The sequence below is a fragment of the Hydra vulgaris genome, chromosome 07, assembly GCF_038396675.1.
Source record: "Hydra vulgaris chromosome 07, alternate assembly HydraT2T_AEP".
Lineage (NCBI taxonomy): Eukaryota > Metazoa > Cnidaria > Hydrozoa > Anthoathecata > Hydridae > Hydra > Hydra vulgaris.
In genome coordinates, this window is record NC_088926.1 from 11,802,908 (window position 1) to 11,930,659 (window position 127,752).

At 27.0% G+C, this 127,752-nt stretch overlaps 3 protein-coding genes, 1 long non-coding RNA gene and 1 other non-coding gene across 6 annotated transcripts in view; all 5 read right to left on the reverse strand.

Moving 5' to 3' along the window:
- The window catches only part of LOC136082108 (uncharacterized), a 4,678-nt gene extending 2,477 nt beyond the window's left edge, over positions 1-2,201 (reverse strand). Inside the window, exon 1 of the long non-coding RNA XR_010639396.1 lies at positions 2,064-2,201. This is a non-coding gene — a long non-coding RNA (uncharacterized LOC136082108). The remainder of the gene's footprint in view (positions 1-2,063) is intronic.
- A 13,692-nt stretch (positions 2,202-15,893) lies between these two features.
- On the reverse strand, positions 15,894-15,966 carry trnaf-gaa (transfer RNA phenylalanine (anticodon GAA)). Its single transcript has one exon. It is a non-coding gene; the product is annotated as a tRNA-Phe (tRNA).
- Positions 15,967-28,447: 12,481 nt separating this feature from the next.
- Positions 28,448-47,521, reverse strand: LOC101240736 (spermatogenesis-associated protein 6). The gene is made up of 10 exons (XM_065801056.1): positions 47,312-47,521; positions 43,076-43,216; positions 41,927-41,975; positions 40,818-40,865; positions 40,548-40,681; positions 35,288-35,380; positions 34,789-35,155; positions 33,952-34,517; positions 29,495-29,583; positions 28,448-28,940 (listed from the first exon to the last, which is right to left on the reverse strand). Exons 1-10 carry the CDS (start codon positions 47,342-47,344, stop codon positions 28,814-28,816), a joined length of 1,647 nt encoding a protein of 548 aa, XP_065657128.1. The 5' UTR covers positions 47,345-47,521; the 3' UTR covers positions 28,448-28,813.
- A 1,123-nt stretch (positions 47,522-48,644) lies between these two features.
- On the reverse strand, positions 48,645-77,091 carry LOC100205928 (kelch-like protein diablo). The gene is made up of 10 exons (XM_065801057.1): positions 76,819-77,091; positions 76,442-76,660; positions 75,780-76,006; positions 66,038-66,147; positions 65,489-65,676; positions 65,038-65,244; positions 64,555-64,688; positions 56,811-56,914; positions 53,838-54,065; positions 48,645-49,533 (listed from the first exon to the last, which is right to left on the reverse strand). Exons 1-10 carry the CDS (start codon positions 77,042-77,044, stop codon positions 49,362-49,364), a joined length of 1,815 nt encoding a protein of 604 aa, XP_065657129.1. The 5' UTR covers positions 77,045-77,091; the 3' UTR covers positions 48,645-49,361.
- A 5,111-nt stretch (positions 77,092-82,202) lies between these two features.
- LOC101239048 (NADH dehydrogenase [ubiquinone] 1 alpha subcomplex assembly factor 2) lies at positions 82,203-107,943 on the reverse strand. 2 transcript variants are annotated; one of them, XM_065801058.1, is made up of 8 exons: positions 107,814-107,943; positions 105,174-105,257; positions 102,830-102,870; positions 99,195-99,269; positions 87,815-87,836; positions 83,442-83,483; positions 82,610-82,697; positions 82,203-82,369 (listed from the first exon to the last, which is right to left on the reverse strand). In XM_065801058.1, the coding sequence occupies exons 1-7, from the start codon at positions 107,905-107,907 to the stop codon at positions 82,615-82,617; spliced, it is 441 nt and encodes a 146-aa protein (XP_065657130.1). In that variant the 5' UTR covers positions 107,908-107,943; the 3' UTR covers positions 82,203-82,369; positions 82,610-82,614. The 2 variants fall into 2 exon arrangements, with proteins under 2 accessions (XP_065657130.1, XP_065657131.1); XM_065801059.1 differs by lacking the exon at positions 105,174-105,257.
- Between the last annotated feature and the right edge of the window lie 19,809 nt (positions 107,944-127,752).

Sequence of the window (127,752 nt, forward strand, 5' to 3'; positions counted from 1 at the left end):
TCAATCAATGAAACATCTAAAGATATTATTTGTGGGTTTGATGGATCATGGCAGAAACGTGGATACACCTCAAACAATGGATTAGTAACAGCTGTTGCTGTAGAAAATGGTAAGTGTGTTGATTACGAAATAGAAACAAAAACTTGTAAGTTGTGTTCTATATGGGAGTTAAAAAAGTACACACATCATGAAGAATATAATGATTTTCACTCCTTACATTATAAAAAGTGCAAAATCAGTCATACCGGTTCAGCCTCCTCTATGGAATCAAGTGGTACAATAAAAATATTTTTGCGTTCTGAAAAAAAAAATAATTTGAGATATACAACGTTTCTAGGAGATGGAGATAGCAGTTCATATGTTAATGTCGTTTCTGCAAAACCTTATGGAGATTTTGAAATGAAAAAGCAGAGTGCATTGGGCATATTCAAAAACGTGTTGGTACTAGATTAAGAAACTTAAAAAAACAAAATAAAGAAACTTTATGTGATGGCAAAAAGTTAGGAGGAGCAGGTCGCTTAACAGAACATGTTATAAATACATTGCAAAATTATTATGGTAAGGCAATAAGGCAAAACGTTGGAAATTTATATGGAATGAAAAAGAGTGTTGCAGCTGTACTTTTTCACTGTTCTGAAAGTTGTGATGGCGAAACGCGTCATCAGTTTTGTTTGCGTACCAAAGATTCTTGGTGCAAATTCCAGTCTGACAAACTGACTGGCAAAATTTCATATAAAGAAAATATTTGTATTCCCGCTGCTGTCTGCAACACTATCAAACCAATATTTATAGACCTTGGTTCCGATAAACTTCTTGAAAAATGTTTGCATGGAAAAACGCAGAATCCCAATGAGTCTTTAAACCAGTTGATATGGAAGCGATGCCCAAAAGATATATTTATTGGAAGAACTGCTCTAAGTATAGGAGTAGCCTCAGCTGTACTAAATTTTAATGAAGGGCAGCAGTTCTTAAATAAATTGTTTAATGAGCTTGGAATGGAATTCGGTGTAAATGCGCAAAATTACTGTTTATGTAAAGACAATAAACGAATCATTAAAGCAGAAAAACAATGTAGTACTAAAGTAAAATCAAGAAGAAAAAAGTTAAGAGCAATAAAAAAAGGTTTTTGTGACCAAAATGAAGAACTGGAAGGTGTAACATATAAAAGTGGTGAATTTTGAACTATTTTATTCTTCTTTTTTTTTTTAATTGCGTTTTTCTCAAAATCATGTATTTGGGGTTTGCGACGTGGATTTTTTAAAAAACCAATTATCAGATTTACTTGAAATTTGGCACACATACTCACTACATTAGTATCTACAACATACACTAGGATAATTTTTATTGCTTCTCTCGTTCAGTAATTTTTAATCATTTTTTTTCATAAATTACCCCCAAAATTGCAAAATTTTACACAAATGCAAATATTTTTTGATTTTTTTGACCATATCAAAATCTTCTAGTCTATGTTGCAATGCCACATGTAATATATCACCAGCCAAATTTTCAATAAAAAATATATAAGGGTTCTTGAAAAATCTCTGTCACAGTTTACCCCATTTATGGGCCTTCAGCGATAATTATGCTGAAGAAGATTTGTCATAATTTTTTTTTTTTTTTTTTTTTTTTGCTTACTGATGTTATATTACACATTGTAGAATTTTTTTTTATTTGAAAAAGGTGATTTTTTTTTTTTTTGCTAATTACTATACTACCACCTTAAGAACGTAAAAATTAAGTTTATAATTTTAAATTCAAGGTTTAAATAAGTAAACATTTTTAAAAAATTATAATAAGTAACATAATAACATGTAAGTTAATTATTTATTAATTATTATTTTTACTTATATATTTTATATGTTATTATATTATTAATTTTAATTAATATATTATTTTATTTTATTTATTAATTATTATTTATTAATTAGTCTTGTAATTTAGAAAAAAAATTTCAAGATATAGGGTAGAATGCATGAAGCGAACTTGAGTCAAGTTCGACTTGAACTTTTGGAAATAAAGTATTTTGTCCTAAATTAAAAAACTTTAGAGCATAAGAATTTTACCTGAACATTTGACATTTTATTAAAAATAATTCTCCATTTAAACTTTTATTAAAAATAAATTATACAATACAATCTCTCTAATTAGAATCTCCTTAATTCGAAAACCTTCATAATTTGATTATATGCAAAGTCACCGTAAAATGCGTTTAAGAAAAATCAACTTTTTATAGTTCGAAAATTTCTATAATTCGAACTTATAATTTTCACCATAAAATTCGAATTAGAGAGATTCTACTCTATTAAGTAAATTTCATAAAATAATTAATTTTCAATTATTTTTATGGTTTAATTTTTTTGCAGAGGTTATTTCTTTTAAAAATAAAATTTACAGGTCTATCTAAAAAAATTAATTGTGAGAATAACATTGTTTTGTTGTTTTAAAAAAAGTGACATCTTAAGAGTTGATAATGCCAAGAGTTGATAATGTATTTCTCACAAGTGTTGGAGACTTGAATTTGAACTATATTTATTTTTATTAATAAAATATTAAAAAAGAAAAAACCAATGTAATTTTGATCAAGCCTTGATACATATTTTGTCTGTGGGGAAATAAAAACAAATTTAAAAATGTTAATTTTTTTTTTAAAATTTCAAAAGGGTGGAGTGTTGTAAAAAATACGAACAATCATTTAAGATAGTATATTTTGTCTTGTAGGCGGGCTAATCAAAAGAGGTGTTTGGTTCTATTAATAGTGACGATAATTTAAGTTTACACTATCAAATACTTTCAAAATATACCATTCAATAGCAAACTTTTGTAAGTGTTGATATTTAAAAAACTTACTTTCAATTTTAATATCATAACTTCGGTAATGACTGGTTATTAATTCCAACCAGAATACAATACCAACTTTTCTCACTACTGCAATCCCTTAGTTTGCACCTTACAGCTCTTAAAAACAAATTTGTTTCTATCAGAAATGATATAGATAGTTTTCAAAATAGCTTCTTCAAAGCATCATGTTTGCTTTCAAGTAAAGCTAATATTTTGGTTTTGAAACCAAGAACCTGTTCTATTCAAAAATATTGCTCTAATGTTCCATCAGAGCCTGTTTCACAATACTTCAAAAGAGCTGTTATCCCTCTAATAGATCATGCATCTATATCTACAAGATTTAAACCAGAAACTGTAGCTGCATATAAAGGGTTAGCAATTATTCCATTTATTATGATTTCTTTTCTTAAAAGCCAATTGTGTTGGAGGCAGCAGTTTAAAATGTTCTGTAATTTTTATATAGGTGATTTCCCTGATATCGGTGTGTTGAATAGGGAACTAGTTCTTAGGGAAACATATTGGGAAAGATTCTCTGGAACAATTCCTGACAATAAATCCTTAACTCTTAAATCAATATCATTTCCTGGATTTGAAAATATTAAGATAGCTTTAAAGATACTAGGGATACTTCTTGTTACTTTATGTGAGTGTGAGAGGAGTTTTTCAGTTTTGCGTCAGTTAAAAAAAACTAAACTATACAATAACAACGATATACTGAACAACTACTTAAACTATACAAGGACAACAACGTCAGATAATCGACTTAATAGTTTGGTATTAGAGTCAATTTCTCATAAGACGGTTTTGTCGCAACTAATGTTGCATGAAAATAAAGTTTGGACTATCTATAAAATTTTAACAAGTATGTTAAATTTCATTATTAGGGATGTAAAAAATAGATTTGGTTTTGCACAAATCTGCTTTTTAAATGTTTTTGGATATCATCAAGAAATGAGGCCCAATAATTTTTTCCACTCCGTTACAGTAACATAAATGTAACTACATCTGTGAATTATTATTATTTTTGCAACAAATTCTATTTTTGTAGTGAAATATACTGGGTACTATAATTACAGCCTACATGTTTAGTATATTAGCCAACTTTAATGACATAAAAAATTTAATTTATGCGACAATGTCTGCTCCGTTACTGACATTTGCTAATTATTTATTATTTAAAAGCAAAACAGTATAAGTTACATTTTAAATTAAAGGGAAAATCTTAGTATACAAATAAATTCAGTACATTGTCTCTTTAAAAAAGGTAAAGCGTCTTTAAAAAAAGAAACTAACTCGACAAAAATCTTTTTCGGATTTAAGTTGTACAAATACTGTCCGCTCCGTTACTGGATCATTACCATACATCATTAATGTAAAGATAGTCGTGGTCGCTCACAACATCATTTGCTTCAATCAACAAGATATTCAAATTTTCATCGAAATTAACCAGATCAATGATATTGTTGCTTAAATGTTGAAACTGGTAATCATTGACATCCATTGCATTTGCCGAAGTAATACTTTCATCACTGTTAAAATTCTGCAATATTAAAAAGAAATTCACGGAAGTACTTAAAATAAATTTAATTATTATAGAAACAAATAAATTAGCAAAATAATAAAATACACAAATATTTTTTTACCGTAATGAAATCCTAATACTAAAATACTTACAAATTACTCTTACAATAACTTGAAAGTAAAAGAACCAGCGTACATATGGTAATCATATTTAACGCTGTAAGGTAATCATATTTTATCGCTGCAGTAAGTCCCTAATGGTTGATTTGTTTATTTAATGCAGAAAATAGCTTAGTTTAAAGCTTTTGATTTTTTTTATCTTCGTGATGTCAGCTCCGTTATGTTTTTGTCAACTCCATTATTAGGAGGAAATCACGGAGTTGACAGTAACGGAGTAGACATAATTATACATAATCAATAATATCTCATTATTACTCATTGGAAAACATCTTTAAAATCTTTTATTTGCTATATTGTCCAAAAGATTTAAAGAGTACTAAAACACGCCATATTAAAATTTGTAACTTTACGGAATAAAAAAGCGTAACGGAGTAGACTTCGAATAAGAATATCATTTTTAAAATAAGGTAATTAGGCTCTCATTTTAATATAAATAATGCTTGCAACCCAATATAACTTTAAATGTTAACAAATTTCATAGAACTGGACTTTTTTTCATTATTTTAATTAGTAAATAAGTAAAAACTACAAACCTGTGACTATTTTAGAATGTAATGACGGAGTGGACAAAAAATGTGGGGACAGCAAGTTTTTGATAAGAGCTACAACAGGATAAGGTGTAAATTAATACATGTATTAAAATACCATATATTAGCATGTCTAAAGCACCAAATTATGTCCCCAATTAGCCTTAATATAAAAGAAAAAAAATTGTCCCCAATTAGCCTTAATATAAAAGAAAAAAAATTATTGAGTATAATCCGTAGATGTCCTGCATCTAGGACAATATAGTCCTAGATGCAGGACATCTACGGAGTGGACATTTTTGATTAACAATTGTGCACACAAAAGTTTAAATTTTAGTTGGAAATATCCAATAAAATGCTACTTTATATTAACGATAAGTATTACTACCCACGGTGCTGTTTTTTATGTTACTTGTACAAGAATTTTTTATAGTTGTAGGACAAAATTTCAGTAACGGAGTTGACGGAATGAGAAAATGACTCATTAATGTATATAGTGTCCGGATAAAATTCCGGTTTACGAGAAATTTCGAGAAATTTTTGATAAAAACTGAAAAATTCGGAAACGATAAATTATTATTTCTCGTTTCCGAGTTCACAACAGAAAAAAAGAAGAGTGTACATTAGACCAGAGGATTTGTTCCAAACCCAGTCAAAAGCCAGAGAAGGTCAAAGCTCAAATGCAGAGTTCCTCTATGTGATATAAAAGATTAAACAAATGATAAAAAAGTTGAATTTTAGGTTCACTGATTAATTATTACAATAAGTTTGTTTTATCATAAAATATTTTTTTTATTTCTGTAAAAAGCAGTGGAATTAAAAACTAACAATTTATGTTAATTTATGCCTTAGACTTTTTATATCCTATAAGCTAATTACTTCAAAAATGTTGTGGATTAAAGTAAAAAAAATTCGACAAAAAATGATAAACTTACAATTTTTTGACAAAGTATGATTGCCGAAACATTACGAACATTCTCGAAAAATTCGATACATTTCCGACTTTCGAGAAAGATTTTTTTTCTCGAAAGAGATTTTTACCGTAAGTCGGAATAAAATTTTCATTCCGTTCCGTTCCGAACTAGTTTTTATCGAATCGAGAGTCCGGACACTAAATGTTTATCTATCAAGAAATTGTTCCTTGTATTGATTATGTTAATAACAGATTTTCTATAAAAAATCAATAACTTGATTTCAATGAATAGTGTTTATGAAGCTTGTTCTAACGCACTCCAACTACTTTATATTAAGATATTCTTGTCGATTATCACCGCTCTACATATAACAGCTAACAAATAGGCATGGAAACCCCTAGAAAGGCCAAGACATCAATGGTATCCTTAACAAGACAGGTTATTCGTAACCCCATACTTTTGTTTGGGATCAGCTATATGATTAGTGGTCATAGTTCAGGCAAATACTGACCTTCTCTTTCTGACATTGACAATCTCTTTCTATCATTTTCTAATTTTGCAACAAAATAAAAAAACAAAAACAATAAGAATAATTTTAAATAAATTTTCTCTCAATCAACCTAATACCCAGTGAAAAATAAAACCGCGTCCCACATGGGTTCCACGTGGGTTCCGTGTGGGATTGATGGGATTTACGTGGGACGGATTTTCCCATGTGGTATCCGTATGGAAATTTGTCACTTTAAACCCATGTGGGTAATCCCACATGGGTTACATGTGGGAACCATATGGTATTAACTCATATGGGAAATCCCACGTGGGTTTCTTGTGGGATTTGCATGGGAATTAATTTGAAGGCTGGAAACTAAAAAAAAAAAATTTTTTTTTAATTAAAAATAAATAAATTTAAATCGACATTTTTAAATTGCATTGCGTTACATTTATTTTGCGTGAAAATATTTTATATTAATATAGAGTATGGCAGGCAAGTATGTAAGTACCACGAATAATGTTTATCTTTCTTTATAGAAATAAGATAAAGATTTGTGCAAATAGACGTGTTATTAGGATAATATAATAGTTATTTGAATATAGATCCTGAGTATATTATTTGCAAACAATTAACTGATGCAAGTTGAAATGTTGTCAAAAACCAATCTTGCATGCATGGGACACTGCAGTGTCCCACAAAGAAATGCAGGTTTGAAAGTCAAAGAATTCCCAATTTTTTTTATTAAATAAAGAAAAAAATAGGATGGAGTGGGTTTCTGTAACTTTTTTTATGCTCCAAAACTTTTAACTTTAGATATAATAAGGTCCTTAAGACTTAAGGGACTTACGAACTACATTGAGGAACAAAAACAGGATATTTACAGAAACTTTTCAATTTTTAATCTAGAGTACCGCAGTGTTATTGGGAATAAAGCCTCTGGGTCCAGTTTTCAAAGGAATATGATCTAAAGTAATGTTTAAATAAAATAATATGCTGTAAAATGCATATAGTTATACATATAAGTTATACGTATAACTCCGAGTTATATTCCTGATAGTTAACTAGATGTATAACTAGTTATACATATAATTTGTTATAAAAACTTATTTTTTAAGGTTATGCTTGAACAAATTAGTACCAATTAATTCAAATTCAAGATTTAGTTAAAGTTCAAGTTAAAGTTCTTATTTATTCATTGTTTTTGTTAATTTTGGATTTATTTGTTCAAATTTATCAATTAGTACTATTTCTTACTACAGTAAGAGTGTTTATCATTGTTGAACATGATTTTATTAGTAACTTAATTTTATTTAATTCAACATATTTTGACAACACCCTTTACATTTTATATGATGACAGCTTTACTTTTCTATTGATGTTAAATTTATTACGTTTCAATAATCCAGATTGAATCTTAACTGAATTATTGTAAGCTTTGTAGGGGTTTGTTGTATATCAAATGGTGTTTTATATAAATTAAAAAATATATATATATATATATATATATATATATATATATATATATATATATATATATACATTAAAACAATAAAATTGATACAAAATTTCACTTTAAAACGAATACCATTAACATGATGATAATAGCATTAGGAAAATATTATTTAAAATAAAAATTTATGTATTATTATTATTATACTATAAATAAATAGTTTTTTAATTCATTTTATAAAATAGAGACTGACAACTGATAATTAATGGAAATAAATACAAATTATAAAAATCATGTAAACTTCATTTATTATTTCTAAATACTATACTAGTTAGTCTACAAAGTTAAAATCAATTTAGAGTATTATTATTAGTTCTTTTGCAATTCGCACGTCATCTTCTGTCTCTCAAATTTATAAAATAGGTGGTCAAAGCTTGCTCAATATGTAGGTTCTCAGCATAATAATGCTTTTTCCTTACACTTTCTAAAGAGAAATATGGCAAATTGATTACTTATTTTACCTAAATCATAGGGTCATCTATGCATAATGATGTCAGATGATGACCCGGTTTATTGAACACCTTCACCCTTTATCAAACTCAGTCAATTTTTTGTCATCTCTAATTGAAAATGATGTCAGTTTTTGTTATCATATTATGATGGTATATCTGAATTGCTAATATAATATAAAAAATGCATATACCATCAATTTTTTTCTGGTTCAATTATACATTTATTCTCAACAGTACTAAAAGTAAAAAAACAAACACAAATTGTTCTTTCAAATAAGCAAGCTTATTTCTGAATTTAAATTGTTTTTCCTATGATCCTCTACAGTTTTAAGCAACAAAAGCAAGAAGTTTTTAGACCACATTGTTGGTGTAAATACCTCTAAAACCTGCTCATAGCTAGCATAAATTGTTTTACTTTTTTTTTAAATAAAATAATTTAATTTTTTTTTTAATTCAATTTTTTAATTGACATTATTTTGGTCTCAACATCCCCTCCCCATTGTCAATTATTGTTAAACTCACACTGCCCCTCTATCTACTTGCATCATTTATGGATGACCCCATAGCCTAAATACTATATATATATATATATATATATATATATATATATATATATATATATATATATATATATATATATATATATATATATATATATATATATATATATATATATATATATGTATATATGTATATATATGTATATATATGTATATATATATATATATATATATATATATATATATATGTATATATATATATATATATATATATATATATATGTATATATATATATATATATATATATTATTTTTGCTTTATTTACAACACCATTTGATATACAACAAACCCCTACAAAGCTTACAATAATTCAGTTAAAATTCAATCTGAGTTATTGAAACGTAATAAATTTAACATCAATAGAAAAGTAAAACTGTCATCATTTAAAATATAAAGGGTGTTGTCAAAATATGTTGAAAGTAAAATTAAGTTACTAATAAAATCATGTTCAACAATGATAAATATTCTTACTGTAGTAAGATTAGTACTAGTTAACAAATTTGAACAAATAAATATAAAATAGTGAAAAAACAATGAACAAATAAGAACTTGAACTTGAACTAAATCTTGAATTTGAATTAATTGGCACTAATTTGTTCAAGCATAACCTTAAAAAATAAGTTTATATAATAAATTTTAAGTATAACTAGTTTTACATATAGTTAACTATCAGGAGTTATATGTATAACTGCATGCATTTTAAAGCATTTTATTTAATTTATATATTACTTTCGATCATATTACTTTGAATACTGGACCCAGACACTTTATTTGCAATAACACTGTGGTACTCCAGATTAAAAATTGAAAAGTTTCTGTAAATATCCTGTTTTTGTTCCTCAATGTACTTCGTAAGTCCCTTGAGTTTTATGAACCTTATTATATCTAAAGTTAAAAGTTTTGTAGCCTAAAAAAAGTTACAGAAACCTCCCTATCTCCCCCCTATTTTAATTTTTTTTTTTCTAATAAAGAAAATTGGGAATTCTTTGACTTTTAAACCAGCATTTCTTTGTGGAACACTGCAGTGTCCCATGCATGCATGCTTGGTTTTTGACAACATTTGAACTTGCATCAGTTAATTGTTTGCAGATAATGTACTCAAGAACTATATTCAAATATCATATGAACATGTTAGAGAATGTTCATATGGTATTTGAACATCACAAATTTAATAATATTGTTGTGATATGTTATATAAATAATACCATAATAGATTATGATATGAAAATAAGATAGGATATGAAGCCAATGATCAAAGATTTAATTACAGAAATTTAGATGTTTGTTTATTAGTTTCAGAATTTTATATTATGTGTGACCACGGCCTTCTATAATAACAGGCCTTGACATCGCGCAACAAAGTTGTTAAACTGAAGGCCAATTCCTAATACTGTGTTTACATTTTCATCTTTTAACATTAGACGAAAGTTTGTGTTTGCGCTTTTTTAATAAATCTTTAAAATTTGATTGGTTTATAAATTAGATAGCGCAACTTCAAGACGATAACGTTGTAAGGTTCAAGGCGTTACATTGTAATATTATCAAACTAACGATAAGTTTTTTTAATAATTAAAATGCCTTTAAAATGCTGTGTATCTCTTTGCAAGTCGAACTATCTCAACTACAACAAAAATATCAATTTATAAATTCCTGAAGAATCTAGAGGAGAGAAAAAGATGTAGTGAAGCTATCCCAAGAACTGGTTTTATTGTTACAGACTATACAGCAGTATGTTGACTGCATTGGCCAAATGAAGCACCTTTTGAAAGCAAATATGGGAAGCAACGACCTTTAAACCCACCATCTGTTTTTAAAAATATTCTGCCTAGTTGTTTAGCCACACCAGCAAGTAAAGTTAGAAAAACTGTAACTTCAAGCGGTTTTCGAAGCATTTTACCAGATGAGTTAAATGATTTTCTAAAAGTGGATGAACTAATATTTGACGATGTTCAATCTTTGTTAAGTGATAATAACGATGTTATTGTTTTCCAGCTTAATAAAAAAGGTTTACACATACAATCAAAAATGTACAAACTTGGTGTTTCATTATTTATTTTAGTAATTTTCAATGATTATTCATTTGTAGCTAACCATAATGGCACAACTTCAGAACAAAAAAAAACAAAATCAGCTTTATTTGAAGCAGTTAGATTTTTAAAAAATAAAGAAAGTTTGCTTCAAATATTTTATTCAAACACCTTAATGCTATGAGAAAAGTTAATGTTGGTGAAGTTTTATATAATACAGATATTATATGTAGACCATATGAGTAATTGGCTATGCGACGAAGTTTATATGATTGTTTGTGTATTGACTACAAGTTGCCAAGTATAAGGACTTTAACACGATTGACTTCAAAAATAAGCTCAATGGAGGACCTAAGTTTTATAAATAGTATTTTATTGAATTTAGATCAATTGAAAAGAACTTATTAACCATACTACTAATTGATGAGATTTATGTCAAAGCTTCATTACTTTACTAAAGAGGTGCTTTGTTTGGTCAAGCAGTAAACTACCCTGAAAAGTTAGCTAAAACAATTTTATTATTTATGATTAAATGTCTTTTTGGAGGTTCAGAATTTATATGTAGAGCTCAACCTGTTGCAAATCTTTCCTCTGAATTTCAGTTTGCTCAATGTCAAAAAGTTGTTGATACAATAAATAATATTGAAAATAGTAAGACACTGGTAATAACTGCTGATGGTAACCGAGTAAATCAAAGATTTTTTGGAATGTTTAAAACAGTTGATAGTAAACCATGGTTAACAATATCAGGTATATATTTATTGTATGATTATGTGCATCTCTTAAAATCTATACAAAACAATTGGTTGACAGAAAAGAATGGCGAACTTCAGTTTTTGAACAATAAAGAACTGGCTTTGGCTAAGTGGAGTGATTTAGAAACTTTATATAAAACTGAGTGCAATAGTCTTTTTAAACTCTCTAAACTTACAGCTAAATCAGTTTATCCAAAACCAACAGAGAGACAATCTGTAAAGTTTTGTTTGTCTGTTTTTTCTGAAGAAACAGTAGCTGCATTAAGAACGCATCCAGAGATTGAAAATAAAGCATTTGAAGGTACTGCTGTATTTATTGAAAAAATAATTTTTTTTCGAATGTTGTTAATGTCAAAGCACCTGGTGCTGGCATTCGGTTTAGAAATGAATTATGCAGAGAAATCCACTCAGTTGGTGATCAACAGTTACAACTGCTACGAGATATTGCTGAACTGTCAAATTTTATAAAACCTACAGGTAAGCGTGTAAAACAGCTTACACTAGATACTAGCAATGCAATATTGCATTCATGTTATGGCTTTATTGATCTCGTAGAAACTTTGTTAAGTAATGGAGCAAAGTATGTCTTATTAGATTGGTTTTCAACAGATCCACTTGAAAAAGCTTTTTCTAAGCTTCAACAGGGATCTGGAGGTACTTACTTTATAATTGTTAAATCTGTAATTGAAAAAAAATATTCAACATACTAAATTGATATTACAACTTGACATTCCTGTATCGATGGTATCGATGGTCATACTTGTGACATATGTTTTAGAGATATTTCTACTGATGAAAAAGAACTTCTGGATAATATACATGATCTTGAAAGCTCAGTTAACAAATCTACATTAGTGGCTATAGCTTACATAGCTGGCTATGTGCAAAAAAGCGAAATAAAAATTTATGATGATTCTACCAATTATTATTATAAATATGGAAGTTATCTGAATAGCCTAAACAGAGGCGGACTTGAAATTCTTTCTGATACTCTTGTCTAATGGTCAATATTTTGCTTTTTTTTTTCAAGGTGGTACTGACCCTTTATGCAGAACATTTTGTGTTACTCAGTTTCAGTTCATTGCTGCTAAATATAAATTTAAAATCACAAAAAAACAATGCAGAGTATATTCTAATATTCTGCTAAAGAATTACTCACTAATTACCACTCCCAGCAGTAGGAAAGAATCTAAAACGAAAATACTAAAGCTATCATAATTTATGTGAAAATTAGTTTTGGTAATTTATTATGCTATTTACTTATCATGTTTTTTATTTTCTCATTAGCCTTTATGTCTCTCAATATGTTTGGATTTGTAAATATTTACCTTGTTGAGATATATTGATAAAACTTTTTTGTGTTGAGATATATTGATCTCTTTTTTTCTCACTCTCTCTCTCTCTCTCTCTCTCTCTCTCTATATATATATATATATATATATATATATATATATATATATATATATATATATATATATATATATATATATATATATATATATATATATATATATATATATATATATATATTTATATATATTTGTATTTATATATTTTTTTTAGAAAATGTTTGAAGAAAGTTAGAAGATACAAAGCAATTTAATTAAACCCATGACAAAAAACGGCGTGTAAATCGCAAAAGAAAAAATAATATTTTTAATATTCACTTTGGATGTATTGATTAATAGCATTTATTTTAAAATAAATTCATTTTGCAACACGTTTTTTAATTTTAGAAAATTTCGTCATAATAGTTTAAGGTAAATCCCACATAGGTTATAGGTGGAAAACATCACATGTAAAAGATCAAAAATGCTACACATTTTGAATACCAAATGGGATAAAGTAGCAAATACCAGATTAAGTTAAGCCTCTCTGAAAACTTCGATGATTAATTTTAAATTACTATTTAAGTGATTTTTAAATTGAAAGAATTTGAAAAATTAATCATAGAAGCATTCGGACTTTCATTTGTCTAGTATTGACTACTTTTATACCATTTGGATTAAAATATGTGGCAGTTAAGATCTATAACATGTAGTGTTTTCCACCTCTATCCCATGTAGGATTTACCACATAAAACCCATGTGGGATTTACCATATGAAACCCACATGGGACAAAATAATAATCCCCATATGGGTTAGACATGGTAAAAACCTACGCGTATCCCATATGGGATTTACCATATGGAATCCATGTGGGATTTACCATATGAAACCCACATGGGACAAAATAATAATCCCCACATAGGTTTCATATGGAAAAAATCCACGCGTATCCCATGTGCGCTTTTTCACTGGGTAATACTTTTAAGTTTTTCTGCCATTTAATCCAGTTTTTTATTGTAGGGGAAAGGCGCCTATGATGGCGTACGCCTATGATGGCATACCAGTCATATTTCCATTAAAATTGGTTTTGGTAAAAAAATGATTAGACCTACATGACTATACTGACTTTACATTAGTTTTAGTGAAAAAACGTCCCTTGTGCACAAGTATTGTTTTTATAATCAACAAAAATCGAATTTGGGATGTGCTGTTGTAGTTTTATTTCCTTCATATAATTAAGATTGTGATTTTACTATTGACTGTGCAGAAATGAAATTTTCATGCATTTTATATTCAAGTTTTGTGCATTTAGTGGAGTAGTTACTTTAATTTTATCTTTGAACAAAGCAGATACAGCTTGTTTTAATGAAAATGATGAATTTTACCCATGATGGCATACTGACGAGTTGGGAAAACCTTTTTTTTTTTTATAAGAAAAACTTATTTTTAAGTAAAATTAAAAGAAAGCGATTTTTTGGACCAAAATTTTTTTTTGGTCCAAAAAATACGTAAAACGCAATATATCCTATGCGCACGCGCAAAATTTTACAATGCTGGTGTGTAGCATGAAATGGTAAATTAGGATGGTTTCGAGTAATTTCTGGCTTTTCTGAGGGAAGACTCTAAGGTTAAATGAAATCATTAAGTTACCCTCGATCCTAACTAGCCCCATACTCTCCTATGCCATCATAGGAGCAGTGGTTGCCTATGATGGCATACTTGTGCTTTTTTTTACAATAAGAATAACTTATAAAAAAATAAAACTGATGAAAACTCCCAGGGTAATTATTGTTCTAGATGTAACAAGGAATGTATCCATATCAAAACTTTTATTATTGGTCTTCAGGATACTGAATAATGAAGCTTCAAAGTTAAGTATGCCATCATAGGCGCCTTTCCCCTAACTTCAAAAACCGCTACCTTTTTTTTCATTTGATCAAAAATGATCTCCTTTCTTGTCTTTAAGGTTTAATTTGGTTTGACTTTATTTTTGAATCTTGTAATATAAAAAAATATATATAACCTTTTAGTTGACAATGCGTATAAATCTGTTTGTATTTGTGTCTTTCTCTTTTCTGTTCTTATTTTTTCTTTTTTCGATTGTCCATGTCTGGAACAAAATATGTTCCTAGACATGCTGATGAGCCCTGATATTGGGCAAATTAATCATTTGTTGTTTTATATACTTTTTATTGTAATGTATTAACCCAAAATGGTAAAGAGCCTACAGCTCTATACTTTTTTAATAAGAAACACTTTTTGTTAAAAAAAGTAATTTTGGGAGGCTGTTTCAAAGAGGCATGAAATTTGGATAAAATTGTGAACTGCAAATTCTATTTTTTGGGCTTGCTTGCTTAAAAAATCATTAAACTTGTAAATCACCCCACCTTAACAGATGGTCTGGATCAACCAAATCGAAAAACTGTCTCCTTCCTCCTTACTACATAGTCCGAATCCGCCCTTGCTCCAGCCCCCCCTCCCCTTTTTTTATATATATTTTTTTATATTTGTCTTGTGGCCGTAGTTAAGTTAGAAATTGGCGTAAGGCGCATTTTTTTTTGACGAGGTAAATTAAAAACCTGCGTCCGCCTCTGATGTTGATATAGAGGAGTCTATAAAAACATTATTTCTACTTGGATAAGAGATTTTTTAATCTCATCAAAAATGAACTTAAGGCCGATCTTTTATTGTTTAAAATTAATCAATCAAAAATCAACAAGTAAACACAATGTTGTATTGCTAAAGAATAAAAAATAAATTTATCCAAAAAATAATTTATAAAAGAGTGCCGAAACCCGGGATTGAACCAGGGACCTTCAGATCTTCAGTCTGACGCTCTCCCAACTGAGCTATTTCGGCTGTGTATCAAAGGGAAAAGTTAAAAAAGCAAAACTAACTTTTTTGATTTTAAGGAACCAGCATAGCCGAGCAACAAAATTTTTGAAAAATGTATTTTATCATGTCATCAGTGACGGATTCAGAAAGGAGGGTTAGGGGGCGGGAAGGATATCACCTCCCCCCATCAGGATCTAAAAGTCTTAAAATTTCTTAGAAATGCAGGACCTTTTTTTTTTTTAAGGAGACGCAAATGTGATACAAAATAAAAAAATATTTTAACATACGCCCCCCCCTCCCCTCCTTTACCAAGAATTCCTGGATCTGTCACTGCTTGTCAATGTGCCTTTGATACAAAAAAAAACATATAAAAAAGAGAAAGGATCAGTGATATATATTATTGTGAGGTTCTTACAGACAACGGCTCTTAAATTTACTTTTAGAATTTCGTTTAAGTTCTTCTAATATTCTTTCTTTTAAGATCCCGTTCCAAAATACAGTTTCGAATTCACGTTTTTTTTTTGTTCCAAAATACTATTCTGATTTGATATTATTACTGATTTTGACCAGAAGAAATAAAGTCTTTCTATTTTGTCTTTAATAAAATGACTTTTTTTAAAAAAAATATGTGTATGGGGTATTAGATTAGGTAGGTACGCAGAAATCGCCGTTAAGGAACCGATTTTTGTGCTAAAATTCTGTGCCACATTTTTTAAAGTCTGTTCATTTTAAGTTTACACTTTTTCTATGCACATCCCAAATTTCATTGATTTAATTTTTGCAACACTATCCTTATTTTTAAGTTTCTTGAATTTGGGAGACAGGGGAGAGGGATGGAAAGAAAGTAAATGTGTTTGGATAAATATAACATTTTATGACAAATTCATCATATTTAGTCAAACAAATTTTGTTATAAAATGAATAAAAAGTTTGCACATTAGAAGAAAGGTAATATCAGTTAGCTTAGTTTGTCTATAACCTTTAGTTTAATTTTTATTAAGTGATCTAAAATAAAAAATTTTAAAGTCTTTATATTAATTTGTTTAATTAGATGCAAAAATGCTTCAAAAGATAAGTCAGGGGCCAATGCTATAAACAATTCGAAGTTTTTTTCGAGAACAAAAATCTTTCGTAAAAACGCAATTTTTAAAGTAAATTATTTACACGTAAAAAAATGCGTAAACTCGAAGAATTTATCGCTATTTGTATTTTTTTCGGCCATTGCTATAAAGCATAAAACGTATACGTCACTTAAATTCACGCACTTTTTATATCCGTAATACGTCATTGATAACAACAATTTTTTTAAAAAATTTTATTAAGTAGGCCTACTAAATAAATTTTATTAGTTATTAAGTAGGCTGTGCTGTCTATTCTATTTTTATAAATATTTTTACATTCTAGTATTTGGTGTTTAAAAAAACTGTGTAAAATTAAAATAGGAACATGGATTTAATTTTTAAATTTAAAAAAGAAAATTTTTAAATTTAAAAAAGAAAAAGAACAAAATCAGTTGTCATGCTATGAGTTTTTTTGCTATATTATAAAATGTGTTTTGTATGTATAAACTCTTGAAATATTTAACTTGAATTTGCATGTGTGCAATTTTGCAAGATTTCTAAATGTGTTTCTTGACAAATGTAATATCCATGTTCTATAAAGCATGCTAGATACAAATTTTTTAGACAGTTACACCAGACTACTTGTAAAGTACTTAAAGTATGCAAAGTGTAAATTTTAAACTGAGGCAGAGCTTGTTCTAAGCTCGTTACTGCATCTTTATACAAACTTGTTAGTTACAAAGAGCTACACATTTAAGTTTTTGGAATAAGAAAATTTTTACAGATGTTTTACCAAACTAACTTACATGTTCCATGTAAATTTACAAGCTCTGAAAAAGTTGCTGTTTAACCTAAATTTTGAGAAGACTGATGTACTCCTTGTACCTCAATATTTTTCTTTACTTAACTTTAATAAAACATAATCCTCACGCGTTGATATTAAAAGCTATCAAAGAGTATTGAAGTCAAAAAATTTAACCAAGTGAAGGTGAGTTATGGCAATTATTGTAATGAAAAAAACTTCATCAAAACAAGCTGTAACATTTAAAAAAGCAAATTTTCAAAAAATTATTAATATTACTTCAAAATAAAACATGACATGTCACGATTTTTATATTATTATACAAGAGATATTCACAGAAATTTAAAAAAGCACACTTGATTTTATTGGTTATATCAAAAGTTACATAATGAAACTATTCATAAAACTTGAAAATACAGAATACATTTTATTCAAGTTTTTTTATTTATTTTCCAGAGCAGAAATTTTTTTCTTCATCAGGAATATATTATGTAACTTAAATTATTAGCATAATAAGTATAAAATTATTAGCATAATAGTATAAATTAGCATAATAGTATAAATTAGCATAATAAGTATAAAATTTATCAAAGTTTGCTGCTTTATTTATTATTATTTACCAGCAGTTGCTATGGTAAACATTTTATACCAATTATAGAATACAATAACCAACATTTTTTTCAGGTTAAAAGCTATATATCAACAAACATGTGCTTTACATGTATTGACTTTTAAAATTGAAATAAACAACAACATGAACTTGTATGTTTGCAATTTTTCTTGGTTCTACCATTTTAGACAAAGTTTTTCATAAAGGTGTGGTAAGTTGAAAGTTATTCCTTTTGGTAATCAGTTTATTATATCAAAACACACTTGTGGACATCAGGTTATAGATTTTTTCTTATAGCTTGTTATGCTACAATGCTTTGTATCAGAACGGCTTTGGTAATGTATAGTAACCTTTTATTACTATACATTACCAAAAGCAATCTAAATTATCTCTTGCTTACAATTGCTTTTAATTTGCGAGTGTTGCAAATTATCTGGGCTAGCTATAACAACTTAAATGTTTTAGTAATATATATAATTTATATATAAGAGTAATAAGTGTAAAGTTCTGAAAAGATATTTGGTAACTTTTTTAAAATACTTTTCTTGCTAAATGATAGAATCAATGGGAACTTAATTTGAAAAAAATTATACCAAGTTAATAATAGTCTATTGATATTAGTAGGTAAATTTTAAAACTGCTTTAAATAATCTATCGTATGAGAATCACAGCATAGTCAAGTTTTACCATCTGGTTTATAGTTTGTTACATTGGTTGTCTTTTATATATCTTAGAGTTTTAAAACCATTAGGAAAACAAACTAACTTTTTTTAATCTTTATTTTTTAGAAAATATTATGAAAATCACGGATGTTTTGAGTTGCGAAGTTTTGTAAAAATATTAATACTATGTTGTACAAAATTAGATAGAAAACCCATACTTTTTTTGTTATTATTGTTTGGTTTTTATGCAGTTACTCAATTTCAATTTTATTATTCAATACATCTTTTGATATTTGTTTTAATTTAAACATATGCGCAACAGCCTCTCTTTCAGATTGCGCATAGCTCTATTCTGAGCCTGTATAGGGTTTCAAAGTATGCGTACCGCTCTGCATCCAGTTTAGTTTTTTAAACTTATTAACAAACCGGTTTTTAATAAAACCCACTTCAATGAATTGATTTTATACCATGTTACTACAGAGGTAGCCAGAATATTATTTCACTTCTAAAAAGTCTATTTATCGCGAAAAATTTATAATAAATAAAAAACTGGCTACCTCTGTAGAAACATGGTCTAATCCATCAATCTTTACGGACTCACAAAAACAATGATCCAAACATTTTTTCTTTTCTTTTCTTGGTTTTTAACTTATAAGATCAATCATTTCTTCGACAATAAAATTTGAGAAAATTTGGAAACTATTGTATGCAACATAAATATTTAGTGAAAACCCAGGTTTTTTTACACCTGAAAATCCCGCACTTAAAAAGGCAAAATTTAAAAAAATTTGAAGCAAATATTTTTTTATTAAATAATGCAAACTTGTTTCGGTTAAAAAACGTTTAAAATTGAAAAAATTTTCAGAAAAGTAAGTAAAATCCTTTTTCCGCTTGGCGACACGTAATGGCGTCGGCCGTGGTTTAACATAAAAATAAAAATCTAAATGGTTTTCATATACCAAATATGCACTATCGACAATCCCAATAATAGAAAACATGGGTGATGTAGAGTTCTCAAAAAGGCTCAACAATATACTTATCATATGCTTAAATATTAACATAATTTAATTCTATAGGATCAATTTTTTTATAAGCATACCATGTAAAATCATGCTTATTAAAAAATTAATAAGTTTGCATAAGATTTTCTATTTATTTAAATCAATACAATAAATGCTTGAAATATGATAGAACGTAATACAATTTTAAATTCAACAGAACGTAAAATTTAAAAAAAAAATAAGTTGAAGTTTTATTGGTTACAAATTTCAACTTATTCTTTGAAGTCATTGTTATCAAATTAACAATGACTTTAAAGCGTAGTGCGATTAGTTTTGGTTGGTTTTCACCAACCAAAACAAACCGCACTAAGTGTTAGCCAAACGTGAGTACAAATGTTTCCGTCAAACAAACTCTTACCCTCATAGTAGTGGTCAAACATCCATTAGATAAATCAAAAATAACACTTATTGCTCGACCTTAACTTTTACTATACTATATTCGCCCATACATAGTGTTTTTACGTATTATTTACTTACAGAAAGTAGTCAAAAGATATTGATGCCCCACTGACCGAGGCCTTCTCCAGTCACAGTCAGATAAATGCAGAAATCTTTACCAATCAAGCAAGTGAAAAAAGTCAGCCATATATACCAGGCAGGAAAAACTCAACTAGACTTCCAGGCATGTAAACGTGTAAATACAGCTAGAGAACCGTTGACTATGACTGGTGCACAAGTCACAGTCATATTCAGTAACCTCTACGTTATACTGTAATATAAACAAACATGACTTGAGCAAAAAAAAAAAAGAGCCTGCCTTTGTGACAACAGGGTTTAACAATTGGAACAAAACAGTTACTAAATTTAATGACCACGAACCAAGTGATGCATACAGGGAGGCCTTAGAAAAGTACCAGCTTATAAATCAAAAGGTAAAACTTGTAACAAATCAGCTTTCAAAGCAGATTGAACACAACCAGAGTAAAAGACAACAAATGTTTTTAAAAGAATTATTGCCTTTAAAGCTTCTTTTACGTCGAGGTTATTCAATACGCAGTCATACAGAATTAGAGGGCAATCTTAAGAAATTGATGTTACTGAGATCACACGATGTACCAGGGCTAAAAAAATTATCTCCAGAGCAAAAAAAAAAACTTGTCCCCGATAATAGTAAATGAGTGTATAGAACTTTTGGTCGATGAGTGATTTTAAGGTTGCTATCACATATCCAAAGTTTGAAAGACTTTGCCATTATCAGGCCAATTTTCAGATCATCCTGGCCGCGCAGCGAAATAACGGTTGTGGACTCTCCAACCTCCCACCCCTGTTGTCTGAAGAAGAAAAACATTCTTAAGTTAACACGTTTTTTTAATATAGCTTACTTAAATATTATCTCATTAGACCAAAAACGGATTAAATGTGATTATAATAATTAATTTCATGCAATTAATATCATGCATTTAAGCCTCTCTTATTTAAAATGAAAATTTCTATAGTTTTACATTAATATTCAGTTGATAAATATTAATGTAAAACTTAAGCATCTCCTATTTCTTTTCATAATTTTTATACCTTAAAATATAAAAGTAAATATAACTTAAGAAATGATAATTTTATTCAACAACTTTTTTTTCAAACTAAGTTTGGAAAGTCAAGTATTTCATTTCGAGCAGCATTTCTTTTGAACGGTTATGAAAAACTTTGATTTATCCTTCGAATGGAATTACCCTTAATACAAAAAAAAAAAAAAAAAAAAGGTTAAAAGAAATCGCTTTACCTATCTTATCTATATTTTTAACTCTCTTATTTCAAATGAATACCCAATACATATGCTATATCACATATAATAATATATCGGATTCTCATCTTTACTTTAATATAAAAATAGTATTTTAGAAAGTATTTTTAGGTAAACTTAACAGGCTTTTTTATATATTCTTACGAGATTTTTTTCTTGATGTTTTTCTGATATTTTGTTTTTTCCTAGATATTTTGTTATTTTTTGATATTTTTCTTGATATTTGTTCTTGATATTTTTTTGATATATTCTATATTTTTTCTTTGCAAATTTTCTTAATTTTTAAAACATATCAAGCTAAACAGTTCTTGTTATACGATTATTTATAAATTTATATGAAAGTTGTAAAACGAAAATTTATATAGAAAAAAATAAATAAATGACAAAAGTATAAGAAAAAAAACAAATGACAACATGAACGACTGACAAAAAGAACATTTATGATATACGAAAAAGTATTTATGAATTGATGAATTAAAATATATAATAACAATAATGAATTAAAAATGGCCTAAAGAAATATTATGTAGACTTCGAACTGACTAGGGTTGAGCTTTTACTATTTTTTTTACCATTTTTACCAGTAAATTTTCTTACCAATTTACCGGTAAATTTTGATGGTAAATGGTAAAAATTAAGAAAAAAGCGTTTTAAGCTTTTTCTGCCATTTTAATTAAATATTCATATCAAAACAAACAAATTTTGAACTTTTTAATTAATTTTTCCATTACAAATGGCGTCTGATGCCGCTTGATGCATCTTATGAATTAAAAGAAAGTGTTAGTGTTTATTTTTTATTCAATTTTATTCAATCATTTTTATTCAATACTATTATTTATTTAGTCAAGTAGTACTTTAGTCAGTCAACTGACACTTATAAAATAATTACAGTTTTAATAAAAAAATGTCTGGAGTCTGGAAACATTATGAAAAAGATTGTTCTGAAAGTGTTTGCAAGATATGTGGGAATAAAACTCAGTTCACAGGATCTAAAACAGGAATGTGGCACCGTCTTGGTCAAAAACATGGGATAAAAAAGCCCCAGGACAAGAAAGAAACAAGAAAACCTGCAGCCAAAACAGCCCCCAAAATCTCAACATTTTTTCAGAAGGAGTTAAATGGACGGATTTAATTTTAATGCTTTAACCAAAAGCACATTCATTCGGTCGGCAATGACAGAAAAAGGCTACGATTTCCCAAAAAACCACAAACAAATCATTTAGCTGGTAAAAAACTATTCTGCCAGTGTTAAAGCTGAGTTAAAAAATCAACTAAACTAATTGTTGTTGACCGGAGAACGTTTTTCCATCATTCTGGATGAATACACATCCCTGAAAAACCGAAGATTTCTCAACATCAACATTCATCAGAAGAGCAAACACTGAAACCTTGAACTCACACGTGTTTCCGGATCTTTCCCTGCAGAAAAAGCAGCAGAAATTGTCTTAGAGAGAGTGGAAGAATTTGGACTGAACTTGGCTGATTGTATTGTTTGTTCTGTCACTGACTGGGCTTCAATGATGGTCAAGTTTGGGAAAATTGTTCCTACCGAACATCAAACTTGCTACACTCACGGGGCTCATCTGGCCGTTCAGGAAATTTTGTACGAAAAAAATCAGCGCAACAATTTGGACGAGGAAAAAGTGGAGAGCAACAATGACAAGGAGGAAGATTCAGATTCGGATAACGAAGAAAATTCCAGATTCATTGATGACGAAGTCAATGAAAGCTCCCAAAGGTCAAAGTTCATTTCCAGTCTGTCATTATCAAAGTTCGGAAGATTGTCAAGTTGTTCAGGAAATCTCCTGTCAAAAATGATGTGCTCCAAGAAGAAATTAAAAAACACCACGACCGAGAAGTTGCTCTCAACAGTTTCTAAAAATCAATCAACAAATTGGAGTTATTCTTGCAGACATTTCTTCAAGTCTCATTTGCACAGAGCAAGAGTTGGACATCTTGACCAACATTGTAGATGCCCTTGAACCAGTCAAATTGGCAGCTGAAGCTCTTTGCAGGAAAAATGCCACCCTGTTGACAGCAGAGGGAATATTCAAGTTTCTGATCAATAAATTGAATCAGAAAAAATCCAGCTTTTGCATCAGAATGAAAAATGCTGTCTTAAAGCGATTTACAGAGAAGAGACAAAGCAACTTAGTCAGTCTGTACAAATATTTTTCCAACCCAGACTGCCTTCACGAAATTGAAGAACATGAAATTTTCTACATACTTTCTAAGACCGTTCTTCAGAAAACTGCTTTCAAGGTTTTTCCCCACAAAAGACATTGAAATCGGATCAAGTAGAGAGAGGCAAAGGACGAAAAGAAGCTGAAGAACAACTTTCTCTCCAGGAAGAGTTGGAAGAGGCCATCGAACATTCATCCAAAAAGCAGAGACATAACTCAAATGATGAGTTTAAGGCCATTTTAAAAGAAATGATGGTCTTTGAAGCCACCAGCAAAAGAACTGCAAATCTTGAGCTGTTATTCAATGCTCTGGAAACTATCCCTCCCACAAGTGTTGAATCGGAGAGAGCATTTTCTGCTGCTGGACTATTTGTCACAAAAATTCGATCCAGAATGAGTGATGACCTACTTGACACTTTGTGCTTCCTTAAAGCCCATTTTTTGTTGAAAAATAAATCCTAAAAATGGCAGTTTTTGTGTTTTGTTCATAGGATATTCAAAAAAGCATGTTATTTCATAAGAATTTCTATTTTCAAAAATTTACCATTTTTTTTACCATTTACCGGTAAATTCCTTTATTTTTTCCAATTAACCAGTAAATTAAAACCCGGTAAAAGCTCAACCCTAGAACTGACTATTTAGTTCAGTTCTGAAAGACACTTTTAAAGAACTGGAAAAAAAAATAAAAATATCATAAATTACAATAACACTATTCAAGGAGTCTATTTATTTACACGAGATTTTAAAAAACGATGAAATTTATATCCAAAAAGTATAAAAATCTGATGAAGATTTCATACCTCTATTAATGATGAAGATTTCATACCTCTATTAATGATGAAGATTTCGTACCTCTATTAATGATGAAGATTTCATACCTCTATTAATGATGAAGATTTCATACCTCTATTAATGATGAAGATTTCATACCTCTATTAATGATGAAGATTTCATACCTCTATAAATTAAAAAGTATAAAAAGTAAAAGAAAAAGAAGAAAAAATATTTACTTAAAAACGATGGACATTAACATATATTTACTGAACTCAACTTCTTATAACCTTCTAAGAAAAACTCAGTCATAAGATAATTACAAGCACCTCAAACACCATAAACACCCAAAATAATAGTAATACTAAAAAAGTTTAGTTTCAAATCTTTGGGAACAAAGAAGTTGAAATGCAGACATTCATGTGGAAAATAAATGCTTGCATAGTCTTGTTGGTGTTTGCGCGGTCTTTTTCATTTCTGATAACGAAGTACTTGTTGGCGCCACTAATATTGCAGCTTCATTTTTTTATTTTACAAAGCTTGATTAAACCTTCTTTTTGAAAATAAATACAGTTCATTCTTCATTTTTAAATCGATTTGAACGGCTTGAAGCATTTTTTTCACTTTGTTAAACCTTATTTTTTGTTTGTTTTAAACTTAAGGTTAAGCCCATGAGCCGAACACGACTGTAGAAGCTAGTTGACTTCTCGAAAAATTGGTTACCTAGAAACCTCCGTCATGATAGTTATTTGGAGCACAATTATAAAAGATTTCATAAGTGTACTTCAGATAACTAACATGACGGATGTTTCCAATTAATCCATTTTTGAGAAGTCTACTAGTATATACTTTTGTGGTTGGCTCATGGGTTTTATCATTACCATTATCTCTGTCATTATCTCACTGTCATTATCTATTTTAAGGCTACCTTGAAGTTTAGGCACCTAGTTTATAAATACAAATATATAAACACTGTTAACTACTAGGAACTTAAAAAAGCAAGTTACAAATAATACAGCAGACGAACTTTGTTTCTTCGACATGCATACACAAAAATGTATTTTTATGTTTTTATACTTCGTTTTTTTATTAAAAAAAAAATAGGTTGAAGATATAAAAATAGAATAAAAAGAGCCTATTCTGCATTTTTTTATTTTTTTATTAAATAAGTGGTAAAAATTTTTTTTTTCAATTAACGTAAAAAAAATTTAATTTCTTGCAGAATAGCCGCTCCAAATACCATGGCAGCGGCCATTCAGCAAGAAATTAAATGTTGGACAGGGGTAAAGACGGGCCTAGCCATTCTATGGAATAAATCCAAAGGTATTTTAAACAAAGAGCAGTTATTAATTTGTATATGTTGGGTTGACGATAACTATGATGTGCACGAGGACTTTCTTAGCCTATATAAACGGGAACAATTAGATACCAAGTCTTTAACAAAAACTATCAAAACTATCAGATAGTCTACTCCGATTTGCTTTAAAGCTCGAAAACTGTCGAGGCAAAGCTTATGATGGGCCAGAAAACATGATAGGAATTTAAGCGAATGAGCCGCTCATTTGAAAGAAAAAAGTAACGCAGAAATCTCTGTCCATTGGTTTGCACATTGCTTGAAATTGTGCTTGCAAGACTACTATGAAATGCAATTTAGTCCGAGACAGTCTGTCTTGTATCTAAAAATGCTAACATTATAATAAATTTACCTAAGAAATTCAATGTCTTTGATAGAATCAGGCAGCAGATGTCATTTAAAAAGATAACAGAAGTCCCTTGTCAGTAAGCCATCAATTTCAAGGACTCCGCCAAGATGGTTAGATTCTGGCTAAGGACCTCATATTCTGAAAGATTTTTTCGGATTATTTCAGACAGAAAGTTTTTAAATGCCGTTGACCTTTTGGTTGGTGAACTTGACTTGAGATTTCAGCAGCCATCTGTAAAAACCGCCATTAATATGAAAACGCTTATTGAACTCGGCAAACTTGGAGTCAGAAACCATTAAAATAGATCCGTCGATGTCAAAAATGTACTCTGACATTGACTCGACAAACTGCACATGCTATCTGAATTAAAAAGAAACACAGTAAAGTCAATTGCTAAGATAATCACCATCTTAACATCAGTTGAAATTTTTACCGAAAACAATGCATCTAAAATATTTGATGAAGTGTCTAAAATTATAATAAGAGTATTTCTTTATATTATAATGAGTCTTTCTTACTATAACGGTCATTAGAACAACAGCAGAAAGATACTTTTCCAGTCTAAGAAGGTTAAAAGCATATCTCCGTTTTACAATGATTTAAAAAAGACTAAACAGCACTATTGTGAGTCATATTTATAAACACATTTTAAAAGATGCGGACATCAACTCTATTTATAAAGAATTTGTGCCGGCAAATGATGAGCGTCAACGATATTTTGGGAAACCATCGAGTTTGTTTCACGTATTTCGAACTTATTAAATTATGTTATACTAAATGTATTACTTTATAATCATGTTCTTGTAGTTTTAAATTATGTTGCGTTTAGTTAACTAGATGAATATTGTAAAACTGCCTGAACTGAATTATCAATAGCTATTAAATTTTTGTTGCAAGTAAAATATATAAACCACTAAAGGCGCCACTAAAGAGTCATCACGTCTCGTGGGAATACAATTTATTGACATCCTTACAATTTTTAGTTGTTGCTGTACCAAATGAAATTGAGAACCTTTTTCCTTTTGACATATGTTTTCAGCCCCTCCAACGACCTTTCAACGCCACTGTGCCCAATCATATAAAAACATAGGTCTAAAAAATTAAGGAAAGTTACAATAGTTTAAAAAATTATTAAGAAAATTTTAAGATCTATACTAAGCTACTTCAACATTTATTTTGAAAACCTTTGGTATAGTTTTTTGATTTTATTCTAATTTTTAACAAACTCGGATATACATCTCATTCAATGTCAGCGAATCGGATTGTGCAAATCTGTGCTTATTCTGAACCGGTATAGGATTTTCAAATGTGCAGTCGGCCATTAACCACTTTTTAGACTAGTGACAATTCATTGTACCCTTTAAACATCCCATCTGTTAAAAAGTTTGCTTTATATAAAAGAGAATGCAGTTTAGGTCAGCAACAAAAAAGACATTTTTTTGATATAGTTAATTTAAGACCTATAAAAAGTTAATTTAAATAAAAAATGAGAAGATATCATTAATTTACTAAATCATTGTTTAAATAATATACTTGTTTGTCGAGTTGTATAATCCTCATATCACCGTTACTAATGTCGGAATTTTAAACTTTTTAGTTATCTAGCAAAGCTCTTTATTTCTGAAAAAAACTTTACAGTTCGTTTAATTCGTGTATTAAATTGTAATAAAAATTACGAAAAAAAAAATTATATTGAAAATAAGCTAGCAATAGGTCAATTTTAATGAAAAAAAAAACGCGTCTCGTCATTTTAATGGAAAAAATGCGTTTCCAAAAAAAAAAAAAAAACAATTATAAGTATTTATATATATATATATATTATATAGAACAGATTTGTTTATAAATATATTTTTTGGGATATCATTCATAAATTAAACTTAAATAATTAAATATAACTAAAATAAAAACGAGAACTTTATAGACGGGACCGAGAAACGGTATATAGAGCTATAGTGTACAATAAAACTTTGTTTAAACCCCCAACCCTTCCTCCTCCTTTGAGGAGGATGAGGAAGGGGGTGGTGGTGGTGGTGGGGGTTCGGAGTGAGAGAGAGTTTTGAAAAAAGGGGACGTAGTTAAAAGATCAAACAAAATGCATAAATTGTTTCTTAAAACAAACGTCAATAATTTTGTTTAAAAAAAATTTCAATAAAAACTTCAACTTAAAAAAACAAAGTAAAAAAATTAAACGGATAGTAGTAAACTAATTAAACAGATAGATCCAACCACCCACCCGCCACCAATATGGGTTTGTACGTCAAACTATTATAAACTGTATAATCAGCTTTCTAGTGTTTTTTTATAAAGATCTTGATAAATACTATTCAAGCTTGCATCAAATTTTTCTCGAAGTGTGCCGATCATTTCGTCTTGATGGCAGCCACACCAACTAGAAGGTTTCACAACGCTAAAAATTAAAAACAGATCAACTTAATAAGTTAATAAAAAGATACTCGAAAACTTAACAAATAAAAACGTCTGTCTGTTATAGTAATTACGATTTGAGATTTTCTCAATATTGTAAACTACGATATTTTAAGAGAATCAAAATATAAGAGGTAACTTTTTTTTTAAAATACTTTTTATGTTAACAAAACTCAATATTCAACTCATTATTCAATATTCGAAACTCAATATTCAACATTAGACAAAAAGATTTTTTTCCACATGTTCATTAGTCAAAAATTAGAAGCTCATTTGTTTGTACTTTAAATTAGTTCAGAATTCAGACAGGTAAATGTAGATAAAAGAGCATAAATCTTTTATTTTTTTTCGCTTTTCATTATCTAGAATATTAAACAACACTCTTAATAAGCAGAAACTGCAAAAATTATCAAAACTATTTTCTTTTGTGATTTTCATTTTATTGGAAAATCAAAAGACAAATGGCGTTTAGGAAAATATCAATTGGCATTTGTTACAAGTTTGGTCACATTAAAAGAAAGTGAATAAAAAACTTACACTCCATCAGCTGAATCATTTTCTGAACTTGAGAGTGACGATGACGAATCAGACGAGTAAGATAATGCAGGTGACAATATCTCACGTTCCTAATTGCAAATGGGTTTAAAATTTTAATTCTTAAACAGAAAAAAAATGTTCTCCTTTTATTTTCTTTTATTATATACAAAATGTATACATACATACATACATACATACATACATACATACATATATATATATATATATAAATATATATATATATATATATATATATATATATATATATATATATATATATATATATATATATATATATATATATATATATATATATATATATATATATATACATATACATACATACACAAAATGCAGACATAACACCACATGTTTTTAAATTATGCAACACTAAATTTAGTTAATAAACAAAACAAAAAAGTTTTAACACGCAGTCTTTAATTAAGTCCAAAAATTAAAACGCCTTATAAGTTAACTGAAAATCACAGTACAAAAGAGAAAACAATCACCTATCTTGATTATTCAAATAAATAGTTTAAAACTTTTTATCTTTTCAATAAAAACATTCACAATTTTTTTTTTCAGAATTAATAATTAATATTATTATTATTTTTGTCGAAGCACGGTAAACATTATGAGGTTGTTAACATAAAAATATTTCTTATAAAAATATTGACAAAAAAAAAATATTATCGCAACACGTTTTCTTTTTACATAAAGTTTTCTTGTTTTAAAATTAATGAAAATTTATTTTTCTCAGAAATATGTTTCTAAATGCTTCACCCAAAAGTTTGCTAAAAACTCTATAATTTATTTATGAAGATATCAAATTTTTTTTATTTTGCAGATTTTTCTTTTCTTTATAATCAGGCAAAACTAAGACTTGTTTTTTAAAAACCTTTTGCAATGTTTACCTCATATATATACAAGTTCTAAGAAAAAAAACTCATTATACTATCAACAATGAAAATGCTGCCTGTTAATGATCAATTTTTTCATAAAAGGATACAAAGATCAAAAGCAAAAATTTGCCAACCTAATGTTGGCTGAGTATTCTTGTGTCAACCTGAAATCCTCCTGATTTCACGGGCTATATATATATATATATATATATATATATATATATATATATATATATATATATATATATATATATATAAATATACACATATATATGCATATGTATATATTACTCCAATGCTTAGGATTTTATTTTGAGGAATCAATACACAAACATGCATCATTGACATTCAACATATCATTCAATAAACTAACATTTAACACATATGCATTTTTCTTAGCCTTCTACCCCCCAGCATTCATGTTAAACTTGTCTTTGTACTATCATTAATAGAGGTAATATAAACATCTCTCTCTCTCTCTCTCTCTCTCTCTCTCTCTCTCTCTCTCTCTCTCTCTCTCTCTCTCTCTCTCTCTCTCTCTCTCTCTCTCTCTCTATATATATATATATATATATATATATATATATATATATATATATATATATATATATATATATATATAGGGAAGATTAGGATAATATGAGCACCTTAAGCGAAAACTGGAATATTTTTAAAAATAATTATGCTAAATCCAAAATTTTTGCGAATAAGTAATTTTTAGGGATCCCTACTCACGATTCACTTAGATTTTCGGCACCCGAAATTTTTTCTTAAAAACACAGAGGTTTTAAAAAAGTAGCAAAAGTGCTCATATTACCCAGACCACTTGGTAATATGAGCACTTTAAATTAGCTTAAAAATTAACATTAAGTAAAAAAAAACCTACTTTTAGAACTACCTACAACTAGAACTAATTTTTGGATTATAATGATTCGTTATTAACAAAACTTATCACTAAAAGATCAAATTTTAAGCCACTTTTTGTTAAAGCAATACTAGTATGTTTTCTGCAAAAAAAAATTAATAAATTAGTTCATTATTTTTTCAATTTTATTAAACCAAACCTTTGAACGATAAAAATTCAAATTTTTTGAATTTAAATTACAGAAAAATATTTAGTATTGTTAAAATATTAAAATTTTTTACTATGTTTTGTTTTTATTTAAAAAGCAATTAAAGCCACTGCTATTTTAGGACTTTAAACTAGGTAATTTAATGAAAAACACTGGGTAATTTGAGCATGCTCATATTACACAAAAATGGCATCTTTAAAAAAAGTCTAAACTAAATGTTTCTATGCATTGTTTTTCAAACAAAAATGGATTGGATTTTTAGTTAATATGTTTTTCTTTATGAAAAAATTGATTTCATTATTTTAGCATCAAAATTTTGCGCCACAGATTTATTCATGCGATATTATGATAATATTATTTTAACAACGCAAAAAATTTAACAGCGTTTTAATTAGAGGATAACCACTAAGTGCTGCATATAGATTTACACTAATTGTGTTGATTCCTGTTATCACCACGTAAAGTCGATTCAAAAAATACAAAGCAACTTTAACTTTACTGCTTAAATCTAAGAAATCTTAAAGTATGCTCATATTACCAAGGTGCTCATATTAACCTAATCTACCCTATATATATATATATATATATATATATATATATATATATATATATATATATATATATATATATATATATATATATATATATATATATATATATATATATATTATAGCCCATGAAGTCAGAAGGATTTCAGGTTGACAAGAGTATTTAGCCAACATCAGATTGGCAAAATTTTGCTTTTGATTTTTTGCATTTTATGAAAAGGTTAATAATTAATAGACAGCAATTTCTTTGTTGATAGTCTCAAGAATTTTTTTTTTATAGTTTCACTTAATCTTTAAACAACCTACCCGATTTTACTTTCTCATACACAGCTGCCACGTGATTATGAGAATGCAAAATATGGTCTGAAATTTTCTCTTTTTTTATGAATAATGTTTTAAAATGTCCACTTGATTTTTACAACACCAAAAGTTGATTCATGATGGGAAAAGAGTAATTCTAGTGTATTAAACCATAAAAAATTTGTCAGAAAAAATAATTACTAGACTGATTCCAAAGTTTTAGCATTGAATTTTAATTAATTTAATAAAAAAAATTAAAAAGATTTTTGGAAACCAATGATACTTTAAAACTACTTTTTTCTAGTTTTTTAAATTATAGTCTGCTGATGAGTTTAATGGTCTCAAAATATTACTAATAAAAAAATAAAATAGTTGTTTTGAATGTCTCCATAAAAAGGAATAATTTAAATATAATTTAGTATAAGCATTCATTCAACCTATTTTTTAAATTTGTCTTTTAGTAAAAAAGTTATGAATTTCTTGATAACTTATGTTCATACTTAATTTAAGTTATTAGAAGTCATTCCAAAATTTCTTGATAACTTATGTTATACTTCATTTAAGTTATTAGAAGTCATTCCAAAATTTCTTGATAATTTATGTTATACTTCATTTAAGTTTTTAGAAGTCATTCCAAAATTTCTTGATAATTTATGTTATACTTCATTTAAGTTTTTAGAAGTCATTCCAAAATTTCTTGATAATTTATGTTATACTTCATTTAAGTTATTAGAAGTCATTCCAAAATTTCTTGATAATTTATGTTATACTTCATTTAAGTTTTTAGAAGTCATTCCAAAATTTCTTCATAATTTATGTTATACTTCATTTAAGTTTTTAGAAGTCATTCCAAAATTTCTTGATAATTTATGTTATACTTCATTTAAGTTTTTAGAAGTCATTCCAAAATTTCTTGATAATTTATGTTATACTTCATTTAAGTTTTGAGAAGTCATTCCAAAATTTCTTGATAACTTATGTTATACTTCATTTAAGTTATTAGAAGTCATTCCAAAATTTCTTGATAATTTATGTTATACTTCATTTAAGTTTTTAGAAGTCATTCCAAAATTTCTTGATAATTTATGTTATACTTCATTTAAGTTATTAGAAGTCATTCCAAAATTTGAAATTTTTCTAAAAGATTCTTTACATTTTACTATTTATTTCATGGATGAATGAAATAGAAGTTTACATGGATGACCAGAAACATATGATTAGTATTTAAAATACAAAAAGCCTAAAATTTTATTTTTTGCATTTTATTTTGAAAATTGAATCTTTACAATAATGCAATTATAAAAGCTCCTGATACTGTTGAAGCTTTATTAAAGATACTGATACTATTGAAGCATTAAATTTTGAAAAGCATGTTGTTCCTAAAACTTTTGATTATTGTTTAAAAAATTCTTTATTGGAGTCTAAACTGCATATATATTGAATTTATATAACATCAGCTCTTGTGAATTATTAGAGCTTGGCTTTGCAAATTTTTTCATGAACTGAATGTTAATGTACATTCTAATATACTCTCATGAACTTAATACTTTTGTAAAAAAAGCATTAGCGCACTTACAGTACAGTAAAAAAAAAAAAAGCATAATATGTTAATAAATAAGTAAGAATTCACTTACAAGAACCGATTTGTTTTTTTTCATCAACTCTTTAATTCGATTTTGTATTGCTGAAGTGTCACAATAATTATAAGTTGAAGATTTCTCAAAGTTTTTTTTCCATTTATCAAAGTCCTTTGCTTCCTTCCTAAACAATATACTTGAAGCAGGTTTATAATCATAAGCTTCAGAGAAATGTTTAGGACGCCTTTTTTTAACAACCCTTATCGGATTATCATCGTCACTAGTAGAGCAACTGAAAGATTCAAACAAATTTGCATATGAGTATGTTGTGTAAACAGGGCTAAAATTCACTTTTGGATTCACATTGGGATGCATTTTTTTACCCTTGTATTGTTTACGCTCACTGCTGGAAGAGAGAGTTTTCAATTTATGTTTATCATTTTTAGCTTTATTTTGGTGTCTTTGATGATCTTCAGATAGATCTTTGTGATTTTTTTGAGAGGATAAGACATTTTCAAAATTCTTAAAGCGATAAAAAAGAAAGTTTTCTGAACCATAAACTGTTTTATACGCATTACAGAGTGTGCATACTTTAGATGGCACTGAACAATACTTGCATAAAGCTAAACAAAAGATTTAATTGTAATCAAATATATTTTCAGACATTTTAAAATGAAAAAGAATTTTAAATTATTTTGAAAAACTGTTGTTAAACTATAAACCATTTGAAAAAAAATTTGAATAACGGCGTAAACAAGTTATTTATTTTATTATTATTAGCTATTATTTATTAATATATAAGTGTTCAAAAATTTTATTTATGAATATTAATTACGAAAATTATTGTCAATTTGCAAACTAATTTCATAAATATACTTAATTATTTTAAATTACCTTGCTTTTGTTTTTCTCTTCTTTCTGGGTTTTCAAAATGGCGAGCAGAAAGTAATGTTTCTGGTGCTTTACCTGTTCGAAATGGTCTTACACTTTCAAAATTTTTCTTTACATTTTGTTTAAGTATTTTTAACCAACCTTTTAATGAAAAATCAATATCATTTAAAACTGGGCATTCACAAATACAATGAGGTGAATATTTTTTGTTTACAGAAGTTTCCAAGGACTCTGTGGAGCGCTGTAAACCTTCTTTCAAATTTGTTGACATTAACTCTGGATTAGAATGTCCTTTGAGGTAGCAATTTTGAAAATCTTTTCTAACTGGTGTCTTACAAGAAATAGCTTGTTTAGTATCTAAGTTATTGGTCTAAAAATTAATTAAGGGGTTACATGTAAGTTAACTGTTGAAAGCAAAGTTATAAACTAAATTAAATGAATAAAAAAATATAGATGAAATAGAAATATAGAAAAAAAAATTTAATAAGAATGAATCAGTTACATGAAGTTGCTTTTTCAATTGTGGTGAAATATCATCAGCTGGTTGATCTTCAAATGTTGTGGTTGATGAAAAAATAAACTTTGGATCAAGAATCTGAAAATTTTAAATTATCTTCAGCTTTAAAAAATTTTTAACTAATGAATTTTTTAGTTGCACCAGAGAAAAAAATAAATAAATAAAAAATTATATAATACTGCTAATACAAATATATACCTTTTAATTTTACAAAACCTTTTAATTTTACAAAACCATGGCAAAAAACAAAAAAATCTAAACCCGCTTGTCCATTTTCTGTTAAAGTGAGTTGTATTAGTACAAAATTGTAATTTAAAGATCTAGTTGCTGTTATAAGATAATGGTAAACATATATATTAAATATAAGGTAAACATATATATTAAATATAAGGTAAGCATATTTATTAAATACTTATTTAATACAAATTTTATTACAATATTACTTTTAGTAGTTGTTTTTACTTAACATGATACTATAAAAAAGTAAAAATAAAAACGCAATATTCCAATATTTATATTAATATTGCAATAATTATGCAACATGTATGCAATAATGGAATGTAATGCAATAATTATACAATAAAAATGCAAATGTTGCAATATTACACTTTAGGCAATCTTAAAAAAAACTATTTATTGACAAAAACATCACAAAGCATTAAACTTAATACTTTAGGAAAAACATGAACAATCAAGACCAAATGAGTAAACTTATTAGATTCCATGTTCTTTTTAGATTTTTGATCTAGTGTACTATTAAAAAAATTTCAAAAAATAATTTTTTCATTCAATGGGATTTTAAGTAAATTTTTTCTTTCAATTTTTTTGTTCAAGAAAAAAAAATTTGATTTAGTAAGATGAAATATATTTTCATAAGATTAAGTTTGAAGTTTAAATATATAATTTCCTGTTGCTTTTTTTTTTCGAAAAAATGTATTTTGAACAGAATTAAAATAATTTTTTTTAATCTAAATTATTTACACTTTAGTTTTTATTTCACTTTTTTAATGTTTGGAATTTTAAACTATTTATAAAAAGCAAAAAATGATAACACCTACAACTTTTTAAGATATTTAATTAATTTGTTTTTACCCTTACGGAAATATACCATGGAATTTCCATAGGTATTACATGAAAAACCCATGGAATTCTATGAGTAAACCATGGTTTTCCCATGCAAAACGGAAATTTCATGGAATTTTCATGAGTGAATTTCCATGAAAATTGAAATCCCAAGGAATTTCAATTTTCAAGAAAAAAAAGACCATGGGTAAACCATGGTCTTTTTTTTCATAACTCATGTTGTACTATGGGTTTTACAAATGTGCTTTTAAAGATGCTGTTGTAAATAATCCCTGGATTCTTCTGTTTTTCTGTATTTAATATATATTTTCTGTATATATACTATAAATTATATGTTTTTTATAATGCATCACACTTACTATGATTCAAACTAAACATACAGACATAAACAACTAGACATATTTGCAATAGCTAGAATATGATAAATGTATGCATTTTATAATGCATCATAATATGATATTATCAGAGATGTTGGTCTTAAGACTTAAATCTTGGTCCCCATCTCGAGACTAATTCAATTGTCTTGGTCTTAGTCTTGGCCTTTACTGTCTTTGAAGTTAAAACACTTTTTTGTATGGTAAATGTTTAGTAAGTATTGAAAACTTTATTTTATGATGTTTTATTCAATTTTTGTTTTATTTTATTCAAGTTTTATTCAATTTTGTTTTATTCAAGTTTTATTCAATTTTTGTCGACACGGCCATTCAAGTGGGGATTTAGTTAGGGACTAGATCTAGTAGGGATATTTTTTATGTTTTTTCTTTACTATTATTTAATAGTATTATTAGTTAATAATTATTTAATAGAAGAATTATTAGAATATGTAAAAAATTTATATAAATCCTTTTATTTTTAATTTATTATTTTATTAAGATTTAATTTATTATTTACATTACTTTATTATTTTTACTTTATTATTTTATTTAAGTTACATTCAAGCCGACAAGTTTGATATAATTAATGTTGTTCATCACTTGTATCATTTACAACATAGTCAGTTTTTATATGCATTTAATATTTTTAAAAATAGTTCAAAAGCTGTCTAAATAAAATGGTGAATTGAGTTCGAATTAACCAAAAAAGATATAAGTGTAATCTTTGGGATTCAACTTTTAAGGATGTTCCAAGAACAATTTAGTTAAAGCAGGAAAATTCTGTAATGTTCTAAAAATAACTGAAAGGGAAGTTAATTAATGCACAAGATTTTACTTTACAGTTAAATATAAGTATATAAAAGCAATGTTTATAAATAACACACTATTATTTATTACAATACAACTATTTTTATTTGTTTATATTTAACTAATGTGAAGTGCTCATCTTAAGTAAAAATAAATTAATTTATGCACACACTTTAATACTGATTATGTTTTTACATAACTATACTTAATAAATCACATATTTATTATATCTATTATGTTTTAAATAGTAAAGTAAAAACATAATAAGTTTTTGAATAGTGTGCACGTAAGTCCTTTTATTTTAGCTTTATCATTTCATTTAAATGACTGCATTATCAGCAAGTTTGAACGACAATAGAAATAATGTTTTACAACTTTCAGATCTGACGAAGAAGAAGTTAGCTATTTTAAAATTACAATTTATGAGTAATAATATATTTTTTGCTTATTGTTCTATATAAATGTTACCAACATAAGGATAACATTTATATATGTGCATAAATATTTTTATTTCAACTTTATCATTTTATTTAAATTACATTGCAGGCTGGAATGTTTGACTGGAAATACAAATGATGTTGTACATCATGCAGATAGCTCAGACAAAGAAGTAAGTTTTTTCTTTTAAATAAGAATTTATAATAATATATTTGTTGCTGCCTTGTTCTATATAAATGTTACTAACATACAGGTAAGATTTATGTATGTGCATAAGTCTTTTCATTTTGACTTTATCATTTTATTTAAATTACTACATTATCAGCAGGCAGGTTTGACTGGCAATATAAATGACGTTGTACATGCAGATAGCTCAGACAAAGTTTTTTTTTAAATTACAATTTATAAGCAATACTATATTTGTTGCTGTCTTGCTCTATATAAATGTTACTAACATGCAGGTAACATTTATATAAGTATTAGTTTGTGCATAAATCCTTTTATTTTAACTTTATCATTTTATTTAAACTACATTGCAGGTTGGAATGTTTGACTGGAAATACAAATGATGTTGTACATCATACAGATAGCTTGGAAAAAAGGAGGTCTTATAATTATTGTTTATAAATAATGATATATCTATTGCTACTTTTTTCCATATAAATGTTACCTAACATTTGGCAACATTTATATAGAACATTCAAAAAGTTGTGTGTTGATGCGTAATTATAAAGTAAGTTATAATAGATAGTAATTATAAGTATAAATAAATTAGTAAATAAAGAAAATTAGTATGTATAAATTAATTTTATGATGTATTGTCTAGATTGATGAAATGGACAATGATACTAACTGTGGTGAAACCAATGAATATTAAAATGTGAATGGTAATTCGCTTGACGATTACCTGGTTCTGCAATTACAGTTGGCGGTGCAATCGTACTTATAAATGATCTTGATGTTCTTTTGGATTAAATATGTTGTATTGATGATTCTTTTTAATTTGTTGAAACTTGAAGTTATTAATTATCAAATTTATATATACTATTTTTTATCAAATAGTTAATATAAAATAATAAACATGTAAATTGTTATATTTTCTGTAAAAATTGTTTTCTTAATCTATTTCAATTCTTTATCACTGCAGTAATATCACTTATAGTATATTACTTGTAATTTTTTGTTTTATTTATTTTCAGTATGCTTATACATACGCATGCCTTAACTATTGTGGTGAAGTCAAATTTTAATGTTTTGGTGCATTATAGCTATTATTTTTTAAAGGTTTGTAGGATTCGACAAGATTTAATTTTTTTTTTTTTTATTGAATTTATTCTGCTAAAGCGATCCTGTAGATTAAAAGAACTCAATAATATTAGTGAGTTATATGATAAAATTTGCTTTTTATGGTTAATTTGACCATTGAAATAACTTTAGGATCTTTAGCTATTTTACCACCGAAATCCATGAGTTTTCCTTGGAAACGTGTTTCAAATACCCATGGAAATACCATGGATTTTCCATGGAAAACCCATGGTTTTTCCATGAAAATTTAATCTAAATACCCATGGAAGTTCCATGGGTTTTTTTCATAGAATTTCCATGGAAATTTTCTGTAAAGGTAACTTAACTAAACTTTATTGTTTTTTGATTTACTTTATAGGTAATTTTAGTATGATGTACTTTATCCATAAAGTACATCATGACCTCATATTTCTATTTAAAAGTTAAATTTAGTGAAACATATTTTAAGGATGACCTCTACTAAAAACCTCAGAAAAAAACATTTATCCTACATTTTTAAGAATGTTATTTTATAAAAATGAATATTTAAAAAAAAGAGAAGCTAAAACTAGGAAAAAAAATGCGAAAAAAAGTTTTTAAGAAAAAACTAACCATGTAGGTGCAAAAAGCAACCACAATTTGCAATCGCAATAAGCTTAATTTAAGCCATGTACCTTACAACCTTTTAATCTTTTTTTAGTTGTCAAATAAAAGGTTTATTCATAAAAACATTTTAAAACAAATTTTAAAATTTTATAAATTCTTTAAGGCTAAAATCTGAAATAAACTTTATAAAAAATGTTACAAAAATTAAAATTAAGGGTGAGGAAAATTTGATAAGTAATACAGAAATTAGGTTAAAAACTTTGTGCCAACCAAAATATAAAATAATCAAACCACAACAATAATCGTTTTAAATAAGTAGCAATAACATCATTAGCAAAAAGTAAATTTAAAAACCCTCAACAAGTCGAAACTTTATTTGAGGGACTAACAGTTGATAAACAAGCTTAAAGAAGAAGTTCAAAACATCTTGCATTACTTACATTGATTTAGATCTGGACTTAAAGGTTATACATAGAAAATTTTTATTGATTCAATAATCAAAATGGTAACTAGTTTGGGTGTAAAAAATTTGAAGTGGACATACTGTTTTAGAAACTATTTTATAAATAATTGGCACATGAAATTTGACTTTAAATACATCTTTAAATATACAAAGTATAAAAGAGTTGAAAACATAAAAGCCTAATATTTACCTTCATATTACTTAAGTAAGATGTTTTATGTAAAAGTATTTCTCTCAGCAGCCCATCCATTTTAGAAACATAACATTGAGAAGGAAACAAGAACAGTCTTGCAGACTTTTCATACTGCGCCAAAGTTTGACAACCTATTTTAACAACATTTTTTTAATGAAACAGCAATGTTTAACCAATAAGTTAATACAAAACAATAACATTTGCATCTATAACTTCTACATATAAAAAAAGGAATAAAACTTTATTTGTGAAGATATTTTAACAAACCTTTTCCGCATTTGGTATATTGTTTAAGCTCAATTGTTACTGTTTCATCTAAAGTATAGCATCAACATCATTTTAAGACTAAATTCTAAAGATATGTTAAAGATAAAAACTTATATTTAGAGTTTTTAGTTTAACATTTTTAATATTAGCAGTGCTCAAAATAACAGTTGGTCAACAATCAATGATTGGCTACTTTAAAAAAAAAATTATATTTTGACTTCCTAAAAAATCAACTGTAGCCAATTACGCTTCTTCAAAATTTAATGTGTTAGTGTAAGAATACTCCACACCCACAGTACGCTACTTCAAAATTTAATGCGTTAGTGTAAGAATAGTCCACACCCACAGTAATACTACACAGCAGCTTTGGCCACCAAGGCTTGTGATTCAGAGTTATAGAATTCAGAAAGAGTTGTTACAATGATAAAAAAAAAAAAAAATTCTTAAGCTGCAGTAGTTCCCACAGCTTTGAGGAGGTAAAAAAAAAAAAAAAAGTAGAAGAAAAAAAATTATAAAATTATAATTAAAATATAATTCAAACTTTAATAATAAAGATAATTTACATTTAAAAATTAGACAGTTAAAATTAATATTAAATTTGACAAATTTGATAGAACTATATTGAATAATCAATAACACTAAAGCATCAAAATAATATCTGTTCAATCAACCAAAACTGAATGTTTTAAAAGAGCAACCTTGGGATCATAACAATCTTCAGCTTAAATAAAAAACATAAGCTTTTAAGACAAGTATCGTTAACCATAAAAAAATGTTTGAGAAAATTTAGGCTAAGTAGAATAGATTTCAAGGAAAATTTTGAAGGGTTGCTATTAAGCAATTAAATTACAGTTTTTAATTTTAATGAAGAAAATAAAAAAATAATAGACAACTTATAAAAAAAAAAAAAATCATTAAAAGAAAAAAAAAGAAAAAACTTAATTATAATGACGAAAAAAATATTATGCGAAAAATATACTTTTAATTAAAAAAATTTAGGTACCTTTAAATAATTATTTTGAACACTGTATCAGAAAAAAATTTATTTATTAGATTCAAATAACGAATCAGAAAGAAACCTTTAAAAAATAATTCAACGAATTAGAAACCTTCAAGTATTTCCATCACCTGATCAGGATTCTTCGCATTTGTAAAATACTTTTAAAAAACAAAATAAAAAGTGCAGCTTGAAAAAATAAAACTTAATAAAAAGAAATAAAAGTAAATAACTATATAACTAAAAAAATTATACATATATAAGCCTTCTCTGTTGGCCAGCGCTTTCACGGTCAAATTTTTTGCTTAATATTTATATAAAATGATTTATTTTTATTTTTTTTTTGCTATTTTTATTTTATTCATTTTATCTAGAATTAAAATAAATTGTTTGTTATACAATTTTTCTTTTAATTATTTTATTAAAATGTTTTTATTTTAAGTTAAATAGCAAATATAGATATCTAAAATTGCATAAGTTAGCCTAAAAATGACCATCAGGGTCAGGGCTTTTTCTTGTGCTTGTAATTAAATTTTAAACAGAGAAGACTGTATTATATATATATATATATATATATATATATATATATATATATATATATATATATATATATATATATATATATATATATATATATATATATATATAGGCCTCAGCGGAAGGCGAGAGCTTTAGCTTTTGCTCTTGTCCACACTCGCCTAAAACGGTTTACAGGAGCAATTTACAGCTCTCGCAAAAGTTTTTTTTTTCTCTCAAAAGTATAATTATCATTCTAACCAAAATAAAAAACGCAAAGTCAAAAAAATTTAATTAACTGGATAATAAACAGGCACAGTTTGTGCAAAAAAGTTTTTTTACGTCTTAAGAATTTTTTCATGGCACAATAAATGACGCTTGTTATGTGTAACACTAACATTACAAAGAAATGCTTGTAACAAGTATACAACCAAATTTTGTATTCAATAAGATACTTTTATATAAATAAACAGAAAGCTTGTGGAAAAATCTAAAGCTTTTGTAAAAAGCAGTTTAGAGGCGCAGCTCGCATGGTTTGCCATGTTTATTTTAGAAGAGCTTTTCTCCGCTCTTGCATTCATTTACTCTCGCCGAGGCCTATATATATATATATATATATATATATATATATATATATATATATATATATATATATATATATATATATATATATATATGTATATGTAATTAAAATGCAGTAAATATTATTGTTGTTATATTTGTCTATATTTATCTAAATTTTTACCCGTTGAAATATTAAACTGGAATTGAATTTCAAAGGAAAGGATGGATAAACATCATCACTTCTTTTCAATTGACCAAATAAACATATAGAAATGTAAACAGGTAAACGTGTATGCAAATGGAGAGTGCCAGGGCATTCAATCTATACAAATGAAGTGCAACAACTTAAAAAAAATGATTTTTAAATTAATTTTTATATAAATTTAAAAACAGTTTAAAAAATCAAACTAAATTGAAAATAGTTTGATATATACTTATATATTTTTAAAACTAATAAATTTACAAATTTTATATATTTTTATACTTAATAAATCTACACAGACAAACAGGGAAAAAAAAAGAGTAAAAAAATTTTTTCTTTGCTAAAGGTCCTTTATTTGTCAATTGTAACTACCTAAACCCAAACATTCAGTCAATGAATGGACTCCCCACCCACACACACAAATTGCTCTTTCATTATGACATTGATTTCATTATGATACTGCCACTGATGGTTCATGGACACTTCTAAAAATATAAAGTTACCCCAGAGTGTTCTTAATCATCAAAACAAAACAAAAAAAGATAATAAAAAAAGAACAATGTGAAAATGGCTGCCTAATCACCTGTACCTTTTAAAAAAAAAAAAAATTTGCTTTTGTCTACATTTAAAAACTAGATGTAAACATAAAAGTATTTTTTTTTTCAAAATCTGATACAGGTGATTAGGCAACTATTTTCATACTTTTCTTATCATTTTGGTTTTTTGTTCTATTTTGGTGACAGAACACACTCCATTGTAATTTTATATTTTTAACAATTTTTTTGTTTCTTTTCTTAAATTACACGGCTGATTTCATTTTCTTTATCTATAAATTCTCTATCAAATAAATAATATAAATAATCCATATTTATTTATTATTGAGCATTTTGATAAGTACAAGAGTTTTTGTATATACATATATATATATATATATATATATATATATATATATATATATATATATATATATATATATATATATATATATATACACACACACACACACACTATAGTGTATATAGATAACAAATTGTTACTAGTTTTTCCTAGCTTATATTGTTGATAGCCTTGGTAAATATGACAACCAGAAAACACTTGATAAAAAAAACTTAAAAACTTATACATGACCATTTTAAAAAGTTTCCAAATCATAAGAGCCACTATGGCAGAAAGAACAGTAGACATAATAAATACCTTGATATTTCATTGAATGTTGCTGCAAGATTCTTTTAAATCTGGATTTATTTTATGTATAAAAGTATAGACTTTTTACACATAAAATGATCAAGATTTAAAAGAATCTTGCAAATAAAGTTTACATTTTCAACTAAAAGTTTAGTATCAAATTTAGATTTCCAAGAAATGATACAAAAGTAATACAACAGTAAATTGCTTGGACTTGAAATAAATTAGCCACTGCCTTTAACTGGGACTGGACAAGAGTATTATAAAAGACAACTACACAATTTGTGCATTCATAATTATGTTATTGACTGTGCACAAATGTTTGCTTATGTTGAATATTTTCCCGCAAAGGGACCAAATAAAGTAAACTTTTGGATTAGTCTTTACATTCTTGGGTTCCCTGCTGCATCACTTAAGTGGCAATATTTTTGGATAACTGTCCTTCACAAAATAAAAGTCTGTATTTGTTTGTATACTTGCAAAGTATTATCAACACATGCTTTCATCAGAAGTCTTTTTATTAACTATTCCATCCCAGACCATAACAGCATGTCCTGACCCATTGAAACATTTTACTGTTAGTTATGTTGAACATCTACTGACAGATAACATGATTAATGATGAAACCCCCATAGTTAAAGTTCTAAAGAACATACAACCATTGCTAAGGTCCATAAGGGAAAACAGTGAGTTCAGTAGAGCTAAATTTGAAAGAGAGCATAAGCCAGTCACTCTAACTTTAATGAATTTACAATGCTCTGAGAAAAAATTTTTAAAACATGGTCCTAAACTAAGCACACTATTAGCATGAAAACCAAATCTAGTCAATGTAATCGTTCTGTATATTGTTTATATCCTTTTAGATTTTGGTGCTAAAAGTATGCTATTTTAGTAAATACATATAAGTCCAGATTTTTAGGAAAATTCAAAAATGAAAGTATGTCTCTAAAAATATTTGAAACTCCAAAATTTTATTGTTTAGATATTAGTTGATTGTAAACATATCTCAGCAAACAAAAATTCAACGCAACTTTTTCTCCTGACATTTGGACCACATTGAATTTTTAAACTCATTTTTCTCAAAACAAACATTTTGTGACTCTGGCAATATTCAAACTAGACCCTTCAATTATTTGATAACTTTTACAAAAAATTTTTTGGTTATTTTATTACTTTTATTGCCAAAACTTCAAAAAATTTATAAATAAATAAATTTATTTAATTTAATAAATATATTTTAATATAGTTTATATAGTTATTTTAATATAGTTAATAAATATATTTTAATATAGTTTAGTTTTTATTTTAACTTTGAAATTGTCTTTTATTTTATGTTTAAAAAAATGTTTAAAAAAACAATTTGCAATTTCAAAATGTACTTCAATTTCGTAATTGTTAATGAACTCAATCAATAAACCATCACTATTATCACTATAACTACTATCAATCACCATTAATATCAATAATCATTACTATCAAGGGAATAGGCTTAATTTGGTTGTAGTTATCAAGACAATAAGGTTTACTTTTACTCAAGTTTTTTTTAAAGTATTGTACTTAAAAAAACGCTACATTTTAAACCATATACGCCACTGAGTAAAAATTTTTTGTTATGTATTAATATTTAATATAACAAAAAGTATAATTAATAATTAAAAGTATGGTATAATAATTTTTTTAGTTGATAAAAGTTAGCACCTGTTTTATAAAAAAGTTTCCTTATAGTTTTCTTTTTTAAGTAAAGTTAAGAAGACATTAAAAATGTTTCCAATTTTAACTTTTCATTAAAAATTTTAAAACAAGATTTACTATGTTTACATTTTGTACAAAGTAGGGGAGACTGGGGTTAGTTGACTCTCTTTTTTACTCTTTGAGGTCTGTAGCACAAACTGCAAATTTTTTTGTAAATATTAAAGCACAATCTTAAAGAGTATGAATTTAGGTAAAATTTTCAGAGTAAGTTGGCACTAATTATAATAATGATTATTAATGTACTAATGTAAAAATGATTATTAAGTGCAAAAATTATAGAAATTTTTTTAGGAAACAATTTTAAGCGAAAATTTATATATAATTTTTAGCTGGTAGCAAATATTAGTTCATATAATAAAACAGTAGTTCGCTTTTTATCTCTTTAAAAAAACCTCATTAAAAATAAAAAATTTTTTTTTTTGTAAAAAATAAATGTTTTTAATATTGTTACAAATCAAAAAAATATATTTTAGTAAAAATATTTTTTTTTCCTCATAATAAATGCTATCAGTCTATGCTGAAAAAAAGCAACTGTGTAAAAGTAAATTATATTTTGCATATCTTTGCAAAATATAATGATTAGTTTGCCAAATCTATGTTTCTGCAAATTTTGCAAGAATGAAGAAAAAAAACTTTTACTGATAAAATGAGTATTAAATAAAAAAAATTTCATTATTTGTGTTAATAAACACACATAAAAAAAGTGACACAATAACTTTTACTCCGGGTACACTTTTAATGACCTATGTTTTACTTTTACTTGAGTAAACATTTCCACATGTTAAGCTTTACTTGTACTAGAGTAAAATTTCAATTAAAAAAATAAAATAAACAGAAAAACTAATGTTTAAAGTTGGATACTAATGATTTAAAAATATGTTGAAAAATATTCTAACAACCAAAAAGATAAAAAATACATTGTTTTCTAACAATCAACACACACCAAAATTTCTTGTTCTCTCATCAATCACTGCTTGATCAAAGCCAACAAAGCATTTATTAATCATTCACTCTGAAAATAGTTTTTTTTAAACATTTGAGCATTTTAAAAAGTGATTTTAGTTTACTAACTTTTTAGGTTTAACACTAACAGTGATTTTTAAGTTTAACAGTGATTTTAATCACTAACAGTGATTTTAATCACTAACAGTGATTTTAATCACTAACAGTGATTTTAATCACTAGCAGTGATTTTAATTTATTTGTTCTTAGCAGCTGCTAAGAACAAATTCGTTGAAAAAAAAGTAATCTATAAAAATTTAAAGTCATTAATATTACCTGCTTTAGCCTTATTTTCACTTTGCACTTCATATCACATCTTCTGTGTCATCATCTAGAGCTATAGATTAAACTGCAAATTATAAAGAGATGAATTGCAATGTAAAACAGTTGATTAGGATGTTTTAAATTGCAGTTGATTCAACATGTAAGTGTGAATAAAATATAAATTCTGTTTTCCGATTTACAGAAAATGCTTTAGTTAAATCTAGATAATAAAAAAAAGTAACAGCATTAGGTCTGCGTGTGTAAGTGTTTGTCTAAAAATTATGTATAAAAAATGACAAAAAACTTACTAATGAAATAACTGTAAATAAATTTGTAAAAAAATTTAATTGCGTAAATAGTAGTCTTATCATTTCTTAGCAAAATAAAAAAAAAATGTAATAATTTTTTTAAGAATGGTAGTGTCTGAAACCACTTTTGGTCAAGCATGGCTATTTATCTCAGGCATAAAGTTAATAAGGCAAATGGGTGGGGGAAAAAGTTACAAGGTTAGTTCAAGCCAAGATACATGGCACAATAGATATATTTATAAAAATCCATACAAAAAATGCATACATTTTTTGTATGCATTTTTATATCTTTTAGTTCCAAAAGTTTTAAGCACAACTAATTGTAAATTATACTTTAATAATATAAATGATCTAGTACAAAATATGAGATCTTCAGACTTACTAGTAACATTTTACTCCAACACTAAAACATAACTATTTAGCATCATAATAAAATAAAAAAAATAAACTTTAGTTAGTAAATAGATAAGAAAAAAATAATTAAATAATAATTAAAGAAAAAAATATAGTTAAACAACTAATCATTAAAAAACAAAAATAATTAATAATTAAAGAACAATAGTTTCTAAAAATAACATATATTGTTATTGTTAAACTTCTAAAACCATGAATCAAAAATGATTTACAGTAAAACATATTTTAAAATGATTTGTATGAAAATAAATTCTTTATAAAAATAAATCTTTATACAAATTTTATAAAAAATTCTCAAAAAGATTTTTTGAAAAAATGTTGTTAATTCTTTTTGAAAAAATGTTGACATCTATAAATAAATAATATAAAAAAAAAAACACCCCTGATGACAATATGAATACACATACTTTGTACTAAAGTTTACATTAGGTTTTGTGTTATTCATGCAAACCAGTTTACTACAACTTATTTGTTTGAATTAAAAAAAAACAATAAATACATCATATTGTGTCCTCAAAATTTCAAACTACTAAAGCTTTTAGATGTGCATTAACAATGTGTTTACTATAAAAGACATTTTTTACTCTAAAAAAGAGAGCAAAAAAAATAATGAATAGAAAATAATAGAAATCACTTTTTTTATTTTCAAAATGAATTAAATCTTATTTAGTTACAATTTTATTTATAATTTTTATAACCACTTGTAAATATAATGTACAATTGAAAATGTCAAAAACAACAACAACGTAAATCTAATTTAAAAAAGTTTACCATTATCACTAATTATACCCTAAAAAATTCTGTGCAAATTAAGCAATAAAAATAAATATATATACAAATTAACTTTTCAAAATATATTAACAAATATTAACATATATTATATAAAAAGTAGATACAACAAAATATAGTTAAACACAATTTTAACATTTTTTTGGCTTGCTTTGCAAGTATTTAACAACATTTGTAAAATGAAGCTACAAGAAACACTGACTGTACATTTATCAGTACTGACTATGCACTTATCAATACTGACTGTGTGTTTATCAATACTGACTGTGTATTTATCAATCCATGCTGTGCATTTATCAGCACTAACTAATTGTTCATAAATACTAACTATGAAATTAATATTAAATGTACATCAATTATTTAATCCTGGCTGTGTATTTATTAATACTGGATGTGCATTCTTTATAAGTGCATGTATCTTTACCACCTCTATTTTCTAAGTTAATTCCTTGAAGAAAACTTGGAGATACTAGTTGCATGATAAAACCATGTTAAAAATGCATATAAAACAGTTGAGTACTGATGTGTAGTTAAATATGCTCAAGTACATATCAGTTGGTGTTAACATGTCCAGGAAACATCACAGGTGATGCTGACCTTATATGCATATCAGCAGATCTCTTCTGATATGGCTTTTTATAAGAAGCAACGCAAACTGCAACACAATCTCGTGCAAAATTCATTGGTGGTCCAACATGCCATTGGTTAGTTAAGGGATCGTATCTAATGTAAAAAATTACAATAAAAAATGATATCAGTACAAAATATAGTATATTATGTATGTATGTATGTATGTATGTATGTATGTATGTATGTATGTATGTATGTATGTATGTATGTATGTATGTATGTATGTATGTATGTATATATATATATATATATATATATGTATATATATATATATATTGTATGATTGTTTTATGTTATAATTTATCTGGTGAAACAGAATGAATGAAACTTCTTAAATAGACATAAATAGAACCATCTTTTTCTTAATTAAACTCCTTTGCCTGTTAGACTTTTCCATTTTTAAATTCACATGAATACAAACCATGTCATTAAAATTTGAAATGCTACACAGTTTTTATCATATTTAATAAATATGGCTATAAAAAATGACTTACGGTGGCAAACAAATTTAAGTAATGTGACATATTTTGTTACGGATTTGCTGTAGACATAAATGTGATGTTAAAAGAGAAATCAATGTTTTTTTTTAAGTATTTCTTACTAAGATATTTTATTAACATTAACAATAAACTATTTGTCTACAAAAAATAACTATTTAAACTTAAATTAATGACCTACAACTGATAGTAGTAATAAAAATGGGTATTGACATTTTATCTACCATATTTAAAAAAATACTAATGGGGTATTGAAATAGTATTAAAAAAATAACATATGTTTAATCCTTATAGATTCCTTTTTTTTGATTAAGAGCTGCTTAAAAATTTTTGATTGCTGCCTAATGTAAGAATCAGCTCCCTGAGCTCAATAGTTTTTTTAAATTTTTATTTATCTTATTTTCCAAAAAAACATTTGATCGTTCTCTAGATATTGGACTTCAAAGTTTGACAAATATTTTAGGATAATTGACAAAGATGTGTCAAATGCATTTTCAAACTTGAAATTAGAGCAAAGCCCATGGTTATTTTATTTCATTATTGTATGTAGTTTAAACCTAAAAAAAAAGGAGAAAAGATATATGGTAGACAGATGGCTTGTCTAAATATCATGCTTCAAAGATTGCAAAAATTGATTTTTCATTATTTTCAATTTTCATTTTCATCCAAAGGCTTTAGTATACAATTTTTTTAAAATATTAAATCATCTAGTAAAGTACATAAATATAAAAATATCCCTGAGGAAATAAAAGGTTGAAATAAGTAAATAATAAGTAAAATAAGGGTTGAAGCTGTTCATTAGTAACAAGGGATAGGGGAGGGGGTCATAAAGCTTCACAAAAAATCATGACATTTATAAACAGCCCCATATTAGCTTAACTCAAATAATTATTAAATAAATTCTGCAAATATTATTTTTAATCTTACATTTTAAAGAATAAAAAAAAAGCAAAAACTGAAAGCTCAGGTTTCTCTTATATGATAATTTTTGAAAAGCTAGAGCCATTTACATGTTACAAACAAAAGCTCCAAAAGATTTAAACTCTGTTTTGAGTCGAATTTCACAACTAAGAAGCTGTTAATAAACTACATAACACTTTTTTGGAAATTTTTGAACCCTTCCCCCTCTTGTCACAAAGTGTCACTAAATTTAAACACCTCCCCTCCCCCATCCTCCTACATCTTGACATAATTTATGAACAGCTCCTAAGCCTTTTCTTTCCATAGGTATTTTTAATATTTTGAGATTTTTTACTAAATGAAGATTTATAATTAAAGAAAAATTATCAATGTTAAGGTTAATAAATATGTCAAGGTTAATAAATATATATATTTTTTGAGTACTTTTGAACCATGATATTTAGACAGACTAAACATTTTAGATTACCTATTTTATCATTTTCAGTTTTGAACAAGCCAATAAACATTAAAAAAGTGAAATATCCATTAGAAAGTATGTACTTTGTTCTATTTTCAAGATTGAAAATGCTTTTGAAACCATTTGGTCATTATTTTCTAAAAGTATTAGAAATTATTTCTAAAAATATTAGAAATTATTTCTAAAAATATTAGAAATTATTTCTAAAAATATTAGAAATTATTTCTAAAAATATTAGAAATTATTTCTAAAAATATTAGAAATTATTTCTAAAAATATTAGAAATTATTTCTAAAAATATTAGAAATTATTTCTAAAAATATTAGAAATTATTTCTAAAAATATTAGAAATTATTTCTAAAAATATTAGAAATTATTTCTAAAAATATTAGAAATTATTTCTAAAAATATTAGAAATTATTTCTAAAAATATTAGAAATTATTTCTAAAAATATTAGAAATTATTTCTAAAAATATTAGAAATTATTTCTAAAAATATTAGAAATTATTTCTAAAAATATTAGAAATTATTTCTAAAAATATTAGAAATTATTTCTAAAAATATTAGAAATTATTTCTAAAAATATTAGAAATTATTTCTAAAAATATTAGAAATTATTTCTAAAAATATTAGAAATTATTTCTAAAAATATTAGAAATTATTTCTAAAAATATTAGAAATTATTTCTAAAAATATTAGAAATTATTTCTATAAATATTAGAAATTATTTCTAAAAATATTAGAAATTATTTCTAAAAATATTAGAAATTATTTCTAAAAATATTAGAAATTATTTCTAAAAATATTAGAAATTATTTCTAAAAATATTAGAAATTATTTCTAAAAATGTTAGAAATTATTTCTAAAAATGTTAGAAATTATTTCTAAAAATGTTAGAAATTATTTCTAAAAATGTTAGAAATTATTTCTAAAAATATTAGAAATTATTTCTAAAAATATTAGAAATATCTTTTAATAACACTATTGAAAATGTATTTTTGATTCTTACAAAAAGTCACTCAAACAACCTTATGTTACTTTAAACAATTTTTCAAGGCATTGTTAGTCTAAAAAAAGTTTTATGATTTCGTAATTCCATTACTATACAATTAAATAATTGATATTCAATTTGAATAAGTTGGCGGTCAAGGTTTGCAAAAACTTAGGGTATTTAATAAAACCTGGTATAGTGGTTTTTTGGGTATAACTTTATTTTGTATTTATTTTTAAAATTTTAATTTTATTCAATAACATTGATAATAATTTTCATCAAGCTCATTTAAAGTTTATGTTATGTTTTATGTTAATAAAAATTATGCTAATTAATCTCAGTATTCTTTTTTCAAAAATGCTGTAGATATTTTATGTTATTAGACACAATAAAAAAATTTGTTTTTGATAATGTTAAATCATTTTCTAAGAATTACTGAGTTTTGAAACTCTTTCCATCAGGCTTTCCTGATTTAGTTTTTTATTTTCAGTTTTTTTATACTCAAAATTTTTTGTCAAGTATCAAGTAATTTAACCCTTATAATTTAACCCGTATTAATACCCTTAATTTTGGAGTTTATTCAATGCCTAAAAGTGTATCAAATATTAAAAGTTTATTGATAAGAAGATTCTTATCACTAATATAAACTTGCTGAATAAACATACTATTCTACATTTTAATTTTTCTATTAGCCTTAACTTATAAGTAGGGATGCACCGGAATTCTGTTCCAGTAAGAATTGGTGACTTTTAGGTTATTACATTTCCAGCTGAAATTACAATATTTCAGGCCAGAATGCTGGAATTTATTTTTTACCTTTTTTTAAAGAAATGTGACACAGACTGTGTAAAAAAATCATTGTCCTACAGGGCAATGAAGAACTATAGGTAAACCTAGGTAAAAAAATACAAATTTCTTAACAAATACAATGCAATTTTACTTGCAGTAACCAACTATGTAAGGATTTCTAGAAGTTTAGGAATATTGTGGTGCAAAAAGAGTTGCTATCCAGTTTTGGGCAACAAACTAGCTCTTTTTTCATCAAAAATGTTACCTGCCTTTGAGAAGTTACCTGCCTCTGAGAAGTTACCTGTCTCTGAGAATAGTCTCATTTTAAATGTTACTTAAATTTTAATTGATTAAAATGCATAGGATAATACGGTAAATATTTTAACCTAAATGGAAAAACAGAAAACGAAGAAATATTTTTAAATAAAAATATTATGCAGGTTAAAACTTTCAATAAATAAAATTATAAGAAACAAATAAAAACAAGGTATTAGATTTAAATGAAACAAGAATCAAGTTACTGAAATAGGTTATATAAATATTATAGGTTTTAAATATACATTATGTACAGACTTTCACTTTCTATCTTGAAGGCAAAAAATTACCTAAATATAATTCTCATTTCGGAATTCCAAATTTCCAATCCGGTACACCCCTTACTTATAAGTAACTTTTTGTTTAATTAGAACTCCAACATTGTGAAAAAATTTTTTGTATGAAAAAATTATTTAGAAAAGTTACTTTTCAATGGTATTTAGATGTTTTTCCCCATCATTTCCTCCACAAACATACAAAAAACCATCTAAAACGCCAACACCTGCACCACTACGGGGTGAAATTAATGAAGCAATAATGAGCCATTGATCTAAAGCAGGATCATAACGCTCAACAATTGGATAACGAGTAGAATTGTCACATCCACCAATTGCATAAATATATCGATTCAATGCTGCACATGTTACTTGTTTCCTGTGATAAAAATTAAAATAAAAATAATAAAAAAAAAACTAAAAAAAAAAAAACCAAAAAAATATATAAAACAATCTTATTAAACATATATTTTTCTCACTCTCAATTCTTAGAGATCTCTGTAAAGTTCTAAAAATCTCAGAGATCTTTCTACAATCTCATTAAATCAATTCTCTTATAAAATATTATAGCTAAATGTATCAATTTGGCAGCATTTTTCCAAATCGCATATTTAGCAGAATAGAACTAATCTTCAACTTTCAGAACTAGGTTCGGCATTCAGCAATGCTGATCTAACTGCCTACCTCAAAGTGTTTGAGGTCAGCAAAAAATTGCCAACCTCGTTTCTATGTTTTATGGTAACCCTTTTGTGTCAAATTTTTTTGCCAAGATAATGCTGACCTTTAACAGGCAATAGATTGCCAACCTTCTTTTTCCTATTTCCATGGGTTGAATCTTAAAATAAAACAATACTCAAGATAAGTAGAAACATAAAATGTCAAGATAAATAAACAACTATATAAAATGTCAAGATAAGTGAGGTTTTGTTATAGTAAAACAATACAAGACTGTAAAGCAAAAAAAACTTGTTATACTTTCATAATATCAAAGTTAAGATAAAAATCGCAATTCAAATAACTAATGCTTGAATTGACTGCTAACAATTATAGCTTGAAATAATTATTGCGTGCAAAAATTTTTTCATTAAATTAAAAACAAAGATTTGAGCAATAGAAAAGTAATTTTCAATGTTTAATTATTTTTTAAAGTTAATTTTTAAAATTAATTTTTAGCTTTTTTAAATTTTTATAAAATTCAATATTTAAAAAACAATTACTTATCTATTTTTTGAAAATTATTATTTATTATTATTTAAAAAGTTCAATTAAAAAAGATTTCAGTAATTTATTACCACCTAACACATTATTTTTAGACTAACATAAATCATTAGGAGACATTCAATATTTAGAAATTTAGTTACTAAGTCAAAGTGATCGCAATTTTAAAATTTTTTTTAAATTGGCAACACAGTTTAGTTTTTTCATTTTTTCATTATCAAAATTAAGATGTATTAAAGTGCTTTTTGAATTTTTTTCATAAAATTATTTTAAAAATGTCAAAGGAAAAGAAATTTGTTTTAGAAGTTGTGAGATTTTTCATTGCAGATATAGTGTCAATAAATGGCTCAACCAGTGGTATGAGAACTTATCCTCAACAAGTCCATGAATAACAATAGTATAATTCAAATAGAATAAGAAGTTCCAGACCAAAGCAAACAGCATAAAAATCAGTGATCTAATACCTGTAAAAAATCATTTGAAGGCAACATTGCTAGGAGGTCTTTATCCATAAGGAATACATTTACAAAGAATAAGCTTTTCATTTCATCTCATTTCTTACTTACTATGTTAAGCTAAACCAAAATCTCCCTTGGCAACTGCTATTTGAGATTATATTCATTGTGAAAGGTAATTTTTTATTATCATAAAAAAATAACATTCTTTTTATTCTTATACAAGTATTACTTTGTAAAAAATAAAGTTTATGCAATAATAACAAAAATTTAAGGAAACTATCTTTTCTCTATTGTGTAAACTGATTGCTATCAAGATTTTGTGGAAAGTCAGTAATAATGTATTTTTAATATAAATTTCCTCAGTTCCACAACAATTTGAAGACCACAGTTGACAGTCAAATGCAGGTTGACTTACCTAAAGCAGATAATGTTGCATTCAACACAAAACACTTGGACATCACAAAATAATTATTTGGAACAATTACCTCTATACCAATAAATCAACTAAGAGTTTGAAATAAAAAGGTTTGTTGTCAGATATTCGCATCAAACAGGCCGTTACACAGCTAAAGCTAAAGACCAAATTTTTTAAATATTGTGAAAATATGTAAGCTGTCTTTTTTAATTGTTTTTAAATGTTTGAAGTTATTAGCAACAACTTTATTTGAATGTTATTTGTTGCTTGCAACTTAAAAACAACACATTTGTAAAACCAAAAATAGTAGTGATATGACCACAAACTGGCTTTGATTTCGTTGAATTGCTTTTTACAGTTTTAATAACCTTAAACCATATATCTTTTTTCATACTGATCTCAAACATTATTTTGGTCACAAAAGAAATGTTAACTATTTGTGTTCATGATTTAGCTCCCATAAAAAGTTAACTCCCAAAATAGAATCTTTTCTGTGTCAATCAAAAAACAACATTTTATGATGCTGTGTCTTACAAAAGATGCATAAAAAAAGTCGTTGCAATTGAAATTCAATTTCAATGATAAATATATTGGCACTCTCTATGCAGAAACAGCTAAAAGCAATAAGAGATACTCCTAGACGCGAAAAAACATAGTAAACCCAAATATATAACCCAATATTTTGTACAATAAAATCCAACCTCTATGATAAGATGCTTCTGATCCTGGCTAAAGTGGCAAAATTCTTAGAAAAGTCATTAGCTCACACAAAACTAATAATCCACCTAGTTGTAAAATAACATTTTTTTCAAAAAATATTTTCAAAAGAGTAAAATCTTCTTAAAAACATATAGCAAGGCATACATTTTGTATCATCTTATAAATTTTGGAGTTTAATCTAAACAGTTCTAAACTTCTGAACGACAATATTTTTTACTGAAATTGCATTGACAATTTCAGTGCAAAATATCATCGTCTAAAGATATTTTAATTTTTATGGCACACAGACCCTTAGATAATAGATTATTTTTACCTTGCCACACTTATTGAGCAAATGCTTGACCAAGTATTTGTCTCAACGGAATACCGCTCACAGGAACGCAAATTGTTGCCATCAGAACCAGCAATTGCATAAATCTTGAATAAATAAAACCTTTAATAATTACAATGACTCTAAATATGAAAATTAAAAACACTATACTAAAATCTACTATAGCGTATATAGATCACCATTTGCTTATTAGTTTTGCTTATCTTTATAGCATACAACTTTTTCAGAATAACAACAACAACAAAAAAAGGAGTAATGAAAGAAAAGATTGCTGCCCTATCCCAAACCCTCAGGTGATAAAGCCCACTCCTTTGCAGCTGCAGGCTATAAGATAGTCAATATATGTACTGAATGTTTCAGCATTGGGCTATTTCAGTGTGACGTCACAGTGCTTATCTAAATATGCATTTATAGTTATATATATATATATATATATATATATATATATATATATATATATATATATATATATATATATATATATATACATATATATATATATATATATATATATATATATATATATATATATATATATATATATATATATATATATATATATATATATATATATACATATATATGTATATATATATATATATATATATATATATATATATATATATATATATATATATATATATATATATATATATATATATATATATATATATATAGACACAGTGGGGTGCAAAAAAAAGCCACACTAACATTTTTTCTTGATTTTCAAAATATAATGTATAATAAAGCAAAAAAAAAAAGGATGTGGTAGTGAAAAATCTAGGACAAAAAAGGTATGTTTATATATATACTAATATTTAAATGAATAAAATATTTTAAAAATGGATTAATACCGACACATTTAATGTTTTAGAAAACAACTAACATATATAGGAATCGGATATTGAAGTTGTTGACAAAGGAGAGTCTCACAGAAGCATTGGAAAACGTTTTAAATGACAAAACTCAACTATTAGTAGATTAGTAAAGAAATACAAACACACTGGTCCAGCTGAAAGGTCTGTTGAATCTGGGAGAAAGCTTAAAACTTCAAAAAAGGAAGATCGATACATTCTTAAGGTCATTAAAAAAGATTGTAAATTTACATATTCTGAGAAAAAACTGGATTTGAACCTTACTAATATCTCAAAATGGAAAATATCTTGTCGAATAAAAGCATCAAGTGAGTTTTTTTCTGGGAAGCAAATAAAAAAACTGTTTGTTAGAGGAATCAATTGCAACAAAAGAATAAAGTGGTGCATTGAGCACAAAGATTGGACATGTGAACAATGGGCTAAAGTAATTCGGAGTCTTCTTTTGTGTTGTTTTATAATGGTCGATCTCACTGCTGAAAACTAATCGGGGAAAAGTTCAACCCCCAAACATGCAAGGCAACCATTAAACATGACAAAAAGAATAATGTTTGGGGTTGTTTTAGTGCACACAAAGTTGGAAAGCTTTACCCGGTTGAGGATACCATGGACCAGCATTTGAATCACAAAATCTTAGCTAATCTTTTTGGACCAAGTATAAAAGAACTTTTCCATAACAAGAACTACATCTTTTAACAAGATAATGATCCCAAACATACGGCATGGTTGAATAAAAGATATCTGGAATCAAAATTAATAAAACTTATATTTTGGTCAGCTCAGCCTCCTGATTTGAATCCAATAGAAAATCTTTGGTCTATATTGGATAGAGAACTGCAAGATTGTAGGGCAACAAATGAACATGAAATGTTCCGAATTCTTCTCGCTGATTGGAATGCTTTGCCAAAGGACTTATTAAAAAGACTTGTAGATACTATGCCTTCTAGATGCGCAAAAGTCATAAGAAACAAAGGATGGCCAATTAAGTACTAATACAGCTAAAACTTCAAAAATACTTTACAAATCCTAATTTTTTTCCATTGTACAATAATTCTTTCAATGTACAATAACAATATATGTATTTTTATAAAAATTGTCCTGAATTACTTTTATTATATGAGTTGAAAACATTTTTTGTTGGATTTTTTATAAAAAAAATTGAGTGTGGCTTTTATTTTGCACCCCCTGCATATATATATTTATATATATATATATATATATATATATATATATATATATATATATATATATATATATATATATATATATATATATATATATATATATATATATATATATATATATTTATATATATATCAGGCCTTGTTACGAGATTTCAAAGTAACTCAACTCAGTAAATATATTTTGCATCGTTAGAAGTTATATTGCGTCACTAGCATCTTTTCAAGTACGCATTGTAATTAAAGTTATTTTATTAACACGTTAAAAATCATACAAACAGTTTGTTATTTTCTCACTATAACAAAAGTTACAAATAAAATCTAAGTTCTTATTTAAAAAATCATTTTATTATTTTTTTTAAATATGAACTAAATTTTATTTTGAAAAAAATATTTTTTTCATGAAACGTAAAATGTTTGTTTACTTTCTGATGATTTTACGGTTGGTTTTTGGCTATTTTATTAACTGTTAATAAATTTTTTGTTATTTAATTTGTGAACTCTTTTTAATAATGTTTTTAAACAATAGTTTTTTTTTGTTATTTATCAGTTACCGATAACATATTTGTGATCATAATTTATTTTCATAAATTAAACGAACGTCATTAAAACTTAACGTTATTGAATTAACAATAGGGTCATTCCATGCCAAGTGGTGCAAAGGTCCCTTATGGACCATCTCAGATTTTATTGAAATTTTTAGATTTTGTACATATATATGTTAAAAGCATGTTTTGAAAATTTTAGATCAATATCTAATATGGTTCTTGAGAAAACGCTATTTAAGTAGTGGGCTATTTTGCATAAAATTTCACTCTACAAGAAAAAAGGGTTTTTTCATCATTTTTAACAGCCAATAACTTTTAAACAAGTTAGTTTTATACTTCAATTATTATAAGATAGCAAGTGTGCTGTGGATACTTTGAAAAAAGAAAAAAATATTATTTCTGGCATCTTAACTTTTTCCATAATGGCGGGCTAAAGTTGATTTTTTTGTTTTAAGAATAAGTTTTTTTGTGATTTTAAAGACCTTAATCTTAAAAACTAGTTACAAAGTTAATACAAATCAAATTGCCTGCTGATCTACATGTGATGGATAAACATTTTAAAAAAAATCAGTTGATTAAAGAGCTGCATTCAAAAGTTATAGGTCTCCAAAATGAGTCAGATCAAGATTTTCGTAAAATTGATCTGTGATGCAAAGCATCTGTTACCTAAGATGGCACTTTTTTTTTTTTATAAAATTTTTTATACGCATCAATTAAAGACTGTTAATTAATAAAAACCATAAAAATTAATGGGCCCTTATTTATAACCCCCAAAAGGTAGTCTCTAAAAGTCAGGTAAATTTTCCATAAAATTCTGAAATTGACATAATAAATAAATGCATTGAATTATATAATGTTATTTATTATGAAATATCAATTAAAAAATATCAATGCTTAAAGCCTTTTAATCCCTTTAGATAAAGAACTTTTAAATCCCAATAGATAAAGTCCCCTCCCCTCTGTCCCCTCCCCTCTTTATAATACAATAATTTTTTTAATGAAAAACAAACAAAATGTTTTTAAGAAAATAAACAAAAATAATAAAATTTACAAAAATTTAAATTTCTCAAATAATAAAATAATCTCATTGATTTCTTTTAAGTCAATACTATAAAATCTTCCACTGTTTGACTGGACTTTAAGAGATTGCACTTTGCATAAAATATGCATTAGAGGTACCCAACAAAGATCATCTCTGCATGGCCACGTAAACTTGTTACATAAAGACTTTTTCATGAATTTCATATTAAGATCTTGATGCTCTTCTGAAATACTAAGAATATTTCCTAAATACCATTGAGTATCGTAAACGCAGGCCACATATTCTCCTGGTGAGTAACTGGAAATTTTATTAATATAAATTCTGCAAGTAGAAAAATCCACATTAGTGCAAATAATATCAAATGAGACTCTTCTTATTTTTATTGAGGTAAGTGACATTGGGATAAAACTGTGGTGGTTTTGTGTCCCAGGTATTGTCGAACAAGAACAATATCTCTCTTCCAAATTGAAGTTTGTAGTATGTGTTTCTATTGAAACTTTGTCAACAAAAAAAAAAGATATTCCTTTGACGTGTTGAACACATCAGCTGTACATGTTGCTTGGTGTGTCAATAGGATCGTTTAGTGATTGTAGACTGGCTCGTGCAACAAGACGTTTCACTGTTCCACCAACACCATCACAAGGGCTTTTACCATGCGATGTTGCAAAAAAGTGCCACTCTGCAGTCATGTCAAAATCGTGTTTATGGTAGCGTAAGTTGATAAGATTTTTGTAATTTTTATATTGTGATGCAGCTCCATCACTAAAATAGATAATGTGTTCAAATGTTTGTAATTATTTAAGTTTATCAATAACATTACCGATAAAGCAATGAACAGCATCTGTTCCATGTTTCAGATGATCTGATATAACACAATAACTTTGACTATCAAGTTTTCCATCTTTTATAAAATACGCAACAAAGGGTTGCACAGTTGCTTGGCTGTTATTCCAGTGAAAACCTTGCACTGCATCCTGTATTAGAAAACTATAGTTTTCTGCAAAGTCAAGAAGAACCAAAGCTTGATTTTCTTTTAAATTAGTTTTCAAATGTTGGTAGTAGGTGGCTTGACTTTTTGATATAAAATGATGCACTCGTAAACTATCTAACTGTTCATAAACCATTTCAATAAATTCATCTAAAGGTAGAGTTGCTGGTACTAAAGTACATTGGTAGTTTGATTTTTGCCATTGATAAAAGTTAACTTCACTAATTTCTTTTTCTGTAAACAAAGTGTCAATGTAGTCTAACAAAACCTTTTTAGCAGGACATTTATCGCAGCTATGCAGCATACAATCTCTATTTTCAATGCTACAAACCATTAATTTTAATAAGATTTTGTAATCAGAAATTCCAGGAATTTTCTGTACAAGGAGCTTTACATTTTGATGGTACTGGCAAACACAAACTGCATGCAGACCAGAAGCACCACCCACAGGAATGCACCACTTGGGCCTTAGCTCACAAAATTTTGAAAATCCAACTTTAAGATAATTATATTTCTTTTTAAACTCAATATGTAGCTCTTTCATATTGACTAGTAGAAGGCGCTTTTGAATATGTTGCTTTTTACTATCTACTTTAACTGAAACAAACTCTTTTTTTCCTGGACAAACCCTTGAATATTCATCACATTCGTAGAAATGAACAACCTCTGTAATTACATCTTCGCTTAGTTTTCTACCCGATTTTGGAGAAGGTTTTGATAGTATTCCACTTTTTTTACTTAATTTTCTGGCTTGTACTACAGATCTTTTTGAAGTAAAAAAAAACTTCTGAGTTTTCTCTATTGACCAACTGTCTGGAGTGAGTGTAAGAAGTGTGATTTTTTCAGAATTTGACAATGTTTTTTCAAATTTTGACTTAATTTGAGTCATAATATTGTCTAAATCTGTGTTTTTTTTTTTCAAACATTTTTTTGAGGGTGATTCAATTCCACAAAGTGCAGCTATTTCTAAACCTAGCACATTGGCAACAGCCTTTTGTGTATGAGCTCTTACGCTATCAATTTTACGCTTTCCATATGCAATTCTATCTTTTTTTGAAACAAGTTTTAGAGGTGAGCATCCAAAACTTGCAATACTTGAATTAAGATCTTCTTTTAATGTATGGTTGTCAACATAAATTTCTTTTTCTTGGAGTTCATTTTCTTTTGTAATATGTTTGCAATTCAGAACTTTTCTGCAACTAGTGCAAATTTTTTGACCAGGTATTAAACCAAAATCTTTGGCATATGAAAGACTGATAACTCTAAGAGAATCTAAAAAATAACGGAAATAATTATTGAATATTTTTTTTTTAATTTATTTAGTGTTATTAAGGTATTTTTATTAAATTAAGATATTAAATATTGAAACTTACTTTTCACATTTTTTGTGTGCTTGTTCAACGGATTACAACAATACCTGCGATGTTCATTCTCATACCTCGACAAGTAAACTTTCTCGTGATAGCTACAAATAAAATCTATGGGATTTATTTTGCTTCTCAAAGAAATAAGCTCTTGGTTTAGTTTAGACAGTTCTTGGTAGCGTTTACTTTTATTAGATAGATAGCACTGTTCATTTAATGCTTTACCAATACAGCAAGTAGAAAGCTCAGGCATATTACTTATTATTAATTAGTTCTAAAATACAACAATTTATTTGGTTTTATTAGTACTTTTTAGATTGACATACTAGTAATATAGAATTAAATGAAACAATAACTAAACTTTTAAAAAGTAATAATTTTTTATGGAAAATTTACCTGACTTTTAGAGACTACCTTTTGGAGGTTATAAATAAGCGCCCATTAATTTTTTTGGTTTTTATTAATTAACAGTCTTTAATTGATGCGTATAAAAAATTTTATAAAAAAAAAAAAGTGCCATCTTAGGTAACAGATGCTTTGCATCACAGATCAATTTTACGAAAATCTTGATCTGACTCATTTTGGAGACCTATAACTTTTGAATGCAGCTCTTTAATCAACTGATTTTTTTTAAAATGTTTATCCACCACATGTAGATCAGCAGGCAATTTGATTTGTATTAACTTTGTAACTAGTTTTTAAGATTAAGGTCTTTAAAATCACAAAAAAACTTATTCTTAAAACAAAAAAATCAACTTTAGCCCGCCATTATGGAAAAAGTTAAGATGCCAGAAATAATATTTTTTTCTTTTTTCAAAGTATCCACAGCACACTTGCTATCTTATAATAATTGAAGTATAAAACTAACTTGTTTAAAAGTTATTGGCTGTTAAAAATGATGAAAAAACCCTTTTTTCTTGTAGAGTGAAATTTTATGCAAAATAGCCCACTACTTAAATAGCGTTTTCTCAAGAACCATATTAGATATTGATCTAAAATTTTTAAAACATGCTTTTATTATATATATGTACAAAATCAAAAAATTTCAATAAAATCTGAGATGGTCCATGAGGGACCTCATTAAAATTTGCACCACTTGGCATGGAATGACCCAATAAACAAAATATCTTATTAATAAAATATTTACATCAAAATAAATCGTGCACTTTTTTAAACTATTATGACTAAAAATAATTTTTATATTTAAAAGGAATTTATATATTTAATTCCTTAAGATTTATATATTAAATTCCTTAAACTTAATTTATATATTTAATTCCTTAAACCACTTTATTTTTTTTAAATAATTTTTAAAACAACAAAAAAAATTATGAAATAAACTGTTTCTTTAACAAAAAACCAATAAGTTTACAATTGCAGTTAAATGCTTTTACTTACGACTTTATTTCTTCTGAATAAACGTCACGTTAACGACAATCAAAAGATAATTTAAATATTCTATAATATGTTTAAGTTTTTGCGTAGCGCAAAAGTGCTGAATGCGTAGGCAAATCGTTTTCGCAGGCAAAATGCGAGCTGCGTAACGCTTCTTAACAAGGCCTGATATATATATATATATATATATATATATATATATATATATATATATATATATATATATATATACAACTATAACAATAACTAAACAGTACTACAACAATAAAAATATATATTATTTTAAAAAATAATAATGTTAAATAATATTTATTAGGAGGAAATCAATCACATTACCTGTTCAGATGCCAAACACGTACAACATCCAACCCAAAATCGAGTTTGGTTCATCGAAGCAATAGGTGACCATTTACCAACTTTTGTATCATAACATTCAGCAGTGTTTAGAGGTGTTGAACCATTAAAACCACCTGAAATTATTTTAACCTATAAAACTAATTGTTTATAATAAAAGATGATATTAAACAAAGCTCATCATAAACTTATGGTTTTATTATTTTTGAATATATTTGTTTACAATTAATTTATAACTAACTGCATTTTATTTATTACCTAATAATTTTAATAAATAATTTCAAATCTATCAAACTCAAGTACACTCTTTTTTTTTTGGCAATCTTTAAAAGTAAAATTTAATAATACATATGTATAGCATTTTTTAAATATATTTATTATTCTAAATTTATATTTGAGCATTACTGAAACATAGAAATTCATTCAACAATTATAATAAAATTGCTTGAAATAAAGAAAACTAACCAATAGCATAAATCTTTCCAGCGCACATAGTAACACCTACACCATTACGGTTAGATGACATCTCAGGTAATGGTATCCAAACATTGTTGTAAGGGTCGTAGCGTTCAGCAGTGTTTAAACGACTAGTATCGTCACTTCCACCGCAAATGTATAATGCACCACCAATAGATGCTATGTCAGCTCCAAAACGACAAATGCTCATTTCGCCTATAAAAAATATGCTAATGATAATCGTAAATTATTAATCAACTATCACTTCAACATTTTAAATAATTATTCAACTTAAAAAACTTAAAAATTATTATTACATTTTATCACTATGTATTACACTATGTATTACACTATGTATCACACTATGTATCACATAGTAAAATTATAGGTTAACAATTATTCATGACAATTTTTACTACTATAATTGTTAAACAGTTTTTAAAAAATTTTAATGAATTACCAATAGGTTTCCATTTTCCTTCCTTTGGATCATACTTTTCCGCTGTTTTCATAGCCTCTCTTCGACTCATTCCTCCAACAGCATACATTACATGGTGGGAAGCAGCAAACTTTCGCGGAAGAATGCAAGCAGATGCTGTTTTCAATTTTGGAAGCAAAAGAAACTTAGTAGCCTCCAAAAGTAAGTCACTTAAAAAATTTTAATAAAAAATTTATTATATATATATATATATATATTTTTGTAAACAAATATTTATATGATATTATATTAAAATATGACTATATTATAAGGTTATTAATAAGACTATATTTATTATATACATAACATAAATCACTAAATATGTTTAAACAGCTATAAATTTATTCTTTCAAAACTTATTTATCATCAATATAGATTTGTATTTATACTATATATTTACGATTTATGATAATTTTGTATATAATAACTAACTAAAAATAAATGTAGAAGCTTGTATAAAAATATATAAAATAATTGATTATTAATTTAAATGATAAGATATGATTCAAAACTATGAACATATCTTTTTACCAGCATACGCGATTTTCTCTGATAATATCTTCATTAGCAACACGTTCCATTAAAAACTCTGCAGATAGCAAAGGGAATCTGACATGAGAAAACAATTCTGCTGCATATTTCTAATCAAGAAATAAAATAAAATAAATAACTGTCTTTTAACCTCTTTTAATTAGAGCTTTAAATGTATTTAAAAATGTATTCAAAGTAAAATTAGATCAAAAAATTCAAATAAATATTCAAAAAAGAAACAAGTTAAATTTTACATTGATAAATTTAGACACATTTTAGTTTTTTTTAATTTAATTGTTTTTTAATGTAGATTAAATCATCTTTCTGTGTCAATAAAACTTATGGGGAAAAGGGAGCAGATGATATAGCAATCATGCTGGAACACTATTTTGACTACATTTTATAAAAAGATTTATTACATTTGCAAATTTTTTGTAATGCAGGTGTTGGGCATAATTTAAATTATAGACAATTATTCATTTTTAACAATGTAGTAAACAAGAAACGGTTTCAATAAATCAAACTTATCTTTTCTGATAAGGGACTACAGCTACACAGAGTGTAACCATTATATGGTATTAGTTAACCAAAAAGTTTAAGCAAAGCTACCAGTAAATTGGGTGCAAAAACTTTGTACCTGTGATAAGAAGTCTTCACCATTCAAAATCATTAAGATGGAGCTGGACATTTTTCTGAGCATATTAAACCATTTTATTGAATTTTATTTTTTAATTTTTTTGTACTTTATTTTAGGTGCCCAAGAAGACCAAACAGTTTTGTCACAAAGCACTGCAGATAAACATTTAACTAGGAGATTCACTTCTTTACCAACGACACAAAGTATTCTCAGAGCTTGCATTGAACTCTAGATCTCTTGCTTCTTTAAGAAAGCTCTCTAACCACTGCGCAATGGCTTAACAAACAGCTGCTTAACAAAATGGCTGTTAAACAAAATACTATGCCACGGCTGCTTACAAAGCCAAATATCCAATACCAATACCCACTAATCGTGAAATTATTTCCTCACAATAATTCCCTACTATGTTAAAATGCAGATTCAGTTGTAACCTTTTGAAGGGTTATACAAAAATGTTTTTGAAAAAAAAAACACAAAAAAACCCAGTTATTACAAAAACCCTCTTGTTCTTGTACAATCACAGGTTGCTAATCAGCTGTGCCAAGCTGACCTTCAAATTCTAAAATATTTTTGCATTCCTGTGACCCAGTATTTTTTTAATGATCTGTCTCACAAAGGTCAATAAGGCATGATGAATCAGTTTCAGAGTTGATTGAACTTGAGTGTATATAAATTACTGTAACAAATGATTAACAGTAACAGATGAAAAAACATCACTAATTTTCTCCTTCATTCTTCTTAACTTTATAGCTTCAACTGCATTTACTGCTTTTAACTTAAAATCTAAAAGGTCAACAGATCTAATTTAAAAATAGCTAATAAAGTTTCTTTATTTCTATTGTATTTAGAATTTTAAATCAACAAAGTTTATATCACTAGACTTACAAGCTTAACTTGTGTTGTTTCATAAATGTTACTTTTTCAAAATGTTTTTATCTAGTTAAAACAGATTAAACTATTAATCATGTTTTACTGATTGTGTAAAGATTATTGACAAGTTGTTATTTGGGGCAAAATTCAAAATATATTTTATTATAGTTTATCATTTTATTATATTATAGTTTATTAGTTTCATTCTATTGCAATTAATTTTAATATTTGGTTGAAATAATTTGTTATAACAATTACTTTATATTATTGCTGAACTTATGGCTGCTGCCATTACCCATTTGTGCGCGTTTGACACAGAGTTTTTAGCATGCTTTAAATATTTCTCTTTGTATTTTTGACCACGCAATGAGGTATTTTTAAATCTTTATAATCTGTTAATACCTGCTTAATCAGTAATAAGATTGAAAACTTTGCTTCATCAACTTAATCAGTAATAAGATTAAAAACTTTTTAACTTGATGACAACTGTAGTAATGAATAAACCTTATATTATTTTCAAATTAGTATAGTAAGTTTTTAAAGTCAGGTAATTTATTTAACTCATGCATTTTAATAATAATTGTTTTACTATCTTGCATTGAATGAATTTCAAAGTAATGAATGGAAATTTTTTGATGGAGGATTACATTTCAACATTCAATGCTAGCAGTATTCGCTGAGCGGACAGGCCTTATAATTTTTTCAATTTGCTTTATTTATGAGTTCTTATCTGTAAAAGTTTTGTAATTTTTTTTACTTTTTATTGCTTTTTTGATTAAATACTAATAATAATTTGTCAATAACTACTAATAACTTACTATAATACTTACTATTAATTATAATAAACTACTAATAACTTACTATAATAACTACTTAATAAAATACATTACTAGTATTATTATTAGTTATAAAGATTATATCAATTTGTTTATAACTTTAGTTAAAGTTCTTGATAGAAATATGTTATCTTTAAACATTGCTATATTATTTTAAAACATGTAATTTAAATAGGACAAAGAGTAGAGACAGAATATAATAGATAATTATATTATGCTCTGTTTTATTTGCTTAATTTATTTTAAATAAGTTTTATTATATTAAGCATCATTTTTACACACTCCTTTAATGCTTAGTTATGTCTGATAATTTAAGAATTGAAATTATTTGTCGAAATGAAAGAAACAAGGTCAGACAAGATGAATTGAACTGTTGCCAAATTAAAAGAGATAAGCTAGCTGAGATAAACCGTCGTCTAAATGAAAGAGATGAGCCTAGGTGAGCTGAGATAAATTGCCATAGAAATAAAAGATATCAGGCTAGGCGAGAACTCAGTAAGTATAAATGCATTGCATAGCAAGAAATATTATTGCTATAAAGAGTAACTACCTCAGAGAATTAAAAACCATATTTGTCAGATAGCGATGCGAAGAAGTTTTTAAACAAAATTCATTTTTGTGCTGCCATTTAAGAAAAGTTGTATTAGCCCCTCTTTCTCTATGTCCACCATTTTTGACTGATTTAATGACAGGAAACCATGTTGATCATCCTGTCAATCATAGTTTTTTTAAACACATAAGGAGTTATAATTCCTCTTTATCTTTTGCTTCCTTCACAGCCAAAATAGCTCCTCCCTCAAAAAATGACCCTTTCTGTTTCCTGAAGGTTTTTTACCCACATATTGTCAGTTAAATATATATGATCCAGCAGTTAAATATATATGATCCAGCAGTTAAATATATATGATCCAGCAGTTAAATATATATGATGCAGCAGTGTCATTCAGAATGGAGCAACCTGGTAATGATGTTTGTATAAATGAGTTAATACAATTCTTACAAACTTTAAATAACCAAGAAAACCCATTTGCTCTTGCATTTAAAAACATGGCAGAAGTAGAAGATGAAGAAATGATGATGGCACAATCAACTGGAGCACTGTGTTACTTTGTCCCAGTATTATAGTTATAGGCTTGCTGGTAGACAAAATTTCAAGTCCTTAATACAAACTAATTAGGCCTATATAATTAATGTTTAATTTAACGCTATTGCTGCCATTATTTATTTGTGCGTGTTTGACACTGAGTTTTTAAAAAAGATTTGTTACGCTTGGCCATATAAGTTATTCTCAAATCTTTATTACCTCTATTATAATCTGTTGATTCAGTTATAAGATCTTAAATCTCTATATAAAATAATAATTTGATGCAATCATAAATTCTGTGGTAATAGATAGACCTTATTTTATTTTTAAAATAGTAAAGAAACTTATGTTATTATGTGCTTATATGTGTATGAATTATATGGGTTTAAATTTTGTAAGTGTTTATGTGTCATAAATGTGTAAATGCCTGTAATATATAATGTGTGTTATGCGTAAGTGGTTATTTTGTTTCTATGGCTTTAAAGTGTTGTGACTTGGCTTGTGAGTTTACAGCAAGAGTGTAGTATTGTATTATTATTGTTTTTTTTTTATATATATAGCTCTAGCTGCTTTTTCTGGTAGAACAAGTATGTTGTTGTACTCATACCTAATTTAGTACATTGATTGCTTTTATATTACATTTTTTTAATACTGCAAGAGTTTTTTAAAATGCCTTAAGGCAAAAAAAATCAAATTTTACTTTTATACAAAACAAGCTTATTTAGATGTCTACAAAGGTATGTCGTTGAACAAAAACTTCACAAATGTTGTATTTGTAAATGTTTTTTATTTTTCATATAATGTGGTATGTTAGTTTTTATTATGTGTTACATAAGCCTATATGGGTTTATATTTTATTTTATATTAGTTTGTTATTCTATGTGTGTGCTGTTAGTAGTTAAAATATGTTCAATAAACTCTGGAAAACTCAGTAACCTTTAATAACTGAAACTAATTTTAAAATTTATTTGAGCCTTTATTTATGGATTATACTCCCAATAACTCTAACATTCTCTAACAAGCTAATTTCTTGGTCCCTTTAAGGTTTTAGCAATTTAGAGTTTACTGTAATATATTATGTTATTTGTTAATTTTGTGATGTGTTGTTTTGTGTTGATAGATGACTTGGTTTACTTTTCACATCAGTGTCTTTAGTTAAAATGATTATTGGGTAGTTTCATTACTGAAACTGACTTCATATAATCATTCACTAAAAGCTAAGGATTCAGTTTTCATATATAAAAAAAAACATTTATGGTATTGTGATCATTTATTTTTAGGCTTGCTTTTTTAAAAAGAGTTAATCCAAACTTACAACAATAAATCTTGAAACTTTCACAAAAGAAAAACAACCTCACAAAGTAAGTTTCTTATTTATTATCTGTTTAGTCACATTTATTTTTCAAATAAATAGAGTACATAACAAATTAATGTGTATTAAATGTATTCAATTAATAGCTTTGTTCGATTATTAGGTCAAATATTTATGTTATTTTTAAATATGTGAATGGAAATTTATACTTTTATTACTTTTTGTTCGACGGTTTCCATTTGCATCAAGACGGTTTCCATTTGCATTAAGACGGTTTCCATTTGCATTAAGACGGTTTCCATTTGCATTAAGTATCGATTTTTGACACAAACAACACGTTTAATAATTTATTTGCTTGGCAGTAAAAACAGCTTAATTGAATGAATTTGTTAAGAGTTTTTTTTACTGAAAAGCTTTTATAAAAAATATCAAACAGATAAAGCTAACTTATTTGAAATAACTTAGTCTCTTTGGCCCATTTTTTAATGTCCAAATTTGCTTTTTAAATAAATCTTAATGAGAGGGTTAAAATATTATTATAGCCTAAGTTTCAAATTAGACCTGAAGAAATGTTATGCAACTATCTTATATGTTTTGATACTTTTATTATGTAAAAAATATTGTAGAAAATAAGTACAGTTCTAAAGTATAGCAAATTAATTGTTAACCAAAAGGCAAGACCTTAAAATCGATTAATTTTTTATCATTTTTATAGTAAAAAATGTTCTTTTACGTGATCCTGAAGTTGAGAGAATAATGGAGGGTGCCCTTGTGATTTAGTTAAAACATATCCTAGCACCTACAGACAATTGATTCAATTTTGATACTTCCTAGATTGTTCTTACTTTAAACCTAAATTTTGGCCTTATGTTAGACATGTCTCGTGTCTTTAAATGTATATGACTCTATGTGTAATTAAGGCTATTTTTTAAATATTACAGTGAATGTATGATATTTTACTGACCATGACATATTTCCATTAAATGATCAGGTCTCTGAATTGTGACAAAAAACAAAACAAAAAACAATAGAAATGTTTAAAATTTGCCATAACATAAAATAAAATTGTTTGTGGTGAAAAAACCTAGATTTGAGATTTTTTTTATTCTTTATATCTTTAAAATCACTTTTGCTTGTCCAGATTTGAATAAGATTTTAAATAAATGCATTGTTTAGGAGAAATAATAATAATAATAATTAAAATGCTGTTGAGATAGAGCACCAGGCAATACCTATGACAGTCAACACAATAGTTGTCTAAAAATTTAGCTGCAACTTGTTTTTCTTGTTCAATATTATCTGCAAGCCAATCAGCTTAAGTCTGGATTTAAACTCTTTGACTGAGTAGACTCCACTACCGATTCTGGCAAATTATTCCATCTAAAGACAACACTGTTTGTAAAGAAGTGTTGTCTTCTTAAACAACTTTTAACAAACTCTGATTTAACACGATGTTTATAACCCCTTATATTGAATGCTGGACCTGGTTTATTGATTGAATGCATTTGTATCTGGACTTTCCTCATATCGATAGATTCAAAACCTTTATATAACTTATATTGTTGTATAAGGTCACCTCTTAGTCTTCAAACTTCTAAAGTTGTTAAATCTAATATTTTTAGTCTTTGATTATATCCCAGATGTCTTAATTCTGGTATCAATTTAGTTGCTCTTCTTGAAAATGAAATGAAAATGAAAATCATAGTTTAATAATATGATCTGTTTTCGTTTATAGGCAGTATTTTGTAACAATAAGCTCTTTCATAGAGTTCTCAAATTTTTGATGAAATGATGATGAAATGATGAAATGATTTTGATGATGACAGAAATGTTGTATATTGACAACAATATTTAATTAATATGTACCAGAACAGATTATTAAAACACCTAAACAAAAAAAAATTACAAAATATAAGGTTCTTGTGTGGACATAATACACAGACAAAATCTAATTCCAAATAAAAGAACTAAAATGATTCAAAATTTCCTTAATTACACTGAGTTGTCAGTCAATCTAGATTGTCTTAATTACACTGAGTTGTCAGTCAATCTAGATTGTCTTAATTACACTGAGTTGTCAGTCGATCTAGATTGTCTTAATTACACTAAGTTGTCAGTCAATCTAGATTGTCTTAATTACACTGAGTTGTCAGTCAATCTAGATTGTCTTAATTACACTGAGTTGTCAGTCAATCTAGATTGTCTTTAATAAATGATAAATCTATTGAAATAAAAGTTCAAAATTGATTTTTAAATGTCTACGACATAAATTGTATACTTGCAAAGGCAAATATCAAACTAACTTTAATTCTAAACTTGATAAACTAATTAATGTTAATTGTGTCATGTGACAATGTTTATGTTAAGTGCAAAAAGACAAATGTATAGTGAAACACATAATTTGTATATGGAGACGTGCTTGCTTGTGAAAAATATAACAGCCTAAAGAACATTTATTCTATTCTATCAGATAACACAGCATCAAACACTTTTGAGGATTGGTTTGGTGGTTTATCAGAATGAGATAATAGGGAAGAAACTTTACACAATAGGCTTTCATCAAAATAAACTCCCATTAAAATCCTTTTTAAAAAATTGGATGTAAAAACAACTGGTCAAAAAATATAGTGGAAAGTTGGTATAAGCTGCTCGGAAGAAATTCTTTGTAAATCTTAAATACAGTTTGAACTTAAAAAAACTAGAAAAGAGTTTTCTGATATAGAAATTTACACTTTTATTCAAAAATAAAGCCAAATATTCATGATTTACTCATTCCCAGAGAGTTGAGAGGTGTTTAAAATTAATTTCAGAATATTATTTTTTATCTAATAGTCAGAAAAACTAAACCTAAAGTCAGAAATCTAAAGTCAGAAAAACTAACAAAACTACTTAGCCAAAAGTTGCATCATGGCTTTATGTCAAAAGTATATTATTCTCAGTCATGATTTAATTTTGTTGCATGCTCAAAATAGCTTTAGTTTTATTTTCGCTTTAAAAAAAAAATTTTGTAAAAATTTATATGTAAAATGTGTTGCTCGTTGCTCTACTTAAATTAATAAAAAATACTTTATAAAAATAAAGCAATAAGCTGCCTATAATTTCTAACAAAAATTTTGATTTTTTCCTCGGTGTCTCAAGATTTTTTGAGTAAAATTTAAGTAAAATACTAAAAAATATAAAACCACAAGCAAAAAACAAATATTTTTCAAACAGTTGTTGATGGAGAAGATACATATAAAATTTGTTCACTAATCAGCAAGCTGCCATATTACTTAAGACTTTCTACTTTTTTATCTTTCAGTACCTTAGTCATTACAAGGTTTGAAAAAAAGGGAAAAATCAACCTACCCTATTCAAAAAAGGTTATGTCAAAATTTTGAAAAGAGTCCAGACCCCAAATTAGTACATTACTTTTAAACAACAAAAAGGCTGACCCACATTCATTCCACATAGGACAAGAGGGTTAGTTATTAGCCCTATTTTAATGAAAACTTTACCTGTGGCACCCTTATACCTCAACCACTTTAATAAATAAACAAAAAAAAATGGCAATGTGTTCTAATATTTATGTTTCAGGAGCACTTTTCTTAAACATTTCTTCAGCTAACTTTGAGAACAATGAAAAAACAATAAAATATTTGCTTAAAAACCATATTTATTTTTCCTAAATAATAAATCAAAATTTAGCATGATTCAGCATCACCATCTTCAGCATAATCCAACTATTTTTACCGCTTTGATTTCACTTGTGATTAATAAGTTCAAAATTTGATTTTTTTTGGGACAATTAAAGCAACTTTTGTGTTTAACTTTTCCAAACTCATTATAGTTTTTGAGCGTTGTTATAACATATCATTCATTGATCTCATGTTGACATTCAATTTCTCAATTGCTGAAACCACTTTTGTGCAGGCCAACAACTCGCCACTTTGTTTCAACTGATATGCTCTTTAAACGCATTTTTTTTTGTTGTTGCAATTTTGAAGTTTTAACTAACTGAATTTCAAATAATATTATCGTCACTTTAATTTAGGCTTTTATATTTTTTATTGACTATTATTAATCAGCAAAGAGTAATAGACAAAAAAAATTTTCTCAATGGAATTAAATGAGTGCGCTAATACATTTTAATTGAGTGCCCTAATACTTTTGCACACTTAACTTCACACATTTTTCAGGGTATTCATTAAACTTCTAATTAATAAATTAAAAAACAAACAGGTTGACAAATATTTGACATTATAATTAAATTTAATCAGTTTTGCCTTTCATTTAAAAAAAAACTAGTTCAAAATTAAAATTACTTTTCAATTTATACTGATTTGAAGTTATCTATAATCAAAAAATTATAGATAACTTCAAATCAATATAAATTAAAAAGCACTGTGTGTGTATATATATACACTTATATATCATTGTCTATATATATGTATATATTTACATATATATACAATGATATATAAGTATACACTTATATATATATATATATATATATATATATATATATATATATATATATATATATATATATATATATATATATATATACACACACACACACCATGATATATAAGTATATATATATATACATATATATACTTATATATCATTGTATATATATACTTATACATTATTGTATATATATACTTACATATATATATATATATATATATATATATATATATATATATATATATATATATATATATATATATATATATATATATATATATATATATATATATATATATATATATATATATATATATACACACACACACACACACACATTTAAATAAATATACTTTTTTATTCAATTCACTTTCTCATAGCTCCAGAGAAAGCCACTACAGTTAAAGAGTATACTTCTTTATTTTTTTATTTTTTTTTAATTACTTAAAATTCTTTCTTAAATTTAAATTAAATTTAAATTAAAACTTTGTAACATAAACCTTGTTAAACAATTTTGCTGTGCAATGAAACAAGTGCAAAAAAAAACTTACTTTTCTATTCTCATAATCATGACGAAGCCATGCTACAGCCACTTCAAAAATGCGTTCTTCAGAACTAACATTCAGTCCATCTTCTGAAATGAGTTTGCAGATATGTGCAATATCTATTTTCATAAATTCATCTCCTTGTATGACATCAATGAAGTGATTTACAGCATAGCTATGGGCACTCTCTACCAACTGCAAACAATTATGAGACTCAGCAAATGCTGCAATACCTATAAAAACAAAACATATCTCCACATAGAATGACACAGTTTATTCTATTAATTCAGATTTATTAATTTAGGTACTATTGAACAATATTTTTATGTTAAATGAAAAAACAATCAATCTAAAATTTAAACTAATTATTTTGATTCTTAGGGTACAAATAATAAAAATTTATTTCCATTGTTAATAGTAAAATATTTTAATTTCTATAATTTAATTAACATTTGAAGAAGTTAATTGTAGTTGTAAGGATCAAAAAACAATTTCTAATTAATCTTATTAGCTATAAAAACTCCAATAAGATACTAATGACTTATTTATACAATATATTTATAATATATAAAATATATATTATGTATTTTATTTATTTTATATATAAAATTGTTGTATACTATGCACTATTAAGATTTTGTGTTTAAAGAAAAAATATATAAAAAAACCTAAACAATTGTTGACAGTTACTTTTCTTTTTATTACTTCGCAGCATGCATGCTGCAATCTTGGAAGTTGCAGTAAACCAGCAATTTGTAAAAGAGATTCAACATTTGAGTCACTTATATAGATTTTTGAGGAGTAAAAATAGTCAATAACTTGAGAGAACTCTTTTTCGGACTCATTGTGTATAACAACTTCTTTCATTTGACTTTCAAGTAAGCTTCCTTTAAATAAATGTTTAACACTGAGTCTACTTTCAGATTTACAAAAATAAAGTTTCAACCAAACATTTAAATGAAGAACAGACAGGGCTGAAAAAACCCAAAAAAATTTAAAGAAAAGAAAAAAACTTGCAAACATTGCATGAAAATAAAAAAGAAACCTGTGAACATTGCATGAAAATAGGGACTGCTTGCAGCTAGCACTGCTTTGTGTGCAGTAATCTTTGTGGAGCCAACAACTAAATGAACATCGCATAATTCATCATGATAACGCATTGACTTAAATGCAGAGAGAAATTCATTTGGATAAGCTACATCTGAAAACTTTATACCATGTGCATTGTTGCTTTGAAAGACTGTAGCAGATTTAGTAGTGTTATTATCCATTTTTATTTTTGTTAAAAAAAAATCTATACAAATGATTGCTGCATGTAAGAAAAGAAATAAGAATTTATTTGCTCATTTTAATAATTATTACAAAAATTTTTCTCTCTCTCATATATACACATATATATATATATATATATATATATATATATATAATATATATATATATATATATATATATATATATATATATGTATATGTATATGTATATGTATATGTATATGTATATGTATATGTATATGTATATGTATATGAATATATACATATATGTATATATATACAAATACACACACACATTTTTTTGCTTTATAGCAAAACCTTTGTATCAAATTTTTATGCCGACCTCTAACAGATTAAGGTCGGCAAACTATTGCTGACCTCAATTTTTCAAACTCTGAAGGCTGTATGTATATATATATATATATATATATATATATATATATATATATATATATATATATATATATATATATATATATATATATATATATATATATATATATATTATGTATATGTGTGTATATATAAGTAAAATATATTTAAAACACTTCTTAAAAAGTATACTAATTAGAAATATCAGCAAGATTAAGCGATGAAAATTCAAAATGACATTTTAAACTTTAATAAGTAGAGCTAGTTTAAATGCTGTTATAAAATATTTTTATTTTTGTAAAATATTTTTAAATTAAGGCATTATTGCTATAGGTTACCATTGACTAATGTTTTTTTTATTACACAGGAAGTGTAAATTAAAGGTATGCTTTTGTTTGTGTGATTGATTTTCATAAGATAATTTTTTTTCATTTTTAAGTTCCAGAACAACAAAAAGCTGGAAGAAAGGTTTTATAATTTTATTATTTAATTATTGGCAATTATTTAATTATTGGTTAGTTGATTGGCCAGTTCTGCAACTGGAATTTGATCATTTGTGCATTTGCTCAAATTGTTTGTTTTTCTGGTGTATGCAAATTGAGCATTACATGATTAACAATTTAAATAATATACAACTTTGCTGTTACAAGTAATGTGACTTTTAATGATCCAAATAGTAGGGTAGGGTGGGGCAAGATGCCCCCCTAAACAAACTTTAGCGTATATAACAAATACTTTTACATTTTCTTGTAATTTTTCTTTTTAATATCAAAGTCTACTTATAAGAGAAGACATTAGTAAGATAAAATAACTACTTTATTACTGGTGATAAACTTTAAAATTAAAAAAACTAATAATTGTGCAAGGAGACATCTTGCCCCAGCCGTGGGGCAAGATGCTCCAAAGAGTGCATCTTGCCCCAAACCTTTTAAACAGTTGTTAAAAATAACTATCAGTTAAAATAAAAGCTATTAATAGTTCTTTATAAAAACTCTTTACATTTTATTAAAATAACTGAAATATAAACACTGCAATTATTCTATGCAATTGTCTTGAAGATAAATAACTTTCTTTAATTTATATCACTAACATAAATGTTCAAATAACATATACATGATTATGATTCACAGTAGTAGCATAAGTCTGAATCATCTGGACCACGTGAAAAGCGGTACCAAGATGTACATTTACTACATTGTGTCCAATCATCAAATGGTGGCACAATGTATGGACAAGAGCATATGGTGCATAGAGTTGTATCAGTGATAAAAATTTCAGAGGCAGAAACCATATCTTTCTTCTTTTTCGTTTGTTTCTTTATGCCATTAGGTCTTTCTGCTTTCTGCTTTTCAGGCTTTTTCACCTTTTTGTCTTCAAATTTATTGATTTCATTTTTTACTTGATTACCTTATTAAGTGCAGCTTTTTCTTTACGCAATATGACTGCTTGTTGCTTTTTTTTACATTGTTTTCATGCTCTTCTAGTCGCTTCTTGAAAGGTGAAGAAGTAAGGTTTTCAGCTGACTCTGTCTTTCTCTTTCGTTGTCTTAAAACAGGAATTTTGGGACGTGGAGAAATCTTTTTCAAAATATTTAAGGGAGAATTAAGGCCAAGATACTCATCAAAAATTGACAAAACTGCATCATCAACAGCCTTCAATTTTGCAGCAGTAGTTGTTGTGCTCATGACATTTGCCAACTGTATAGGTGCAACAAGAGGCAAATTAGGCAATTCACTAGATTGCTGACAGATTTTCAATGGCTCAGCTTCATTAGTGAGCAAAGCTGCTTCAAAGGCTTCATCATTAAAAATAAGGTCATTTATTGGGTACAAACCAGAGCATCTAAAACCATTGATTGCTTTGTCAATGTTTGCAGTAAAGTTGTAGGCAGTTGCAAAAATACCTGCCATGTCAAAAAATGAAATTCTACGCCCCTGATGTGATAACATCCAGTTGCTTGCTGCTGTATTGTAGCCAACTTTTAATGGTTTAAAAAATGTACGATCTAAAGGTTGCATCTTGTGTGTACAATGAGGTGGAAGAGTTATGAGATGGATCCCATTGTCACGACAAAAGTTAATGGCTTCAAGTGTTTTGTGACTGTGATGACCATCAAGTACAATTAATTGCTCATTATTTTTAGATGCATGAGTCACAGCAACAAAATGTGTTAACCATTCAATGAATAAAGATGAATCAGTCCATCCACTGGAGCTAACTCTAATAATTGAGCCTGAAGGTGCACCAACAGCCAGCCTATCAGTCATTCGCTTACGGGGAAATATAAATAAGAGTGGGACATAAGTGCCACTTGCACTCATTGCACACACAACTGTCACAGTAGCACCTCTTTCTCCACTAGTTATTTTCGTTTGCAACGAAATTGCAACAAAAGGCAAACTTGTCGTTTGCCTTTCGTTGCAATTTTTTTTCCTGGCTTATGGACATTTGTGATTCCAGTTTCATCCATATTCCAGAGCTGTTTGGCTGAAAACTTATGTTCCTCAAATAATGACTTGTATACTGAAAAAAACTGATTTACTTTTGGTTTATTGAAGCCAATGGCTCTGCTTATACTGGTGGCTTGTGGAGTTCGAATAGAAAGTTGTGGATTGCGAGACATGAATCTTCGCAGCCAATCCACTCCTGCCATTTTTGACTCTTTATTAAAAGGATTATCGATTCCCATTTGCTTAGTAAAATCATATGCTAGGCGACGCACATCTATTGTTGTCAAGCCAAATAATGCTGTTTCCATAATCTGAACTTGTGTAACAATCTTTAATTCAAACTCTTTACTAAAAACAGGAAATTTTCCACCCAGAGACAAACCACCAGCTACTTTTACTTTTCCATCTCGATGACGTTGTAATGTTTTTTTATTAATACTAAACTCTGATGCAACATTCTTTAGACTGCAGCTCATCTTTATTACATCTAATGCTGACTTTATTCTATCATTTGTTGCATCTCTCTGTGTTTTTCGCACATAATTTCTCACCATTATTTGTAATATTTAAATATGTATCTAAAGAAATATTAAAACCTTAAAATTTTAATTATATAAACATACCAACACATACACAGTATTATATAATTATTCAATACATTATTATTTTATACATTACATAACATCTATAAATTAACTCTCTTTGAGTTAAATAAGAACTTACTAAAGTTACATGTACATACAAAATTACTCAAGATTATTACCAATAACACGATGTTGCAATTATTAATGATGTTGCATGCTAAACACAGCTCCTTTTAGTAGAAATTGTATTATGCGCATGTAATAATATATGAAGTTGTATTAATACAACTTCATTTAGCTGAATGCAATGCATATTTGTAAAAGTTTTATAAATATGTATTGAATTGCAGCAATAGCATGCGATACAGCTTCATTTCACTTAGCATATACATTATAACATTTACTTAATATATAAAATTATTTTAAAAAGCTATTTATAAATATGTATAATAGTTATCAACATATAAACCAACAAATAAACATTGTCAATAACTAAATTAGTAAACGTTTTTATGTTCTAAACACACTTTAAAAATGGTAGAAATTCCGTAAAACCACGACGCAAGAAGCACTTTGAGGGCATCTTACCCCATGTAACCGAGGACATCTTGCCTCATCTGTAGTGAGTGCAAGTTTAATACAAATAAAATTAATTTTATTGCTAAGTTATAAAATTTCTTGACTATATATTATTGTGGGATAAATTCTCTATAAAACAACACATTTCTTACCTTAATCGCATAAGTATTGCCAATCCAGTAAACATTCAAAATTAGAAGCAACTTACTAACAAAATACTCCAAAAAGTAATAAACCGATTTAAACCTCACCTACCAGCAATATTAAAAACATTTTTTATTCCACGATTTTGTTTTAACTTTATGAATAGTATTATAGAGGGATAAAACATTACCGTCCTATGATACTCTCACATAAGCAAAAAGACTTCTTGCCCCACGGGTCATCTTGCCCCACCCTACCCTATCAGTTGTTCTTTGAACAAAATTTTCTACTTCTTGTAGATAAAACTGCCAACTTATGCACCAAGCATCTTTACATTTAAACATTTTTTTAATTAGAAATAATAGAATGAAATTTAGCAGAAGTAAGTTGCTTCAGTAAATTTAGTGGTTGTTTGTAAGCTCTAGACATTTATTTAGATCTAAATAAAATAACTAAATTAAAATAAATAAAAATCAAACATTTTAATTGAATTCTAAATTAAATGAGATATGTAAGCTGTTAATGAGATATGTCAGAAGTTTGACTGAAAGAAAAAGCATATTCAAAAAATTCATATCTTGGATAATTTACAAATATATATATATATATATATATATATATATATATATATATATATATATATATATATATATATATGCATATATATATACACATATAAATATTAACAATATATATATAAATATATATAAATATTAAAACCTTTAGATTTCACTTACAAACATTATTAATTTTAATGACGAATCTTTTTTTACAAAACCTTACTTAGCATTCACCAAAATTCTTAAACTTTACAACTTTGTAAATATTCATAAAACAAAATTTAAATGCAAAACATTTACTTTTAAAGTTAATCATAAAAAAATACTAGAAAAAGTTTTTTGACCTTTTTTTTTATTAATTATTTATTTTATATTATTTATTTTCATATTAATTTTTTAAAATTGAAAATTGAAACAGCAAAATAAAAAAGGAAAAAAAAGAAAAAGTAAATAAAAGAAAGAAATAAAGTTTCTCTAGTTTGAATTTCTTCTACTGTTCGATTCCATATCATTTATTACAATCTAACATTAAAATTGAACATTTTAAACTTCTACCATAATGGATACCTCAATTTATCAACATTTTTATGTACTTTTAATACTTTTCTGATGGTTTAGCGATGTAATGAATAGATGCTAAATTTAAAATCACAAACTAATTAACAAAACATTAAAATTGAAAAAATTAAACTGACATAAACCATATGGTTTATGTCAGTTACTGCTCAAGAACTAGGAGATCAATGCAGTTTCATAGGATACTTTTTTTTCCTTGTCTAAATGTTGTTTACCCCTCTTTCTAAATGTTTACCCTTCACTCAACCTTATAATTTCAAAATGGGAACAATGAAAAGCACAGAGAAAGAATTTTTTTACCAAAATCAAGACTTCTGCCCTGGTTTCCATGCCTCTGGTTCAAATGAATTGCTGGTTGAAGAATGAGTTGCTTTGCTGGACTGCTTATCTGCAAATACAATAAATGAAAAAATAAATAAAATTGAAATAAAAATCATAGAAAGGATTGATTGAAAGTGTGTATAAAATAGGGATATTGATTGAAAGTGTGTATAAAATAGTACTGTCTGCCTGATAAATAAAAATGTATGTATGCAATGTATATATGAGTACTGCCTGATAAATAAAAATGTATGTATGCAATGTATATATATATAAAAAGCTTTTATATATTGTAAATGAGTTACATAATATATAATAAGTAAAAGAAAAGATAAAGAGAATTTTAATGTACAAAAAAGGTGCATATTTTATGCTGATAATTAAAAATAATTTATAATAATAATTTGTGTTGAAAATTAAAATGTAGTAAAAGTCATTAATCCAAAACTTCTTTAATCTAGATTTAAAATCTTATTAAATAATATATATTAAAAAAATGATTTTCAACAAAATGGAAAGATTTATTTTTGAACTTTATTGTTAAATTTCAGAACATTCTAGGACAACAAAAACATATCAAGGCTACATAAAATTAGAAACATACCAAGACTACATAATTTCAGTTAGCATAATTAGTTTAAAAATTTTCATATATGTGTAGTTAATTTTCCCGAAATAACTTAAGCTTTTAAATATTTCTTAAAACAAAAATATTTTTTTCATTTTTACAACAAAAATATCTAAAAGAAAATTCATACTAAAATTCCACTTTATGCATTAATATTGAGAATACTTGAAACTAAAATAGTACTTGTAACTTCTTTGATGGATTTTTCTTTTGCAATCAATCCATCTATAAAAATAATCATTACAAAAATATAAAACAACAAAAGCAAACCATTAAAAAGTAAAAATTATTACACACGCAATCTCATTATGTCTCTTTATATATGTATGTATGTATGTATGTATGTATGTATGTATGTATGTATGTATGCATGTATGTATGTATGTATGTGTATATATATATATATATATATATATATATATATATAAATATACACATATATATATATATATACACACATATATGTATATATATAGATATATATATATATATATATATATATATATATATATATATATAAATATATATATATATATATATATATTTATATATATATATATATATATATTTATATATATATATATATATATATATATAAATATATATATATATATATATATATATATATATATTTATATATATATATAAATATATATATATATATATTTATATATATATATATATATATATATATATATATTATATATATATATATATATATATATATATATATATTTTTATATATATATATATATATTTATATATATATATATATATAAATATATATATATATATATATAAATATATATATATATATATATATATATTTATATATATAAATATATATATATATATATATATATATATATATATATTATACGCTAGACGGCGCCAAGCACTGATTTATTTTTAGCCAGCTGTGAAAAATGAGTTCGCGAGCCATGACAATATGTCGCCATAGCCAGCCGTTAAAATCATAGTTAGTTAATTGATTTAAATCTTTAAATTAGTTTATGTCCAATTTTTTTTTTAATTTTTTCATATCACCTATCACCAATCGCTTTGTAATATAGTTTTTGGTTTAACCATGGAATTCCATGAGTCTCGTGTTAATATACCGTATGTTCGAATACCTTAATTTTCGCGCTATAAAAAAAAGTGTCTTGCAGTCCGAAAACAGTAGTCAATGTTTATCATAAAAAAAAGAAAAGTTGTCATCTGCGCAATTCAAATTTTAAAATGAAAAGAAACAATCATTCTAAAGGTCCGAATTATCATTATTGTTTGTATTATATATATATATATATATATATATATATATATATATATATATATATATATATATATATATATATATATATATATACATATATATATATTTAAATACAGTTCGTGAACGAGTAAATAAATTTGTTTCCATTGAAAAAAAAACTGGAACAATTTGCTTGCTCAAGGATCTGAGATGGACTCCTGTGTCCAACAGCAAATCTAGGGCTGCTACATCCAAAGTATGGGACTTCATGGGTCAACTAATCCTGAAAGATTCAAGAAACCAAATTAATTAAAATTATTTATTTAATAATCAGTTGTACTGCAGATACTGTTTCGAAGAGCAATCACGAGTCGATGAAGGTCGATTATCAAAGGTATATGTTACTTCAACAATGACATCTTCTGGTAACCATCTAAACCATGCTGTTTTTTAACACGGAAAGACTTTTGAGCAACCAGTTAGTTCTAAAATTACTAATTGGGTCCGCACTGTACAAAATAATAAACCGGCACATTTGAATTCAACAGAGATCTTTGTCTGTTAATATGTTTAGATCTTAAGCCATTTAGTTCAGTTGAAAGATCTGGGTTTAAAAGTTTTTGTTCAAAAAATACAGCGTTTCAGCCTCCCTCATCTGACTGTATATCTGGATATGCCCTAAAAAATGTTCATACTTCTGTTAAACAAAGAGTCTTAGAAGTTCTACAATCATGTGTAAGTGGAACTTTGATGATGGATGGTTGGACTGACAAGCGTAATCGTTTACCTTATTTTGGAATTCATTTAAGTGTTGTGCATGATTGGAGATTTAAAATTTTCACATTGGCTGTTCAGCCAGTGGAGTTGCACACTTCTGAGCAACTTTATCGATTTGTTAAAACTGTTTTAAAAGAATTTTTACCTCAAGATAAGCATTTTTTATTATTTAACACAACTGATGGTGCAGCTAATATGAAAAAATTATCAAAGCTATTAGGCCATGAACGTATAACATGCACCGCACATGGAATTCATCTGCTTTTAACCTCGGATAGCTTAAAAAAAATTCCAGAATTAACTTTACTAGTAAGCAAATGCAAAGAAGTAATAAAAGCTTTACATTTTAAGGGAAATATGCTATCGAATGAAATTGAAACTGTGAAAGATGAGGAGTTGTTCAAAAGAATTACAATTCATGTTGACGAGCAAATAGCTGATGAAGAGGATCCAATTCTGGATTTTGAAATTGAAACTGAAAATGTAAGCATTCTTACATTTTCAAGATGGAATAGTAACTTGGAAATGATTGAATCTATCTTAGATCTAAAATGTTGATACAGTGTTAAAAAAAATTGGAAAGTATGATTTATGTTTTCTTCCTGAAGATTTAGAACTTTTGCAAGAACTGCGCAATTTTTTATCTCCATTTCGAGAACTGACTCTACTTGTTAGCGAGGGAACACCAAATTTGTCTTGCCTTCCACTCATGGTAACTAAAATTAAAAATTGTTGCATTGTTCAAGTTACAGATTCTTCTGCGATAAAACAATATAAAAAGTTAGTTAAAAAATGCATTGAGAAACGGTTAGTTGTTACTAATTTAGTTGAATTAGCGTGTTGTTTTGATCCAGCAATTCGTGATGTTGTTTTGACGAAGGAAAAATGTGAAATTTTGTTAAAAAACAGCTATGACAAAATAAAAACTTCTTTATTTGGTTCAAACATTTTACCACAAATAGGAACCGATAAAAATATCAACTTCTCTGTGTAATACATTGACAATAATCAAAATAGTAAAAGCTCAAATGCAGCTCAAGATTTTAAAAAACTTAGACTGACTTTATTACAGGAAACTGCAAAATCTTCACTAAACTCTGGAACAATATTAGAGAATAGCAATGGGTTGCAAGCTGAAATAAATCTTTATCTAACCATTTGTGATAATCAATCACCAGCCTTGCTGTTTTGGAAAAATAATGCAGAAAAGTTCCCTATTCTAGCATCCATAGCCAAGGTAGAAGATAATTTTATTTTTGACATTAAACTAATACTAGTGACAAAAATAACAGCAAACATTAATTTTTTTCTGAAGTTTAATGTTGCTTATTTTACATAGTTTCTATTGTTTCAGGTTTATCTTGCATTTAGCATCGGCAGTGTACCTGTTGAATGTCTTTTTAGCACGACTGGTTTAATTTTGAATGGAAAGAGATCCTCCTTGGCACCATTTCGAATGAATGCAGTTTGTTTCATACACGATAACTATCCAAATGCTGGTCTATGAGCTAAGTCATGCATTTTTTGGATTAGGACATTATTTATGTTTTTATTTCATTTTGATTAACTTTGTATTTCATATATGAATATTTATTATATGCAAAAGTTTGTTTTGTTTTGGTTAATGCTGTCAGTATTATACTTGTATATATGTCATTATTATACTATAAATATATTTTATATATATATATATATATATATATATATATATATATATATATATATATATATATATATATATATATATATATATATATATATATATTTATATATATATATACATACATCTGCATAGCAATAATAAATTAAATTAGTAAAAACACTTATCTAATTTTTGATTACTTCAACACTGTGTTTCACCATCAGTAGGTTCATCAGGATTCTTCCTGATGAACCTACTGATGGTGAAATATATATATATATATATATATATATATATATATATATATATATATATATATATATATATATATATATATATATATATATATATATATAATAGCCAGCTAAGCAGCCAAAAAAATCAGGCGGCTAGCCAGCCACAAAAATGTAGGCTAGCCTCTCATGCCATCAGCTAGCCGGTCAGAATTTTTTTTAGCCAGCCATGAAAGTAAAATACCGTGGCTAGGAGGTCTACCTGGAACTTCTCGCAGTTCTCAAAGTTCCAAGGTGTTTTATTCTCAAAGTTTGATCCAAACCACATCCCTGCATAGTGATCTTGTTTGTTAATGTTTGTATGTCAGAGTTAAAGAGTTGAGAGAGGGTTGCAACCAAAATAAAGTAGCCTCCTCAACTGTAATGGCCCTCTCTCGCCTTAGACAGGGGAATAACATCAAAAGTATATGCATATATTTCTATGCTTTGTAAAACACTCAAATCAAATGAAAACATTTTATTTACAATTTTTATTATTAAATTACAATTTTAGGTTATTTTATATAGGTTTAGATTGATTTAGTATTTAAATTTTATTAATGTTTTATAAATGAAAAAAACAAAAATAACAAGAAAATAATTATATACTTACCAGCAATTGCTTTCAACTGACTCTAATAAAAAGAAAACCATACTATAAATATTTTAACGCTAACAAGTGAGTATAATTTAAATTATTTAATAATTAGATATTTCTGAATAATTAGAGTGATTATGACGAGTTATAATGTGCAGCACTGATACGTGATTTTGCACTTCTATATATTGCTGATACTTGATTTTGCAGTTAAACCACAAATTTAGAATCGCCACATGGTCCGATGAAATTAATAAGGTTAATGAAGTTAGTTAGATTGCCAGTAAAATATAATTTTCTAGTAAATATAATTAATTATAAGCTCTATTTTTTGTTTTTATTTGTTTACTATTATTTTGTAAAAAGACATGCTTAAAGTAAAATCATATTATATCTAATTTATTATTGAAAAAAATCTGATAATCACTTGATGTTAGTGTAAATATTTTCTATACTGTAAATTTATTTTCTTGAAGTCTTTTATGTATTGTTATTGTAGAAACATTCACGTGGTTACAAAATGATGTTGTTGGCAAATTCAAAAAAAGTCAATCAACCAACTCCAGCCGTCAGTGAAACTGACTCTGGAAATAAAAAGGATCCAACATTAGACTCTTGTGTGGTTCGTGAAACAAGTGCTAGTGTAGATTATGATATGGATGCTATCAACGACAACATTACTATAAATTCATCGTTAATGAATGTGACATTTGAGGATATAGACACAGCTAACATGTCTGATTAATTCAACTTTGAGTCAATTGATGGAGTTTTTGGCTCAACCGAAAACCAGGGTCATAGTGAGCTCTCGACACAACACTTGTCAAATTTTGAAATTGTTACGGTAAATGATACCGGTGCAGAAAATGAATCTAGTGATTCCAGCGATCTTTAAGATTCTGGTTCAAACTATTCCGATGAACACGAGTCCTCAGAATCCTCCAACAATGATGAATCAGATGTGGAAAATTCACCGCTCTCTTCTAGTGCTGCCCGCATTTCTGTTGATTCACAAACGTCGGCAACCAGTCACAGGTCTCCTCAACCCGGCACTTCTTCGAATAATCGCATGACCCATTCATCAGTTCATGTGAGTTCAAATGATCAAGAACATCCCCCAAACTTTGAAATACAACTGTCAACAACAAAGAAAACAAGATGCAAACGAGGGCGAGCTGAACCAAATAACTGGGAAAGAAAATGTAATGCTCTAAAGCGAATGAAAGGAGAAGAGTACAGAGGTCTGAAAAAAAACTGTGATGGTAGTTTTGTACAATCAGTACAAAATTACCGGTTTTTAAGTAAAAGCACCACGCAGTATAGGTCCTGCGTGTCAATCTAGTCGCTGTGAAAAAGCAAGGAATTGTTTTTGTCAAAGCTTCGATGAGGGAGATCGAGGAAAAATTTTCTCACATTTTTGGGGTAAAATGGACTGGGGAATGAGGCAAACGTATATTGCAAATCTCGTAGAATCGATGGAGCCAAAGCGAAAGACAGCCGAGACAACGCGCCGTAATTCAACTCTAAAGTATTTCTTAAAAAAAGACGATAGAAGATTTCAAGTTTGCAAGAAGATGTTTCTTGCCACATTAGGAATGCACGAGTGGCAGGTTCGTGACTGGGCACAGTCTAGTCTAGATGGTAGTGGTATGCATGAAACCCTCAATACAAAAGCTTTACCAAAGAGAAATCGTTGTAATACTCCAGCTGATAATGAGAGGAAAACATTTCTACTAACTTTTTTGAAAAATCTTCCCACTCTTCCATCTCACTACTGTAGAGCTACGACTAATAAACTCTATTTTGAACCACCAATAATGTCCGCGAATGTCTTGTATCGTTTATACGAAGAGTCATTTAAAGCAAATTCTCCCCAACTGAAACCACTCTCGAGAACAATTGTAGCAGCTGAATTTGAAGCTCTTAACTTAGCAATTTACCGTCCCAAAAAAGATCAATGTGACACATGCATGTAACATAAATTAGGTCATATTTCAGATGAAGTATACAATGTTCATCAGCAACGTAAAGAAGAAGCTCGAAGTCAAAAAGCCACAGATAAAGCTGACTCCATTGCACATCCAGATAAGATCGCAGTGTTCACTATGGATGTCCAAGCTGTCAAAATGGCTCCATTTCTTAAAGCCTGTGCATTCTACTACAAAACAAAATTATGCGTTCATAATTTTACAATTTACAATGAGGCTAATGTTAACGTCACATGCTACTTATGGAATGAAAGCGAAGGAGGTTTAGACGGAGACGTGTTCGCGAGTATGATTTTGGACCATGTGACAGCCTTTATCAACTCAAACCCTACATGTACGAGGTTGATTCTGTACAGCGATGGTTGCTGTTATCAAAACCGAAACGCAGTTGTCTCAAGAATGCCTTGTTAGCCCTAGCAATTGAACATAAGGTCACGATAGAACAGCACTACTTGGAAAAAGGTCACACCCAAATGGAAGTAGATTCAGTTCATAGTACAAACGAACACCATTTGAGGAATAAAGAAATTTATTTGCCAACTGACTATGTTGGCGTATGTCGCGAAGCGTGCATTAAAAATCCATACTCGGTGAAATATCTAACCCACGACTTCTTTAAATCCTACGCACCGGTTTCGTACTATAAATCAATTAGACCTGGGTTTAAAACTGGTGATCCAGTAGTAACAGACATTAGGTGTATTATGTACACACCAGAAGGAATTATGAAATACAAGTTATTGTATTCAGATGAATGGCAACCGCTGCCTAAGAGACCAGCACGTGGTCCTTTCCTTCCAACTAGACTTTACTCGCAGTCACATAAACTTTCAAAGATGAAATTTAATCATCTCCAGGAACTCAAACAAGTTCTGCCCTCATATTATTGGGAGTTTTATGACAATCTTCCGCATGATTAATTGAGTATTACGACTTATAATATTAGTTGAGACTTTTATTAATGAAGATTGATCAACTTTATTAGAATATTTTTTGGTGAGATTGATAATTATTGTCGAGATATTTTTTGATGAGAAATTTGAGCGAGATGTTTTTTGATGAGATTGATAATTATTGTGTCAACAGTCATAAATGTTTTTGTTATCGTAAAATGTCACATGGAATATTAAATTTTTAATTGAATATTTAGGTTTCTTACAACTAGTATCAAAACAAGTATCATTTAAATAAAATTAGAGCCCCAACACTAAATTATTTAGCAGGCTGAGGAAATTAAGTTAATGAAACGTGCAAAATATAGTCTATACAACTTAGTTATCTTTTAGTGGAAAAACCTTGTATCTACCAAAAGCTGTCAAAACATGAATTACAAAAACACGTAACTGCTTTCCCCCAACCCCTAGTGATTATATTTTTTTCAAAATATTTGATATCAGTTAGAGACACGATATAACAATTAATAGCAAAAGATTATTATATGTAAGAATAAACTTTTTAACCTATTTAGTTTTAACTCTCTCCTGAACATTTTTCAAAAAGTCAATTACGAGGTTTTGCAGTTTAACTGACGATATATATATATATATATATATATATATATATATATATATATATATATATATATATATATATATACACACACATAAATATACAGCCCACAAAATAATGAGGACTCAACAATCAACGACTGCCTGAAATGACCAAAATTGCTGTTTTCACCTTCCAAAATCAAGGTTAACCGCTTAAAAAAATCTGACTTTTAAAAATAAGTTTTTACTTACAACTACGATGTGTTTTAAAATTACTAAAAATTCATAACATCTAAAATATTTTAGACTGAAATATTTTGAAAAAGTGTCTAAAATATTTTAATTGTTTTTGATGTTTAAATTTTTGTAAATCAAACAAGTATTATTTATGACGTAAGCTATAACTTTTTTTAAACATCTTTTGTTTCACTTCACGATAAAATCACTGGCTGCATTTTTGATCCCATCATCAATTTCTGGGATTTTGATCCCAGAAAACTTTTGGCAAAGTTTTCTGGGATCAAATTCCGGACAAACAAAGCAAAATGCTAGGAAACTTACTACCAATTCTGAAGAAAATGTATATAAAAATGCAATAAAACAATGTTATTAGGACTTATACTCATCAGATTTTTTCTACCTTAAACATTTGCCAGCTGGTGTAACTTAAAAAAATAGGAATAACTGAAGATTCAATGACAAACTCAGAAAAAAGGATAAAAAAAAAATAAAGCTTTCAAAATTATATACTTAAACAAAAGGTTTACATCTTGTAGATTTCCTTGTCGAAAATAATGAAAATAATATTAACAAATGGTGCAAATAATATGTATAATCATCATAACAAAGAAATTTGTAAATTCTATTAGTTCTGATATAAATACAGAATGCAGCATTGTTGATTTTAATACTAGAAATAGATTTTATTGTTGATTTTTTGTATCATTTAGTACTTTATTATATGAACATGAAAAATATAATTTTATCGCTTTAATGAATCTCAATTTTCTACTATAATGACTTTCTTGGACCAGCAAATTATCAACTTTCATATTTCAGCTCAAGGAGTGTGAGAGTTAAAACAAAGTCTTGATAATTATCTTTAAGAAAGCATAAAAATGTTTCAAATTTTATATCAGTGTAGGATTAGTGATGTGGTTTCATTTCAGAAGTGTGGAATTATGGAGTTTATTAACTTTCAATATAGTTTTCTAGTCTATAAAAAGACTTGCTTTTACAGAAACAAACAACTATTTATACTGCACTATTTTTAAGTGCGTGAAAGTTTACAAAAGAGGAGTCATGCAATCAAAAAGAATTGTAAAAAGCACGAGTTTATTTTGAACAATTCAATGAGCATATTTATTTAGATTCAAATTAAAATAAACAATTCAATCAAAAGGTCAGATTATTTGATGGAGTAATAGTTTGTTTATTGGCACAAGCATCTTAGTTTGTTACTTCATAATTTGAAACTTTAACAATGCTTGGGTGCTTGACTATCTTTGTAAAATTTAAATTTTGTTTTTACAAATTTAACTGTTTATTTATTTTGCTATTTTTTTTCACTTATTGCAATTTTTTGTATATGTGTATATAAAGATTCTTTTGTGTCATTCTTATACAAGAAAAAGTAAATTTAAAAAAAATAAAAACCATTTTGAACAAATTTTTCAGAGTTGAAATTTAAGCTTTCTTAAAAGTTATGGATTAAAACTTACTCTTAAACATTTTTGTAAATATGCACTTATTTTATGGTCGCAACTTTTAAAAGAAATTTATATACCTATTAACTAAATATATTTTTAATATTTTTCTTTTAAAAATATTTTAACAGTCAATGTTTAGAGAGCTGGTTAATACTTTTCTGACTTTGTGAAATTCTTTTTGTTTAAGCATTTACTCTCAGGTGCTTAATATGAAGGAGGGGTAATTAGTTGACTTTTGGAAAGTATACCCACCCTGAGCGCATTAAGATCCATTAAATTCATTTGTTTATTAAAGTTCACTTATTGCCAAAGAAAACTATCTACTGATAAAAATAAAAACTTGGGCTTTGAAATGCCAATTTTAAAATAACTGATCAAAAAGAAAATTTTCATTGTAATCAGCTCTTCAAAATTCACAAGCACTAAACAAGAATTCAAAAAGTTATTGAGAGTTTGTATTAAAAAGTGAATAACTTATATTGTTGTTGTTATACATTTTTGAGTTGTTTGTCCGCATTTTGATCCCAGAATCCTTAGTTTTAATTTATTTAATATATGTTTGACAAAAGCCAAACGGTACTCTATTTTTTTTTTATTAAATCTTTTTAAAAAACCTTTTAAAATCTTACCACCATTGTGAAATTAAAATCAACCTAATGAATGAACATTATTAACCTGTTTAGCAATTTAAATAAACTATAGTTAGATTTAGTACATTTTTTCTATTGAGTTATTGAGAGAACAATTAGCTTTAGTAATTTTTTTATAACAGCATTTAATAAAATGGTGGTATAAAGTATTAAATATTCAGTTTCAATTACTTTAATTTTTTTTAACTAACAGACTATTAAAAAACTATATTAAAAAACTTCATATCCTCGTCGCATGCTAAAATCTCATGCTAAAAATTCATATTTTGTACAGCTACATTTGGTTTTTATTTAAAATAATGATCACACAAACATATTAATAAAATTTTAAAGTTAAAAAGTCTTTGTGTGTCGTAAAGGGAGTAATAAACTATAAAATATTTTATAAATTAAAATTTCCTTATATTTAATTAATAATTTTATAAAAGTTTAATTATTTTTTATAAAAAGTTTAAACAAGTTAAACGTACAAAAATATCAAACATTACAAAGAATACAAACTAAAATTACTTGTTATCAAATCTCCCTTTTTTAACCAAAACTCTTTTATTTTTAATTAGGGCACATGAGCTATTTTAGATTAATATTATTTTAAACTATTAACCAGAGCATTAGTTATTTACTGTAAAACTTAGTTGTGAGTATTCATTTAAAAAAAAGTGATTATTTGATTTAAAAATATGACAAAAGTAACACATTTAAGTGATAGAGGTTTTTTCATTTATAAAGTTCGGTAACAGTAAACAAAAATTAAAATACTGAAAAACATAAATATTTAACAAAAAACAGTTGACTGTCAATACTATGTGTTAGCTGGTCAAATTGACTACCTACCTTTAATTTTTTATTTTGTGCGCTACTATATATATATACACACACACACACATATATATATATATATATATACATATATACACATATATATACACATATATACACATATATACACATATATATATATATATATATATATATATATATATATATATATATATATATATATATATATGTACATATATATATATATATATATATATATATATACATATATATATATATATATATATATATATATATATATATATATATATATATATATATATATATATATTATTCTTTACTCCCAACAAGGCTGCAAGCAACCACTATTAAGTTGGGAGTTACTAGAAAAAAGTTATAGAGCAAGGAAGACAGTAGGACTTGTAAGTTGTATGAGTCAGGAAAACATGAAGATGGGAGAGAGTTCCAAAGTGTTGAAGTGCAGGGAAAAAAAAAACTTGATACAGTAAACAAATGGAACCTACATACAGTAAACAAATGAGGATAGATACAGTAAACAAATGAGACCTCACCGAATGTGTCACCACAAGTCAAGCGAGAATGAGTTTTAGTTGATGGAGATAATAAATCCTTTGAGCAGCGGACCATAATAGTATTTGAAGAAAAGAGAAAGAGATGCAACTGAGAAAGAGATGCAACTTTACAACAATCGGAAAAAGACTTAAGCTTAGTAGATAGACCGGATTCAACTATGGGTTTACTTTAGAATGGGTTTTGAACCATTTCTAGAAGAGAAAGAGCACCATTAGATGAACCAGCCCAAATATGACAACATTATTTCATACAGGGCAAATAAGAGATTTGTAGAGGTAGAGAATGGAATCAGGAGGAAAAAAATGGCACAATAGAGAAGCAATCTTAGCAGATACTAATTTAGCAATCAATTGTATATAAAGTTTCCATGAAAGGTCAGTAGTAAATGAAAATTCAAGAAAAAATTAAATAAGAGAACTCAGTGAGAGGGTTGCCATTAATTAATATAGGCAGCTGATTTTGAATCTGATCTTACAAGTGAGATCAGATTCAAGATCAGCTGCCTGTTTTAAGTGATCGAAAAGAGAGGACTTTTTGTCAAGACAGGAGTATAAAGTTGAGTCATCAGCCAAAAAAGCTATTTTAGATGTAAGGTTGTCAGGAAGATTATTAATGCAAATAAGAAACAAAACAGGACCGAGGATAAAACCTTAAGGTACCCCAGAAGTTAGTAAATGACCAGGGCTTTATCCCTGGCTCCATCCTTGGCTAAAAATGAGACTTTTTTCAAACCCGGCCCTGTCCCCGGTCCCAGCAAAATAATAAGATTTAGCAGGGGTTGATAGCCGGGGCTAGACAAAAATTTATAATACATTATATATTTTAATATTATGCTAACATTTACTATTTATTAAATACTGGCATATATTTATATATATATATATTTTTTTTTCAAACTGTAATTTACTTCTAACAAGATTACAAGCAATCACTATGAAGTTATGAGAATTGAGATCTGATAAAAGAATAGCCAAATTTAAATTTGTCTCACTAAGAGCAAGCAAGTCTGGTGAATTTTGCAAGAGGTAAGATTCAACTGATGATAGGTTGCTTCACAGACCACAAATATACACAAATATTTGTAAAATATATATTAAAACAGGTGGTGGGAATGGTTTTTTATGTTTAATATTTTAGGTTAATTTAGGCATAATTTAAGTTTATAGAACACAGCCTCCTAAGCGATGAGCTATGCAATTGTCTCAGTCATATAAATTAACCCATAATTAAAGCATAACATAGGGCTACTTATGTTGCCTTGACAATGAGCACCAAAAGCATTAACAGGGACACCATCCAAGCGCAACTTGGCACTGTTAATACTCTAATATTTTGCAGCTGTTGATGGAATAAGCCTTTCTGAGAACTACCGTTAAACTGAGTTTTAGAGCTGTACCCTCATTAGGAGATAACAAGAAGAGTTGCATAGTCACTATCAATAAGGCACAAGGAAAAACCTATGAGTAGAGTCAAGAAGATTCAGCATTCATCATCCTAGGCAGGAAAAAATCTAACACAGGTTTACATCTACACCAGCCTAATAGATGAAAAAGGATTACAGTTTTTTTAAAATATTCCAACAAAACTGTTATGCAAAAATTTGTCAACTACTGGCTTATATCTACAAGGTGTAGATGTAGGCCAGTAGTTGACGAATTCCAAAGAAAAAAAGCAGAAGTTGTTAGTACCTGTTCCACATTATCCTTGTCAACATCTAATCATTAAGAAAAGTGACGATTGAGTAGTACAAATAATCAAACTAATTTTAACATTCATAAAACAAGCAAAACTGGAAGAAATATCTAAAATGGCAGCTATAGATAGATTCTCTTTTAACCAGATAGCTAAAAGTTAATTTATACAACATAGTATGACTGCAAGAGGATTTAAGTTACCATATAACCACCTTTGTTGAGGTACGACAACTAAAGATGGATTTAAATAACATTAAAAAAGAGGAGCTAGTAAAAAATATTAAAAATTTAAAAGAGGAACAAAAAAAGTTCAGTGTGCCTATTGATGAATGGACAACTCTTAAAACTAAGAGATTTATGGATGTTCATTTATATGTAAATTCTAAAGATTCGTACTACCTGGGTTTAAAATATATTGAAGGCAGTCATACAGCAGAAAAGATGCTAGAAATATTAAAAGAAAATGTAAAGATCATTGATCTGTGCTCAGACAAATATATTGTAGCTGTTATAAGTGATGGAGAGCCAGTTAAGTGAAAATTCAGGAGATTGTCTAATTGCTTATCTGCAATTATGTTACAACTATGCTTTACATTTAGCAGTTATAAAAACATTTTATACAAAAAAAAGAAATGCAAAAAACAACTTGGATGAAGATGTTAAAGATGAAGATAATTTTTCAGAAAATGAATTTGATTTGGAAAATAATGTACGGGAACAGGAAGTGTTGCAATTGAATACTTCAATTAAAGATACAATTGATGGTATACAGAAAGTTGTACAGAAATTTAAAAAATCTCCTATAAAAAATGATGTATTATTAGAGATTTGTAACAGAGAAAGAACCTAATGAATTAACTTTACTTTTGTATTGCAAAACAAGATGAAATACAATGAAAATTATGATAAAACAAATATTAATAATATAATTTTTAAGAATAAAGGACACCATTAAAAAGGCTTTATTGGAACTAAACTTAAATCATCTATGGAAAGATGATTATGTTATCGCAGAAACATTATTATATATTTTAGAGCCTGTTAGTTTAACTGTTGAGAGTTAAAGCTGAGAAGATTCTACACTACTAACTGTGGAAGGGTCTGTGGAACTTTAAACTTTTGAATTGTGGAACTTTAAACTTTTTATTTGGAAAGTAAAAGGAAGTTGATTCTAAATCAAGAACTTCTACAGAAAATAAAAGAAGAAAATAAAAGAAGAAATAACAATATTGTATCTCTGTATAAACTCTTACAAAATCCAAGTTCGACGACAAAGATGCTCTCGCTTCTTTTTCTTTTAGATCTGCACCAAAGAATGAAATTTATAAAACTGCGGAAGCCGTACTAAATAGACAGTACTTCAATTGCTTGGAAACGGAGATTGATGAGAACAACAATGATTTTGTTAATGCTGAAGCGGAATTAGAATGCAGTGATAAAGTACAGTTATCTCTGTAATAAAGTACAGTTATCTCTTTAAAAACAATTATCTGTTATCAGTTAAAGACACTGTTAAAGAAATTAATACTTTGGATAATATTACTAAAAATACAAATAAAACAATAAGACAAGAATGCAATATTTTTCAAACAACTGGTTCCAGAACAAAAATTTAGAACTTCTTAGGGATGCACTATCAACAATAAAACCTACATCAACACAAAACAAACTAAATTTTTCCACTACCAGTGATTTTGTTACAAAGAAAAGAAATAAGTTATCAAGCGAAACATTGAACGCGTTATGTTTTTTAAAATTCCTTTTTAAAACAGAGAAATAGTTTAAATTTATTAATCTAAAACAATAAAATTTTGATATTCATTTTCAATTTTTAAACTATGTACTTAGTTTTTAGTATTTCTAAATAAACTGCAGTTTTTAAGATCTTATTTTAGTGTTTGTTAGTTAATATCATTTTTCAATTCTTTTTCGATTATTTAACAACTATTTTTGAATGAAGCATGTAATTTCAATGTGTTTTTTGTTAATAATTTTTTTCCTTACATGTTTGCCAAGTTAATTTATATATATATTGTGTACCTATTATTAAACGTTTGCGCACAAATATGTAATGCTTTATGGTCTAGAAGATATATAGAAAATAAATTATTAAAAATGTAAAACTTTGGTTCAGTTGTAAAAATGTTTCCAAGGTAATGCCGAGGTAAATGATACTTTTGGAGTCAAGCCCAAAAGGCCAAAAAGCTGAATTTTGCTTGCTTTATATTTATAACAAACTTTTTTAATTTATTAAATATTAACTATTTATTGAATAGATTTATAAAATAAGAAATTTTAAATATAATAAGATATGTTTATTTTTAATGCGTAACACTGCACATATGCAATAATACACAGCTTTGGTACACATGCAATAAACAGTGGTACAGCTTTGGCTGTATAATACTGATGATGACAATGACGGTGATGATAATAATGATGATGATAATTTAATTTTGATTTTAAGTTTTTTGTTAAACATAACTTTACCTCATCATCTGCTTTTGCTTTTATTGCAGCTCTATTTTTAATCAAAACAATATTTGTAATTCTCTTCTCAATCTCCTATAACAAAAAAGTATTTGTATTTCTCTTCTAAATCCTATAACAGACCATTAAATAATAAATTTTGCTATGTAAAAACATGGCATTATGATTATATATAAATATTTTCTAATATTCAAAGTAACTTTAAAAAAATGCTCTTCACTTTTAATATTCTCTGATAATATCATAATTTTTTTTTTGACTTATAATTTGCATATTTAATATCAATGACTATGCATTGATACTTTCTTGGAAGATTTTTAAAATACATAAATTTAAACTTGTTAATAGTTTAAATTTAAACACTATTTATCATTGCAAAAAAACTTAAATGTTTACTGTATTCTAATAATATTTTCTTGCTTGCTGAAATATAATTAAATGTATAAAATGTTGCAAAAACAAAAAAAAAAAGTATTAGTGTTATAATCTTTTATTTAATTTTGTTATTTGTTATTACATGAAGTAATCAACAAAAACAAAACTGATGATGTAGTCAACAAATATTTCTAATTTTGATATGGATATATAATTATATATACACTATGACAATTGATGGAATCAATTGTAAAGCACAATAACAGAAGATGTTGTGCAAAAAAGCTATAAATGTTTTTATAATAGCATAGTTTACTTTTTGACCTATATAATTTTTATTATTGTTATTTAATAAATAATTTCTGCAATAGTTTAATTTATCAAGTTGATTTTTGAATTGAAAGATTATTATTGATTTTATGATATATATTTTGTTTTTTATTATTAATTCACCTCCCTAGGGCCCAGAAGGCCACTACCGACAAGGAGGCTTCTTAATTGTGGTTATAACCCTCTCTAACTCTACAACTCCGAAACACGAAACTTGATGAACAAGGCCGCTGCGCGGAGAAACAAATTGATATATCTTTGGTCCCGGGTAGAAAGGGCTTAAGTTAATTTTACTACAGTTTAACATAACTACAGTTATCATGTTAAATATTCATAGTATCAACAATTTTAATGGTTACATGTATTAGGAATGTAATATATACAATATAAAAATACCTTAAATATGTAAGGATATAATGAACTTATACGTAGGAATTTTCAAACATTGATACTGCTCTCTCAAAAAGTTGGTCAAATTGACTTATGCCCTTTCTACCTGGGACCAAAGATATATGGTTGAATATATGGCCATAAACCATTCCAAAAATATGAAACAGGTTGAATATATGGTCATGAACCATTCCAAGCTTCTACAACTCTACATAAACTCTACATGAAAGGAAATTAAATCTAGCATTACTCTTACAGTATGCCTTTGTTAATTTTTGGTTATGACCATGAAAATTGTAATGTTTTAATTGAGCTTTACATATTGAGTCGTTTATTCAATTAATCTCCTCATAACCTTTTTGTATTTTATATTGAAAAATTAAATCTCCTCGTAATTGACGCTTATCAAGTGTTATTAATTTCATTAACTGTAATCTTTATTCATATGGCATTTTTTCTAAAGCTGGTACTAGCTTTGTAGCTTTTTTTTTTTGTGTGGCATTTTTTCTAACTTTAAAATGTTTTCTTTCAGATAAGGTCACCATGCTTGAATAGCAAACTCAAGATGTGGTCTTACAAAAGTTGTATATAATTTTTTTACTATATTTGAATCAAAATATTTAAAAATTCATTTAATAAGAGAGAGCATTTGATTTGATTTTCCTACAGCTTTATTTATGTAATATGTCCATTTTAATTTATATTGCATCAACACTCCTAAATCCTGTTCTACTTCTGATGTTGCTAGGATATTATTCTGCTGGGTTTCAGCGTCAAACATTGAATAAGTTATACATGGATTTTTAAAGCCAATGTGCATAATTTTACATTTTTCATAATTGAATTTCAATAACCATAATGACAACCATTTCATAATATTATCGATATCTTGTAATTTATTTATGTGTATATCTACAGCTGATTTAATAATATTTATAGTTTTGCTGTCATCAACATTTTAACCATTTTGATAAACCTAAAATTACTTACTGTTTTCTGTTATATAAACAGTCTACTATCCAATTAAGTATTATTCCGACAATACCATATGATTTTAATCAAATGCTTTTGAGAAATCTGTATATAACAAATCAACATTCCAGCAATTCTCAATAGCTTCAAACAAAATTTCTTGTGTTTCAAGTAGATTTTTGGTACAGCTTTGGTTCTTTCGAAAACCATGTTGGTTACTATTTAATAAATTGTTTGTTAACATGTATTCCATAATTTTGTCACTTAAGATTGATTAAAGAATTTTGCATAGTATTGATCTTAATGAAATTGGTCTATAATTTGCTGGATCATTTTTATCTCATTTCTTGTACAGTGGTGTTACATTTGCCATTTTCCATTTGAGTGGAACTTTTTCTTCTTTCAAGGATCTTTTGAATAGTAACTCTAGAGGTTTGCAAAAACTTGATAAACATTTTTTTAACAATTATTACCTTACACCATCTGCACTGAATGCTTTATTGACATTTATTTCACTAAGTTTACTCCTAATTATGTCTTGATTATTACTGATTCAATATCTAATTCTAAAGTCTTGCTTGTTTTTACTGTAATATTAGGAAAATTTGTCGGATCTTCTATAAAAAATACAGAATGAAAGTTTTATTAGGAATATTTGCAATATTATCACAATTTGTATTTAAAAAACCATTTTTATCCATTATCATATTAATACCGAATTTTATATTTTTATGTGAATTTACATAAGCATAAAATAGTTTTGGATTTTCTTTTGATGACTCTGCTAATTTTTTTTAATTTTATAATTTATTCTTTTTGATTTAACTAGTTTCTAACTGTTTTATTGATTAAAACTTTCAGCTGGTCACATTTGGTCAGCATTTTCAGCTGGTCAAATTTAAAACCATTAGAATTTGTGGCATAAACTTGTTTTATTTTTAATTGCTTTTTTGCTTCTCTATCAATCCAAGGTTTGCGTTGTATTTTTTTATTGAACTGATTGTTTTTAATTAAACAAGAGTTTATCCAGCTAAACCTTTATTACATATGAAGATTTTGATTAAATAAGAACATGCCACCTATTGTTATTATTAATAACTTATTAATATTATTAATAATTTATTATTATCAATAATAATTATATTGATGTAATAATAGCTGGAATAATAAATAGAACTTTGTATTACTGTTGAATTAATAATTTTTACTAAAGTTAAATATTTATTTATTTATACTATATAAAGAACAATAATAATGTGGAAGCATAAATAAAATAAAATAACTAGGTTGTTTATCATTAACACAGAGCTTGAAACAAAAAGTTTGAAACAAAAAGTTTGAAACACAAAGTTTGAAAGATTTAAAATCAAAAAGAAGACTACAGATATCATGTGCATGTTTGAAAAAAATATTGAGTGTTGGTTATATCATTTATAATGGCTTGTTTATTATTTATTAATTTGTGACTTCATACTTGCATATATGCACATTATTATAAACTTGTGACTTGATATTAATAAATTTTATTAAAATTTTAAATAAACTAAATAAATATTATTAAATACTACCTCAACTGTGGGTGGATGATGGGATCTCCAGCTAAGCCATGCTTTTTTTAAAAAATATTAAAAAAATCTCAACAACATATTACAACAGATTATCAATTCATAAAACTTCAAATATCAATTACATTAATCATAAAACCAATTATGTTTAAGTCTCAACAAACCATGAAAAATATTTCTAAGTCATAAACTTACTTATCCATTTCTTTTTCAAACAAAATTGGTGTTGTTGTTAAAACAAGATGTTTCTGTATATGATTGTTTATCAAGTTTAATGAGTTTTTAATTTTTCTTAAATTTTTAAAATTAGTTTTATTAAAAAAATCTGCAACATATGCAACATTGATAACTTACTTATTTATAATATATATTATATATATATATATATATATATATATATATATATATATATATATATATATATATATATATATACATATATATATATAATATATATATATATAATATATAATATATAATATATATATATATATATATATATATATATATATATATATATATATATATATATATATATATATATATATATATATATATATATATATATATACATAATAATTTACTTATTTATATTATATTACTTAAAAGAATTACAAAATCTTATTCTATATTGTTATGCTGCTTTTTAATAAAATTAAAAAACTAGTACTCAAAAAAGGGAAAGCAGAATAGTATCGAAAAAAAATTGCTCAAAAAACGGATTAATATTGAAATTTTTTGAATCTAAACGTTTTTTTGGGATTAATATCGAAAATTAATTTTAAGGAATTATTTTGATATATAAAAAACTGAAATTCATTAAGAGGGAATAATGTCGAAAATGCCTAAACAGAATAATATCGAAATTTGGATTTAGTAATAGCATTGTAAAACTAGAAAAGAGGTACAACATGTAAGAAGTGTTGCTATATCGACTTAAAAATAGGTAGAACATGCAAGGAGTGTTGCTACATCAATTGATAAATAGATAGAACATGCAAGGAGTGTTGCTACATCGACTGACAAATAGGTAGAACATGCATTTCGATACTGTTACTACTACCCTGTAAAAATCAGCCATATTATTAGTAAAACAATATATAGCAATTTGACAAAAACAAAAACAAAATACAAGCAACTTAATACTTAACACATATTACAAAATTAACAACAAGCTTAAAGATTTAATAGATTTAATAAACTTTGTCTCTGATAACTTATTGTACGAGAAAACACGGTATGCCATTTAATAAAATCAACTATTAACTGTAAATATATATGGTATTTATAATATCCGATGTAATTTTGTATACTTGGACGCGCTGAATTCTGAAATAAATTTAAATGGAAGAAACTAATTTTAATTTTAGCTTTGTTATCTTTAAACAACAGATACAAAAGGGAGCCAACCAACTGATTTAACGTCTTTTAACATCAGTAAATTTTTATCCCTATAATAGAATGGACATTTTGCGTACCCTCATTGTTGAATGGGTTATTTAAAACATTAGGAATGGGTATTTTGCATATCCACATTGTTAGCCAAGTAAAAAATTCAACATCTGCACAAATTACCTACTGATATTGATTATATTCTTCTAGAACCCAAACTTAATATATTATACAATTCTGACATTTTTTTTCATTGTGGTTGGTAAATAGACTATTTCTTTGGCTTGTATTTTTCAAGTTTTTTTTTTTTTTTTTTTTAAATTAAACTAATTTTGTTTCTGTTCCTGATTATTTCGATCAAAAAGATTAACTTAATTTGAAAGTTAGCATATTCATAAATTTTATTTGTAAATAACAAGCACATTTTACTTAACGGTCATTCAAACTTTAGTGTGTGGTTTTTTAAACGTTAGTTATTTAATTAATCAAACCTATTTATTTAAACGTTAGTTATTTAATTAATCAAACCTATTATTTTGCCAACCTAATTAACTATTTCCTTTTTTTTCATATGACCTAAAAAACTATACAGCTTTGATTGCAAAAAGAAGAAAATAAGAAAGAATAAAAAAAACGCCTAACTTAAACCCTTAGTCAATCTAACAGCAACTCCTTTTCATGTTTATATGCATATACACACACATTCATATATACTTTCAGTATATACATAAACTGAAAGTTAAAGTTCAGGCAGCCAGTATCTATGTATGAAAAAATATTACAGCAAAAATAGAATACTTTCATTTCTTCTATATTTTTGGACAAATTCCTAGGCTAAACTGTGTAGTATAAATTAGAACTGTATGTATGAAAACATTACACATTAGTGAATATATATTTTATATATAAAAAAAATACAAATCAAAAAACAAAATATGAATTATAAAACAAATACCTTCCCATTCTGGAGGTAGAAAACCAGAGTTGTAATCTTCGTGCTTTAAAGCAGCCTCAAAAGAACGAACTTTTTTACCAGAAACTATAAGATAACATAACATAATGTCTAAAAAATGATGAAATACTGATTATATTCAAAAATCATATAAAATATATTCAAAAAAAAGGTTATGACAAGTAAAACCATGGGTTACTTTACTTAATAAAAGTATATAGACAGAACTTTTGCATATTATATTATACTCTATTTTATAGAAAGTAAAAAATTATTATGAAAACCAACAAATAATATATCAATAAAAAGCTCCAATTCAATCTGATCAATTAATTTTAAAATAGTTTCCAATAATTAACACTATCAAATGTTTTGTTGAAAACTATACAGTATGTGAACACATAGCTTTCTCTAGGAACATAATAATCAACTGTCTTTTTAAAATGTATGCATAAGACGTTGTGGAGTGAACTAATAATCATAAGCATTATCATGAAATTCAATTCTTTTTAATAAGATGCCTTCAAATATTTTAAAACAAGCAAGAGAGTAGCAATGTGGCATATTTAGAACAAGCAATGAGAGTAGCAATGTCCTTGTGGAACATTTAATTTAGAATTTACCTTAAAACTATAAGGTTTCATATCAGCCACAGCAGATTGCATATATTTTATGTTTTTGTAAAAAAGTTAATTTAAGAAACATAAGGTTTGTAAAATATAGAATTATTAAAAATACTTAAAGGTATTTTTACACTTCAAAGTAAATAATCTGTCCTTTGATCATATTGAGTTAAAATAGAATAGTCACAAAATTGCATTCTAGATCATACTTCCAGCATAGGATCACAAGCCTTGTTTTGACATCATAAAATTTTCTTTATTTTTTTACATTTTTTGAAGACATTAACTTTTTTAATTTACTGCAATAATATTAATTACCACAAAACAAGTTAAATGTTATTTAACTTCTTTTTTATTATTACTGTAAGGGAATGTTTATTTTCTTTTTTTTTTAATTATTATTAAATAAATAAATTTAATATTACATTTTTTTAAATGTTGGATATTAACAAATTTCTTTCTTTTCTCGACATTTACATAAATGAATTAAAATATATTAAACTATCGAACTTTTAAATGATTATTTCTTAAATTTCTAATTACAGCTTTGCAACTACAAATTATTTTTTATTTATTATTTTATTTACAGTAACAAATAAAATAATAAATAAAGCGAGTAACAAATAAAAAAATTACGTTAACTTATTTACTTTATTTATTATAAGTTTATTATTTTATTAACAATTGTTGTGAAAGCAAAGATTATTTTTCCAAACATCATTTATTAACCCCTAATGGACCAGGCCCAAAATATCTCGGGTCATGCTATATGGTCCAAAAAGACCGAACCCGAGATAACTCGGGCGGTCACATATTTTACATTTCATTATGTATTAGCCCAAAATAATATATGATAATAATCTTATAACAATATTATTATATTAAATCGACTAAGAATCAATCAAATTAATAATATTTAGATTTATAACAGACTTTTTTTTATTCTTAATATGTCAATAATTAAGTTCAAAGCATTAAAAAAAAATTGATTTTTTTGGTGCATTTATTTGAAAAAATATCGGTCCTTAAGGGGTTAAAATTATATCTCTGTATATATCGTTTATTAAAAAATAATCACTGCAATTTAACTAGCGTTATAAAAAAAAAAAGTTTAACTTAATTTTTGTGCAAATTTTTGATGCAGTAGTTAATTTAAAATTAATTTTTGAGTAAAAAAAAATGTTTAGGAAGGAAAACCGAAAAAACAATTGCAATAAAAATGAGCTAATCTTTTTTTAAGGAACAAAAAAAAAAAAATATTGAACAATATTTAGTAATATTTTAAAATAAATTTGACAGTTAAGTTGAACCCAAGTATTAACTTTAATTTTAATAAACTTAAATATACTTTTTTAATCAAAATTTAATTATATATTTTTAAAATCTAAATTAAATTATTTTTTTTTTTTATCAGAATAAAGTTATTAAATTAGTTTTAAACTAAATCATATTTTTTTATCAGGATTAAATTATATTATTATGATCTTAGCTTCAAGCTTAAAGTATTAGCGTTTTTCAAGCGAAAAAATCAATCATTACAATAAAGTATAAACCAAATAAATTTTTAATTTTATTTGATTTTTTATCTTAGTAAATAGTGCTTATATCTAAAATAATTGTCATTCGAACTTTTGTAACAAATATTTTTACATAAACATCATTAAAAGGTTGATGTGATTTTTTTAAATTTAATTACTTCTTTTATCTTACCGCTTAAAGAACAATTTAAAAGTTAAAAAATGATAAAAAGTCGTTTAACCAAAATTGCTTACTGTTTACATAAAATCGCTTAAGGCCTACGTAAATTGCTCTACTTATAACAAGACCTGGGATTACTATCTATTATAGCAAGTTTAAATACAAATAACCAAAGGTAATATTTATTATTAATTTCTAATCTAACTATTGACCCAAATTTCTAAACCTTTCCAGGAATAGAAAACTTTAAAAAGACATATGTGATTAACTTTAATATTTAAATAAAAGTGTTAAAAGTGTATAAAATTTGTACCTTATATACCTTTTTCATACTCAAAGTATTTGTTTCCTAAATGATCTGTGCCAATCAGTTTTTTGGACGCAGAGAAAAGAGATCTGAACCAACGAAAAACCATTATGTTAACGTTTTCTAAGTTAGAATTTTTGTTAATATTAAAACATGCATGTAATAAATATATGACAAATCAATTCAGATCTAGCTACACAAGAAGCATTATGGTGCATCCATTGTACTGAATGTACTTAAATTCAGCGGATACCTATTTCAATTATGACCATCATCAAACTTATTTCATGCAAGGTTAACTAAGGCAAAGATATTTGTTTATATATATATATATATATATATATATATATATATATATATATATATATATATATATATATATATATATATATATACAAGGAAAAAATAGATGCAGCGAGCAATATAAAGGTGGTGCATACACCTTGTAAATAACAATTACTTTTCTATCAAAATGCTTGTTTTTTAAACTTAAACTTAGATGTAGGCAAAAAAAATTAGATTATTATATACTTTTTAAATAGTTACTTTAAAATTAATTTTTAAAAATTTAGGCGACTTATAGGGCTTTAAGAAATCGGTAATTTATTAGCTGTTTATTTTTTTTTAGCCAAATAGCTAACAAATTTTAAAATATTTTTAAAAATTGCTTAAAAGTAATAAGTGGGGGAAAATAAAAATAATTACTTTAAAACTTTAACACTAAAAAATTAGATACTGCAGTATAAATATTATTAGTAAAATTTCTTTTTTCTACCAGTGTAAACCTGTTTCTGCCAGACTTGAATATTGAATTTATTGATTTTAAAAAACCAATAAATTAAATACCTTAAATTTGATAAAGAAAAATTATAAGTTTAGAAAGTGCATACACATAATAGTAAATAAATCAACTTATTTACTACATTTACCCGCCTAATCAAATTTTTTTTTTCCCTAACAAAACTGTACAGAGTCTCTGTCAGAGACAAACAAAGTCTCTGTCAGAGACAAAGTCTCTGTCAGAGACAAAGTCTCTGTCAGAGACAAAGTCTTTGTCAGAAACAAAGTCTCTGTCAGAAACAAAGTCTCTGTCAGAGACAGACAAAGTCTCTGTCAGAGACAGACAAAGTCTCTGTCAGAGACAGATAAAGTCTATGTCAGAAACAAACTGTACAAGGTCTCTGTCAGAGACAAACAGGAAAATTTTAGAAAAATGAACTTATTATAAACAACATAAGGATAAAAGAATATCAACAAATCATTATTCGTGATTACTGAACGAACTCGGAAAATAAAATTTACCATTTACTATTATTTCAAAAAAGTTATTACAAGTTATTATAAAAAAGGTTATGACAAGTTATTAAAAGAAATAAAGTTGTAAATTTTATCATTTAAATGAAAACATCATTTTTATCATTTAAATATAATACAGGTTAAAAAAGGCAATCAGATATTTCAGAGAAAGAATAACCCGATCTTTCTGTTATGCTAATTAGGCAATAACCGAACAGGTTTTTCCGAAATTTAGTAAATTTGCAGTGAATTAAAAGTGGTGTGAGTAAAAAAGTGGGGTAAAAGAACAATAAAAAAAAACAAACAAAAGGTGGTCAGTATAGAAATGAACCAATAGCCTGTCACTAACCTAATTTTTAAGACCGTAACTTATAACAATTTTTATTTTCAATCGTCAACAATTGCATTTTTATGTTTACATTAAATTATAACATAAACTGCTAGTTTTTAAACCTTCTGAAGTTACGATTGGCTAAACTTGCTACCACTAGTAGTTGTTTAATCTAAGTCAACGCAATGAACTTTTGATTGACTTGTTTTTAAATCGGTTTTAAATACGTATCAAAAGCAAAATTTCTCTTCCCGTTTTGTTGATTAACGCATTTAAAAGCCATCTCTTTTTAAATAATGCTCATTTTTTACTTATAAAACAATCTTGCCTTGTTACAAAAATTGTTCGCTATATAAATCATTTAAAAGTACAACTTGTGACGCTTTTCACCAATAAATAACTGTTATATAAAATCTAATATTAATAAAAAATACAACGTGTGGCTTTTGTCAATAATAAGCAAAGCTAATTAATGACGCCAACCGAAATCGCCACATCTCTCTCACCTCAACAAGACCTCATACATAAAATGTAATACTTTCGATCAGGAAGTACTCTTCTTCCATAGCGTGTAAATCGAACAGGCTGTAACTCTTTCCCACTATCTGTTGGAAAGTTTTGTTCAACAGTCTGTTGGAAAGTTTTGCCCATATAGTTGTCAGCTTTGCCATCATTCAGAGGATTTATTTGATGACTTGAACCTTCATTGTCGACGTGTTCTAAGTTTGTTTTAGAAGGTTTGAGTTGTGTCGGATCATAATTGTCATCAGTTATTATATCTTTTTGTTTTTTATTTGCACGACGGTGCTGCGGATGAGAGAAATGTTGCATTAAGGATAAATGTCATATTGATCTATGTCTTTTGACTTCAACTTCAGTTCTTAAACGATTATGCAGTGCCACTAGACTTCCTTTAATCCATCGTTTTGTACACGGCGTTATATGCTTGGGTTTTACCAATAATTCATTGTCAACTTTCCCTTCTTGAAACTCAGTCAAAGACTTTTATCCTGATTCGACTTCAATCAAGTCAATTTCGCGTATGTAAAGTTTGTTAAAAATTTTCAAAAGGTGTATCGTGTTTTAATGGAACGTTGTTGAATAAAAATGCTAAATGGGTACATCACATATTTTTTGCGTTAGTACTATTTTACCATTCCATGAACTCTTTCATGAATGGTTTTTCAACACCTCGATAAATAAGTTTTATTTCTTAATTTGAAGCAATGGTTTGCGTAATCAGCGATATATATTTATATATTACTGATTACGCATATTTTACTAGCAGCCTACATAATTACATGCTCTTTAAAACTCCGACGTGTGCTATTGAATGAATTCATAAAATCTGCTGGTTATCACAATTTAAATTGGTATTACGTTATTGCGTTGCACCTTTTTTTTATCCATATTGTCGGCACTCTGGTAAGTTCGTGAGCAATATTTTTAGTTGTTTGCGCCAATGTAACATTTACATTTATGGCATAATCCTCGACCATTTTTATAAATATATTAGGCCTTCCTCGAACTAACATTTCGCATTGCACAGCAAATTTTATAAATTTGCTACGAGTCAATTCTAATTTAAAGCTATTAAATACACTAAGAAAATTTGCTTTTATATAGAAATCAATCGGGTTCCATTTCAATGCCATATCCAAGCGTTTAATACATGCATCCACTTCAGCTACGTACCTGCGTAACTACTTTATGGAAGTCCCCTTAACATGTAGACAAAAGAATCAATCATAATTAAATAAAACAGAAGCATCAATCAGAGTTATAATAAAAATATATAATAATGAATCTACAAACATATAATAATAAATCTACAAATATATAATAATATAAATACATAATAATAAATCTATAAACTCTTGAAAGCGTGTGATTACATGGAAATTTACAAGAATGTTTTAAAAGCAAAAAAGTCGAATGAAAGCAAATTCTATTTTATTAAATCAAATGTTGTTTTTAAAATTTTATTAGTGAAACAAAGTTTTAACACTTTAAAGTTCAATGAAAATAATAAAACATTTTTAAATAGAAAAATTCTTTTTTGAATAGGTTTTGCCAAGTCAAAGACAGAATAACAAAAATATGTATATACATAGGCATCCAAAGGATATATTGCAGGAGGGTCACTTTTTGGCTATCAGCCCATGACTTTTTAGCAAAACATACTAATCCCTAATAATAAAACAAAACCATTAATAAATGTTTAATTGCTTATTAGTTATGGTATAATATTTCATAAATGTTCAAATAAAACTCAACATTAAAGATTTTTCCCAGTGGGCACTTTTCTATGAAAGATGACTTTTTAACGCTCAAAAGACATCCAAAACTTTCAAAAGAAGTTTAAAAGACGTCTTTTTTACGTCCCGTGCCCACTGGGTTAATGTAGTAATACTAACAGAATAACAGGTGGTTGCAAAGCTACAGAAGTAAAAATATTTTTTAACATCAATCTTTAAAACGAAACAGCAATAGGAGTGAATTCCTCTCAAATATGTCAGTAACTTTCTGTATAAATTAACACTATTGGACTGAACTCTCAACAAAAATTACGCCAAAAACTGTTTGTCAGCAATGATTGGGCCAAAGTCAAGTTTTGTTAGAGTCAGTGCAACAAATAAACATCTGGTTAAAAATCTGTGCTTGATAATAAATCAATAAGTTGCATTTCCTCCTTGATTTTTGATTATTGTAAATTTTTACAAACAAAAAACAAACTAATTCATTGCCTCGAGGTTTAAATTATTAATACAAACAACTGATGACAGTTACGCTGCTGAATTTGGCACAATTGAGATGTCTAACAGTTGTAGGCTGAAGTCTAAATAGCAGGAAATGGTGACCTATGCCTTCAGAAAAACCTCGTAACAGTTATTTACAAAAAGATTTAGATACAAATGTAACTATGATAAACACCTTTCAATTCAAATTTTTTGGGTTTCACACCGACCAGTAAAATTACCCCTGATAATAATACCAGTTCTTTTTTCTAGAGTTGCTAATCTGATTGTTTGGCCAGACCGTGAAATAATAAAGAGTAACCTACCTGTAAGTTTAAAAAAGTTGTTTAAAACTGTGTTTATTATTGGTTGTTCTGAACTTTTTATTGAAAGACCAAAACATTTTACTTAATAATTAAAAACTTGGTCTAATCATAAAAAAAACAATATCTTTAATTATCTAATTGGTATAACGCTAGCTGGGGCAGTTAACGTTTATCTATTAACTGAGGTGATTGTGTATGAGACAAACAAATATATAATGCGCCAAACTTTTATCAGAAACATAAATCGAAATTGTGTTTTTCAAGACTGTTCTTTCTGACAGAGTGTTAAGTATTAAAATTATATTATTGTAAAAATAAGGGTCCTTTTTACTTTTAACTGCATGAGAGAATACAAGCAAATCAACCATTTAACAGAGACATACAGTTAACAGAGACATATGGTTGCAATTGATTGTACTACTTCTGATTTTTTTTTTACATAAAGATCTTCATTAAAAAAAAATTAAACTGTAAGATGTTTTTATATAAAGTCTCATAGCAATCTCTGTTCTGCTTTTTTTTATTAAACTTGAAATTGGAGCAGCTTTACGATAAATTTTTAGGCGTATATCCTTGCGTTGCAAGGAATTTTAATAAACTACTTAAGATGATACACAACAGTATTATTAACAGTGCTGCTGCTCTAAGCTGCGTTGTTGTACTGTGCTGCTCTAAGAATATAAGCTAATGGAAATTTATAGGGGGAGGGGGAGGGATTTTTGAAGTTTTCAACAATACGTAACACCTCGAATTGTTACGTATTGATAAAATACAGTAAGGGAATTTTAAGGGCAGGGAGCAACTTAATAACCCCTTCCCTTTTCAGCTTAGGAGTCTGAGGGTCTTGAAATTCTAAAATTATACTTAAGAATATATTATAACATACTCCAGTATGTTTAATACTCTGTGGTGTTATTTAGTTTTATTACTTTTGAAATCCTTTAAAACAGATCAAACACTCTTCAAATTTTAACTTAAAATTTGTTACATCAATTTTCTTTAGATATGGAGACCTCTAATGAACTCTGGTTGTAAGCAAAGAAAAAATAAGTATTAAAGCTGCATTTGTAGGTACTGGTGTCCTAAATCATTCTTATAAACTGACAGCATCGCTGTGACGAAAGTTATGTCTTAAAACTTTAATACTTTAATAATATATCTTTCTTTTTTCCTTTTAAGTTATAGTTTTAATTAAATTACTTTCCAAAGTAATTTAATTTAATTTCATTTTATTAAGGATAAAATAGTTTAACGTTTATCAGTTTTGATAATGGTGTAAAGGGTAGCATGCCTGAGCTGAAGATTAGTATTGCATGAAGAGTATTTTTTCGCTAGTACATATAAAACTGTTGCACAGTTGTTGTCTAGATCCTCCGTGTAAAATTCAATTAACTTTTCGGTAAGTTCAACATAAAAATTTTGAGAACTATGAATTTCATATATCTCTCCTTTTCTTTGCATTAACTTTACGAGATATCAATGATATAAAATATTGACACTTAATTTGTCTTATGGGGACAGACTTCCTGTGCATCTCTGTCGTTTGAATTTATGCTAATTTTGGCTTTCCTTATAGTCGACCTAGGGTTGCATATCCTTTGAAAGTTTAACACACTATTTAAGTTCCAGGTACTTTTTCCGTAGTTTATCTACTAGTGATATATACAGGTCTGCACATGTTTCAAGATTGGCATCCTCTTTTTAAAGGGCCTAGCTTGTTCTATGAAAATCCTGTAAGATTTTATTCCATATAATTAGCATGAATGCAAATTTCAACTCTTGCAATTTTCTCTGCTTTTTGTCTTGCGTCACTCTTTTGGTTTTCATCATCGGAAACATGCTCCATTCCAGTAAGAGTTTGTTGAAAGATATTTTTTTTTAGATGCTCCCAGAAGTCCTTACGGTCTTAAAACAAAGCACCGCTAGAGAGCATTTAACAAGAAGTTTACACCTCATTTAAAAAACGACACATTTAAAAAGTTTTGAGAAAGTATATATTAATCATTTGAAGGGTAAAAGGGAAAAACAGGGAATGTCAGTTTTTCAAAATATTGAGATTTTTTTATTAACATGTTGTACAAATCATTAACTACCTTCAGTGTTAAATTTGAAGCAAATAAATAAAAATTGATGGTCTAATTTAGTGATAAGAAAAGGAAAAAACATAACTTACGGAAGTCTTTTAAAATTAAATTTGATTTTTCTCAGTTTGCGAAAAACTGACATCACATGTTTTTCCCTTGCACCCTTTATTTATAAAAGTTTTCATATAAAGCATAGAAGTAAATTAGAAAAAATTAATTCTTGATTAATTTATTTAAAGTTTACATTTTTAATAAAATATTTGTAACTTATTAAAACTATTAAAAATTTTTTTTCCTAACTTTACACAAAGACTTTTATAAATAATTCATAAATACTTTCTTAAAACTTTTTAAATACGACTATGTCGATTTTTGCCGAGTACACTTCAATTCTTTTAAACACCCAATAATTACATAAAGTATAGGTAAAAACATAAAAAAACAAAAACAAAAAAAAAACAAAAATAACAGCAAAAAATTTAAGTATTTTCTTGCATTGTTCTTGGAATGTTCTCCTCCATCAGTGTTCTAAATATTAATCTTTGTTCCTTTAAATTTCAATGTTGGAACGATTGTTTTAAAATCGCCCCAACATTGGTCTCCAATACTTCCTGAGGGCGTGCAATTATAATTTTTTTACCCTTGATCATACATTTGAGCATGTTTATATGGTTGGTTGGAATGGTTGACATAATACTTTGAAATAAGAATGCAGGTAATTTCTAATTTGCTTTGAAACATTAAAGACAGATCGTCCAACTATATCAATGCTATTTAGAAACTTATTGTTGCTTCCACACATTTCTAATCCGTATAACAACGTTGGAACAGTTAAGGAGTTAAATAAATGAACTATGGTAGCAGGCTGGCGAAAGCAATATCCATTTCTTATAAGAACTCTTGCAACAGATAAAAATTTGCAACAGATAAATAATTTTTTGTTTTTTGGAGTGTTGCTATCATATTTTTGTTCTCATTATCCCAAAGGAAACCAAGATGTTTTAGATTGCTTTGAGACTTGATAGGAGCACCATTAATATAAATAACGCTATTTGTAATCGAGCTTATTCCAGATATTTAAAATTCAGTTTTTTCTGTATTTAGTTTAATAAAGTTCGATATTACACATGTGTATATCCCATTCTGAAGCAATTTTCTCTAGAAGATTTTCAGTGTAGGTATTGTAGAGATGAGGCTACAGTAAGGATCCTTGACACACTCCCTGAAACAGCCTAAAATTTTTTAATGTACATCCAAGATATAGTATATTAGAAAAACCTGTTTGATATAGTGATGAGATTGTATGAACTATAGAAAATAGGTTTTTTTTTCTGGTAATAGAGTTTCTCAAATAGTAATTCTCAATTACAACTGTCAAATAATGGGAATGACTTTCTGTTATATCTGGACATATTTGTGTGATAAGATATTCGAAAAGTTTTGTAAAAATTGGTAATATACTGGTTCCTCGATAGTTATTTGGATTTTTCAGTGATGTTTTATAAAACTTGACTAATGAAAAAATTGTGGCGTTTGAGAAACATTGTGGAACCTTCCCCTTTGTTAACATACTTTTATAAAACGACGAAAGTAACATAAGAAAGTTGTTGCTGTGAGAGTTTTTAAGATGTTCAGCTCTTATTTCATAGCAACCGTAAGATTTATTATTTTCAAGCTTTAAAATACATTTTTCTATATCAGCTGTCGAGATAACTTTTGAATTAGGCTTTTTACTTAACTGTTGAAGAGGGTTGAACTCGTTACTTGTATATTGTGGCGTATTAAGTAGTTTTTGGAAATGGTAGCTAAATTCTTCTACGATTTTGTTTTTGTTTTGCAATTTATTAATTGTAAAGATTATTAATTGTAAAAATGGCAGTTTTTTTTCCATAATCCTTAGCTGCATTCCTTTTTAACATCCTGAAATATTAGCTTCATGTCATACAATTGACCCCTGGACTTGCTAAAATTAATTTTACTAAGTGCATCACACAAGTATTCCAAAACTTGATTAACCAATACTTTCTCTAAATGTCCATTCATTTCTATGAATCCTAGAAACCGTCCTATTGGTTGACCATTATAGCATCATAAAGGTGCTTAGCATGTAGTCAATTCCTACGACTACTTATAATAGTTGACCATTATTTGCATCATGAAGGTCTTTTTGATAAATAATGTTGTGTTTTTAAGGATGGAAAGCAAAAAAAATTTGCTTACCAAAATTTTTTAGTTTGAAGAAATTGCTAGAAATGTTAACGGGAATGGGTTTTGTATTCGTATTGTAAAAGGACTTTATATCTTGTAATTTTGTTTTGCTTGTAACTTTTATTATTTTGTAAATTTTGTTGTTTTTTGAGGGTGTATTCAAAGACTAGCGCAACCTTATCAGCATTGACAGTTACAAAAAAGCTGCTTTACCGTGAATGTCTGCTAGCATACCTCACCACTAGACAAGGTCAAAGATTACAGCACAAATTTGATAGAAAGATAAAAAAAGATTGCGAGTATTGGAAACATATAATTGCCGTCATTCATAAACTGACTGAGCGTAGACATGCACTTTTTGGTATCAAAAAGAAGTTTGGTTCTTCAAAATAGGGATCACTTGAGTCTTCTGGAACTATAAGCCAGTTTGATCAATTATTAGTAGGTCATATTTTTAATGATAGTTTCAGCAAAGAAAACCCTTCTTATCTTTCAAGGACATTTTGTGAGGAACTTATTGAGCTAATGGCTAAAATGGTTAATTCAAGCATCGTTAACGTAGTCGATTCCTTTGACTACTTCATCATAAAAGTGTTTAATACAATGGGGAGGCGGGAATGAAGGGGTAGGAATTTTAGCCTTGACTTAATAAACGGTGGGGTCTTATCAAAGGGTGGATGTGAATTTTTTACAGAACACAAATAAATAATTTAATTCTAGTGTGGGTTGCGGTCAAATGCGCATTTTTTGACAACTGTTTCAATAATCAAATTTGATCGGATTTAATATGTTTACTTATGTTTTGCACTGTGGTGAAAAATAAACGAAAACCTAAATTTTGACAAATCAAAATTTACGAGATTTTTTAAAGGTTAACAATTTTTACACTAAAAGTTTTTATTCTTATCAGTGATTGATATTTTTCAGATTATTTTTTTAGTTTTAAAATGTCTTTTTGTTGATAACAAGTAAAAATTAATCAATGAGGGGGTCTTAATAAGTATAGGGTGGATCGGAAAAATTTTCAAAAACTAATAAGCATCCCCTATCCGTCAGTGAGGGATCCAGGATTTTTTGGTTGTTTGTACATATGAAAATTTATATGGTCATATTTTTGGAAAGTTGAGAGATAATACTATGAAACTTAACATCTATCAATGAAAATAAGTTTAGTTGATAATAGTACAAAAAATATTTTATCAACTTATTGCCCCTCACGTTTGGGGTGGGGGGTTAGATAAAGTTAAAGACCTTTTTTGTTCCCAACTTTTCTAATTATTGCAATATTTTACAAAGCCTCATTGTTTGACATAAGTATAAACATACAAATGTTTGGAGTTTGCTCCATGTCTGGATGTTAGCTATCTCAAACACCAAAAAACCCTGGATCCGTTACTGCCTACCGTGTATTATATGCCTAAGAGTACTCTGGATCTGGTATTTCCTGTACATTTTTCTACTCTTGTTGATGCTAATTATGAATGTTGGTTTTGTTTTAATTCACATCATTGTTGCTGCTGCTCTGGTATAATATAAGCTGTAGATTTTAAGTACTTTGTTAACTTTGGTAGTTTTTCTTAAGCATTGTTTTGATTTTCCAACCGTTCTATTTGTTTTTTTTTTAATTATCTAATCCATTTGGTTAACTGCGCTTCATTTTGTTTCCATGTGAACTTCCTATTTAAATACTCTTCTGCGGTGCTCTGTGAAAAGATCGTAGTTTAAAGCAATATTTTATTAATGAATAATAACAAACAAATTATGTAGCTATGTTATGTACCACCCATATTCTAAGTTTCTACTTTTTTTTTAACCATATAATAATTCTCATATAACCATATCACTTAGTAACACAAAACATTCAAAACTGAATTTACATTTTGATCAGGTTTTCTCATTACAATAAAAATACAATACTTATATAAAACAAGTTTTCTAAAAATAGGAGCTTAGAAACTATTTTATGACTTCATAAAGTATTATTAAAACATTACCCAGACAACATTGATACAGGTACTATTAGGGTCATTAACTGGAACCTATTTGGGATGCCCTACTGGTTCTTGCCTATTTTTGACAGTGGTTTTTATCTAGGGATCATATGGGTTAGCCTGCCCAACGAAATAACTGTAATATAAAACTGTAAAGATCCCATATAGATTTGCAACTAGAACCTTTATGAGAAACTATTTTTAAACCGCCGGCTGTAGTTTACATGAGGTAGTGATGAAGTGGTAGAGCGCTTTCCTCATAAGCAAGAAGTTTCGAGTTCGATTCCCACCACGTCCCAGGTAGTACCGCGCTCAACTTGTTTCTCTACGCAACGGTCTTGTTTGTCAAGGTTCTTGTCTCGGAGTTATAGAGTTGAAAGAAGGTTGTAACCATAAAATAAGTTGCCTCCTTGACTGAAAAGACCTTTATGGCCTTGTTGAATTAACATTTAAAATCAAAACAAAAAAAAATATTCGGAGCCATAAGGTTTAACCCATACGAGAACCAATACAAATATTGTAAAACTAGTTTTAAATTGTCGAACATATAAAAGAGAAATAATATAGCTCATTTGCTTATTTCTAAAAGAATAACAATTAAAATAATATTCTTATTGGAAAACTTATCAAAGAATTATCAATCATGCATCGTTTGTCTTCACAGTTGTCTCGCAAATTAAAAGTTTTTAAATCATTGTTAAAACTACTTCTTTGAACACCTCTTGATTGATAAAGTATTTCGTTTCAATACGAGCTGTAAAAAATATTAAACTGTTAGTGTTAAACTTGACAAGCATCACATTATGTTTATATTTTAATATATTAAAGTTTTAATTAGTTTTGGTCAACACTCGTCAGATAAAAAAAATGCTTTTTCTCACAATATTCTAATTGTGTGTAATTATTAGAGGAATTATCTTCACCAACCATAATATTGCTAATCTTTTTAAAGATTCCATACATAAGTCACTGACTAATTATCATTATTATTATAATTATATAATAATAATGAAACTGTAGACATATTATATATATTTTCTTTAAACACCCAGTAATAAAATTACAGGTAAAGTAACTTATATTATTACAGTTTATAGTTAAATAACGTCAAGAGAGCACGGCTCTCTCAATCATTAGCCTTTAATGCTAATAACTAGACGGTTAATTCTATTTTAGGAATACTCACCTCCATCAAAGTTATAAATGTTTCTCTCTGTTTTTTTAAATTCCATAGCTGGAACAATTCTTTTAATATTGCTATAATCTCAGCTTGCAGTTCTTCTTGAGGTAGTGTAAATTTCATTTTTTTCCCTTCTATCATGTATTGAAAGTAGTTTAAACCAAGAGTTTTACATAAAGAAATCACTTCATTTGTAAATGATTTTTTATTTTGCGTTGACTGTAATTGATTAATTATCAGTGAGTAACAAGTTTGATTTTTCACCAGCCTGATAAATAGATTAGCTTTATTTCGAATTAGAATAGTTGAAATATCCTCTATTTTAAAAAAAGAATGCAGGTAATTTTTACTATATTTTGAGATACCAAAAAATGATTTTAAAACTGCTCTTCCAACGGCGTCTATGTTTCGAAGGAAACTGATATTAAAGTTGCATAGTTCAAGGCCATATATAAGCTTTGGCACTGCTAAAGTGTTGTATAAATGAACTATTGTTGACGGCTGGCAATAACGAATCCCACTGTCAATTAGAGCTATTGCAACCGATTGAAACTGAGTTATACGTTCATTTAGATTTTTTTTTTTAAAGTGTTGCAATTTTCTTGTTGTTTTTACCATTATCCCATTGGAAACCCAGATGTTTTAATGTATTTTGGAGACGTATATAATTTCCGTTAATTTGAACAACGTTGTTTGGAATTGAACTTTTACCAGAAATCAGAAATTCCGCTTTTTCAGTGTTTAGCTAAATAAAGTTTGATATTCCAGATGTTTGACACCTGTTAATCAGTTCTCGCAGACCAGAGATTGTTGGACTTTTTACATCAATTTTACATCAAAATTACATCATCTGCGTATGCAATGACACCAGTATAGATGCCATTTATTGTTGAACCTACTTTGCACTCTGAGACGATTTCATTTAAGATATTTTTAGTATAAATGCTATATAAATGTGGCGATAGAATAGACCTTTGACGCACCCCTTGTGACAGACTGAATTGATTTGAGGTGATTCCCTTATAGGATACGTTAGCAGTACCAGAGAGATATAGCGATGAGATTGTGTGTACTACAGATAAAGGTAATTTTTTTTGGAAGTAGAGCTTCTCAAATAGCAAATCCTAGTTGCAAGTATCAAACGGTTTATTTGCATCTAAGCTGCAAATATATAGTGGCGTGCTACTGTTACTATAGTGCTTAATGGTTTCGCTTAATAAAAATTCTGCGTGGAGTGTAGAACTGTTTTTTTTAAAACCAAACTGATGGGAGTGGTTATCTATAATATTAGGACATAAATGCAAGATTAGATATTCTAGAAGTTTGGTAAAGATAGGTAAAATGCTAATTCCACGGTAATTATCCGGATTATTAAAAGATTTTTTATATGACTTAACAAGTGGAATAATTGTTGAAGTTAATAAGTATTTTGAAACCTTTCCATACGTTAGAATGCTATTATAAAAATTAGCGAGCCACAAAAAAACATTGTTATCATGAGAGTGTTTAAGGTGTTCAGCACTTACCCCACAGCTTATTACTATTTAGTTGCGATATGCAATTTATAATATCAGCTGCTGTAATAACTTGTGAATTAGGCTCGTTACTTAAAGGTGGAATTTGATGAGGATTATGGTCATCATTAGGAATAAGCGGCGTATTAAGTATAGATTTAAAATGTTTTCTAAACTCTTTAACGATATCTTTTATGTTTTGCGATTTATTAATTGTAAATAAACAAGTTGTTGCTTTAGTTTTGATTTTACGAATGTTGCCCCAGAACTTCTGAGGACTTGTAGTTCGTAGATTTTCAATATTTATTGTTTTTTCATGGATCTTTTTGTTATGGGCTGCTTTAAGCGCTTTTCAAAAGTTTTTACGTGCAAGGATGTATCTTTTGTATGCCATGCATTCGGGTGACTTATTATATAAAGATTTTTGTCATTGTTTAAAGTTAAATGAAAGATTTTCTTTGCATTTTTTAAGTTCTGTTGTCCACCACGGTTTTGAATACTTACCGGTTTTGCGTTTTCCAAAGCACTGCTTAACTGTTAATAAAGCAGCATTTTTGATCTTTTTGCATGTTTTTATTAACTCTAGTTCAATTCTTTCCTCGTTGAAGGTGTAGTTATTGAAACCTATAGAGAGATTATGGTTATATATTTCGATGAAGTTTTTGTTATTCCATGCATATTTTGGAAAGGAATATATTTTTGTATTATGCTATTTATTACGGTTGACAGATTAGTATGTGTAACGACGATACTTGTAGCGATTGGTAAGTGATCGCTAAAATTAAAAGGTGAAGGAGGAATAACTTTGGTGTTTATAAAAGATAAGGATGACTCTTTTAGAGCTTCGACGTGATCGATATACGATGAGTTAGGGAGAGTTTTATGCTGATAGGTGTATGTTGGACCAGCGCCACTGGTGATATCGATACTGGTGATAAGATAGATACCGATAAACACTAGATTTTGACAATTTTGTTTACCTTTGATAGTGAGAAAATTATTATCTTCATAAACTATATGTGGAGACACGAGAGCATCTTTTTTAACAATGAATGCGTTTCCTCCAAATGGTCTTCCATATGCCTTTTTTTCTGCCGCATGAAAAATTACTTTGTGTGTCGGCATTGCTATGTTTTTTAGCAAAAAGAGTTCAATTTTCAAAAGCCAATGTTCCAATAAAAAGATAATATCAAATAATTTGACCAGTTCGGAAATATAAATTGAGTTTGATTTGAAACTTTGGCAATTATATGCACAAAAAAAAATATTTTCAAAGGTTTTACTGTTTCCTTCCATTTTGAATTTAAATTTGGTATCCGAGTTGAGTAAGAATGTTGCCGTGCATATTTTTGAGGTGGTTGTACAAAGTGTAGCGTATTAACTGCACTCTGCTGTGGTGTTTCGATTTTTGAGATATTACAATGAAGCCTGAATGGTTTAACAATAATATTATTGTCCCAAACATCAGGATTTAGGATCATGTCTCTTTCAGTACTTTTTATATTCACTTTGAATGATCGATTGTATTATGATTGTTAAAGTTCTGAAGTTAATTTTATTCATCCGTATTTAAATGACAGTCAGTGTGCAGTAATTGCAAACCATTAGACATATTATTAAAAAGTATGCTACAAATAATATAAAAATCAAAAAATATCATAATTATGATACATATCATATAATATAATATTGTTTTTGCCCAATAACTTGAAGCTTACTTAAGAAGTTCATCAAGTCTTTTGGGCTAAAGGATTTATTGTTATATAATTTTTTTATTTGAATAATATATATTATTAAATTTATTGATTATTTTAAGTAACTTTTTACAACTGGATGACTGCAACAAAAATTAATACAAAGAATTTAGTGTTGGAAAGATGAAATGGAAGCAAAAAGGTATAGGAGCTGGAGCAAGCTCTATTATTTTTACAGTTTGTAAGCTATGGGTTCGTAAGAGATATTGTGATTTTTTTATTTATTTACACTTTGCCGATAAAAAAAAATTTACTGTCGTAACTTATAAAAAAATAATTACATGACCGGGGCTAGAAGAAGACAAATTTAATCTTATCATTAAGCCCCAAAAGTCTTATCATTAAGCACCAAGTCTTATCATTAAGCCCCAATATATAATGACATAAAAGTGATATAAAAGTTTCTTTTTTGTTTTTAAGAGTACAAAATATACTTTTGGTGAATAAATATATAAAAATAAAAAATTTGGAAAAAATGACATAGTAGAGAAAAGATTTGGAAAATTTTCTTATCCTGGAGAAACAATTGGATCAGCTGGTTTAACAGTAGAAGCCACATGGGAAGAAAAAAAGTATGCCTGGGCAAAGTTCAAAGAATAATCTCTACTTCAAACAGAGAAAAAGGAATACCATTAAAGATTAAAGGGGAGAAATGTGTGTGTGTACGTATGTGTGTGTGTGTATGTGTGTGTGTGGTGTGTGAGAGATAATTATACCTTGTTCATTTACTTCAAGTATTATGTAAAATTTTGTTCAATTAGTTTCTTTTGCCTTATTACAAATTATACAAATTTCTAGTTGATTTGTAATTTATAGTAATATAACTTTTAACAGTTTTCACACTTTATATCATTTGTAAAATACACAAACATTAAATCGACCAGAAAAATATGGCGTAATGGAATTGAAACACACAATAAGGTTGAAAGTTAAAAATTTAAAAGATTTATATCTTTAAAACTGCGCGTTTCAGATTAAGAAATTTTAACTATTAATTTATTATACCTTAAAATATACCAATATTATACCTATAGCTAATAGGCTTAGAGCAAACTAATTCAACTCCGTAGATAATAAAAACGCTTTGATTCAGATTTAAACTGTTCATGTGTATTTTTTTTGATAGTAAAAATCTGGGGGAAAAATTTCCACATATAAGGTCCACAGTATTGAACTCAGTATGAATTTAGTTTAAATTTGGGATCAACTTCAATTAAATTTGGGATCACAAAGTTGTTATATGAGAATCTTGTAAGGTATACATAGCCTATTTTTTTTCTAAAATAAAATTGAAATATGGGTGGAGTTGTCCATATTTTATTTTGTGCATAAACTGTAAAAGAAGATGAGCTTTAATTTTGTATACATTCCACACTCCAAGTTTACATAAGAGAGGTTCACAAGACATTTTTTACTTACTCCAAAGACAATTCTACAGACCTGTTTTAGTTTACTGTAGAGTTTTTTAAACTTAATATAATTTGTACTTGGAATTGTATTTAGGAAAGCTTTTGCTTCATACATCAATGAAATATTTCTTGAGAATTTCTCTCTAAAGTGTTTATATGGAGCTTCTACGACAAATTTTTATGCGAGGCCACACCTAAAAAGTTTATGAAAGTTTCTCTTTTTATTATAGTATTATTTATTTTTAGATAAATTTGTTTTGTCTGAACTGCGAATCAATGTCTTTTGGTGATAAAAGAACCTTACTTTTTTATTTTTTATTTTGATTGAATTCTTGAGGTTCTTTTTTTTTCTATATCAATATATAAAAAAAAAAAGAACCTTTTTTTTTCTATATCAACTATATCAACCTCAAAAGAAGCAGAATAAAATGCTGATTTTGAAAATTAAAAATTAAAAAGATAGAGTTGTTTTTTCATAAAAAAACCCCAGTCTTCAACAAAACGGGGTTTTTAAGGTATATTTTTGCAAATATTTTTTCACTAAAAAATTTTTTTATTCAAATTATTACACAAGTCAACAAAAAAAAATTTTTTTTCTGGTGCCAAGCAAACAATTTGTTTTTTGTATAGCATTTCTCATTTTGATTTTAAATATGCAACTCTTTTTTTACCATCAGGTCAAGTTGTAAAGATATTTAGGTTCAAATCTTAAGTATTTAGGGTAAAGTCCCTAATATTGTCGAAAAAAAAGTTATTCAAAAGTATGTCAACCTGGGTCTCAAAAGACGCGTATTTTCATAGAGATTTTAAAAATGTTATTCATTTGTAATAAAAATAAGTATTTTGTGTATTTTTGGTGAAAAACATTCTGTTGACTTTTTTTTAAGAGTCTTTAGCATTTTTTCACATAATTTTTTTGTCAACAAATTTTAAGGAAAAATATTTATGTTTTCTAAAATCTCTATGAAAATACGCTTCTTTTGAGACCCAGGTTGACATACTTTTGAATAACTTTTTTTTCGACAATATTAGGGACTTTACCCTAAATACTTAATATTTGAACCTAAATATCTTTACATCTTGACGTGATGGTAAAATAAGAGTTACATATTTGAAATCAAAATGAGAAATGTTATACAAAAAACAAAATGTTTGCTCGGCACCAGAAAAAAATTTTTTTTTTGTTGACCTGTGTTATCTATAAAACAAGCATTTATTTCTGCTTTTTTTGTGTCCAAGGTTGATGTGGTCTAGAAAAAGAAAAAAAAATTCCAAAATATTAGGACCTGTTAAGAATTTAGAATCCAAAGAGGAACCTCAAGATCTCATCAAAATCAAAAAATATTTAATAGCTAATTAAAAATAATTAATAGACATCGATTCGTGTCTCAGGAATATTGATTTTTAAACTTTTTTTTTTGCTATGAAAATCGCTCCACCCTAGTCTTAATGTCTCTATGTGAATAAAACAGAGTGGAGTGATCCGCAAATAAGATTTAACTTAATAAGCTTGATGTTGAATATAAATCATTAGAGTAAAAATAATTACGGTCCCTAGATTGAACATGGGGAACCTCGCAAGTTATGGTGCTTTTTGTTGTTTTTGTTGCTTCATATTGAATGAATTGCTTTCTGTTTCGTATTGAATGTATTGCATTCTGTTTGGTTTGGCCAAAAAAAGGTATAATATCTTACTCCATACACTTCAAGTTTTTTGAGAAGAATGTCGCGATTTACGGTGTCAAAAGCCTTAAAAAAATAAATAAAAACTCCTAACGTAAAGCATTCATTACTAAAAGCATTAGATAAACGTATTGAAATAATAACACGCATTTTTTCAAGCTAATTTACAAGGCCGTCTGCGATCAAAGTAAAAATTTAATCTAATATGTAAAAACAAATAGTATAGCCGCAAGCTAGTCAGTTAGTAATCCTTGTGGTCAAACTAATGTCTTTATCGCCATGGATATTGCTAGTTAGTTGCTTGCCAATTTCCTACCGGGAAGACTAGTTAGCTCAATGAAAAAGTGAAAAAGTAATTTCAGATAACGCGGAAGATGTCTTTTTATGTACTTTTATGACATGTCTATGATATGCATAGAATGCGATCTAAGCGTCTTTCAATGTGCTCTTTACAATTGTCACTTTACATTATAATAGGAAATAAATAATCCCTAGACAAAAAGCATTTAATTTGGTACGTCCAATGCACTTTGATGTGTTTTTCTCGTAAGAAGTTCCCAAAATCAAAATTACTGGGACTGTTGGTGTTAAGTTGTAGACATTAAGTTAAGTCAACCTAGGATTGTAGCTGATATTAGCTTGGCTTGGAAGTGGCTTCTCATGGCTAACGTTGAATTTAATATTAAGTTAGATGTGTTTCGTTGATCTAATGTAGCATTATGTTTAACATTAAAGTTGCAATGTGTCACATTAGGTTGGCATACAAGTGGCAATTTATCGTGATAACGTTTGAACTTAAATGGGCTGGTGCAACTTGTTGGTTTAATTTCCAGATATTTATTTCAGTCAAAGGATTTCATACTTCTTATCGCTTACCGTAGCATAATCTTAATCGCTTACCTACCAAAAAGCTCATTGAAAATATTTATTGAAAAACTATATTGAAATTTTTTTATTAAGTACAAACAATCCGGAAAAACATTTCATTAATGAATAATTTCCTAACTTATTTATGTTATCTACAAACAGAAACTATTCATTAAGTTTTTTGTCGTCCTGGTGATATACTAGGTATTGTGGTTTATCCTCTTCAAACTAGTTGCCATACAGAGCCCACATTACCATGGCCCTCAAAGACGAGTTTAGCTCATTAAAGAGCATCATAACCTGCTTCGCAGAGCAAGAGTAGGTGATTTTGAGAAGAACAAAGGAATAAGAGTGAAAGTCAGAAGGTCTAGTTAGAAAGACAGCATAGAGAAAGCGGACAGATGTTGTCGTAGACAGCATAGAGAGAGCGACATATATAGATATTCTCGTCCTGGTGATATACTTGATTAATTTAACAAAAACCTAAATTTTTAAAATATTATAAGATTTATATACTAAACAGTATTAAAATAAATGTTGTGGTGCAACAATATTTTACAAACAATGCGTCTG

Bases quoted from the DNA above. Each gene is read 5' to 3' on its own strand.
- LOC101239048 (XM_065801058.1), bottom strand. From the start codon at position 107,907: ATGGTTTTTCGTTGGTTCAGATCTCTTTTCTCTGCGTCCAAAAAACTG. The intron at 105,258-107,813 runs GTATATAAGGTA...GTTATCTTATAG, and splicing joins ATACTTTGAGTATGAAAAAG to TTTCTGGTAAAAAAGTTCGT. The intron at 83,484-87,814 runs GTAAGTATATAA...TTATTTTTATAG, and splicing joins TCAGTTGAAAGCAATTGCTG to ATGGATTGATTGCAAAAGAA.
- LOC101240736 (XM_065801056.1), bottom strand. From the start codon at position 47,344: ATGAAGTGCAAAGTGAAAATAAGGCTAAAGCAG. The intron at 43,217-47,311 runs GTAATATTAATG...TCATTTGTATAG, and splicing joins TGAAAATAAGGCTAAAGCAG to ATTGAATGCCCTGGCACTCT. The intron at 28,941-29,494 runs GTAAGTTTTTTA...TTTAATTTTTAG, and splicing joins AATGATTCAGCTGATGGAGT to CGTTGTGAAACCTTCTAGTT.
- LOC100205928 (XM_065801057.1), bottom strand. From the start codon at position 77,044: ATGGATAATAACACTACTAAATCTGCTACAGTCTTTCAAAGCAACAAT. The intron at 64,689-65,037 runs GTTAGTTTTCTT...AAATAATTTCAG, and splicing joins TGGAAAGATTTATGCTATTG to GTGGTTTTAATGGTTCAACA. The intron at 49,534-53,837 runs GTAACTTTTCTA...TTTTTACATTAG, and splicing joins CATCTAAATACCATTGAAAA to ATACGATCCCTTAACTAACC.